At 37.5% G+C, this 127,799-nt stretch overlaps 2 protein-coding genes across 10 annotated transcripts; one reads left to right on the forward strand and one right to left on the reverse strand.

The window, feature by feature from the left end:
• Nucleotides 1–5,521: 5,521 nt before the first annotated feature.
• Nucleotides 5,522–32,137, reverse strand: MARCHF5 (membrane associated ring-CH-type finger 5). Its single transcript, XM_069019726.1, has 6 exons — nucleotides 32,055–32,137; nucleotides 16,931–17,133; nucleotides 12,885–13,015; nucleotides 9,510–9,693; nucleotides 8,917–9,083; nucleotides 5,522–7,749 (listed from the first exon to the last, which is right to left on the reverse strand). Exons 1-6 carry the CDS (start codon nucleotides 32,096–32,098, stop codon nucleotides 7,633–7,635), a joined length of 846 nt encoding a protein of 281 aa, XP_068875827.1. The 5' UTR covers nucleotides 32,099–32,137; the 3' UTR covers nucleotides 5,522–7,632.
• Nucleotides 32,138–32,510: 373 nt separating this feature from the next.
• On the forward strand, nucleotides 32,511–111,085 carry CPEB3 (cytoplasmic polyadenylation element binding protein 3). Of its 9 annotated transcripts, none has more exons than XM_069019718.1 (10): nucleotides 32,511–32,593; nucleotides 40,547–41,460; nucleotides 61,175–61,334; nucleotides 70,009–70,065; nucleotides 84,135–84,302; nucleotides 86,086–86,175; nucleotides 100,089–100,207; nucleotides 101,498–101,612; nucleotides 104,266–104,447; nucleotides 107,333–111,085. In XM_069019718.1, the coding sequence occupies exons 1-10, from the start codon at nucleotides 32,539–32,541 to the stop codon at nucleotides 107,558–107,560; spliced, it is 2,088 nt and encodes a 695-aa protein (XP_068875819.1). In that variant the 5' UTR covers nucleotides 32,511–32,538; the 3' UTR covers nucleotides 107,561–111,085. The 9 variants fall into 9 exon arrangements, with proteins under 9 accessions (XP_068875819.1, XP_068875825.1, XP_068875823.1 ...); XM_069019724.1 differs by having other exon boundaries at nucleotides 61,175–61,265; XM_069019722.1 differs by lacking the exon at nucleotides 32,511–32,593 and adding an exon at nucleotides 32,987–33,029.
• Nucleotides 111,086–127,799: the final 16,714 nt, after the last annotated feature.

Below are 127,799 nucleotides of genomic sequence, written 5' to 3' on the forward strand. Positions count from 1 at the left end.
TAATCTTGTTCTAGACATTAAGTGAAATCTGAATCTCTTTTTTCCAAGCAGTTGGTGCAGTTCCAGAATCCTGCCACAACACTCTCATTTCTATCTTTTGTTACTCTGCAGACTCTGAGGCCAAACCTGGCTTCTGTGAAGTTGTACTGTGTTCTGTCTGCATTTTGCTGTCAGAGCCTTACAATGCACCACTAGAGGATTTTTTGAAATATTGTACCTTCTGGGAAAAAAGAGGCCATGAAGCTTGTTCCACAGGTCAGATTACTCTTAGCCCCATCCTTATTTGAAGCAAGTAACAGCCAACTCAGCTGTTGGCATTTTGGCCATGCTGTTCCAGTACAGCCATGGCACCCTGTGCCCTTTATGCCTTTGACTCTTGGGCAGTCAGGCCACAGGACAGGAGCACTGCTGTGCACTGCAGGTGCTTCCTGGAGAGGCAACTGAGCCCAAAAGCTGGAGCAGCAGTGTCTCACCCAAAAGATTCCCAATAACATCCAGCAATCATGTGGAAACTAGCAATGGGCAAGGTGCAGTAGAATTTGAAGCATCAGGTGGCATATGCATCCATGGCTCATACAATCACAAAATTGCTCTGTGTGCATCTGCTTGTCCAGGAGACACCATCCCTGAGCTGAGTAACTGCACCTTAAACCAGGTGAAAGTTAATCTGCAACAACATCCAGTTGTGACAGATTTGTCAGAGGTCCTGGAGGAACCCCAGCCCTCCTCTGTGACTGACAGCTTATGTTGACAGGGGGTTGCTTTGTTTCTTTAGATGGAAAAGGGCATTTATAGGACTTCTGGGACTGAGAAACCAGATTATGCAGCTAAAAGTGGCCCTGCAGTCACTGCCTGTAGCACCTTGTTCACTTGAGTCACCCACAGGTTTTGTCTCAAGTGGTTCCTCACAAACTCCTGCTGTGCAGCAGTGCTGCTTCCTCCAGCCAGCAGGACCTGCACAGGGTGAAGGGAGCAGAGTCTCAAGGGCAGCATGGCCAGAGCACTTGGCTGCCACTTTGGGGTCTCACTTTTGGTTTGGCATCAGCATTGAACAAAAAGGCAGGGTTTGTGTGGGGGTGTGGGGGTGTGTGTGTGAGAGAGAGAGAGAGAGCATGAGTGTTGTGGCTTATCTAATACTGATTAAATGTTTATTTTTTTAATGCCAATAGATTTAAAAAGACAAAATTAACTATGTGCACTACTCAAGACAGCACCAAATTCACCTGTTAATAGTACTAGAATTTAATTTCATTGATCAGTCTGCCCATCCTTCTGCTTCCTTACCTACTAGACAGGGAATATTAAGTGTTGTTACTGTATTTTGATAGTAATACCATTCAATTCCTCCGTAAGTCAATTAGTAAAAAAAGATACTTGACTTTCAAAAAAGGATTGTTATAGAAAAAAATGTATTTTGAAGCCATCTAATTACATGTATAAAATACAATCATAAGAAAAGAATTTGCTTTTGGAATACAAGAAATGTTACCATGCAAAAGTACACTTCTGGAGTCTGCCTACCATGAGCCATATAATTGTGGTGTATATTTGATTTATCGTAGTTACATTTCAGTATATTTATTTGCTTTTTGACTGGAGCAGAACTGCCACATGCTGATCAGTTCAGCTTGCTTATGCCTTTTGTCTCTCTCCTGGGGTGTGCAATATGACAAGCCTTGTTCTTTTAAAAACAGAATAGCACCAAACCAAAAGTAAAAACCACCATCCAAGCTGTACATGATGGCTGATGTAGAAATACTCCTTTTCTCCTGGTCATGTTCATAGGTTTGACAATGTGTTTTAACCTTGGCTCAGTGGATGCCATTTGTAAGGTAAAAGGAAAGTATTACCTGGCTTCCCAGATGATGATTATGCAGCTGCCAAAGGGATGAATTCATATTAAGAACTACTTTTTAAAATGCTTTGTTAATTTGCTCCTGAAGAATATCCAGATGCAACTAATTACCCTATAATGAGGCTCCTAAAGCTGACAGTCTAACAGGCTTTTGAAGGTGTCCAGCTTATTATACAGAATGGGTACTACTTTTTTTAAGCTCTTCATATGTGGATGCCATAAATGGCATTCTCAATAATGAGACACTCTAAGGGAGGTTTATGGGAGTTAATTAATGGAGTAACAAGGAAGAATTAGGATAACCATGAAAGACGCCTTCTGCCTGTCAGCTGCAGGTTTGCAAATAGTTACTTAGGCAACATCCGAGTGCCAGATGCAATAAATAAGGACTTGGGCCATCAAATTGATATAAGTAGCCAGTAACATTAGTTAATAAATGCATCTCACAGTTTTGGGAGGCGTCAGCACTCATTCCCCTTTCTAAGAACATTCTGTAATTACATTGTCTGCAAGGCAGAGGTTGATCCCCATCTTGGTAATTGGTTGAAAAGACTGAGGCACAGAGAGCTCAGTGCTGCAAGCCACATGATGCTGCCCATTGCAGGGGATGTACACAAGAGTCATGCTTGGCCAAGAAATGCCCTGTGCTGCTCAGATTTTTTAAGAGACAAGATGATCTCCCTGACTTGTGGGGCAACTTCCACTGTCTGCTGCTGGAATAATCTCTAAAATGTCTCCACAGATGCTACTAGTAAAGCTGGTTTATGTTTTCTTGGTCTGAATCTGTAGATTAGGGCAAAATACTTCTGCAGGTTGTTAATAATTCTACTCTTAAGTGTTACATAAAGGGATTTCAAGACACAGTGTGTGTCATTTAGCTCAGCAAGAAGTGAAATGCTGGAGGAATGCTACAGACTATCTGGGATCACCTACTCTATCCCAAGAGCTTCTGGCTCAAGGCTCAGGAAATACACATAGGTTTTCTGTCATTTGGCATATACTACACAAATGGATGTAATGAGTCTTAGCACTTTTGAGCCCATTTAGAAAGGAAAATAGAAAATCTGTTAATAAAGGATCTAGAGCTGAAATAAAGGAATGGAAGCTTTTGAAATCACTTGTGATTTTACTCTTTAATTAGGCTGCATTTAATTCATCTTTGAAATGAGATGGGAAAAGAAGCCTAATTATGAGTAAGGGGCTATGTAACAAATCCACACCACAATTCTGTGTCTGCAGTAGGAGATGGGGCTTGGTAATGGGGGAAGGTCAGTTGTATTCCACAGTATGGAATTTATGCTAAGTGGAAAGCACTTTCTTTTTCACAGTACCTTGAAATTTAAAAACATCCTGGGGTGTTTTAACTGCTGTTAAAAGATGCCATTTGCTTTTTCAAAAGAAACCAACAAGAGAACACACAAAAAAATTTGTTTTGCATTTAAAAGGTACCAAAAAATTTTAAAACCTGAAATATTGGTTTAATGAAATTCAAGCTGAAATATTTTTATAGGTTAGCAACAATTTTCTATGCTCCTCTCAGCAATTCCAAAAGAATTGCTCTTGTCTTGGTTACAAGAAATCCCACTAGCCTTTCACAGCTTGGTGCGGAGGGAATTGGGTCCAAGTCTCAGATTCTGTATGTCAAAATGGCATTTTCTTCTATCTGATTTTATTCCTACATGCACCCACCCTACCTTAAATGCCTTTAATAATTTAACTTGTCTTCCATAGAGCTACTGCAATGTTTCTGATCCAGAAGCAGTTACTGTAATGTTTTCTAGACTTAACCAACATCTGCCTTGGATTAATAAAATAAAATACATAAAACCCCTGGACCTGAAGTGCAAATAAACTGGAGAAGCAGGACTTTCCTCCTGCACTGTGCTCTTGTTTGAAACAGAATAAAGCAACAGAAATGCAGCAAACTATGATTAGTAACAAACTCTGAATTATCCAAGGGAACAATCTAGGTTAACCTAGAACTATGCAAGAGAGGTAATGTGTTAGAGACTTTCTTCCACCAAATTAGTCAAACAGTTCAGAACCAGCCACTATTTTGCTGCAGAAAAAAGCCCAAAAATCATTCGTGCTTTTTCATCAAACTAAAAATGTTTTTAATTCTATTCTTATATATTCTATCTTCTGTGCATGAGAAGTATCTAGAAAATTCAGAAGGGGAGGCCCTGTCAGAGGTAGCTTCTTGTAATGATTCATGTCAGAGAAATGACAACTGCTGACAAAACAGTCCTTAGACATGCAGTAAATACTCAGAGCAGTGTGTTCCTTTATCAGCTCCCATGAGCTGCAGCCAAGTGTTACCGAGTTGTAGTAAGAGCAGAGAAGCAACTGAAAAACACTGAACACCCCAAACATCAAGCTGTGTATGCTCTACCACAGAGTGGTCTGAAGCCAGGAGTTGCACAATTTTATTTTTTATTTAAAAGCACAGTACTTCCTATGGAGGACCACTGCTTAGGCAATTGCTTTTCCATGGCTTAGTCATCCAGCATTACATGAGGTGCCTGCACGATATGTTTTGACAAGTGCTGCTGAGCTGTTTGGTTAAGGCAGTTTCAAGTCATGTCTCCTGTTTGCTTTTAGTGGTTCTGGAATGGAATTTTTCTACTGAACAACTTAGTATAGTACACCAGAAATAACTGCTTTATGCTCACAATATTCAGAGGAGCAAAAGCAATTAAATATCCCAGAGCATGTGAATAACTTAACTGGCAAGAATGAACAAAGTGGGCACAGGTCTTCAAACCTTCTGAAGGCATAGGGGCCATGGTCCAATGGACAGTTCATCCCTGTTTGCAGAGCACATTTTTCACTCACAGCAATACTTCTTCATGGACATGTCCTGGGAGTTGCCCTTTTGGACAGTGAGTTGTATCACTCAAGCTCTTGGGCAAGGCTTGAAATTAATTAACAAAGCCTGTCTGGACTTCTGTATCTTAGGAAAGCTTAGGAATGCTGGGCAAATTTTGGCACACATACTTCTTAGTTTTACAGGACAGAACCACACAAGCAAAAAAAAAAAGTGAAGTAGGGATCTGTCTAAGAGTTTAAGGCAGAAGAAAACAGAGAAGGGGAGAAGCATCTCCTGTGTATTTATATAATCAAGGTGCAGGTAATTTGTGCCTTTATGTTGATGTACTGAAGTCTAAAAGAAACCAAGTTACAGGTAAGTGTATACTGAGAAATGCTAGATAACATTTCATATTCCCTGTCCTGAAAGTAATGGGACAAAAATTGGCTATCAGTGAAAAATACAATTCCTTCAGCCAGTCTTATCTTTCTCAATGAAGAGGGATCAATGTATTGCCCAGATCAATGCTGCACATCAGCCAGCCTAAGGATATCTAGTCACTCCCAAGCCCAGTTCTGTGTTACTGGAAGTTGCCCATATTGCAACAATTCTTTTGCTTTAAATGTCTGAGAAACACATTCCCCTACATCCTTTATTGATCACTAGAAAGAAGGAAAAAAACTCTCAATGTCACCTGTAAGTCTTAAAGTAATTCTTTTTTCATCACAAAGATATTTCTTTGGTCTATCAACTTAAAATTAATTATATAAATCCTTAGGTATGCATTAAAACAAAACACAGTTTCCATTCAGAAGTTTTGCTACAGGCTTTTTGTTTAACTGACAAAACACACTAAGGAGTGTAAAAAATATTTATTCAACCTAATTCAACATAACTATAATTTTCAATACTTAAAAACAAGATTTACAGAGTAATGACCTTTAACCACTCATGTGAAATCATCTTACAGTCCATACAGTATTTTATAATTTTATTTTTACAATAGCTTTAACTTCCAGAGGAGACAATGAACTTTCCCATGAAGCAAGTTTCAAACCCACTAATTTGCATCATTAAATTCTCTCCATGAGACTTTAAAAAACAGTAGTAAATTGCTTGGAAATATATACAGTGAAGACCACTGAAAAGCTGTTTTCTTGAAACGAGGCATTCTGTAAGAAATACATATTATATTGTTTCAAGACTATCTTACAGAGTGTAGCAACTTTCAGAGGCTGCTACTCAGTTTAAGATGTATATAAAAGTGAGCCCACTAAGACAAATATAATCAGCAGACTTACAAGGTTATAGTAATTCTTCCATTACAGCAAGAGCCTCAAAAGTATTTGATATTGATTGACTGTATAATTCTTAACACCTGTATAGGTTTTTAATACTAACTGGCCTTTATATACACTTTTGTACAGTTTTAAAATATTACATCTTGGTAATTGAGATAAACACACTATAGAAAAGGTACCTTATTTTGAATTTCTCTTAACATACATTATTGCAGTCAAAGAGGAAGTCCTTTCTGTATTTACTTCATGTCTGGTGAAAAGAAATATTTACTTATGAATAATTCCACTAGAAGATTTTTTTAAGCCATTCTCCATGCATCTGACATCCTAATATGAACAAGGAAAAGAAAAAACTCAGAAAAAACAAAGAAATTGTTGTTAAGAAAGAACTTCAAATACGAAATCTAGATTAGGTCTGGTATGAATATGCAATGGCCATATTATGTTTGTCAGAATTTAACTTCACAAAACAATCAATTTCTGTTGAAATTAGGTTTATAAATACATCAAATAACGGAAGTGCTAACGTCTCCCTCAGCTGACTACTCTAGACATATTGGAACAGTAAAGCCTACTGTATAAATAAACTTAATTACACATTTAAGATTTATCCTTTAGTCCTTTACAAAATGGAGTCAAGTTACCTTAAGAGCACCTACCCTACTGGCAGGATGCTCAGCTCAGGTACCCAGAGTGTAGTGTCAGCCCCTTGCAGCCAGCCCTTCCACTAGGGCAGGAGAGCCTAGTCCTAGAGCTGAGTTACATGCTCAGATCTGGATGCTTAGGGGGATGCCCTGCTCTGTCAGTTCAAATGTAGCTTTAGTGTTCAATGCTGTTTTCTCACATTTTTTGTATGGGTATTTACACAATATAAAGGAATATGGAAACTTAACAAGTGCTCTAATACTTAACTACAGAATAAGCAACTGAAATTTGCTTCCCCCTTGTAATTATTTTACTGTGGAGGAAAAAAATGCTATCCAGCACCAGTTACAAACCAGTAAAGCCATGAGAAAATGACACTAGGCACTGCAGAAGATACAACAGGACACTGAAAATTACCAGTAATAAAACAGTCACCTGAAAGCCATGCTAATTTTAACACCTAATACTTAGGTGGTTAAAGCTGACATACAAGTCCTGTAGAGAGTGATCTATCTTCTGCTTTCTCTGTCATTTGGGTATTTCACACTCCCTGTTTGATACCAGCAAAACCCAAGGAAAATTACTTCTCCTTGGTAACGACTCACATTCTCTATCTAAACCAATCTCCCTGCATTGTGTGAAATGCTAAACTGAATGACAGTGTGGGTATGAAAACACCTATAGAAAAGGCATTTGGATATAGCCTACATTAACTACATTTAAAATGTTCTGTAGTTGATTCTCTTTTTTCCATTCAGTATATTGGCTCAAAGAAAATAATTCAAAAGCCTATTGCCCAACAGAAATACCCAAAAAATAATGAAAGCCAAATCACATTCTTAGGTTCAGTGGTTGCTGAAAGGATTTACCCTGCCACAAGACAGTGCTTTATTGTATTTAAAGAAAAAAAAAGAGAGGAGCAGCAACTTATCACAATTTTCCACTACTGTGCAATAACAATGGAACCAATACAACATGGAAACCTGTTAGGTGAGACTCTGTGACATCTGGAGGTTACAGCCTTACGCTCCTTCTTGCTCAGGATAATTTAAAATTTTGCGGTGAGCTTGGCGCAAATATTGCTGCTGCTTGAAGTAAACCTTAAAAGCTCCTTTTATAGCAACAAAAGCAATTCCACCCTGAAATAAAAAGATATTTTGAAAACCTGCACAGTTCAGTGTCATATCATTGCAAATGTTCTTAAAAATTTCCAGTCAAAGATTTTTTTTCTGAACATATGGTATTTTCTTCCAAAGATTAACTAATTAGTACAATTCCAAATGAGTATCTCAAAGTTTTCTGTCACAGTGCACCATTACAGAGGTTAATGTTACCTAAAGGGATTACATACTGAATCTATAAAAGCTTTTATTTCCTTGAAAGTCTCACCAATATCCTAAATATAAAAAAATCAAAATCTTATTTCAAGAACAAAGAAAATGCAGATATGTATCTGCTTTCCTCCCTTCTCTGAATATAAACTACACACGGCACAAGGAATAATACTGATAACCATTCTATAACTAGATGTGAAAAACCACACTTGCCAAAAGTGGAGTAAAATAAAAGCTATTTTTGTAAAACAAACTTTTTTCCCCTCTAGAAAGCTTTACAATATGTTTCTCTCAGGTCTTCAAAATGAGACACCAAGAAGCTTTTAGTCTGCATAAACATTTGCAATATCACTGTTCCATATAGAAGAGAGGGGTGTATAAACATGCAGAAATTGAAAACAGGGGCTGAAGTGACAGTCAGATGACCAGGGATACCGTATTATCAAACTCAGTGTGCTTCCCCTTGAAAGGCTGCAACCAGAGAGGTTATTCACAAAGGAAGAGATTGTCATTCCCCCTCCATTTGAATTCTATGGAGAGTTAATTTTCCTCTCCTTATTAAAATAAGAAACAAAGGGTTTCTCTCAAAATCAGTAAACAAAAGCTAATATGGAAAGGTTTATAATATAAACCCCAGTCTTCCCTTACAGAGATTGTTTTTAGAAGATGCTGGCTCCTCATCTTCATTGTCAGCCCTAATTACTGCTAAGGCCTGCCTACTACAGTAGGCTGATGCAAGTTTCAGCCTTGTCATGAACTGAGATTAATTTCAGTCATAAAGGCAGTCTTTCACACACACAATGTTTGTCCACTGCTAAGACAGACAACCTTAAAAAATCCCTTCCTTTAATCAAATGTCGCTCTTAATATTCTGGATCAATTTATGTTCCTTTTTCCTTTGCCTCGCTCCCTCACAACACTTCATATTCCTGTACTATTATAATTTATGAAACAAATAGTACTGAAACTTACCAAGATTGTCCTTTGTAGATTTGAGTTAACACTGCTGAACATAAGCTTGCCAACTATTGTGGCAATAGTAGGGAAAACTAGAGCTCCACACAGAATACGTGTGGCAGAGACGTGATCTGCCAAAGGGTTGGCCTCTGCTGGGATACGAGGAACAGGACATCCAATGCCTAAAGGGATAAGAATGGGGGAAGAAAAGGTTACATAGCCACTGCCTCAAAAAGAACACGAAGTACATTATTGCCCACTCCCCACTCCACTACAAATCTATAGCCCAACCACTTTTTGAGAACTATCCCTCAGTGAATATTCTGTTTCCATTAAGTGACTGCAGTAATTTCTACTTTCAAGTAAGACCCATGAATTTTAGTAGTTTGTTTTGTTACTAAAGCCTGAACTGAAACCATGTTCCTGCTAGTCCTGCCTCACCTTTCTCAGGACATACCATAGAAATACAATCTAAACAGAATGAACATGAAATAGAGGGATGGTGTTAATCACCTCTACTTAAAAATGGCAAAAACTTCTTGCCTATCCCCATCTCCTAGAGGCAGAAATTCAATCTTGGCATTTCCTTTTAAATTTAATCCCATTACCTGGAAATATGCTGTTCAAAATTTGTAGCTTATTAGAGTATTTGCGCCACAGTCTGAGCACATAGTCCTCCCAACGGATCATCTTGCCCAATATTAGCATGACTGGGATAGTGGGAAGGCCAATCAAAAGGAATAAAGGATCAGCTCTCTCCATCACATCAAGACCTTCTTTGTGACCCACAACCTGGAAAATATGCATATAGTTGACAAACATAACAAAGGCCACAACAATGTAATGATGTACAAATGAACAAAAATGTAACCTAAAAAGTTGAGCTTGTTTGAAGCTGCCCACACATTTAAAAGAAAAAAAGAATAGTGTTTTATTTAATTTACTGTTTTCTCTTTGCATCCTTGATTGCTTATGGAGCATAATGCAGGTGAGCTACCAGCCCTACTTTGCAAATCATTAATCTTGCAGAGAGCTGTAACACAACTCCCTACCATCTCAAGAGAAGTTTCATGTGTTTCTGTGTAAGTAAAAGCCTAAACATCTGAAACACTAATAATATGGCATGCTTTCCAAAATGCTTTTAAGAATTTACAGTTTTACAATGATTAATTCTACACTCAGAAATTGATCAGATACTACAGTTCAAAGGATAAATAGTAAGTAGGTAAGTAGTAGTAGATAGAACGTATCTACATAAGTAGATAGTAAGTATCTCAGGATGTTCTAATCAAAATTTCATGGGTTTTAGGAATACTGTATATAACAGAGATCACAGTATTTAACTGTTGTTTCTCTGGACAATGCAGGAAGATGTACATTATTTTCAACTGTAGTGGAAATAGCAGCATATCTTCACATGTACCTTATTTTCAAATGTGGTTAGTTCAAGGATTTTAAAGGATCATTATTATTGCTGTGTCTACACTTTCCTACTGGCATATAAAAAAATTAATCAGAATTTTCCATTTATAAAATGCACATATTAAAACTAACAGAACGGTGCCTTATGTCTTCTAAAAAGTACACTGTTTTAACTTTAAATAAATCTAATAGGACTGAGGATAAAAAAAGACATCAGAGTGGTAGATAGCCTCTAGAGCTGTCTCAATTTAAGCAGTATAAATGCTAACAAAGTCCTTGAACTGCTTCCAGGAAGAACAGGCTCTTTCATGACTTTTTCCCTAAGAATCTGGGAAGACTAAAAACACTAAAGTAATAATTACGTTTGTAAAGCACTGGATTTTCTCATGTGTTTTCATTGACTTCTCGTTTTCCCCATGAATGCAGTAACTTATCAAGTCTTCAATTGCACAAAAATTAGAATTAGGAGGTAAGAACATGAAACAATAACAAAATTTTAAAAAAGAAAACAACAAACCCAGTACTTCTGGAATAGGCAGGACACGGAGAAGAAGCTACGGTAATGTACCACAGTACCTTTAAACTGTACACTCTTGCCTTGCTTTGAAAACCATTCCATGTTATGCCTCTAGAACAGGAAGTTATGTTATATACCACAGCCTCTAAAAATAGGCATAAGCAATACTGTTGCTGCCAAAAGATTATTCCTGAAAAAACATTCAACATTTGTCTTCCAGCTTCTTCAGTATCTTTTACCCAAGCTGTGAAGTCTGACACTATCCTTTTTCTCCTTATAGTCATTGCCCGTCAAAAAAAAGCCTCAGTATCTTGTCTCTTTCTGCTTTAGATTACTGTATTTCTCTGCTTTTAGTAACCCCATCTGACTTGTTACAGACTTAGCTACCACAATGTCAATCCTGTACTTATTTTTCTGCACCTGAAGTTTAAAATAGCTTTAAAAATAGCTTTTGTGCTTCTCTCTGGCCCTTCAACTGAAGAAAAGGAGTCTGAAATGCATCAGGAGACAAGTTGCATTAAACCTAGCAATGCTGTGGTGGCAAAAGGGTGGAACAGCTTCCCTCCACTACCCGCTAAATCTCCTCCTTTATAAGCAAAAATAAATTACTGTCTTGCCCAGCATGCCATCCATACAATCAAAACATTAAATCATGAAAATAGCTAATTTTTCATACCTGGGATTTGACCAGCTGCCTAAACTAATGTTTAGACAGATCCTCATTTCAAAAGCAAAACAACTTCAGAAAGAAGCATTTATCTTTCCATTTGGCTATGGAGTTCTAGGCCAGCTAAAAAGATCACAGTTTCCTACAGAAAAGGGCTCAGTGTAGCAGTGAGCAAGGAGAAAAGGACTGGTGCACTTCCAAAATCTGGTTGTAGTATTATAGATGGTTGCAATGTTCCTGTTGGAGCCACAAGAACAAAATATCCAATGAGAAAATATTTAAGTGCACCACTCTGTAATACACAGACTCATCCACTGGAATGGAGGTGGTGTTGAAAGCCATTACACATCCCTTATGCAGCTACTTGACCCTTGGCCACACTGGTACAGGGAGACTGCAGGGCTCCATTTCTGCTTTCAGAACCAAAACAGCACACGATCTTGAGATCTTGAGGGCAGTACCACACAATGCAAGAACTAGTGCCAAATGACTTACATGGAGAAGGACCAGGTTGTATATTTAAAATCAGAACTGCGTAGAGGAGTATTTATTAACATACAGATTTGTTAATTCTATCTACAGCTGAATTAGCATCAGAAATACTTTTATGCTTTCAGGCAAAACACAGGTTATGGACTTGATGCAGAAACAACTAAAATGGTAATGAAGGTGCTTCTGATTGTACAATCTGAAAAATCTGGTCTTGTGGTTGAACTAGAATGGCCATGAAGTCTTTCCATAGTTAATAGTCTACCACCTGTCAACATTACTTTTCTATTTAAATAGCAAGTTCACAAGAACAGAAGCAGGAAAAGTATTTTTCCCCTTTCAACTAATCATACAGGCTGAAGTAATTAAAACACTATTAATTTGCAGTGTTTTGCATTTCTTGTTTAAGAATGAATTGCATCATTCAGAGCATGTATCTTCCTTTATACAATTAAAAAAAAAATATCATATTATCCAAAAAATAATCTACTGTGTTCCAATTTCAGCCCTTTGAACATTACTAGCAAAGTTTTTCTCCAGGTAAGAGAGAAGATTAAATCTCATGTCCTTTCTGAATAATTACTCATTATTGCTAGCTAGGTGGTACCTAGCTGGTACCTTTTCTATGAGAACAGTTTTGGGTTCACCAGTCTGCCATACAAAGGGCAGCCAGCGAGAGCAGTAGTGCATTTTGTTAGTTGCAGACTGAACCATGCCTGAACAGGCACACTTGCGTTTATAAACTATGACCAGTTAGAAGTGAAAAACCACCTTGAATTCACTTGTTAACTACACTGAAAGCAGCTAAGCATTTTTTAAGCCAAGGAAAGAGGAGTCTGAATTGACTTTTGCTTTCAAAGACAGCAAGAAGAGAGAATACGTGTGTACCTGCATGACCGTCACAGCTCCGTACGTAACGGCTGTCCAGTATATAGAGCCCACCATTATCCCAGCTGCAGCAAAGGGACATGCCTTTGAGATCAGGCGATCTGCAAGATCCAAAACGTAAACAACTGGACCTGTGATAAAGGAAAAGTAAGGTTTCAAGATAGATATATATAGATACAACATAAAAGCATACTGTAGAAAGGTCAGCATGACCAATAAGAAAGAACAAATGAGGCAAAATACAAGTCTGACATACCACACGTGCTGTTTAAGTGAGAATATATCATTAAAAAGCTATTAAGCTAAACTTCTTTCTACCTACCATTTCATTTACCACATAATCTTTCCAAGAGATTGATATACTGCTTTAAAGCACTAATTTACCCACCGATTAGCTTCCTTTGTGTTGAATAAGAATTGTTTTGTAGAAACCACTTCAGGCTTAGTGGCTTTTTTATTTGTTAGATATTTCAGTTTTCTAAAGGAAAAAATACCCATTTGTTGTAATGTACTTCATGTCCTTATCTTTGACAGCTTCACCTGAAAATTCTGTCACTAAACTATCCTGCTATGCAGTAAAAAGTAGCACAGTTAATACAAAAGATTCCTTCCACTGGAAGAGGCTGCATTCAGTATGTTTAGAGGATCACCTCTCAAAACACTGGAGGAAAAAATACTCCTATTCAGGTTATTCAGTGCCTTTGACAACAACACATGAATAGTTTCATTGTTCTGTCTATGCACAATGGCACTTTCCAGACCTACACAGGGCAAGACAATAAATACCCTGACTACCTTTGGTGAGGTAAACAAGGGCAATGCCTGCATCTCTTCTTTGAGGGATTGCAAGAGCACGAGTGAAACAAAAGCCAGAACACTGAAATGTATATATGGAACTGAAAAACATCATCACCATAATCCGCATTACTTTTGTATTTGTCAACAAATTCTACATACAGACTGTCCTCCCACAGCTCCTATGCATGAACAGCTCCTGTTAGCTCCCTCCTACTTTTTCCTACCAAAATCAGTGACAATTCTCAAAACCAGCCTACAGGCATTCCTCAAGTAACTAATTCTCCATGTCTATCAAAGTTTACCCACAGTGACAAAATTGTGACTCCTGTTTCATGACTTAGTTACTTCTTCTTTTTCTAGACAACAGCTCAATTGTGAATGATTTCAAAAACCCCAGTTCTACTCAGCTCAAGTCAGCCAGTGAAAAAAAGCAACAGGAACATCCAGTTCAACTCCTAACTGTGTGTTTGACTTTCCAGAACACACTTAAGAAGGCGCTGAGATGTCTATCAATATGCTGGAAGTAGCAACAAGGTCATAACAAGTACTAAATGCACAGTAGTTTACACATCTTGACTGTTTCCCAGAGTCACTGAAAAAATTGTTTGGTTGTACCATTTTGAAAACTTAGGCTTGAAGACAGGAGACACAAATGACACTGAAGGTTGCCTTGTAACATTACAAGTCCTAACAAATTGCACCTACTGATACTAATGATTAAGAGAAGCCTGGCTAAAGAATCGGGTGTAAAATCTTGAGACAATACTAGAAAAAAATTATTGAAACAATCTTTTAATTAGCCCTTAGGAAGGAAGTGAGAAAGGAGGACAAACCTGGTTTGTTTTTTAAGATGATATTGAGGAAGAAACAGGAAAAAAAATATCACTGATACCCAAATTAAATAAGGAAATATGAAACAAAAATATTTTTCATTTTGAAAAATATATCATGCTTTGAAGAGTTTTTCTCTGCCAAACTGTTTTCTGTTTATTAAACTGAAATAATTATCTAAGAGATACTTTGGTTACTTTCAAAGTAGTAATAATGTTTTTGTATTTAGTGAAAGTTCTCAGAAGAGCAGAAAACAGTTCACAGGAACATAATTACCACCAATCACCAAAACTGATAGGCACTATCAAATCTGAAATGGAATTATGATTTTGAGATCTATCATGAGAGGTTGTTTTTGAGCTAGTAAACACATAAAAAGACACCCACTGTTACTTATAAAGATATTCACTGATGTCTCCTCAAGTTGATATCACTTCTAAACTATAATTATAAATTAGAATTTGTGTTGGGGGTGTCCTTTCACAGAATTTTTAGAAAAAGGTTTCCAGCAGTACATTAGGGAAGTCTTAATGTAAATAAGCTTCTGTACTGTGATGCCTCAGGAAAGCTTTACTCGTTACTTCTTCCCTGCTCAAGTAATTCCCTGCTCAAGATTCTTGAAGGGTACAACTAGTACTGTCTTCAAAAGACACCTGCTGCAGAAGAAACAGGGCCACTAGCAAGGCCTCTTGGAAAATTCTTACTGTCCTAACTCTGCCTGGTGTGACCTTGATTGACTTGTAGTTGAACTGTGCTGTAACAGCTTTGGGTTACTAGACAGAGCTACAAAAGGGCAAGACTGTTTAAGGCACTTCAAGGTCATGATTGATGTTCCATGGACCCAGATTCATTTCCCTGCTCTACTACCGATGTCTTGTGTACTCTTACACAAGTCTGAATTTTTATGCCCTTATCTTTAAAAATGGAAAAAGATGGTATTGTGAGGGAAAATATATCAAAATACATGAAGGCAGTCTCACACATCTGCATGTAAGAGCTGAACAACCTCATGCAAAAATTTTAGGCCAGCTTCAGAATCCAGGACTGTTGGAATCTAAGCTTTCAAATACAGTATGCCACAAACTACAGGAACAAATTAAAATGCTTGCTATGTTAATGTATCCTGTTCAAATTATAGTTGCTTCCCCTTTTGCCCATTGTCAAAATAAAATGCAAATGCAGCTCACTTTACAATTTCATCAGTCAAGACACAAGGAAGAATTTTAAACAGTGTCAAGTTTTGTGGTGCATTCTAGGCCCAGACAGAAACCCAGCTTTCTTCCCAAAGCCAATGCTAAATGTTATCATTTGATGCCTTCTTTATGATGGAGATTTACCTTATTCAGCAAAGCCAAATTGTGGTTGTTATATGAATAACTTGCAGTAAGTTTCATACTGGTTTATGTCTTTTTTAATATCAACAATACAGTATTGTTGTGTATATTTTCTTTCCCATTACTCACTGTTCTATCATGGAAATAAATGTCACCACTCAAAATTCCCTTGATACCTTAATTTTGTAAGCCCTTAAACTAATAAGAAAGGGGTCCTGTCCCAAAGCACTGGCAGTAAATTATTTTCAGCTCTTTCATTACAGAAATTAGATACTTAAAAAATCTTCTTAAAAATCCTCTAAAAGCCTGCACTCACTTGCTACATCACTGTTTCTTTAAGAAGCAGTTTTACTTTTAAACAAAATTTACGTTTCCATGGCAACATTTCATTTTCTTGATTTGCTTAATATATCCCATAGAACACATGGGCAAATGAGGGCTGAAATAACAGCAAGCACTGCTAATTTAAATACATGCAACGTACTGTGCATTATCCTACTTGGATACTCAAGTAAGAAGTAAGAGTACTTGGCTAATCTGGGAGATCATGTCCAACTTTTTTTTTCACCTTGACAAACAGAGCAAGAGCAGGACCCAGCAATCATAAATATTCTGCCTCTTGATTACAGGGCAATATTGACTCAGAAACACCTCCTGACCAAAGTGAAAGTATGTTTTTCCAGTAATACCACATGCTGCTTAGGAAATTCTGCTCTGAATTTCCTCTGATAAGTGTCTCTGCAAGCTGAGTCAAAAAAAGGATGTGTTTATGTGCTGTGTGGCAATTGCTGAAAGAAGTCACCTTCTGCTCAACAAGAAAAATAATCCCATTAGCCAGGAAATAATTACAGGTCAATCACAAGATTTATCTATATACCTAAGTGGAATACATCCAAAAGTTTCAGAAGGTATTTAACTAAGCCACCAAATAGGATGCAAGCAGAATATAAAGTTATTTCTTTCTGTCTGGAAAAGATAACAGACAAGTTTTCAACAGAAATGGTGCTCCAAGTACAAGAAAGGAAAAAAACAAGAAAGCAAGAACAAATAAAGAAAGAACAATTTAAATGATCCATATCTTACCTAGCTTTGGAAATACTATTAAATATTCTGCATTGCACTGAGGACAAGCAACTCTAGCAGTACTGTTTCCTCTTTGCTTTTCATCCACCCAGCGCTGCAGACAAGTCTGATGCACCCATTTGGTAGAGCCCCTGCACCTGCAGGGTCTCACCCACTCTGCTGTCCGATCATCCTCATCGGTAGCAAAACAAACCCAGCAGCTTCTGTAATCACAGGAAGGAAAAAAAATATATATTTTCTGCTACTTTTACACGCTTAAAATAAACATTCACATGTGCAAGCATGCAGCTTTAGAAAATGTGCACCTAGAGGAGATGATGGTTGTTACTTCCTTCTTAATCACCAGAAGTTACGTATTTTGTACCACGGTTTTGCTATAAAATCAACATAATAAGCATAATTTTACAGATAGCTAAACAACTACTTTATACAGTCTGAATTATTAATTAAACTTTTAGATAATTTATGGTTAAAAAGCATTGAGACTGTAGTCCAACCTTTGAATAATACATATGAAAAATCCATATTTTTTTAATGTTTTATCATCTCCTTCTACAACAGACATTTTGGTAAGTTTTTTTTAATTTTAGAAATATAAGATCAATATTGTAGTCTGTTATTTGGGAAACTAAGTCCAATCCACTTAAATGATAAAACAACACAAATGATACAACATATCACAAAAAACTCTAAACAATTATATCAAATTCATTCCCTCTCTTTGAAAAGGTAAAGACTTTAGTTCAAACAAGTTGACTCTGTATAATAAAAATTAAGTTACAAAGTACTTCAAGAATACTATTGTACCAGTAGAGGAGGAAATTTCTGCCTTAGAGCATTATGTGGACTTGAAAATTCAAATATATTAATTCTGTAAGGAGAAAACACAATACTGACAGTCTATACAACCTGACCTGAAGTGAGCACAGAACCTAGGAACTCCCAGATATCTGGTCTGATGATTAGGCCAGACTTTTGGCCAACTTACAAGAAAAAGCAAAATATGGATCTGAACTAGGAAAATATCAGGTATGTTCAGCCAATAATTTTTACTGTGAAACAATTTGTTAATTCCCATACTGAAGATATGGAAGCTTACATAATAAAACAGAATTTATCAAAATAAGGATCTTACTATAAGTATTTATATAACGGTTTCATTTTTAAAAAATATTTTATGCAAGCCACTGCAATCATAATTAAACCCTTATAAAGGAGCACAGCAACAGCATCCCTATAATTTAACTACCAAGACACAATCTAATTAGACATTGTGACCTAACCGAAGTTTTGCATCACTATTTTGATGAAGAAGTTTTGTTCTCTTAACATCATTAAGACAAAACACTAAAAGGTTTCTTATATGTAACCAGTAACAGACAGTAATTGAGAGAAGAAGAAACTGAGAAATGCTCTGGCACTAGTAAACAAAACAACTTTATTATCTGAGAATCATGATTGCGGATTCTATGCCAGGATGTTACAGTGGTTCATCACTTTGTTTTTGTTTGTTTTTTCCTCTCACTTTGTTTTTGTTTGTTTTTAACTTCTCTTTGAGGAAAAAGAAGGGGGAATCTGCAATGGGAAACAATTTTGTCGGGCTCCAACTTCAAGAAATGAAAAATATTGTTGTCTAACAGCTTTGGTTTTAAGATCTCACTATCTTGGGTAGTATTTTATTTGTAAATTCCAAGTGTTTCTTTACAGAAGAATAGCCTTGTTTTTTTAATAGAAATAACTGTGCCTATAAAATGCTTGCAAGACATTCTTTAAAGCACTGAATCTTTTTAACATCTATAGTAGTAGAAGTATGTTGAAAAAGTTGCAAGTGTGTCAGAGCAGAAGGCAACCTGTAGCAATTTATTACTGGCATACTTGTAAAAGGGTAAATTTGAGATTCAGATTCCAGGGAAGACTGGAGAAATAGCAATTTAACAACACTGAACAATCCATAAAATGAACCTGTAATGTCCACATGTCCAGTTGTAAGTACAGAACACATTTTGGTAGGTACAGATGTAAATTTAAACTGTGATGGCCTAAAACTAGAGCTGCCTCAGTTAGCATTTGAGAAGACTTTTCAGTTGATGACTGACATCTGGAATCAGAACTGTTGTTTCTTCCATTCACCTTAATGGGAAGGTAAAATCAAAGTTTGACTTGGCTTCTTTCTGTCCTTCCCCACATTGGTTTGTATCAAAATTGTCATGATATTCACTCCTGCAACACCACCCTTCTTTTTGCCTTCATACTCCCAATGTGCACCTACTGCAGTCCCAAAGGAAAGGACACATTAACCTTCCTAAGCAGGAGGAGGAAAGACAGACAAGCCACAAGTCAGTAAGAATCTAGATGAAAATGATGAGACCACAATGAAGATTTGTAAGGATTACAAAGCATGGGTGACATTTTGGTTCATTGCACTCAATATCAAGGAGTTCTTACAGAATACAAGTTCTTGCACTGTTTATTGATTTTTATTTACATTAAGAATGCCCAAATTTACTTTAAGAACAAATAATACCATACAATAGTACTGATCATTGTTCCTCTTCAGCAGTTTTTGTCTGCATTACAGGTAAATATTCACTCATTCATTCCACATCCTATTTAACTCTACAACTGCTCTAAATTTGTAATTCAGATTTTTTTATATATATTAAAGGCTTCACAACAGAGCTAGTTAGGTCTGAGGATATCATGACAAAATGCAAGTGCAGAGTTTATTCAAATAATGACAGATTTAAGCATGAACATAGTCTTGCTACAGTGCAATTTTAACTAGTGAATTTGTCCATGACAATGGTTGTAGATTAAATTCTGTTCTCAAGTTCTCTGTCAAGGTTAGTAAAGTAAAAAAAAAAAAAAGCATCTTTTCTTTAATTGCTTCATCCAATTTCTTGCCAGCCAGTCATACCTGAAAACCTGAAAGACCTATGAAAGGAATAACAAAATCCTTTACAGACTTAAACCTTTAGCAAGTCATGAATAATGAACAGTAAATTCCCTCTATACTGTCATCAGCTTTATCTCTCTCCATTGACAGCAGCTGTAGCCGAAAGGACTAAATAAAACCATTTCAAAACAGGTATCTAGGCTCTTGCCAGATTTTCCATTTTCTTGTACTGAATAAAATATGACCTTGGTTCTTACCACTGAATCAGGTTGCTACTCAGATAACCTGAAATAGAAAGGGTTGAAAAGGTGGAACAAAGCATTGTTTCTGATAGAAACTCAAACCTTTTTCCTTGATGACTTTCTACATAGCCAAATCAATAACACTAATGTATTTTTCCACACTTCCTTGGCTCAAAAAAAAAAAAAAAATCAAAACAAAACATACAAAACCCCAGACCAATATCACTATTGCAGCTCTGAATATAAGGTTACAAATGCCTTTTATATTCAGCTCCCCAGCAGATGCAGGTTTCCAGTCTCAAAAATTGTATTCTGACTCTGAGAATAATGCGTTTTTTGCATGTGTTTTTTTCTCTAGCAAAGACAAACTCTTTTCAGGACACTGCTTGTGTTAAGAGCAAAGCAGATGGGGAAAAAGTTGTATTGAAGATTAGAGATCCTATACTCCAAATGTTACATGACTAATCTAAGAAACCAAGGCCTGCCTAAAACCAGGTTCCTCCAAACCACAAGTTTCTAACCGGTAAGGAGCCCTCTCTCTCTGGTACACAGTGGGAGCTACAGCTCCAACAAATCTGTAAGATCTCCAGTATCAGACATACCTGGACAGCTCTCCTTTTTATTAAGCTATACCCCTTCAAAAGGTTACTTTTTTCCAAAACCAGTCTTAGACAGGAGGGAAGACAGTACCTTATTCATGTTATTTAAATCAAATCTGACTCAATTTGTGAAAGCTGAATTCATAATGAAACAGCTTTGCTTTCAAGGAGGCATGACTGTGTAAAGCAATACAAAAAAGTAATTTAAAAGCAGTATGTTGATTATATATACACAACAGTAAAAGATCTGCAAAAATTTGTAAAGCTCCATAAGCCCAGCAGATATCCTTGTATCCACAACACTTAATGGAAGATGACCTGCTAGACTGGGACAGCACAGCTGTTTCATGCTCTGGTTTCAAATATTCAGTTCTGCAAGTAGGAATGGAAACATCTTGGAATTTTCCCATTTGTGTTCAGTGGCATACAAATATGAATGGCCAGCAAAACCAGAAAACTTCTCAGACAACAAAATTCTACTAGACTTTTAGACCTAACTCTTACCGTGGGAAATGCAAATTTGAACATGCATGACATGCTCTAGAATTATGAGCTAAAACCACATTTTTCCCTCTCATTACAGTTCTTTAGTAAAATAAGAAATTTTCTGCATTTCTCCCACATCATAAAGCACACCTATTTTCCTTAAAGTGGCAGGATATCTTGCTCTAAGAGTAAAGCATCCTTGTCCTGTTAAGCACCAAGTGTCTCAGCAGCTTATTGCAATTAAATTTCACATCCAAAAAGAAGAAAGTGAAAAGGTGAAACATAACTGATAGCAATGATAGCACAGAGAGCCACATCAGTGAGGCATGAAAACATACCTTGGAAGAAATGACTGAAAGCATTCCAATAACTAGCCATAAAAAGGCACTGTTCTAAAGGATGAGCCACAAGTCTGCTGTTTGGAAGAGGCAATTTTTCATGAGCTTCTATAACAACTTTTTATGTACAGTCTATGTCGACAGATAAAGTACCTTTGATGATGAATAGTGATAAGCTTTACACTAAACTTGCCAACTACACTCTAAGTGCTACACGATCATGTTTAAGTAGAAGACTAGGATGTCAGAAAAATGGAGTTACCTAGTAGCATTTGGCTGCTATAGAGCTGCCTGGAATTTTAGTAGGGGTACAACAAACTGTTCTCTCAAAAAGCAAGAGAAACACCATATTGCAAATGCTACCACTAAGCATTTCCTTTTCCTGAGAGTGAAGAACCAGCAGCAGTAAGATCTTGTGCTAGAGGACCACTGCCTGGTCACAAGAGAATGCAAGCCTAGCCTACAAACCCCTGATAAAGGCTATAAAGGGAGGAATATCGTTAACCCAAGAAATGTTAGCTTATGTCACACTTCACAGAGGAGATTAAGTGCCAGAAGAGATGAACTCACATGCAGGATTATAGATGGAACACCACTCTTTCCCCAGTATTTTCTTGGGCATCAAACACAATGGAAAATACTTTATCTTCAATCCAAGACCCACCTATCAAACTCAAAAAACCATTACACTATCCTAAGGGGAAAAACACACAAGGGAAATACACTGAGTGAAGAACAGAGATAGCAGTGCAAAAATAGCGGTCTTAGATGCTCCGTCGTGACTTCAGCGGATGCTTTTAAGGTAGCATGGCATAGCAGCCATATGCTAGCCTGTATCACTCAGCTAGAAAACAAGTTGTCACCTTGAAACAAAGTCTAAAATGCTCAAAGGCAGTCCTGAAAGTCAATTGACCTTATACACAATCTGCTCTGCCTAGTCATTCAGGATAGCATGTAATGCTGTGTAAAGGAGACATTGATAAGAATCTAGACATAACAGTAACTACACTTTACTACAAAAGCAGTGCATTCAATAGAAACAGCTTAAATAGAGAATATCAAGCTAATGTTGGTGTGAACATATGCTCACACAAGTGGTATCACATATAGGTTCTGACTTCCTCTAACCTCAGGATGACATTGTATAAACTAGATTTTAGAAAGCTTTTAATAAAAGCATATGGGTAACTAAAATCCAGTAAACAAAGACATTAGAACCCCATAGAATAATTAACTAGAAAGTACACCAGAAAGATCTACTGATTATTGAAAGTTGAATTCAAGCTTTATTATATTCTCAATTATAGCTGTATTTTACACTTGCATTCATTGCACTATGAAAAGGCAGAGATTCAAGTAAAGGACAGTTCACTGAATCCTGCTGGCTGCTTTCTAGCTTGTGGATAAAATTAAACCTTTGACTGCCAAGCATCACGTATTGTGCTTAAATTGGGCCTTAGGAGGTTTTTATGGTCTGTTTCTAGCCATCTTAGAATAAGGAATCCCTCCCCAGATCTACCTATCTTGTCAGGTTTTAGTCTCTAGTTTGCCAAATCTAGACTGTCAGAAAAAAAAATTAGCTTTCATTCTGGATAATTTAAACTTTTGAAACCAGTTATTCAGACACATTCCTTTTGCAAAGTCTTCAGAATTCAGTTATCTTAAAGGCTTTAGTATTACCATACTCTCACTTTTTCAAAAGGAAAAGCTGAGAAGTCACCAAAGCTCAGTGGCCTTGCTGTCAGCCTTTAAATATACAATTAATTTTTATGTTAGAAGCATTTGTTTTATTTCTCTTTATTTATTCTTAAGTGAGGGAGGGAGAACAGGGCCCTTCTAGAGATATGCAAAGAACAAATCAGGAAAAACTATTACTCATACAATAAGCACTTTATTACTAAACATTATATATTTTGCTAACTAAACTCTTACTATTGTGTATTAGCAGCTTGGCCTACAGCTAACAATTTAAGCTACTGAGTGCCTGCTGGGCGGGGTAATACTGATTCTCACCATCTTAGGAGGAAAATCAAAAGTGACTAAAACTAAGTGGCAACAGAAAAACCAACCAAACAAAACCTAAACGAAGAACCCCATACACATACACAAAAAAATAATTTACTTCCAAAACTGACACATGCTTTGAACAACATGATTTGAACAGAAAGCTGACACATAGTCAAGTACATACATACATACATAGCAAACAGTGAAGAATTCTAATAGCATTACGTTAATGCTTTAAAAATTTAATGGATTTTTTTATAATGCAGATAGCACATGATACTATATAGGGAAAACATTTTCTCATGCATTGTTTGACATCTGTCAATAATCGCAAACAGAGGAAGTAACAGAGATGTGAAGCAACTAGGAAATTGCATTTTAGAGGCTATTTAAAGTTACTTCCTTGAATGTGACTTTAAACATCTTAATTACTTATTAATTACCTCTAAGATGACCAGACTCCAAAGGAAGACAAAAATATGTAGTTTCTACTAACCAACATTAAACAATGCCATTTTGCACTGGGGGAAAGGGGGAGTTGCATAAGAGAAATACCAATACTGGTTTTTATGGTGCATGTACAGAGTAGATGACAGATGCTACAAATATCAGGAGCGACCTACATACAGAATAGACCAAGTCTGACCTGCCTAAAACTGTAACCAACTTGACATTAAGCTGTTGCTGTGATAAGCAAATGATAGAAATGCAAAGTTATTCAGTCTCTATCACGTGAGCTCAATCTCCTGCAGCCATTTTCCAGTGTCACATAGTAAATGCAGAAGTACAAATGAATCTTTAAGCACAGTAGCTTTAGTTACAAAAGTAAATACATTAGCATAGACATCTGTTAGAAACCAAACATGGCTCCTTGCTTTACATTCAATTTTTAGGGAAAGTATTTGTGAAATACAAGTTTGATTTTTTTATGTATTCCTAGAGAGTTTCATGGGTAAACTGACCATACAGGGTAAGCAATCTTCCTGTTGTGTTCTTCCAAAGAAAAGAGAAGAAAAAAAAATGGAAGGGTAGTCCTACGATTGCAAAAAGTGGAAGACTCCAAAGAAGGCAAATTGCTTTGAACTCAAGAGTTTATGACAGACACTGTTACTCAAGTTATTCTCAGTTTATAATTTCTATTTTTTATCAGATAATTTACAATATAACAGAAAAACCAAAAAGCTCTACTTAAGTCAGTCGTCTTATATAATCCTAATAATAAAAATTGGAACCATTTCTGACCTAAAAATTACCAAAAAACTTTAAACGCCAACAAGATAAATTCTTGGTATGTTAATACCTCAAGAACAACAAAAAACCACCTATCAAATGTGGCAGACATTGAAAATTTGGAAATGCCTTTACTCTGAATAAATGTGAACAAAATTGCAAGGTGTCTGATCATAACATTAAGTAACTCTCCTCGACAGGCTGTGGAACTGACTGCATGACTCACCAGCAGAACAGTCACACGCACCCTGCACATGGTCTTCTGTAATTATATCCCTCACAGAAAGCTAACTTATGTTGGCACATCTTAGTCCAATAAAAAATATACACTTCTAAACAAAAATATTCACATTCCAGGAGGAGGCACTTAGAATAAACAAATGAGAAGAGATCTGGAAGGTACATAATGACCACACTGCAGATTTAAAATAGAGGGATAGAGGGTCTTGTCTTTTTTCTAGAAAGATTGTGAAGAAATAATAAATCACATCAAAATGGCTTTAAAAAAGAAATACCACTGAATGCCAGTCCCTCTTGTCCATGACGACTCTATTATTTACCACCTTCCCACTGTGTTAGCAGTTTCTTTTAATTTGTACACATTGAAGAAAAGCTGCATGGCCATAGGGGGAAACAGGCAGAGATACATAAACTGAGAACACTAAATAGTCCATACTTCTCATCAGCAATCACCTGAAAACCTAGAAGCACTAATAACACTTATCCAAAATGTTTGCTTCTGTGAGTTGTTTCCAAACATAAGCACATACAAAAATTCCCTGGTTAGCCCTTAAATCAACAGGTTTTACTTGTTATAGGGGAAACTATTATATAGCAGGCCAGTTTAATTTTTATCTTAACTTAGAAACAAATGAACAGCTAGTCCCTGATTTAATACAACTTCAGTGCATTTTTTTTAAAGCAGCATTTGAAAGTGAACATTGTGATTGTAAATTTTCTTATCCTACAGTAGTGTTAGGCAGGACATGTCTAATCCTTCCCTCAGAATCAATGACACAAAAATCCTGAGCATAAGCACTTCCACTGAGTTTTAGAAATTTTTGACAAAAAGCACTCACATTAGCATTAACATGACAGGAGCAAAAATTCTTAAGAGAAAAAAAAGCAAGATCCCAGTCCCACTAGACAGGAAGTTATCTTAACTTTTAGGTACAAATTCAGAGCCACTGCTAAAAAAAGGCCAAGTGCAGATTTGCTAGAAGGTGTCAGTGGACTGTACCTCCCTATTGGCACCTCCAGCATAGTATGCTTAAGTTATGCAGTGCAAATGATACTGTGCTGTTTTCCCACGTAAACTGGGACTGCATCTAGACCTGGTATCACAAAATTACAGGTTGGAAGGGACCACAGGTGATCTTGTCAGACCTCCTGCCCAAGACAGAAGCAATACTGAATTCAGACCAAACAGCAGAGCTGGGTCCAGGAAAGCCCCATGGGCAGAGATCTGCATCTGCACTGGGCAACCTGTTCCCAAGCTCAACTGCATCATCCCCATCCTCACATGCTGAACACTCCTCTGTTCAAATTTACAGTTGATTCTCATCATCCTGCCAGGAATCTCCACTGTCAGTCTTCTAAACAGCCTCCTTTGTAGGTAGAAGGTTATCAGATCTCCCAAGCCATCCCTCCTTCAGGCAGGCTTAGTTCTTTCTAGCTTTTTCTAGTAAGTCACGTGCTCCAGCCCCTTGACCAAACTTATGCAATCTCAACAGTTTCATTTAGAAACATCAGCCAGAAGCAGTTTGCTTTAACCACTTCAGATTGAGTCCTCTTATTCTTTTGCACTGACAATGAATTCGCTACTTGTGGTAAACTACAAATGCCAGTAAAAGCATGAGCAAGTCATGAACTCTTTTGATAAAGGTAGATATTACATCCTATAAAAATCTAGTACTTGGTCCATTCTGCTGCTGAGATGGAAAGAAAAGGTGCATCAGAAAGCACTTATTTTCACACCAGGAATTTTCCAATCTCTGTGCAGTGCAGAAAGACCATAAGCAGGTTAAGATGTCAAAAGCACCAAATTAGCCTAAACCAGCTCTTACATTCATTACCACTTTAAGTATTACTTTAAAAAAGATGTTCTGAAATTGATACCTGAACCTTTTGATAGGTGTCTAAATTATTATACATATATTTATTCAACACATTTGCATTAATTGTCAGAAGTTCCAACTTCAGTGAGCACTTTAAGACACCATGGCAAAGGAAACCATTAGCGCAATAGGCACTATTACAGAGTCTGAACACTTTTATATGGAAGAGATCCATATAATAAACAGGGGTTTGTATAGCCTTTTCAGATATAGTGAATACAACATATGAAAATATTATTTGAATGCCTTCATAATACATGGGATACCATGAGATTTTGAGTACAAAAAATTTTAAGTTGTCTCTTAGGAGTTTCCCTACACTTAAATAGGAAGAATAATTACCTACTGTATGCAGGTAGAAGTTAATTGTAAAGCAGCAATTAAAACATGTACATTTGTTCCTAAGCATATCAAATCAGACATCAAAGATAGAACAATAATATACATAAGAAGACAGTCAAAAGGCTAAGATAGTTTATAAATAACATGCTGACACCTGTATATTTCACACGGGCAAAAGGCAGTGTACAGGTCTGCATTAAGTCTCCACTAATCATCTTTACTGATAAGACACAGGAAAAAGTCAATCCACATAGAACCTTCAACATAAAGTGAAGCAAAATAGTAAAGGATGTACCTGGCACGAAGCAGTAAGGAGAAAGCCAAGCTATTACAAAGTTATTATTGTTTCAAACTTTCTTTCTTGAAACCCACCCTCCAAGATAGGTGTGATTTTGCTTTTTCCATCCTGTATCAACATCAACTTCCAAATAGCTGGGGTAAAGACAGGGAAAAACAAACCCCTTGTTTCTGTTCTGGTAGATATTAACCCAGCATGGTCCATTCTTTACTCTTACACAGCCTTTCATTCTAAGCATGAATAACCTACTCTCAAGGAACAACAGAAAGCCAGGTACTTCTAGGTACTGAAAGATTTTGATCAGAAGTTAGGAAGACCTCTCTCAAAAGAGTTTAACGCTGTTGTGAAGAAAGAAAATAATTACTTCAGATAGGACAAGAGAGACATGCTTAATCAGTACAAGTAGAACAAATAGACTGAGTAACTGCAGAGATGGCATTCTGTGAAAAATAATACATAAATCCTTTATTGTGTTTTATGTTGCTTATTACTCTGCGTATCTTATCTGGTTGAACTCCACTCATACAAAGAGTTACTTGTGTGTCAACTTCTGTCAGTGAGAGAAATCAGAGCACAACATCCAGTACAAGTTTAAGACGTTCAGAATAAACATCTTCAATCAAGGACCACACTGCACTAATTACACTGTCTAGGTTGTAGCATTAGGGTCTTAATCCAAAACCATGTATTAGGTTACTAATAGTATCTACTTAGTTACTAAATAGTTACTAAAGTATCAACAGTTAATTGTGCAAATAAAACTAAATCAGTGCCTGCACTTTCAAAGAAGGAAGGAAAAGACTGATCTCAACACAAATACCACCACAAATGGTGACTGGAATGGAAAGAGAAACTGAAGATTATGTATAAAGCCATTGCATATTCTTTCATCTTGAAAAAAAAAAAAAAGAAAATTACAATGGAATCAGATGACAGTTCAAAAAACTGCAGTAGAAAACCCAACACTATTTTACAATTTTTGACCTACAATTGCTAGCATTTTTTCAATAAATCAATGATCTGGCAAAGAGAAAAATTAGTTGCAACAGTACTCCTCTCTTGATACCATAAGTAATTTCTTAAGCAAACTACAATTTATTGTTTAATTGCTTTTAAAGTCTACCTGCAATTTCAGCTCTCTTGTCTCCTTTCAACGGGGAATGGCAAGGGTAGAGGGTTAAAGTCACATCATGTTCCTCTAGTTTTTATCAAGGATATTGACTATAACTGAGCAACTACTATCCAGTCAGAAAATGAAGAATGCTAATTCAAAAATTAAACCATGCTAAAATTACCACTATGTTGATTCTTCAGCATGTACGTGCACAAGCCTTCAGCAGATTATCCATCAAATTTTGACTAACATCTTTGAAGACTGAAGTAACAGAAAGCAATGATGACCATGTTCTGACCAAGTGGCAAATATATGGAAAGAAGGGAACAGTTGTCTTTAACTTGGATAGTATATGAAATACCACAAATCGCTACCACAGGACGCGCTACAAAAAACAAACCCCAGCATTCTGAAGCCTTGATATAACCAATTGCAAGAGCAATCCACACGTAATTCAACTGAAGTAAAGAGAATAAAGCTTAAAAATATGAGTACATTTTAGCATTACAGCTCACACTAACAGCACATAAAAAACTCATTGCCACATAACTTCAAGTTTTAATGAAGATTACTATAATTCTGTAATTTATGCATTAAACTAACACGAACAAATGGATTAAAAATAATTAAATAATAAAATCTCACCATTTAGACAACTGACTAATCCCTGCCTTCAAGTGTACATATTAGTCCAGAAATACGGCTTTTTACCACAGATTGAAAAGATTTCTGCTTGCAGAAAAGGATAGTATTTTGAGACTTATTATCTGGAACTTTTATTTAAACATGAATGAGAAGAAAAAAATTACAAGGGGGATGGAAATTCCAATGTTAAGGCTAGAAAAGATCATGTCAGTCATATGGATTAGTCTCCTAAATGCTGCAGATGAGACAACTCCACAATGCAGTGTCACTTCATGGTCATGCTTCTTGTATTTATGCTATAGCCAATCCTTCAGGTAAGTATAAAATCCTTAGCTAGAAATTTTGAGTAACTAACTCTTTATATCTTAACAGCTATTTACCTTCTTTGTTATAAATCCATGTGTTGCTTCTAGACTGAAATTATGCAGTGAAAATAAAGGATGGAACAAAATTACATCAGAGAAAGATGAATCCTCAGCAACAATGTGGAGATGCTATCAAGTCAGTCCTTGCACTGGAGAAATCCAACTTGCTTTATGAAGGAAAAAAACGTAATCATACAGGTATAGAATCTAAAAGTCAAGAGAAGAATCCAACTATTCCCTCTTACAAATAGAGAGCTAAAGAATTTGCTCTGAGAGCTCTGACCCTTGTATACAAAGCAGTGCATGCATTCAGATTTACAGCAACACCTAATTGCTGATACAACAGCATGTCACCACTGTTGGTGGTCATCTAGGTACTGGAAACAGAAGAAAACCCTTCTTTTTCTGCTCCTTAACCATTACAATCCAAATGAAATTCATCCTCACTGGAAAGCTGTTTTCTGCATCCTTCACTAAAAGATCTGTATTTTATTTTAAAGTATGCACTTTGTGTTAAGCTATAATGTATTAGCAATTACTCCTAAGCTTTTACATATCTAATTTTTTTTCTCACTGAGGAAAACAAGTATCTGTCATGAGCAAAAAAGATAACAGGACAGAAGAAGTATTTCCATTCCTCAGAATCCCCACAGATAATTTAACCATGGGGTATGTCACTTAAGATGAAATACTGAAGGTTTATCTTGATCACCACTACAAACAATGTGACAACAGTTATGTACAACCTTCAGAAACATCAGATGAATAAAAATATGTTTATTCAAATGTAACCCTGCTCCATAAACCCAATATAAACCAGAAAGATTATTTACACCAACTGCATTTTGAGGTCTTGGTTAGTCCAAAATCCTTCTATTGATGTTGTGCTACACTCTGAATTAAACTAAAACCCCAAATACTTGGTTCCTTCTTACTACTACATTCACCACCTGTCAAACTCCTGTTTCTAAAGTTTCCTATACTGAGCCCAATGAATTCTTATATGGAAGCTACAGCCTCTCTTCATACCTCCTCTTATGCTACTTAGGTATTTCAAATTCTTTCCCTGTTGTCCTTGTTATTAAGGAAATCAGAGACACTTTCCAATTTTTTTAGATTTGAAGCTACTTCAAGTATACTAGAAAAAGTCTTTGAAAAGAGACAGAGACACAAATTATAATTTCACAAACTTGAAAGGATACAAGAATATTAAATGTATATCAAAACCCACATCTCTGTTACAGGCAACAACTGAAGAACAGTAGACTGTTGTGGCAACCAGGTAACTAATGTCCCTTTTTTTTTTTAATTAACTGTTTAATTTAACAGTTGGCCACAACAAAGATTATAAACGCCACCCTACAGCCATTTCCCAACAGGGTGAACTAGGACTTCAGAGTGTGACACAATAGCCATGGGCAGCAGGGCATCCACCCAGAGTCTTATGGGTCCCTAGAATTCCAAAACACAAAATACTATATATTACTAGATTACAAAATTCAGGATGAAGATGAAATTTTGTTGGTTTGGTTTTGGTTTTTTTTTAGTTTAAGAGGAGTTGATTCTGCAATACTCTTATAACCTAAACCATCCCTTCGTCATCTCCCACTTTTTGAGTTTTTCTAAAACACAAACTTTTTCTCCCCAAATCACTTTTATCTTCTTTCTGCATCAAACTGGAACTTCTTATCCTCACCTTCCAGGCTGCACAAGTTCTACCCCTGTCTCATATAGTTTGTATTTCCATCACCTGCCTGATGACAGGCTGTATTTCACTAAATACTCTTTCCTTAGAGGCAATGTGGTTTACTATTTGTAGGGACAGTCTGCAAGGGCTTCCTCGATGAGTCAAAATGACAGTTAAGGAATCTTAAGTGCTCAGTGGAACAGGGTGAAAGTGCTACACGTTTAAATAAAAGCATAAAGAGAAAACAAGTATAATAAACAGAATTTACAAGTTAATAATTATATAAGAGGAAAGATACTTAAGTCAAAATACTTCTAAGGTTGTAATTTTCAAGAACGCTCCAGAAAGCAATTCTAGGCTTTCTTCCGATCATAAAACCAGCAACAAAACACACAGGGCCGGCTAAGCTTAGGTCATCTTTTGGTGCCTCACTTTACGTGCACGTCAGTGCGTTCCATACCCAGAGGCTCTCCCAGACCCCGGGACAGGGCCAGGCTCCTACAGGCCCCCATCTGCCCCAGAGCCCGTGCCAGCTCAGGGACACACACACCTCCTGCTGCCCGAGGGCTCCGGGAGCGGTCCCTCCACACCCCTCAGCTGCCCACGGTACCTTGCGCTACTTTACGACAGCGCTCGCACAACTTCTCCCAGACCACCAGGGATTTTAGAAGGCAAAAAATGAAACCGGACTCGCGACACCGACCCCAAACCCGCCGCGGGAGGCTCACAGGCCCAGCCCGAACGTTCCCTCCCCGTACCTGTCCATGGTCTGCGGCAGTGCCAAGCCCGTCTGCTCGGCCATGGCCCCGGGCGGAGGAGCGGGCCCAGCCGAGGGCCCGGAGCCTGACAAAGGCGTCACGCGTGCGGCGGCGGAGAAAGGGGAGCGAACGGGAAGGCGGCAAATCCGCCCTATCGCGGGACGGCCGGGGCGGCCCCTCCTTCGGCAGGCGGGACGCGGCACAGGGCCGGTGGCCGGGGCAGGACGGAGCTCCCGGGCCGCCGCGGGGAAAGGCGGCGAGCGCTGAGCGCAGCCGCGCCGCCCGTCACCGCCGCCCGACCCCGCAGCGCGCCTGCGCCAAGGGCGGAGCGCGAGCCCGTGCCCGGAGCGCTGGGAGCGCCGGGAGCTGTAGTCCTGTCCTAGTCCCGCCGCGGTCCCACCGCAGTCCTGCCGCCGCTGGGAGCTGTAGTCCCGCCGCCGGCGCGGGTTTAAAGGTCCGGCGGGGCGCTCCCCCTGCCCTGCCCATGTCTCTCCTCGCCGCCGTCGCGCAGTCGCTGCCCGGCTCCGCGCGCGGGGCAGGTACGGGAGCGCGGCGGGGTGGCCGAGCGGGGTCTGCGGGGGGAAGGTCCGCGCCCGGCGCCCCTCCCCCCCTCCCCGCCGCCGGCCGGGACCCCTCACGGGTGGCGGGTGGAGGGAGGGAAGGAAGGAAAGAGGGAGGGAGAGAGAGAGAGAGAGGGAGAGAGAGGGAGCCTGGGCCGCCTGTTCTGCCTCCTCCCGCTCCCGCAGGGACCCCCTCGGGCAGGAGCATCCCCCATTCCCTGCCCTGCCGAACAGGTGCAGGCGGCCCCCGGCTCTGCTTGGCCGCCGGGCCCCAGGACCTGCCCCCAGGGCGGAGGGGACCCTGCCAGGTGCCAGCCCCGACCGGGCTGCCCAGAAGGGCCGTGGCTAGAACGGCGGAAGGGAAATTAATCCTTTTCAGTGGGGGTGTTGACAAGGACAAGCACTCGGCGCCCTTGTAAGTGGCACTTGGTGCTAGATGGAGGCCCGGTGACCGCTGGCTTCTGTGTGCAAGTGGGGTGAGGGATGGCACGGCCGGTGGTAATGGCAACACTCTCTTTTGGGTTTGTTGGTGTGCTTCCAAATGGGAAAAAGTCCTTCTAAGGTGCTTTTAAAGTTTGTTGTATGTTCAGAAGTCAACTTAGACCATCACAATGTGAAAAACTGGAAATTTAGACGCTGAAGAGCCTTAATAGAGCAAAGAGGTGGATAGCACCTGGAAAGAAGTTGCCTTTCCAGTTCTCTCCACCATGGGTGTCTGTCTCCCGCCCTCAGGTCATGCTCCCCCAGCAAAGGCAATAGCCTGTTTTTCGGAGCCAGTTGTGACACGACAGATTCTTGGAAAAATCAATTAGTAAAAATCAACGTCTAATTTCCCTTTTCAGGTTATATTTTTAAAGAATAGCTCTTGTAATAAGTTTTGCTATATGAAACTAGTCCCTCTACCTTGTGTAAATTACACTGCAGTTGCTGTTCAAGGTTGCAATTACAGGGCCAAGCCCAGGGTGCAACTGTGCAGCTGCATCAACCTACAGCTGTTCTTGGTTGAGATCAAGTATTTGTATGTATGTGATAATAGACATCAGGTGGAACAGGAAGGCAAGTTTAGGGAATATACTGGATTCTTTTACTGTGCTATCTTAGCTAGGGACTATACAGTCTGGTTTTGAGAGTCTTTGGGGAGAGAAAAGTGTCAAAATGTGTATAAAACACCTGGACTTGGACTTGTAAGCAGTATTATGTGCATAATAGTATGGGCATGTATAAAAGTTGGAAGGGTGTTGTTTATTTTCTAATTGCTACAAATATCATAAAGAGGAATGCTGAAGTATTTACAGAGATGCAAATGTTTCTTAGAGGAGGAATGTATAGAAACAGGTAGGAAGAAGGTATCGACATCGTGTCTCAGAAAACTTATTTTGTACTTATTCTTGGGACCATAAAATTCAGTGTTGCTACCACTGTTGAAGGTGTTGGTTGTACAGTAGCCTGAGTAAACCACATGGGCATGACCTCCTGGAAGAGATCCTAATACACAGTGTCCCAATTACAGCTGTCCATGGCATGTAAGAGCAGTATTAGATATCAAGGGTTTCTGGTTCCTATTTGTGGTCTGGACTAAGCTCATTGTCTATTGGCCAGAACATTGAGCAGCTAGGCTAGCCTAGCTTAGGTTTTTTATATTTATTCTCAAGTGTTACAAATAGAAATAGGGAAACTGGTTTTATTTCTAGGACTATGTGGTTTGTGCAATTTCTGTATTTTTGCTTTTGAGTTGAAAGGATATGCTAGTTGCCTGCCATTTATGATAAAGGTCATAGTGACTAATAATGGCTGTGAAGAATATTTACATGAAGAAAATATTCTAATTTTTTTCCAATCATGAAAAATAAAAATGTAACAGGATACATAAAAGCATAATTGAACAAGCTTTAGTGGTTTTAAACTAAGAGGGTAGATTTAGATTGAACGTAAGGAAGAAATCTTTTACTATGAGGGTGGTAAAGCACCCTGATGGTGGCATAGGTTGTCCAGAGAGAGGGTGGATTCCCATCCCTGGAAGCATTTAAGGTCAGGTTAAGCAACCTGATCTGGTTGAAGATGTCCCTACTCATTGCAGGGAGGTTGGACTAGAGGAGCTTTAAAGGTCCCTTACAACCCAAAGCATTATATAATGGCAGACCCCTTAACATCCCATGAATAGCTGAAAGATTCTGAAATGCAAAAACCCATTTGTAGAAACTACTGGACAGCTTGGGGTATACGTTCTTCATCTGCTCTTTCCAGAATCAAAGCGTGATCCTAAAATACATATATAACCAACTGCTTTTAAATTTGAAAAAACCACTTCCTTATTCCCAGACAGAGCAAGAGTTGTCATTCCATCCTTCTCTATTCTCCTTAACAAGACTGGATATGCAGCTGCTCTATTCAAATGCTTGTTTTATTCTCCCCTACAGTCTCTTCCTTCACTCTCCCTCATCCCCCTTTTCTCCTCATTTTCTTTCCACGTTTTGTTCTTTATGCTTCCTTCTTTGCATTGGCAATTTCCACTATAAATCTCAGATTGCCTCTTGCCTTTTTTTTCATTTTTAAACTACTGCTTTCTATGTCATCTTAATAGATCCTTAATAGATCCTTCTTTGTTTCTTCCTTCTGTTTCTCTGATGTTCACTGCACTCTGCCTCACTCTGTCATCCCTTACCTGCCCCTGGTAGTAAGTAGCTACATGTGAGCCGAGAGAGAACTCTCCTGGGAGCAGGCTCGGTTTGGCCAGTGCAAAGTGAGGGAAAGTGGCTGCTCTTCCTGGAGGTTTGCCAGAGCTCAGCTCCCGGACACTGACTGGAGGTAGCAGCCATTTTGAATTAAGTAAAACTGCACATTTGAAGGCAAGTACAGAACTTAATGAAAATCACCAAAAGCAATATAAGCTATTTCGGGCTTAAAATTGAGCCCTAAAATTGGCTATCAGATTTACTGTAAAATATCAACCTTTAAAATACTAAATGGTTTGATAAAAAATTTATACAGATTTAAGCTTAATAAAGAAGTTGACAAGCAATTACTGAAAGAATTACATGGAGGTAGATTAAATATACATATATGACTATTTCAGTGAGGCCTGAAAAAGAGGAAAAGAAGACAAATAATAAAGGAGCTGTGGAAATAATGAAGGAACTGTACCTTAATACAGTTCCTCTGACCTGACAGTATTAAAACTATTGAAATTATTCACTGTTTTCAACAAAGCTAACTAACCCAGTAATATAGGAGTACTCTATTTTGGCAAATCTAAATGCTAAGGGTTATGATAGTAATATGTAAAATTAAATTATAAAATCAGGCATTTTTCATCTACTTGGTTCCATTTTTTAAAAGATAAGTAGCCCTCAATTAGGCTAAAATGAAACTGATTAAGCTGAAAAGCATGTTTCTACAATAAAACTTGGGTTTTTTTCAGTAGCATAACACTTCATTTTAACCTTCAAGCTAGTTGGAATAGTCACTTTCTGTCAAAAAGACTAGTATGGTTTGTTAGTCATATGAGGCTTAAAGAGGCGTAAATTGCTTCATAATGAATTTCTTAAAATAAAAATACACTTAATAGAATGTTAATGGAATTAACTTGGCTTATTTGGGCCTTTCTTACATTTGTTTCTTTGGAACTGGCCCAGGTCAAGCAATTCATATATCAGATTGCATTAAGCTCGTGTGGTCTGATTCAGCTGTCGTTACTATCTTTTAATTTCCAGTTACGAGAAAGTTGGTTGCTAGAAACAAAAAATAATTGTTTTCTGCTAGTGGCTAGTTGATCAAAAACTGCCTTTACATCTTGATTTTCTTTGGTTCTGGAGTGCTTTTCCTTATCCTAATGATTGATCTACCAAGTGAAACTGTCCCCTGGGAAGAACTGACAGAAACAGTGTGGTCCCTTGCATGTGACTCCTCAAATAATCTGAAAAGCAATAACCCACAAGTAAATAGGGACATAAAGGAGGAGCATAGAATGCCTAGAGCCAGCCCTGTGATAGATGGGATGGTTCATAAAATTAAGTGTTTTCAATTGCTGTAAGAAAGCAGTTTGGCTGCTTTTAATGATTCAGAGTAGCACAAACAGGTTAGAGCAAGTGTTGAGAAACTCTTAATTACAGCGTTGATTTAGGGCAGGCAGACCATACAGTCCAACATAAACAGAGTGCAGAAAGCAGAGACGTAAGTGTTAGAACAACTCTCTTTCAGCTGCCCTAATTTATCTTTCTCAGCTTTAGTCATCTCTCTTTCGTGCACAAAGCTATGCATATTTCATCCTTGGAAAATCAGCCTGCACTTTTATAAAACACTGTTATTTTCACACTTCTGAGTTCAACTATGTATTTCCATATGAGCATTACTATTTGGTCTGAATAATTAGTATTATGAATTACCCAGAATAAATATGCAGAATAATTCATGGACTAGTGCAAAACAGAACACCAAGTGCCAGTGAATGAAATTCTGAAAACTTTACCTGACCTATATTAATGATCACAATATTAATATCTTATGAGAGGAACTTGTGTCAGGCTGTATATTGATGTGGAGGCTGGAGAGATGTAGATGGTGGGTAGTGAAAGGGAGGGAGGTGAAGTGTGACACCACGGTGTACAGAATAGATGTTAAATGGGATGTTAAATAGTAACATTCACACCTTTTTTTTCCTGATTTTTTTCTGAACAGCTTATTATTATTTTGGTAGAACTTTCAGTGTAGTAACAGCTTAGTAATGAAAAAGTTGTAATTTGAAAATTGGAAACTATTCAGATAGTACAACTTTTCACCTGTGTGCTGATTTTGATTTGTTTTTAAATTTTCATACTCGACCTATTTGTGTTTGAGTTTCAGAATATATTTAGAGATTATATTATGACACGTGATTAGTTAATATATTCTTCAGCTAAGCAGAGTGACACAATTTCCTTTGTATTAACTGTAAATTTTGTAGCTGGTATGAGCTTATAATTAATTTCTTATGCTAAGAGTTTGTAAGGGAAGTTTGGAAGTACTGTAACTATTTATTTGTCTAGCAGTTGTTCTGAATAGGTAGCTATTTGATCTGGGCTTCTAAATTAAACTGTTTGAAAGCTCGTATTTAGTTAGTCACTTTCAGCTCAGTCTGACAGATATTTTCTCAGAGCTGATGATTCAGATTGCAGCAGTTTTCTCTGGGAAGAGGGAGTGTGCACTTTTTTTTTCCCCTTTCGAGCTCTCCTCCTTTCAGAAAGCGGCAGTGAAATGCTATCTATAGGTAAGACTTCAAACCCCATGATTCCTTGGGAGAGCATGCGCTGAAAGCTTCCACTTGTCAAAGTGCTCTTGCCAGACTGGTCGACTATTTGTCATATACCAAACCTGAAAGAAGAAAATAAATATACTCTCCTTTTGTTGATCTTTAAATACAGAAAATCCAAAGGTAACTGTTCCTTGAACATTTCTGTGTTGGCTGCGTGGGTTTCTGCATGCAAATGGAGCTGGTATTGCTATGGGGTTATAGATTTCCTGTAGTGGATTGTAAATTGGTAAAAATACTTATACCAGCAAATAACCAAAGAGTACTGCATACTAGTCCAACATTAGACATTGGCTGGCCTGTCTTTCAAAGTCATTTATTAACCAGTATTTTTTCATTTGGACTGGCTTCATTCATTAAAGGAAGGTCTTGACCTTGACAGAAGGGTTGAGCTGTGCAGTGATTTTTGCCTTTAAGAAACAATATGGAAGGGAATGTGAATCACAGTCCTTAGGATAAAGTTCAAACCCAGCTAGCCTAAGTCAAGGTACATATTTGAAGCAACTGCTGTGCTAGCCACTATAGATAACCGGGTGACTAACTAATTTAAATATAACTTTATTGACGACAGAATTTTAACATTTCAGCTGCTATGTTTTTCTCTCTAAAAGTATTTTTATACTGATAGCTCAGAACCAGGGGAGAGGGATACACATGATCCTTTTCTCCCTCTGATGTGGAGTCATCAGTAGTTTTATGTAGCCTTAGGAGTAATAGCGATGCGGGTAGAAGTGAAGCTAATGGAAAGTTACACAGACAGAGCTTGGTATATTGTGGTTTACTGCAGTATTGCTTTCAAATGCCTTGCAAGGTTTTCTGTCCTCCCAGCAGCAGCAGCAGCGCTGCCTGGAACAGATGCAATGGTTTACCCCGTCCTTAGGAGCTTAATGTTGTCTCACAGCATGGTCTGCTCAGGAAGCCTTGCTGCTCGCTTTACATGTTGAACTGGAAAATAAGGGGGAGCATAAGCAGTAACTTACTTGACAGCAGAAACCTCTCCTGACATCCATTTTAACTAAAATGTATGTGCATGTCTCAGAAGATATTTAAAAGAACAAAAAATGTAAGATACACCTGGACCCTCTGATGTCAGAAAGGACAGTGTCGACAGTTTCACACTTTGCCACCTTTCCGAAACAGTTAATTGATTGGCTTTACATTGTTACATTACAAAAACAATCCTAAAAAAATGCAGTCTCAGGCATGTAAATGTCATATGATTAACTGAATAGAAACGCAGTTAGGTATTCAGTGATGGCCATCTTTGACATAGTTAATTAATATAAGTGATTTGGGGCTCATTTAAAATACTTTTGAGATTTAGAATGATCTCTTCAATTGACTAAAAGCCTGCAAAATGTGGAGGTTCCTGCTGTGATTTCATACAATTGCTGTTCATTGATGTCTGTATTGTATTACTACTACTGGGTCTCAAAATAATAATAAAATCATATGATCTGCCCTGTTTCATATGAAGCACCTTTTCTAGCAGATATAAGCCTCAACCATTCCACATACATTTCCTTTCTAAAGTTTAAACTTATGTATTGATTTAGCAAATAATTTGCATCACTCGTCTTTGTCTCGTGCATATAAAGATGTTTTTTAATATGCAGCATGTCTATATTGTAAGTATTTCGACTTCCCCTGGTTTTATATTTCATTTGAAAGCATCAGAAAGATCATAGTCTAGTAATACCTCCCCGGTCTGCTGATTTTGACCTTACGTTTTTCTAATGAACAAATTACCGATGATTTCATATGTATGTGTATAAATAGAGCGGGTATGTGTATAAATAGAGCGAGTAGATAGCTGTACCTTCAAGTAAAGGACTGCTTTGATGTAAAATAGCATTTTACGCGGAGAGATCGTAAGGTCACCGAAGGCAAATCTAACACCCATCGGTGGCTTTGTACACGAAGTGTCTCCGCCCCCCCGGCCCCCCTTGCCGGCTGTGCCATCGCCTCCGCTGCCCGGAGCCGGCGCGGGCTGGGCGCAGGGACGGGCAGGAAACGATTGTGCAGCGAGGAGCCGCTCCCGTATCAGTGCGAGCGTCCGTGTGCGCCTTCTCCCTGATAAACCTCAGTCGCTGGAAGCTTGCTTGTTAATTAAGGAAAATCGGTACCCGGCTCCTTTAAAGGTCCCCTAATAGAAAAGGGGGTGGAGAAGAGCGAAGACTGGTGTCTTTTTAACCTTGCTGAAGGACGCAGCAGTATTTATTGACGTATGCAAATAACCAGGGGGAGGAGGTGGAGGAGGAGGGTGCTTGGAAAAACAGGAACCAGAATCAGTTTCTCATTGCAGGGTGAGAGCTCTGAGTTCCGGTGTAAGAGAAAAGAGACGTGGCGAAATTGCTGTATATCTCTGCCCTATAAGCACATCTCTCATTTAGACTGAAGGGAAACAAGGCATCAAAAAGGGTGAAGCATCTTAAAAAATATTTTAAAGGCAATCTAGCACGATCAAAGGTTACATATTCCTGAATGGGGGAGGGGGAAGATTACGGCTTTGCCTTGCAATATGCTGTAGCATAGTACTAGCAATAGGACGAGATTTTTGGCTGGCAAGTGCTTAAAACAGACTGGTTTGTGGTATGAATGACAATGTTAATAATCTGTCTTTGTGGTTTTTTCCCCTACTGTTTCAGCTGCGCAAACCATGCAGGATGATTTACTGATGGACAAAAGCAAAGCCCAGCCCCAGCAGCAGCGGCAGCAGCAGCAGCAGCAAGATCCAAACTCAGCAGAAGCCCCCTCTACACCCATCTCGTCGGAGACACCCAAACCAGAAGACAACAGTTCAGTGACTAGTATCGGCACATCGGCTCCTTCCCAAAATAGCAAGGAGAAGATGCAGATGGAGTCTCCCATTTTGCCTGGCTTGAGCTTTCACCAGCCTCAACAAGAACCTGCAGCCGGCACCTCCTTGTCTCCCTCGTTTGGCAGCACCTGGTCTACAGGGACCACAAACACGGTGGATGATAGCTTTTTCCAAGGGATTACTCCAGTCAATGGGACAATGCTTTTCCAGAATTTTCCACACCATGTCAACCCTGTATTTGGTGGCACTTTCTCACCTCAGATTGGCCTAGCTCAGACTCAACACCACCAACATCAGCAGCAGCAGCAGCAAGCTCAGCAGCAGCAGCAGCAGCAGCGGAGGTCACCTGTAAGTCCTAATCAGGCACCTTTCGCCCAGAGAAATGCTGCTTACAGCCATCAACCCATCATGACCAGCAAACCGTCTTCCTCCTCTGCCTCCTCTTCTTCCTCCTCCAGCTGGAATAACCATCAAAACGCGGCTTGGAGTACACCTTCCAACCCTTGGGGTGGGCTGCAGGCTGGTAGGGACCCTCGAAGGGCAGTTGGAGTGGGGGTTGGCGTGGGAGTGGGAGTCGGCGTACCCTCCCCCCTCAACCCCATTTCACCCCTTAAAAAACCCTTCTCCAGCAATGTCATTGCCCCTCCGAAGTTCCCACGGGCTGCACCCTTAACCCCCAAATCCTGGATGGAAGACAACGCATTCAGGACGGACAATGGCAACAATCTGTTGCCTTTTCAGGTAAATGACTACATGCACCTCCTGCGTGGTGACAGCTATCACAAATTTGTATCTTTTGTAGGGCTGTGTTTCATGTTACTGTTCTGAGTGGCATCTCCATAATTCATATTTGCATCAAATAGTCACCTTATATGAAAACAAATGGGGTTGAACCTAGGGAGTGCCTACACAAAGATTTCCAATACTAGCTTAAGGTTTAAAATCCCATTTTTCTTGTAAGTTATTGTTAAGTGTGGCATATGGGGCTTTTTTGTTGTTGTTTTTTGCTCTTTTTTTAGCATCTGAAAGGTAGTAGCCTTCATGAAAAACAGGTTCGTCAGACTATGTTCCCTTGGTGCTGTGTTAGAATTTTTTTCGTATTCTCCCATATGTGAGAAAGCTGAGATGTTGAAATTGCTGGCTTCAGTTTTCTAACTGGGCTGTTAATTTTAACCAAAGGTGCTTCTTGACCAAAAAATTCAGTTAATTATTTTATCACCATTGCAATAACTAATTGTCCTCGTGCTGTGGTAGGATTTAACGGGGAGTCTGTTTGCATAAGGTAAGAAAAGCTGTGTACATCTAATATGTACACCCTGCTGTTATATTCACAGTGGACGTTTTGAATACATCTCGAAGCAGCGTGGGTGTGTATGGAAAGAGTGGCGTATCTGTCCTTTCCAGTAAGGAAATGCCTAATACAATTGACATGATTTAGAAATGGCAGGGAGGTATTGTATAAAATGAACCATTTTATGTTGTTCAGAATATTTGCAGAGAAAAGAGACAATAGGACACGACCTTCAGAGCCATATTGCAATGGAGTCTATTTACTAGCTACATAGCTCTGAAATATTTAAAGCTGCAGTGCCCTTCACTGTTTTTTTTTTTAAATCTATGACGACAAAGCAGATCAATTGCAGCTGAAACTGGGCCAAATGGAAGATTTGCAATTTTAATGCAGAATGAAACCTGTCATGGTGTGAAATCCATTTTAAGTTGAAAAAAAGCAGTGCTTGCACTTGCAGTTATATCTATACTAGGTGAAGTGAATCTTAGACTTTTTCTAGGTTAGCTGTTTTGGTGTCAGACAAGTCAAAATTTTCTCCTTTGAAATACAGTTAAATCATTCATATATGCTTGCTCTTTAGGTAGCTGTTTCCTCAAGGAAGTATGATCTCTCAAACATTTTTAACTTATCAGTTTGGTAAGAATAGCATTTAGATTGACAGTTTAAGAAACACAGTAAAAAAAAAATCAAACAAATGCACCCCCACCCCCATTATTTTAGGAGACTGTTGAAGTAAAATATATGCAGTTTCCAGTCCCATTCAAAGAGGACATCTTATAGTCAGCCCTGAAATTTCATTTTGCTGCTTCATTCTGTTTAAAGGGAGAGTTACAATTTTTTTATTGGTTGCCCTAAATGAAGGTGGAGTGGCTTCTGGTGAGCTGCTGGTTAATGTCTCTGAAGCACTGAAGGCTGGAGGAAGATTACACTTTAGACACAATATGCCTGCTGTAAATACTATGTTGCACAGAGCACAGCACCACAAAAGCTAATAGCTCCCAGTCATTTTTTAGGAGTGGGAAATGTGTTTCGATTTACAAGTATTCTTAATGGTCTACATGTAAGACATTACAAATTTTGGTATATTTGAATTAGTAGTGAAAACAACAGTAAATGGTCTTATTTCTGTGGTTTGGTTAGTGAGATACATCTTTAGTGAATACAGAACTTTATTATTGTGACTGTAAATTCTTACAAATTAAACTGGCACATATTTACTCATCACTAGGAAAAAAAGTAGCTAACTGCTCTTAAAGAAAAGTTCTTTTGATTTTGAAATTAATCTTTCAAAAAGCTAAAGTATTAGCCAATATGTGAATTTGGAAGCTTGTTTTCTTCTCTGCGAATTTAACCTGGTATCTTCACGTTCAACTGAAAGCAAATGCTTAGGCTGTTCTCAGCACCAGCTGGTATAGCAGTCTGATTTCAGAGACACAGAAAACTTTTTTTTTCTATTAGGCTCCTTTTTTTTTTTTTTTTTTTTTTTTTTTTGTACAAGCTGCTGAATTTTGCTTATTAAAAATTGTAATCTAGGTTAATGTTGATTGCTGCTATACTTAACAAAATGCCAAAGACATCTTGAAACCATACTATTGGTAGAAGGCAACTGTTTAGTTTCACTGATAAAAATGAAATTCAAATTAGTCTAAGAGTTTGATATTTGCTGCCAAGGTTCTGGTTGTCTTTTTTCTTTTTCCCCCCACCCCGAAATTGGGCAATATGTTAAGTTCTGCTTGTCAGCACTATCAAGTAGTTCTGGCAGGTTTATCCATGTGCATCTGCCACCCTCCATAACTGCATGGTTTTGAGCTACTTTAGAAATACCTTCCAGTAAACTTTCTAGCAACACACTTATGCATATTAGCAAGTTCTTCATGTTAACCAATTTTTTTATGTTAAGATTATGAGGCTTTCTAAGAAAAAAGAAAATTATTAACACGTTCACTGTTTGAAATAACATCAGGGAGAGCTATTTTTACAGGTCTTTGCAGTGATCACAAATTTTAATCAGAAAAGATCTATAACCAAGATCTGTATTCTGAGTTATAATATTTGAAGACAGGTGATACTCAGCTATTGATATATCTTGTTCTAGGAAAAAATGTTCAGCTTGAAAATGTTTCTCTTAAGAACATGGCTATAAAGCAATATGCTAGGTATTTTCATCCCTTAATTTGAGTAATACTTTAGTGCATCTTGTATGTCAAAACCAATTGGTGTCTGTCCCAAGAAACTGTGCTGCAGAACACATCAGAAGGTTTAAAATACCACTTGGTAGGAATTCTGCTGGTGTTTGCCTCGTGATTGGTGTTGAAAAGTGGCAAAAATGCTTTGAAGGAGACCACACTCATATACTTACTGGGGAAAATTGATTGCAATGTAAAAAAACCCATGGAGATACAAAGCTGATAGTTGAAAGGAAAAAGAGAAGTGATCAGTCTGGAATGGAATGGAATGTAGCAAGTAAGAGTTGAAGACACGATCATGGGAAAAGATGTTTAACTAGGCCAGATTGGAAATACAAAAAACATGGCCAGTTTGTTCTTCTGAATATTCTTTGGCTTCTGAGTGGTTCAGGTGGAGCGTCTCTGACTGTCATGTGGCAAGCAGTCGTGTTGTGCTAGTATGTTAGGTGATCCTCAGCTCTGGCATTTGAGGCTGACATGAACTGATTGTTCCTGGGACACTGTTCTCACGGCAGTGGCTCAGTTCTATTTTCCAGCAGAGTCGTGGGGCTTGTAGAGAGCTGTTGTCATCTCTTGCTTCTGAGCTGCTCCCACTATTCTCTTTCCCTTCACTCCTCTCAGGTAAATACTGTATTTCTTTTGGCTTTTGGCCATGTGAAGATAGTGGGACACAGCTTGTGGGTTAGGAGGATTGATCATGCCTGAAATAGACCCTTGGAGGCAAGGATAAGAAATTCTCTTTGCAGGGAAGATGGAGAAGGAATTAAATGTTTGCAGACCAGTATTCTAATTAAGTATGTCTACCTTGTGGATTTTTAATTATAGCAACACTGTAACAGTTTTCCAGAAACTGTGCTGAGTTTTGATGTTTTCCCAAGTAATGTTCTTTGGAAAGAAAAAATGCATTGCAGTTTGTGCTCTGAAGATTCTGGCATGCATCAAATCATTCTTGGCAGCTTTACTGATAAATATTTTTATAGCAGGAATAAATAAGGTGATGTTTATTGTGTATAAAGATAGTTTTAACGTGCTATCTTTTGCAGGGAGACTGAGAAAGAATTTTTTTGGGGGAAGTGTTTTGGTGTGGCCTTTTTTTCCTCATTGTTTTCAGTTGGAATTAGACTGGACCAGATAAAATTATAAGCTAAATATAAAAATTTTATAAAACTTCAATATTTCATACTTAAACAAAATGCCAATTCTAACATGCAGTGAGTTTGTGTTTAAATTTAAGTGTGAATATATGTATAAATACGGAGTTCAAGTATTGGAACACTCACTAGCGTAACAAAGTTTTGTATTTATGAGTAAAGGAGTTTTACTGGCTAATACACTCTGGTGACCAATTTTAAAAACTTTTTTTAAATCTAGAGGGATTTTTTTAAGTCAGAAATAGTTGCATGCAGTAAGTCTATTTAAAGATTAATTTTTAAAACACTGTATTTCTTTAGTATAAATCTGGCATTCTGGGCTCTAACTTCTTGTCAATTTAATAGGTAGCCCCACTTAGTAATGTTACTGTTACCTTAAAAACTATTTCTTAGCATGTAGTCCAATCTTAATTTTTCTTGTGTGCATGATGCACGTCCTGACAGCCTGCAACTTTGTGGACAGAAAAAAAAAAAAACGAAAGTACCTAGGTCTGCTTTTTTCCCCCCCTCCATCTTTCTTACATGCTTCTGTTGGTACTATTAACTAGCACTATTTGTAGCTGGATTCTGAATACTAAAATGTGGGAGCACATATTGTGGTATCTCAGTAGTCTTCCAGTGTAACAGGTACAAGTAACACATGATGTTCTAGTTTATTAGTTGTGAGGTATTTTACAATTTTTTGTTAGATTTTAAATTTGATTGAATTCTAAACGTCTGCATTTTCAAATTAACTAAAACATAGTAACAGTACAGGAAAAAAAGCACATGGCTGTTTCATATTCAAAGTATGATGATTGAACACTAATTGCTTATTGATTAGAGTTTTGATTTTAAGTAACCAATCATTGTTTAGCTGTCAGTTAGTGAAGGCAGAGCAAAGGTCTGAGTTCAGTAGGCAGCTGATACTCTGATCAACTCCGTACATAGACAGGACTTCCTTAAAAACATTAAAGGTATTAATATCAAACGATGAATCAATAATTCCATTTTAAAGATTCGATAAAGGACTTATCTGTCTTTGGGAGGAATGGTAGAAGGGAAGGTGAAGGGCATGGCAGTTCATTTTGCTATTTCCCTTCTAGGATCATCTCTCCTAGTTTTCATCATTTTGCCTAGGCTGCTTTTGTGAATGAATGTAAGAGGAAGAGAGACCTGGAAAAGCAGTGTTTTCAGGTTCCAGTGGTTTTCAAGGGGAAAAAAGAGAGTTTACTGAGTGAATGATGAATATTTCCAATTGTTAGCAGTCGGTAAAATAGCTCTCCTTTCATTATTAAGGTCACTCGTGAGTAATTCCTAGCAGACCTATACTAAGGGGAAGCTAAAATATAGCACTGTTTAGTTCAAAGTTTGAAAGGGATCTTAAACAGTACACACCTGAATTTTGCTTCTATTCTAGACTTTGCAGGTTTTAGTCTATTGTGCTATTTTATACATTCTGTACCTAAATTTAGGGTACCATTGCCATGTTTTGTTTCATTATTTTTTTAAATTTAGTTTTTCCGTGTTTCAGAAAAGCATTGCTTTTAAGCAATTGTTAGAATGCTGCACATACTGATACTAAGCAGTTGTCTCAGTAGTTAGAAGAAGGTAAATTTTTTGTATATAGAATTAGATCTTAATTTGTGTAATCTTTTTATTATTACATGTAAATTTTAGAATTTTAAAAATGCAGATTGTGAAAGATCACAGAAACTTTGCTTGTGTTTGTTCAGACTTGGTCAACATTTTCATTTTCATAAGTTTCAGTTATATGATGCTGTCTTTTCCTACAAGCTATGAGTAGCATTTGTAAATCACAATTCATTGATGCCTTCCTTTCCCTCCTTGTTGGGGACAAATGGCTCTGTCCCTTTACTGTATGTTTCTCAAGCTCATTCCAGAGGTAAAATCTTCAATTTTTCTAATATCTTATAGGAGAGAAGCACTGTGCCAATCAGGATAGATATTGATCTGCTTTGTCACAACAGTATTAGAAGGGGTGATGTGAACTCCATTCTACAGAGGTAAATTAGAGGCACAGAGTTTGGGAAATTAATTTTCTTCTCAATGCTATCTGAGAAAACTAAACATTTGTAGTTTTTTTCTGAAATACTTAGAAAACAGGTCTTTGAAAACAGAACATCCACTGCAGTCTCTTAAGTTTGCTGTTTGTGTGAATTAGGCATGAAAAAGTGAAGAAAACAAATTGTTTCCCGTGAAAACTTTTAGTTTGCGTTACATACCAATTACTCAGAATTAAGAAATTTTCATCAGGGAAGAGAAAAGAAGCAAAATATTTAATTTCTTTAATTGATACCCATTTTTTCTTCAACTGTGTATGTTGTTCTCTGTACATCTTCCAGATTCTGGAGAAGTCTTACTCCTGCTTTTCCTAATTCTTTTTTTTCTGGATAGCTTTGCAAAATTTGCAAGAATTTGCAGCAGATTTCTTTTAAATTCCTAAAGTCTAAATAAACTAGTTTAGCAAAACTACAGATTCTGATCCATGTTAGGGTGATAAACTTCACATGATTCATCACCCAAGTGAAGAGGCTTTTGATCAAGTCTACAGTTCTTTGTTCTTGGTTTAACAAAGTTAATGAAAGTTATGTGTACAGAGCACCAACTGTCAATGGGTTTCAGTGGACATGGCCCCTTTTCTTTGTTTTATCCACCCTTGAACTGTTCAACTGCTTTCAAACATCCCTTCTATTTCTTCCTGTTCCTGATTTTGGATTTTTTTTTTAATGAGGCTTTTCGTTTGAGTTGGCCTCCCCTATTCCACATTCTGTGTCAAAGGTTCAGGTTACAGAGGAAGGCCCAATAAATCCCTTTAGTCATAAGCTGAATCATGTTCACTTAGTCCTGTGCAAAATTAATAGCATGAGGGGTTTTAAATAGGTTGAAACAAATTCAGGGAGAATGGAATTTCCAGAAATACTGGCTAGAAGTTCCAAATTCTAGAAATTTAGACATTTTAACCAAGTGATAACTTAGTGTGAACATGCAGAACTGGTTTTCTTTCCCCATGCCCAAACCAAGCTTCCAGAATGTGTGACTTGGGGTGGATTTTCACACAAATTGACAAAAAACCACTTCTGATGAAAATGAGGAAAGCATTATGGCTTAATCATGGGCATTTTTAATATGGTTTTGTTTTATGTCATAATCATAAGTGGATGTTCTGGTGAAATTCATCTTTCCTACATAGAAGAATTATTGTGAAGGTGCTCATCTTAAAAAGATTCATCCCAAAAAGTTATTTTTGGCAACGCTGTAGTTAACTTAAAGCTGATCTTTTAATGAGAAATGTCAGACAACAAAGAAATTCACCCACCAAAGCTCTCTGGGTTTTATTCTCTGAGTGGTAAAGGCTCTTTTTTGCAGGTAAGACTCATTTCCTACAGAAAACCTTTGGAATTGTACCTTCTTACGGAAATTGCTGAAATAAAACAGAACATTTTGTTTTAAAACACTTGAATGGTTAAATATTGTTTTGGATTAAATGAAAATTCCTAATTCCTTGTCGAAAGTTGCTGCTTCGTTCTGCTGAAGTATCTTGCTTTGTGAAAGAGATGTATTAAAAGCATTAATGAATTAACATGGAAGTAGCTAGTGTTACACCCATTTACTATGTGACCTCTAAATTTGTAAAGGGTTACCAAATTACTAATGTATTAACTGATTGTTAGCATGTTAACAGATGGCTTATAACCAAATCTAATATGATCTATTGGTGCCCTTAGTAAGCATTAAGGTGTGTAATAACCAAGTGTGTAAAATGTTTATAGCACACTTTGTGGGTTTGAAATTTTTTTAAACTACTTATAAAGATACCTTTTAGTTTTAAATCATGATGCCCACAACAGTTTGACCTAATTATTTCACCTCACTAAATAATTATCTTGCTCATGTATTCTTTCCAGGATCATATTGTTTCTTCCTGTGACAATTGGGGAAAAAAAAAAAAAAGAGAACAGAGAGACCTCTCAGAGTAACTGAAAGGGTTTTTCTTAAAACTCACAAAGCCTGAAGTAGCAGCTGACTGTGCAGCAGGAAGACTAAGACAGAACAAGAGAGTAGAGGAAACAAAAATCAGGAACAAGAAAAAGTAGGACTTTTATAGTACAGAATGAAGGGGAAGCTGTGGCATTTTCAAATGTGGCAATACAACATGACAATATACTCATTCACTTTCCGTGGATGAGAATTTCTGCAAATAAAATCTTGCTGTTTGGACCAGATTCAACTTTTAGTGGAAAGGGTCCTCAGGTGGGTGGCTCCTGCTACTTTTGGCTGCTGCTAAGTGAAGCTATACCTGTGACTTCTGAGTAAGAAAATCAGCCATAATTGCCAGCAGATTTTACGAGTGATGTTTTGATGCAAGTTTCTGCAGACAGTCTTACCTCCTTTGTCTAAACAGGAACACCCTCTTCTGACATGGTTTTACAAAGTAGTAGATTACCTATATAAGAGTTTTTTCTTGCTAGGCAAGGGAGAAGTACCCGATGTTGTGTATGCCATTCAAAACGAATTGAAAATTGATTGTAGTAAATTTTAGAGGTTTTTTGAAAGGCTTCACTTTGTATAGAAACTGGAAAGTTTTTATGCTATTTCACTTGCACAGTAGCCTTGTTTGAATATAAACTTGAACTGGTGAATGTCTCAAAATATAGCTCAGTCCTTGACTCCACTAGACATGTAGCGCTAGGAGAATTAATTTAAAAGAACAAATACAGTGAAAATAGCTTTTTTTATGAATACAGGTGTGCAAAGATGCATGTGGCAACCATATGAGATGCATGGTTTTTCATACAACCTATAATTTTGTTACCTTTTCACACATAACATTTGTAATTGTCTAGAAATCGACTAAAAAAATCTTGTATTTCTCCTTTTTGTGTTACTCTTTCTGGTTGATGAGGTTCCAGTTTATATGGAAGATTGACTCCTTGAGGTCATGACCTTGTAGTTAGTGCTATTAAATATCAGTCTGCTGTGCTGCAGTTTTTCAGTTCTTTTTGTGTGATGAGCTTATCTCCTCTGGGTTGATGATATCTTTTAAGTATTATTATTTTTTTTACTTTAATAACCAACATTACTCATTTCAAGTATCTCAAGTGATCTCAACAAAACTGATCTCAAGATTTGCCTTTAAGAAACTGCATTATTCACTTTCCTTTAGCAGATTCTGTTGAGCATTAGCAGGTCTTTCCCATTTTACCATTTTCTTTCTTATCTCAATTGCACTGATTTGGTTTTTTTTCCCCATTTATGTGGTTACTTTGCCTGTAGCACCATGTGAAACGCTCTGTGGAAGTCCTCATTAGATCAGCATATCCTAGTCTTTCAAGACCCAGGAATCATCTTTTCCAGGGTATTTCATCAGTAAAGCATAATGCTACATTATTTCTGCACTGTATTTCAAAAGAGAAGAAATCCTTGAATTTCAGTCATAAAAACTAGAAACAGTGTTTGTCATCTATAGTTTCATATCCTGCTTCAGCTATTGCAGTTCTTTCATTTTTATTTTGCTGGTCAGATACATATAGTACTGACATTGTTAGCTGGACTAGCTTTAGTGGTTCCACTGACTGCCTTACTGACTCTGGCTCCTTTTGATTACATGTTGCCATGCACCTGGTCTGTTAGTGAGTTGGATAGATGATACTGCTTTCTCTTACTGTTTATCTGTCTTCTCTGTTTACCCTTGTTTACCTGATTTTTTCTGTGAATGGGAAGACCAGTTATGGAGGCTACATTATTTTCTTCTGACTTCTTTGGCTGTTTTATAACTTTTTTATCAGCCTTGCTAGAATTTTTTCTAGACATTTGTTGTCCAAGGTATTCATGCTGACCTTCTTACAGTTTCCCTGAATATACATAAGTGGCTGAACATCCTGGTTCTTTCCTTGTAGCAGCATTTTCTTAAGATGCCTGTCAGTTTTTATTACCTTGTGGGGAAAAAAAAAAAAAAGGAGAATTCTGCAAATCAGGTAGGCTTTTATCTCAAGACATTTTTCCTGTCTGGAGCAATCTTTACTAAATTTGCCACGTGCTAATCAGTTTAGCTCTTATGATGTAAAAGGAGAGTGCTTTTCTTGCTCCCATGAATATGGTTTTCAATTTCTGCATAAAGGTTTCCTTTTGGTTAATTGGCTGTTCACACTTGTACTTGTGTATCTTGTAAGTGATTTCTGAATTATTTTAATTAAATGCAAATGTGCAGCAGTAATTTGAATGCATAACACCTACCTGACAACACAACTGCTTATGGCCTCTTCTTATCTAAGGGGAAGAATTTTTTATTCTGGTTATTTTAAAGAATTTAACATAAGTATTCAGGCACTTTATACATATACAGTTAGTTATTCTTTTCCTCATATCCTGTATGCCTTTAAGCCCCTTATGTAATAAAAGATGGAAGTATGCCCAGTGTGATTCCGTTACTATTTTAATATATTATCACATGAAGCAATATATTTAATAAATTAATTCTGAATTTTTTATTAAATTGAGGTTTTTTTCATACATGGGATGATTCAGTATTTGCAACTGGAAAAATTCCTTTGTTTATAAAATTTAATCTGAAATGAAATTACTTGCATATAATTGATCTGAAGAGTTGCTTCTAATTTAAACATAATTTTGGACTAGGATTTTTTTTGCTCTGCTTCTGCCCTTCCTTCCTCTAAGTGGAACTTAATGTTACAAGTGGTCTTTGTCTTGCTACTGTCTGCTGTTTCCTGCCTGTTCAGTTGCATATATGCAGCCTTTGGTAATTTCGCAGATGATCAAATACTTAATAGCAAATATTTTTAAATTAGGGTTTCTAACATAATGACACTTTAGGAAAAGGTTTGCCTGATGTCTCACTGGCTGTACAAGAGTCTTCAACTCATGTTTAGAAGTAGGCACACAGCTTGAGAAAGCTGTAGTTCTATTTCCCTTACAAGAAGGTGCCTGAGACAGCTTGGAATTCTGTGATCGATTATGTCCTTGATAAAATCCCAGGATGGGCAACATTTGCTGCCTAACTATTCTCAATCCCGTTAGGAAGAAGGTGACAGAGTGGATTGTTGTGTGCCTCAATTTGTCATGCATATTAATCATGCTGTAATAGCACAAAGTTAGGACTTGGGTAGTTCACATGAGTAATTGGTAATTAATTAGTAATTAAAAGTATATTGCACCTAATAGGTTAAACCTTTTCTTTAAATCCTGCTTGCTGCAAAGTGACAGCACTCTGCAAAGGTCAACTCCTTGTTTTTCATTGCGAGTGTTTCTGGCCTGGTTCAGGCCTCTGAGTAAATACTGGTGAATGACCCCAGTTCCCCCCAGCCCTTAGGAACAACAATCCCCACTATACTATTTCATGTTCTGAAATGGAACATGACTGTCCTCTCTAAGGGTAGTTCTCCAAACCTGCAGGTAAGGATCTTGTCCTGTGTGGAGAGATGAAATGTGGTACTTCTCTTTTGTTGAAATAGCTGCTGGAGTTCTGACACCTACAAGATTTTTGTCAGGTGGCACTCTTTCCTGAGCACAAGAGAAATAGAACAGGAGCGTGACTTGAAATGTGCCAGTTAGATATTATTTTAGTCACATTTTTCTTAAAAGCACAATGAGTTGGGGTGAGAGACAATATTTTATTTGTCATCAGGCTTAAACATTTCAGTGACACTTTTTTTCCCCCTCTTACCAATATATTCCTTGTCACTGATGATCAGTAACTGTAGACAAAACCACTGTTTCAGAGAAATCCTTGAGTCTCCTTTGCTTGGTGGCCACAGTAAATGAAGCTACTGGGCAATGGTGCTCAGACATCTGTTTGACAGTGATTACTTGTGTTCTTTTCTATCTCCCATTTTGTCTCATTATGCTATCATACCATGAGACAGTCTGTAAATCTTTGAGGCAGTAGCTTCCTCACACAGTATGTCTCTACTGTCTTTTACATTCTGTGGTCCAGCCTGCGAAGTTTGATTATGCAGATCCTTTCACGTTGTAGCATCCCCAGTACTCCCTCCTCCCTTGCATCTCTGTAGTGCTTTCATTTTGTGATTTGAGGTTTGCACTTGTGCTGATTTGTCTGGCAAGGAGTTCTTAGGTCAATGTTAGTTTTTCCTTGCTATGGAACACAGACAATGTTCTACTGAACAGAGCAGTAGAAGCCCAAAGGTAGCTTATCAGTGCTGAACTCTTGCACAGCCAGCCAATGAACCAGTTAAATTATGTCATTTTAATAGCTCAAGGGTATAATGAATGGGCTTGTAAATTCTACTGCTGACATATTTTTTTTTCCACTTGCTTGTTTTTGTGAATTGATGGTCATCTTGGGTGTAACTACTTTAATCCTATATTTTACAAGTGTTAGAACCGTTTGTTACTGGAATCAGTAACTATAATAGAAAGTGGATACATCAGCTTTCTGAGATGCATTCAGCAGCAGGACTGATGAGCAGATTTTTATCTGAAGCATCACATTGAACAAAATATGACTAAACATAAATCCTGTCACTGAGTGCTCAGTCAGTTGTACTGTCTGCAGATCATTCCCTACAGTAGTGTATTGGCTGTAAAAATAATGGATGTTTTGTTGATCCTTCTGATTCTTTTTTTGGTGGGGTTTTTGTTTGGGTTTTTAAAATACATTGTTTAATTGTTTTCATGGCAAAAGATGATGTTTGAAATATTAATTGTATTATATTATCATATTTCTGTTTGCCAAGATGGTAGCAAGGCAAAAGATGGTGTTCCCCATTGGAACATTTGACTCTTCGTGCTTTACTGTCCTTGAATGGAGAAATAACACTAGTGATCATGAAAATAGTATGCTTGGCATATTATAAAAATCTGTATTGGAAGAATAACTTAATCAGTTATCACCTCTATTTAGGAAAATGCATCAGTTAATAAGTTATCACCTCTATTTAGGAAAATGCAGGGCAAATTCAATTACTTTCTTCCCCCCACTTTGCAAATACTGAATATTCTGGAACTTGACAGGATACTTTGTTTAGTCAGAATGATGCCAAGTTGTATAGCAATAAAGACTGAACTTTCTTATATATATTTTGAACATGTATTAAGGGTGTACAAAAAGGGAATCTCAACTGCAAAGTAAAGGGACATTAGACCCAAATAACATAATTTTTATTAGTTTTTGTAATTCTGTATAGTGCTGCTTGTATCTCTTCCTATTTCTTTGCTTTTTAGTTAATCTGAAAATAAAAATTACAAACATTTCACTAAAAATTTTTAGAAGTCAGAATTTGTAAGGGGTTAAAGTTTGAACACAACTTTACCTTTCTTTGTGGAAAAATTGCTTGAGTAGGTCAAGTTTTCAAAGCTTTTGGATTCAGTCCGAGTTCTTGCATGTTAACTATAAAAGTTTATGTAACACAGACAAGGTGGCTAAATATTAACTAGAGTTTTGAAATGTTATTTTTCAAATGACATGGAAATGTTTCCATAATCTATATACAGTTAGATATTGTTTTATATTTGTATTAAACCTCCTTATTTTTCTTAGAAGCCTTCTAAATAAGCTTAAAAAAATTCACCTTTTGCCCAGTGAACTTCCTAACACCTATGAAAATAAAATGTGCTACAGTTGGTAATGTTGAGAAAAGACAAACATATGAGAAGTTGATGTGTTCTCTGCACATTCCAAAAGCAACAGTAACATAAGAAAACATTCCCCAATTTGTTCCAGTAAAGGGACACAATAAATCCAGCTTAGTTTACTACTACCCAAAATTAACTGGAAAGATAAGAAAGTGGAATTCAAATAAAATTCCATTAAGACTTGATGTTAGTAGCTATGTTTCATTATGGGCATAGATGAATTTACCCTATTGTTCCATCCTACCTACATTTTATGTCTTCTTATTTGTTTTGGTTTATTCCATATTTTTATTAAATCCAGTATAAGGAAGAATTACTAACATTTCTGGTTGTTCCAGTTCTGTGTGCGTCTGGGTTGTCAGTCATGTTGTTGTTGGCAGCATTCCAGCACCAATCTGCAAAGGAAGTAACACTTGCTATTTACAAGTTTTTTTCTTTTGTACAGTGATAATTTTACTTTACCATGTGACCATATTCCTCAGATTTCCTATATTTTGAAAGACTTTTGAAAGTGGGATTGCATCCCAGCTGAAGCTGCGAGAAGTGAAGGACTGCCCAGCGAGCATTTAGAGCATGCTGTATGTGATTATTCATGTGCACCATCATGGTATGTTGGGCATGTCCCAAGCTAAACTTCAGAATACTTTTTTTTTTTTTTGCAGTTGTTGGTTTTGCTGTTTTGAATTGAGATACTGAAACAAGACAAACTTGTTTTCCTCGTGTTCTTAGTAATAACCTGTGCTGCAAGTGCTAGAACAGAGTGAGCGAGCCCTCTTTGAAACAGTGCTGGCATTTTACCCTGTGTTTATTCAAAGCTGTGCTTCCATTGACTTCAGCTTTAGTTGGCAATGCTTAGCAATCCTGTCCAGCCAAATCCAGGTTTATGTTGGGCACAGAACAAAACACAGCAGTGACCCCTGTGAAGAAGTTTGCATTGATAGGAAAGTTGTTTAAGCCGTAAGAGTTGTAGCTGTTCCCTAGATCTCATTCTTCTGATCAAAACACTGCGTGTAATGTCGTAGGCTCTGATGGCTCCTGTGACACTCACTGGAGGTGTGGTATTCTGGAAACAGTTAATATTTCAGTGAATCGAAGCCATCCTGTTGCTCAGCAGAGTTGGGTTGCGTTGTGCCACATACTGGTGCAGAAAGCTGGAAAATCTAGGGCAGCATGAAAATGTAGAACACTGAAATAAATTACGGAAACTGAGACAGTGTTAAGAATATAGGAAGCTTGGAAGCTTAGTAGAAAGTCAGTGAACTGAAATCTGTAGACCCAGGGAAATGTATCTTTGGAAGGGTCTAGATACTTGGGGATTTGTTGCTTGCACAGTAGAAAAAATGCAGATGAGAGGGATCTCTCAACTCCATGTGTATTTTATGCTATAGATGTAGATGACCATGCCAAACAGAATTTAACACATGCAGCTGTGTGTTCCATGGTTAAGGATTCTGAGTATGGATGATAGCTAGGCCTGGGCAACATGTGTTAGATTGCTGACATGCGTTCTCAGGGTGAAACCTGCCACTTTTTAACTGTACTTTAATAATTAATGGTCAAGTGTATTTTCTGCCATTATCCTCTTCAGAGACAAAAGAAAATTATACATCTTCAGGTTTTGGAGCAAGATGCATGTTCTCCATGTCTCTGCCATGGGATAGGTCAGTAATTTCCTTTTTTAGTTCATTAGTTCCAATTACTTTGGGCTACCTTTTCAAGCTGAGAGAGTTAGTGAGGAAATCAGGCTGTATTAAGATCCACTTCTCACCTGTTATGATCCTAGCTATAGATTTGGTCTTGACATTGTCATCCATGATGTAGTCATGTATTTTTTTCTCATTCTTTATCTTTCACTCTCAGCAGTAAAGACATGGTTTGTGTGTCTAGTGGGAGGGAACTGAAGTAGTGCTTGTTATGCCTTGCCCTTACACGCCCATGCTGTGAGTCTGAAGGGGGCAGAACAAAGGCTACCACATTACAGGGTACAAAAAATGGGAAAAAGTTCTTTTTATTTCAAATGTTACAAATGTGTCAGTACTTCAGGTACTGCTCAGTAATATTTGTTTCATAATTAAGATAACTTTCAAAGTTACATCCCCCTCCTGGAATTTGCTGATGCACTTATTACAACTCAGCCATGTCCTGGAATAAGTGACACAGGCATCTGTCCTAGAGATAAACACACCTCTTGAAAGCACTGTTTTGATTCATTCCTAGAGCTTGTTCATTATGTGTGTTGGATGGAGACTGGAGACCTCTGAATAGTTATCCTGGTTGTGTAATTAAAGACTAGCATAATACATATGCACAAAAGTGTAAGATTCAGATAAAATGCACATTGTTGTATTTTCTCATTTTATTTTAGTGTATTGAGTCTGCAGTTATTTTTGGCAGTTACTCATTTGTTTTGACTTTTTAAAAATTAAAATACTATAGACACTGTATTATGTGACATTTTTAATCAGCCTTGCAAGTAAGATATTTAGAGGCAGAAAGTTGAGACCCAACTCCAACTAAAGGTCCATTTCACTTTGTGATCCTTCAAAAATCTGATCCTGATGTGCATTTGTAATTTTTCACTATGCTTAACAAGTCCACTTTGAGGAAGTCTATGGCATGGATGAATGAATAGATAATAGCCATGAAGGGCTGGGATTTAAAGTTTTGGGATGCATCTCTTCTCTAAGAGCTCTTATTACTAAACTGTTTTTCTTTCTTTCAAGACTAGAGAATTCTAAGAACTGAAATATGCTGCCATATACACCGGTAGCTAACAAGGAAGGAGCTGCTGTCTGAACACAGCAGAAGTACAATCCAACATGGGCATGCTGGACTTAATCTTTTGCTGACTTAATGATTTTTCTGTAGCTAAAGGCAGTGCCTGGTAGCTGGAGATTTCTCTTTTATCCATAATGCAGTTTACCTAAGTAGGTCTTAGGAGCTTTGTCTTCTTTAGGAAGATATCCTTGTGAATTTTCCAGACTTGCTGGATTTTCAGATTTCTTTTCCAAGTTATTTATTATGCTTTTTCACTCTGTATTTTGTATATATTTTGTTTTTAGTTCACGGTCCTAGTCCCAGAACTTTCTTGTAAAGTTCTTGTGCACTGCTAAGGACCTTTATGAATTGTTTATGTTGTTGGGACTGTTTGGCAATAGATTGGTGGCCTGTGGAAACAATGCAAAAGGCAAATCCAGGAGATGGAACAGTATCAGCTCACAAAACCAGGAGAACCTGTTCATGCTGAGAAATAAGGAAACATAAATGTGTGTGTGCACAGAAGCACCAGTCATCTTGGAAAAAATTGCTGAATTTAGAAAACAGTTTTCAAATCTGCTGAGTACAAATGAATTACTACTGAATTGAAAGCTACTGAGAAAAATGGTAATAGCCCTTTTATTTAGGAGCTAGAATGTTAGCCCTTACTTGTGTTTTATCACCCACACTGCAGAGTCTGTAGTCAGCATGCGTTATACTTATGCACTGCCACAACATACTCGTAAAATCTGTTGCATCTAAAATTTCCTTTACTAGATTTATCTTGTGCTAGTACTATAATGGGAAGTGTTATAATTGCCTGGTAAAGGGTTTTGATTAAATTGATTTTCCTGTGTCTAATGTAGGTCTGTGTTAATCTTGAAAAGATATTGCAGGTTTGTATGCCCCTTAAAAGGTTATGAAGATGCAGCATTCTAACAAGCCTGCCCTGCATAACCTTGCCGCGACGCTACAATTTCTTTCTCCCTTTTTCCGCTTGTGTCCATGTGCACAGCTTCTTGGCAGGTTACAGAACAAAGTAGGACCTCCCAGGGATTTGCTGCTATAGTAGCATAGTTAAAATGTAACATACATATGTTAATAAAGGACAGTTAAATTCAATTTGTAGGCTGTGTCCTCTTCTGAACTCACGCCTTCCGACCTCTAAGACTGTAATCTCAGGAATGTTTAAAGTTAGAATAAATTATCATTGTGGCAAAAGCAACAGTCCTGCCCTTTTGCTCTCCTGCCACTGTTGGTTTTGCCAGCTCAGCTCTGCTATGGCTGTATAGTAAACCCAATCAGGGCACACATCTGACTGAAAAATACTTCCTTACCCCTATTCAGGATATAAGCTGTATCTTTGCATTCATGTTTTCTCTTCAAAAAGATGTTATAATTGGGTATTGAGGCATCTGACCTCTTTACTTACATGCAGTACATGTATCTAAAAGAGGCAAATAGAGAAAGACAACAAAAATTCTTGCTTTGAAGGAATGATACAGATTCTATTGAATCAATTTACTAATATATCACTAGAAAGGATTTTTTTCACATCAAAGTTAATGCTTTTTCTTTTCAATTTAGACTTGCATTTTTTTTTTTAAGGAAGTGAATATGAAATAAAACAAACTCTTCTCTCTGACCACATATTACTAAGAAGTGGGTTGTTTTAACCAAAATAAAGTTTTCTTTTTGAAAAAAAAAAAAACAAAACACCTCAGTGAACCTCAGTGTTTTGGATGTTTTTGTTTGGTTTGAGGTTATTTTTCCCCCTAGGATCTATTTTAGATTTCCTGGACATACATTTTATTTTATATTCCAATGTATTGATCCAGTTGGATAGGTGAACAAGTCCTCTTTTAAATACAGTATACAAATGTTGGCATTCTAAGCAGCTGTAGAAGACATAAAAATCATCAACAATGAGAATTGAAAATCAGTGAGCTCACTTGAACTTCAGTACTTAGTATAGCTTCTAACAGAAATCATGTATTATTCTTTGAACATCGTGCTTGACTGCCAAAAAATGCTCAATAGATGAAATAAAGGTGTATAGAAAATAATGGTAGTCCATTTATAAAAAATACAGTATTAGCACAGTATTAGAAATTGGGTCTTCAGTTTATAGAGTAGGCACTGTGGGAATATGAAATTTTTGACAGTAAGATTATCTGTATTTCAGAGTTTTCTGTAACAGCAAGCTTTTAATGATGTGTATTTATTTTAATTCCAGAACAGGAATATTAAAAGAAAGCTTAATTTATACCAGTGAACTCAGTTCTCTCCTTTACTTTTATTTAAAGACAACCTAAGAACAAGAGGGTTCAAGAGAGATAATATTTATTAAGACAAAACCTTTATTACCTTTTCTATGGATACTTCTGCTTTTTCTCTGAGGATTTTAAATTTTAGTTTTTCGGTCAATAATATCTTCTAGTAACTAGCATGTGAAAAACATTGTTCCAGGAATTGTGGGAGCATATTACAAGGAAGGTTTCAGTTTGCAGAGTAGACTGTTACACCACTCTTCATCAACTGTAGCATAATATAGTATACAACCTCCCCCCATTCTTTTTGTAATGATAGTGATGAGAATAGGAAAACAAATGTTTTTTTAGTGACAGGATGACTGCAAGGGGCCATTCTGTTATGTTGTCTTATGGTGTACAGTTCTCCAGATACATTGGTAGATTGTCCCCTCCATGTGATCGTTCCTGAGCTTTGAAACTGGTTGTTCTAGTAGGCCTTCTAAAGAGTGATTCTGGTTTTTGTTTTTCTTTTCTTTTTCCCCTTTACTTACCAAAAGCAGAAGCAGAACTACAGTGAATTAAAAATGAGAGATTCAAACAATACAAACCAAGCCTTGCTCGGGTTTTTGAGTGCCCTACAGTGGAAGTGTTATCCTAGCTTCCTTTATTTTTTCTTGCACCTAGTGTACGTTCCTTAAACCTGTCAGATTAATGTTAGACATTTGAAGAATTAATTGGTACTTTCTGGAGCAAAGGTGCCTGCTGGTGTCTTGAGCATTGCTTGTTTCTGCTCTGATATTAAGATAGCGCAGTGACAGAAGGCAGATGTTGAAGCTGTAAACCAAAAATCTCCGAAACAATTTCACTTCTCCAGTGTAAGCATTAATATTGCTTTATTTCTAAGTTGTTATTTAAGTGATAATGTTTAGAATTAGCTATTGCTTGTATGTATATTTTTAGAAGTATTTAAAAGCCTCTTTGCATAGCTGTACTGGTGAAAACAGCAGTTGCAAAATGAAGGGTATAATTTTAAACAACTGTAGACATATTTATAAATTTTAATTTTTTTCTTATAAAACGTTCTTGCGAGAAGAAATGTAGAATTGGATGCTGGAATTCATATAACAAGAAATGAGCCTATGTTAGAAAATTAAGTTTTTCAATAACTCTTGTTTTTTCTTCTTCCTTTTTTTTTTTTTCTTCTAGGACCGGAATAGGCCCTATGACACTTTTAACTTGCACTCTTTGGAAAATTCCTTAATGGATATGATAAGGACTGATCATGAGCCTCTGAAAGGTAAACACTACCCTCCCAGTGGCCCACCAATGAGTTTCGCTGATATAATGTGGAGGAATCATTTTACAGGTTAGGAATATTCATATGTCCATGCTTGCTTGGTGTTTAAACAAAAAATCAGCTTTTCAGTATTTCTATAAACTTTTTGTTAATGAATGAGTTTCCAGTTATGTGAAATTTCTGTTCTCCCATTTTAAGATCAACTTCTCTACTAGGAAGATAAGGTGAAATGTGTATACATTTATTGTAAGTGTACAATCAAAGTATTATCTAACTGGCATATCTGAAACATGGGATTTTGTATCAGCAAATTGTAGAATGAGATCTCTTGCTGCAGTCACTTCAAAAAATGTTTCATGCAACTGGAGTCCAATTGTTGTGTTCAACATCTTTTTCAAAGGTTATACTTCACTTACATGTGGATTATCAGCTACGATACTGTGGTCCCAAACCAACCACTGTATCAAGGTTACTCTCTTTATTTATTTCAGGTTTCTTTTAAACAAATTTATCTTAATTTGGATTTCAAACTGTTAGGAGGAGCCAAAAGATGTTAGATGTTGTTAAGTGCTGGGAAAGTGTTGATTAACAGTTGCTGTTAAACTGTGTTTGTTCTACCAGGTGTTGCATTAGACATGAAACCATTTCTAATACTTTGCTGGTAGTGTATAATGAAAGGTGTGGCAGCATTTCATTGAATTCCTGATCAACCTGCACCCTCCTTTGTCTTAAGTTTGAAACTTTGCTTGGAACATCACCCTTCTTGGCATATGTGCCCCCTCGTATCCCAGTAGATACTTGGAACAAAAAATAATTCTCTTAGGATGGAACAAGATTAGAATGTGGTTAGGAGGATTAACCGTACAAGATTCTGATGGGAAGACCAAATTGAAATGCTTCTGGGATATTTTCTTCTTGTTTTGGGGTCTGAGTTTCTCGTGCTCTGTTTGGTTCAGAGGAGGTAGTGGAGGCGCTCTAGGTGAGAAAGGGAGAGTCTATCCTCTTGTTTGTAGCAGCTGAAGCTCCAAACCCTTCTCTCAATCTGAGGTATGGTCAGACTTTGTCCTGTAGGCCATGGAAATTGAATTTATTTCAAGGTCACCAAAGCACTTCTTTTAAAGCATGATCCACTTGGCCTTGAGAGGGCATGTGATTAAGTGACTTTTTTGGGGAGGGATTTTTTTTTTGCTTTCAAGCATGGAACAGAGCAAGTCTGACAGATTGTTAGTGCAGCAGAAACTACCTGATCCTCACTCCTGAAATATTGAGTTACTTATATTGAGTGAGTGCTGACCTAGTCTGATTGGCAGGCTGGCTTGGTGCTCTCTAGCAAGGAGAGCCAGGGTCAGTCAGTCACTCAGTTCTTTTTACTCAGTGTATTTCTTGCTGTGAAAGAGATTTGAAATCTAGCTCTGATGCTTCTGGACTTAAATTACCGGCATATCCATCTAATTTGCATTTTATCATAAGCGCAGTCTTGGGAGGAGGTGCTCAGTAGCAGCTCTTGTTTTGTTTCTAAAACCAATTTCTTTTTCTCAGCCTTTCCTGCCAGATAGGGGAAACCTTCTGTATGTTCCTGTCTTTCTGTCCTCATCGTCTGAGAACTGTGTAGCTTTACAAATCATTTGCCATTTTTGTGCTTTGAGATTTAAGGAATGTAAATTAATTGAAAAGGAATTCTCATTTTCATTTGTCCTAAGACACTTCGACAGACTTCCCTACCTGCTTTCTTTGCCATCATGACCAGCTTCAACATTTTTCTTTTCTTTCAGTCAATACTCATAAATACTTATCTTCTTTCAAAAGGAGAGAAAAAAAGAGGAAAAAATTCAGTTAAGGAACTGTTAAGCTTTGCCTGGTTAATGACAAATTCCAGTGTATGGCCCAGGGTATCTGGCTGCTCCCTGTGTCAGTCATAACAAGGCCTCTGTAACAGAAGTGTGCAGTATCTCCCAAGATGTTTTCCTGGACGGTCTTATTTAGTTTCTGAGTTGCCAGTAAAATATATTATACACTACAAAAATATGAGGGATAGTTTTGCTTTAATAAGGAAAGGTTATATTTGCAGTATTTCATAAGCTTTTTAATTTACATTCTGCTTTGACCTAAAGCTGTAGGGCAAAAGTGAATTATCAGAATAGCTATGGGTAGATGCCGCTTATCACTGACCAGAATATTTCTTTCCTACATAAAAGTGTCTCCTGTCTGTGGTGTAATATGTCACTGTTGCAATATGTTTATCCATGTCAAACTATTGCATTACAACACAAACAGATGCATTCTGATCTATAAAAAATATTTCGATCGGTAGTAACTAGCAGCTGCCTTTGTTCTATTTTTAAATAATTAAATAAAATATTTCAGCTGTGTTAGATCATATGCTGTGCACATGTGCTACTGACAGGTCATGAAACTAAGTATGAAATTGAGGAGAGAAATCATGTCCTTCAAAGTATTTCTTTTAAATTTACTGTTACACTAGATAACAGTAATATTTGGGTTTTATTCTAAATCAGAACAGAAACAAACTTTGTGATTTACAAATCCCCACCTAACAAAAATTCTGATTTTTTTTCAGAGTATTAGTGTGACACAACTTCAAATATAAGTAATTGGAGACAACACAAGTACAAGGAGATTTCAAGAGTTGGCTCTATTGTACCTACTTTTAACAGAGATCATATTGTAGAAAGATACATAAAGCATGTGTTGATTATGTCATAATATTTCAGTAGAGATCAAGATGTTGAATATATATGTACAACATTCAGAGGCAGAAACAGCATCTGTGAGGAAACTTTTTGTCTTGGTTTTCAGTACTTACTTGTGTAATACAAAACTGAAGTTGCTGGGTTACTTCATAACTATTGTAAAGACTATCAGGTCATATGAAAACTAAGCAAAATTTAAGATTTCTTGTTTGCATTTAAATTAACTACATTTTGACAGCCAGTTGTTTGAAGATTACATGCAACTTAGTGTTGTAGTAAATATAGAATGGACCTTTACATTTCCACTTGGATTTGGATTAATTTCAATACATTCCACCTGATTTTGTTCAGCTGTAAGTGTTCCTAAGCTTTTTGTAAGCAAAGCACTAAGTTTGCCACATGACCTAAGAAAAGTGAAGGTGAATGGATCGTTTTTGTAATTGCAGTCAGCAACTGAACACAAAGGTCATGCAAATAGAACAAATGTTGTCATCTCAGTCCTAGAAATGGTGCTACCCTGTTAGAGCTTTTTGCAACACTTTCATTAGAAAAAAGTGCAGTGTACCAGCATTTCCCAAAATCTCGATGCTCATCAGACCCCTTTCTGTAAATGCTCATGAAAAACAGTGTGCACACAGATGTGTTTGCATGTGTATTTGTGTTTAAAATTAGGCCCCTCCTGCTAATCCTTTTAAAGGACAGTATGTTGCCTTTCCATTTAAAACTCTTCTTATTTAAGAAGATCCTCTTTAGTATTTTTTTTTCAGAACAGAATATGGTGATTAAATGGTTCATATTTCTTAAATAAGTGCCTTTTCCAATGATCCTGTAGTATGATCATACTTCCTAATTTGCTGCTGGCAACCACTATGTCCTTGTCTTTGACCTGCTGAATCTGTTTGGTCAGGAATGGTGGGGATTTTTTGTTTGCTTTGTTTAGTTTAAGAAGTGGTTATAGAGATAGCAAATTTTCCTTCTCTTTATTTCCATTTTTTCATTGACCTCACAAAGAGCTAAAGCTGTTTTGCTTTTTTTCTTTCTTGCTTTGCTACTGTTTTGAGGGGTTTGAATATTTTAGTATAGATTGCTAATGGAAAAGTCTGCTTTGATATTGTTTTATTTTAGTCCCTCCCCCCCCATGCACCAGTGAAAAATACCAATATTACTCTTTTGAATACAGTTCTAGAACTTCATGTAGAATGATCATATGTGTAAAAATACTTGTCTACCACTTACAAGTAATGCCAAATTTAACTTTATGTTCAAGTCTTGCTTTCAAAGTACTATTATTTTGAAAATATAGCTGTTTTCAAGCTAAAAATGTTTGCCCTACTTTAATATATGCAAGACTGTTGTGTATTGGAGCAATGTAATTTACTTATAAAGTCTGGATTTCATTGTAATATATATGCTGTTTTATTTATAGGTTGCTTTCCCTACTGATAGGCTATATATGCTTACTCAGTGATGGGAAGAAGTTTTATTACTGATATTCATAGCTGATAATTATACACTTTTCTTCACATTGCCACAATATGTTTTTGTGCAGTTAAAGTATATATGTGTGAACACAGTAATAGTTCTTCATATTTCCCTTCTGGAAAACAATAGTACTTTTGTTCTGCTCAGTATTTTAGTTTTTTTAAAGATCTGTAAGTGTAGGTGTTTAAATTATGGGTGTGAGCAAATGGCAGATATACATTAAAAACAGGGGAGAGAATAAAGTCAATAAACTTCTTCAGAGAGTTACCTTTTATTTTATAATTTTTTTATGCAGACCCTTGCTTACAACATTCTTGGTGTTGAAATTGTCTTGGGCCTATATGTTGAGTTAGTGTAGCATAGTTTCAGATGTCTGTAATTTTGGGGGGAAAGGAGAGAGAATGGTCTAAGGTCTACTCAGGTATGAATTACTAAAATTCTTTTATATGCACACGTGCTTCATGCTTTGTGGCCATTTGTGAATCCTGGAGCACACACTCATGGCTGAGCTGGGGGGATGGGAGGGGTGTGTGTGGAGTTGTAGCTTGTGCTGTAAACCAGGCTTCGAATACATGCGAGTCAGATGAATAATCTTGTTTCACATGTTTGGGGTAATGTTCAGGTCTTGTTTTGATTTTTGCACTCTCCTGTGTTTAAACTTTATCCTACCCCACTTGCTAGCTATCCATCCAAATAAGTATTGCTGGTTTTTAGTGCCTTTTGTTGGCACGATCTTGGAAATCATAGAAAAGATAAGATTGATAAAGGAGGTATTATTACTAAAGAAACAGAGCAGACATAGTCCCGTTGCCCATTTCATTTGACCTTGCCACAGGATTATGTAGACAAAAATTGTAATTGACATCAACAGAGATCTTAAGAATTGAGAGAAAGTTCTCATTTCCAGTAAGTTCTCATTTCCAGTAAGTTCAGGACAGGTCAAAAGCAGGCCAGCTATTTTCCACCAAATCTTATGCCAAATACTAATTGCTGAATTGGTATAAGGGGTCAATCTTGGTGCAAATCATGAAATATAATAGTGCAAAAATTTTTATTCAATACACAAGCAATGAACATTGTTTCTTGGAATGTTGACTGTAACATGAAAATGATGAGAATAGGTAACTGTAATCTTAAAAGTCCTTTACTATGTGAGTGTTCATATCCGGGGGCTGATTAGGGCTACACAAGTTCAAAAAACCATAAAGCACTTAGGAAGAGAAAATTAATAGAAGAAGAAATGCAATAGTGGTAAAACTGTCTCTGATACTCATGTTTGCTATTTCCAGAACAATATTATTTCTCAAAACCGATCATGTAACTCAAAATTATCTACACAATTAAAAAAAAAAATTATTTGCAAAAGAATCAATAAAGATTCATATGTGGGAAGGGTATGCTTCCTTAAGTTGTTAGAAAGATTTCAGAATTCATTCAAGATCATTACTCTCTTTTACAAATACCAAGGTAAAGCTAAATTCTATTTAACATCTCATTTCCAGTATAATACAGAAGAGAAGATGCACAGCCTTGATGTGCTCTAAAAAGGAATTGGGCTCTCTGCCATGGCAAGTATGATATTGCACATGCAGCAGAGCACTCAGGCAGTCCAGCCAGAAAAGTCTCTCCAAATGTTGTTAGGAGAGAGAATGTAAGAAATTTAATGTCATGAGATAAGCAACAGTGCAGCCTGGGCTGTACAAGAGTCATTAAGCCTTCATTTATGCTCTGAAGTGTTCGAAGAGCAAGAAGTATACAACTAGATTTTTTTCTTTCTAAACTAGGAATTGAAAAGACATAAAAGAGTGATAATTGTTGCAGCCTAACTGCAGTACTCTTGAGTGTATGTTATAAAAGCATATAATTGAAAATATACTCACTAAATAGTTATGAAACCAAGACAGGCAAACTGAAAATGGCAGATGTACACTGAATACAAGTACTGGGGATGATGTTACTGGAAGGGTTGCTATTTATGATTTCAGTGAACTGCTGGAATCCATAACTTCTGTGCTCTTAAGTTCTCTATGTTTCTGTTTAATGTGCTTAATATTCTTGAAAAGTAATACTTTTATCTAGAGGTTTTGTTTTAAAACTGTAATTAGAATATGTGCTTATATAGATTTCATAAAGGTTCAGGTAACATACATATGTTTTTCATAAAATTGATTGTTTTCCAGTAGTCATTTATGTGTTTCACCTAAATAGGTCTTTGAAAGTACATATTCTTAATTATACTTCACAGTTCTGCATTGCACCTTTAAATTAAAAAATTATAATTTCCTTTCTGTGCTCTCTTGTTGTTCCTTAGATAATTATGCAGTTTTGTAATCTGCAGATGGCCTCTTTTTTCTATTGAATAATTTGCTTCAAGCAACAAAATATTAAAACACTATAGCCAATATGAAAGGCTGTATAATTATTCATAATTAATTAATTGTCTTGTGATTGGTGTATTGCCAGTCTCTTTTGAATGTTTTTAATAGAGGTGTGTTTTGAAAGGATTCCATTAATGTGTTTCTATAGAGTTGCACGAGGAACCTCTGAAGATGTACAGAATTATCCTGCACGCTGGCTTAGCTCAGTGTGAGAACATGTCCTTCTGCTTGTGCTGCTCTGTATTTTCTGCTCCTCTTAAAAGATAGCTGACAAGAACAGTTTAAAAATAGCAGGCCAAGGGCAGGTGACAAAATGTCACACAAGCAGCACCTGGTCCAGTGACAGCCTGGAGGGAGGAAAAAACTAAACCCAGATGTCACAGATAGGATTCTATTTCTGAAGCTGGTCAAACAGCAGAATTTCTGGTTCAGCAAAGGAAAAGAGAAGGGCCCATCCAAGCATTATGCATTCAAATTTTACTCTATTTTTTTCATAGCAGATTCTTTTTTTCTTTTTTCCTATTCCAAGTAATAATTTTAAAGTACAAATTAGTACAGACACCTTTTCTCTTTACAAGTAATACCTGTAACCTCACACTCATTAGTACACTGTTAAAGAAAAGGGAATTAATGTCCATCTGGAGAGATGTCTGAAATATTTTAGCAAAGGTTATACTAACTGAAATAATAGCAGCTTTAATGTTTCTGCAGTGCCAGATTAATGTGAAAATATGTATAGGAGAATTATGTCTGTAATTAGGAAATGTGAAGTGGTTAATGAAGATCAGCTCTTTAAGAAGCTTTACTCAAGGAGTTGGAAAGTAAAAATGGAGATTCTATTTACCTTCTCTCCCCACTTCTTTCTGGAGGTGCTCTTTGCTTCATAGCCTTATTGTGGTGGCATTTTGTTCTAAAAGGAGAAAACTTCAATGTGAAGAAAAGATTTATTTACTGTTCTTAACCTGCTTATGACTTAGCTTCAGAAGTATATTGAAACTTCATGCTGCATCTGTTCAGAAAGAATATTCATTACAGCACAGCAGTTTCAGTGACTGGAAATAGAAGGCTTTGACTATCAATAGGAACTAAAAATGTTGGAGAGGATTGGCTTTAGTTCTGCTTTGCCAGAGTTTGTTTGTTAAAACTTGGGTTTGCAGAAGTACAGGAACATCACAATTTTATTGGTATTTCAGTGCAGTGAGTGGGTCCTGAGCGCCCATATTTGAGTGTCCATGTAGTGAAGAAATGGAAAGTGACCTCTTCCTTACTTCCCAAACTTAACCACAGACCTAGAGACAGGAAAAGCCTATGAAATGGAATTACATTATATACATAAAGTTACTTAGGTTACTTAGTTGAAATAAATTTTTGCGTGGCTGTAATTATTCTTTTGTATCTTTTTCCAGGAAAGGACTAATACAAATTAAAGCTTGCAGATTGTCTTGGGTAGTTTAATTTAAAAATTCCTATGACAAGGTTTCTTCAGGATAACATTTAATACTTCATCTCAGTTAAATAGTATCCAGTACTAATCTGAACACTTGTTGGCTCATTTCTTGCTTTAACAGTAAAAGTAGGTTTCTGTGGACTAAGTCTCCTTTGGGTCAAGAATATTTAATTTTCAAAGTACATATGAATGTACTGCTTGAGAGCAATATTCCTTTCAACCCAGTGTCTTATCTCAAATGGTAGATGATGGAAGATTCTTAGGGAAGAATGCAAAACCAGGGTAAGAACTCTCTCTCCAACTATCTGTTAACTTGAGAGCTTCTGGTGCTTCATGTAGTATGAAAAATAGTGATTTATTTTTACCAATTAAATTGAGTTTTGCAATGCTGTACTTGTTACTGAAAGCCAACTATAAATGGCATAATTGCAGCAAGGTTGAACTCGAGGCCTTGTTTTGAAAGGGTAAGCATAATGCTTTCTTAGTGAAAAGTAAAGGAAATGTATTAAAAATAATGTTTATTTTGTGATTTTCAGTGTTTTAAGTACATAATATTGAAGGTACTGTGGTGTTAAATATTTTAAATGTGTATTCTTGGGAAGTTGTCTTCAACAGGTGGAAGATTCAGCTACCCTGACTGTTCATCCCCTTTAGAAATTTCATATTAATGAATTTAATTCAGTTTGAAATAAACCCATTGAAAATAACTTTTGCTTACATTGCAGGGCGTATGGGAATAAACTTCCATCATCCAGGAACAGACAATATTATGGCTCTTAATAGTAAGTAGTTAATGTCTAGTGATTTATATTGCCATGTTGAATATTATTTCTTATATCTATTGTGTGTGTAGCTGCACAGTCAGACATAAATATGTGTAATGTTTGCACAGAAATTCATGTTCACTCTCTGAAAATGTTTTCCATAAATCAATCACCTCTGATTCTTTATATTAGCTTTGTAATGGCTTTATGTGTTTCACTGGAAGCTTCACAATGCCTGCTATAGATAGTATTACAGAACAGTCTCTCTCGTTCCCTCTTTTGTGGGTGTGTATGTGTGTTAAAGCTGTGACTTTAATTTCTGATATCTCTCCAGACATATTTCTTCCTGTTGGGATGAGCTGTTACAAGTTTTGCATACAATTACATGGACTGATGGTGTTTGCTTTGTTGGTTTCTATCATGTAGACAGGAATGGAGAGAATGTTTAGACATCTAAATAATGAGGGAAAACTCCACTGAGAGATTATTGCATTTTTTGTCAGGAAATAAAAGTAAAATTAAAAGTCCAGTCATGAACATATGGATTCAAAAAAACTTGGCAGAATGGACCTGGAAGACAGTTCCTATGTGGGGAGGGTGGGGGACAGGGTGTCAGGCATAATGCTGAACTGAATTGTGCAAAGCAGAGTATTTGTCTGTCTAATCCTGAGAAATGCTGACTATTTTGAAATGTCCATTTTTGTTTACAATGTTGTATTAGACATGCTAGGGTTATTTACAAACTTCTCTAAAATTTTTTGCCTTTCAAAAAACCCACTTCAACCCACTACACGCTATGTAAGTTAGACTGAGTATAGCTGAAAACTACAGGCTTTTTTTGTGTAGTACCAAGCAAAGAATAATTTATAGATGTGAAGAACCGAAAATTTGTCCTAGACAAAATGCAAGGTGTTTAACACTTGGCTTTAAAGGCCAGCTTTTGGAACCTTTATGACTTAGCCTGTGCTCTTCTTAGTTTTATACTGTTAATGGTGAGGTGATACTTTGGGGAGATTTTGTTGTTGCAGTTAGCATATAAGCCCCATTTTCTTATGGTACATGAAATTTTGGGAAATCAAGTTATTAACTAGGAGATATGTTTTGTTTTATTAAAAGAGGAAGCTGTTCATGCCTCTGTGTGTGTGTAAATAAGTTCTACACAGTGCAGTTGTCAGGTGTTTGACATGAGTTCTGGTCTCAGAATGTATTTGTTGTTCTAAAGTGGGCATTTCAACAAGCTAACTGCAACAGAAATACATTTGTGAAGATGGGATATTATGATTGAATTTTGAGTTACCTTTAAAAATTGACAGTTATGATGAAATACATAGTAGTATTTCTTCCAAAGTCTAATAGTGATTTTTGAAAGATGGGGATGAAAAACTGAAACAAAAAGTTACACTATTTTGGGACAACTTGCTTTTATCTTAAATTAATGATGTGCTTTATTCTGGTTTCTTTCTAACGAAAATAATGAAAAAAACTTTTTCCTGCCTAATTTCTTTGAAATTTTTACAGCAGCCAGATACTCTAATAGTTTATAAAACCAATGATCTTTTGAAACTATAGTCCTGGTACATGGTTAAAATATCAACATAGCTAACTGAGGGACTGAAATGAAATATATTTAGGCATTTGCACTACTTAAAATATTATGGGTTTATTGAAGTATTGACTGTTTAAAGACTTAAATAAGCCTGGAATCATAAACATGCAATTTATGAAAAATGAAATTAATCACAAATCAAAAGTCTGAATAAGTTCCCATATATTTTTCCTCTTCTGCAACTCTTCTCCCTTTATTTCTTTACTAGGCAAGGCCACACTATTTCTGGCCATCAATAAGAGCCCTAAGCTAGAATTATTGAAACCTGTTGGGTTTTGCTTTTAGATCTTTCAAGAGCTAAGAATAAAAGCAAATATTCAAATACAAAAGCTTAAAAATTACTTTCTGTGATTGAAATTCTTTTTTGTATGCAGCTCAACTTGAAAAATTTAGAACTAGGTAATTCCATATCATCCATTACCTTTGTTGTGGGGAAATATAGCAAAGAAAATTAGTTCAAGAAGAAGTATTCTTTTCTTTGCTGGAATGGCTATGATTTCGGTTAAAAAATATAAAATAAGTAAAATAAAAATTCCCAAAAGATACTTCATCACAGTATTTTTTTAATAATTTTGAGAACTTATGTAATGTCTTTAAATCATAATACTTGCCATATCTGTGTTCAATTTCTGTGAAACTAAACACAGTCTGCTGAGTCTGCAAATCCAACCTTCACATTCTATTTATAATCATTGCTTCATAAGCATTTTTCTCTTTTCCTGTGAAGACATAGTAATAATCTTTAAGATTTATTACTCAAAGCTCAATTTCACACTGAGAATGTAGGCAATCTTTTGAAGTTGGAAGGCAACATATGCTCATGCCAACAGCAATGCAAAACTTCACATGTTGTAGGGAGAGGGGAAGTTTTCTGGGGGATGTTTATCTCTATCTCCTTCTTGTCCTCTGTGGCAGCACTTTCAACTGTACTTCAGCTGTTATTGCTGCTTACTCATTACAGCCTTTTGAAACTGGGGATTTTCCTGCCTGCCTGTCTTGAGCTGCTGTCTCTTAATGTTGGAGGGCATTGTTTGGTTTGAGGGAAGGTGTTGCTTTGCTGGCAGCATGGGGGGAGCATGCTGTCACCATTTTGTTCATCATTGTGCAAGGCTAAATCATCACCATCTTAAAACACTGATTTCTGAAATAATTAAATTCATGGGATAAAAGAGATTACTTTTAAGTGCATAATTATTGTGAATCTCTTTGTGTCATTAGTGGCATTATGCTTGTGTTCACACAGTTTGCACATGTGTGTAAACATGTTTGTATAATAAGTGCTCTTGAAATTCAGAATTAGGCTTCTGTTGAGGAATGCAGTGCTCAAATATTCAGAGAGATCTGAGCATAATCCTAAAGAACATCTAAACAAAAGGAAGATGCAAATATTAGATTGGAAGCATTTTTAAAGGGGAGATGGTATAGCTTTTGTCTGTGCTAGATCTAAATGAAATTTCTCTAATTGAAATAGTGTTTTAATCAATTAGTGATATTAAGTATTTTTTTAGTAGTATCATTCATACTGAGCTAAACAGAAGAATTTTTATAAACTTCCATCTACAGCACCTTATTAAAATAATTGATACTGTAATCTGTAGGGGAAATGTGGCATAAATTTAACTCGGAGGTGTCCTCCATCCCTTCTCTTGCTGATATTCAATACCATTTGTAGCCATACATTTCTGCAGGCATTGCTTCTTCTGAATATGTGCTCCTTTCTAATTAGCTGAGTAACTAGGAGTGAATGATCAGCATGAATACAGAGTCACCTACGTGGTAGGTGGTGAGCTGTCTTTAATGCTTCTTGGGAACTCCAGAGAGCCACAATAACTTCAGTGGGAGAGAAGTGTGGCAGCTGAAAAAGGAAGATGGGAAAAAATGAGGGTGTGTGATCTCTATAAGGAAGTACTGAAGTGTTGTGCCAGAATCCCAAACAATCTTCGGTAAAATAAATGTAGTCTAAAGGTGGTTAAATGAAAAAATGAGAAAAACCCCTTTGTGAAATGCTGGAATTTTGTTTTTCCTAAAGCTCCTCTGTACAGTGACTTTGCAGTCTTGTTGGGCTTCAAATGTTCCATCTGCTTCCACTGTTCATTCTTGTCTCATACAAAAATGCGTCATCTGTAAGGTCTGGTACTATTTGCTCTCCATGTGACTTTTTTTCTTTTCATTAGTGTAATTTAGTTCTATTTATTCAGATTAAAATAATTTGAAAAATACATTAAGGAAAGGATTTGGGGCACCTTTTTAAATGTCTGTGTTGAGATTTTGTTTTTGTTCTATTAATCCCATTTATGTGGGGAAGTTGTCATGCCATGACAGGAACTGTAATGACAACAAAACTATCTCATTTTTTATTTTCATTTTTCTGTTGTTTCTAAAATTGCTTTGACTTCTTAAGAGCTATTGTACTTGGTGCTCCCTGTATTCTGATGTGTTGTTTCCAAACACATATAGTGTTTAGATATAAAAAAAGTTGCTGAAGTAGCATTTTAGATTTAAAACTTTTGCCAATGCTACTGTTATACCTTGAAATAAACTGCTCCAAATAGAAAGCTTATTGAATTAATTTTGTCTTGCAAGATCTTGGGCTGGCAGTTTAATAGCTAATAAAAGCTTTTTTTTTTTTTGTAGTGATAATATTCTGGGCAAATGTGTGACTAAATTCCAAGAGACATCAATCTCTTCTAATAGATTAGTTCTTGCCTATAGGAATTTGCTGAACACTTCAGCCCAGTTGCCAGGTTGGGTTACTAATGTGTCACCAGCTTAAGAGCATATACAGAATAACAGAAAGGAATAAAAAACACTGAGAGAAATTACAAGGTTTGCAAAACCAGACCTGATTTAGTTGTAAAGAGATCTGAGTTAATATAACTGGAGGGGAAAAAAATGATTGATGTGAAGTGTGGCACAGCAAAGGCAGTGGGGTTCGGAGGAGTGCCAGCGTGTGGGAACCGTGGCTTTGCGCATCACCTTGTTACGGTTTCAGAACCAGCTGTACGAGCAGTTGGTATTGATGCCTTGGAGGCTGTGAGGTGGGTTTGCTGATACCTTAAAGTCCCTTCTGTACCTATTTAAATTTTAAAAAAGGGTGAAGGGGGAAGCAGGGGAGCAATAGTAAGTACGTGCCTTTTCTTCTTTTTTCCTTTCAGTTTTTTATATTGGCATCTGCACTTCCGGAGATCTGATTTGGCTGTTACTGAAGGCAGTATCTGTAATCAGTGGCTGCTAAAGGCTTTTTCTAGCAGAGGGAGATTTCCTAAATTGTCTTCCTCTTAATCCAACTTGGTAGCTCTTTAATAACTTCTTGTTTGTTTGTTTGTTTTCCCCACCATTTTTCCTGCCTCACAAGCTCACCAATGTGCTTTCCTTTCATCTTCGTGAACCTCTCTATTGTGGGTTAGTGCCATCTGTTTCCTCTGAATTTTAAGATTTGCCAGGCTACTCCATGAGCATTATATATGATGCTAGAAGAGATGAAGCATCCTGGCTGTTAAAAATGTGAGTTTTATTGTTAACAGATTTTTTTTTTAACTAAAACAAAGAGATGAAAATACATAAACCTTCTCCCCTGTTGCACAGTTGCTTGGCTGCTCGTATGCCTCAGGAAGGGACACCTAAGCTGATTTGGGGTATTGAATGCAGTTCATGTGTTTGATCAAGTGTTTGAGGCTTATGTGTGGGACTTAACTGCATACAGCTTTCATGTAGATTGTGTTTTTCTGATGATGGGATTCAGTTTTATACGTATGTGAGCTATGTTAGCAGGGAGATTGCTGTAACACTTGCATTGTTAGTATTGGAGAAGAATCAACAAAAAGGGACTGCTGAGGTTCATGTAACCAAATTATTGTACTGCCCATCTGCACATCCAGCTCATCTATCTGCAGAAATTGAGAACCACTTTCTGAACCACTTGTAGATGAGTGTCCATCATCTTTGCAATTCTTTTATATGATCCCTCTGTTGTGGAAAAACACATTGCATAATTATACTCAATTCTACCACCTTCCCTCAGTTCATGAATGCATTTTCACTGGTATTTTAATTCACTTGTAAACTTCCAGATCCCTAAGAACTTCAGAGACCCTCTGTTCAAAAGCAAAAGCTTGACATATTTTCCTTTCTGATCTCAGAAAATCATTGCATAACTCATAATGTCCTAAAGCAAGTATTGTTCTGAACTGCTGACTGCTTCAAGAATACAAATGAGTGTTCCAAGCTAGAACTAAGATTCTGGTACCCTGTAAATCAAGGAGGTTCCCAGTCTTGTCAAATAAACTTTCCTTTAGCCAGTATAGATCCAAAATTTCTAGTCTGGGAACGTTGATTTCTTTTTTTCATTGAGGTAATGCTATTTTAAGTCAATTTAAGATGTGTCTTTAAGATTTCCTTGAAGTGTGCATCTTTGATATTGTGGACACATAATTGCATGAACAAAATAAATACCAGAAGCGAAGAAAGAATGTTCTAAAAATCTCAAAATACTTTCAATAAAGTCTTCCAGAAAATGCGATAATACAAATAAATGTTGGCACCTATTTCTAAATTTGAAATTACCTTATCAGATTCATTTTTAGTTATGATATGGAAAGCGTGTAGATCTAGTCCTTTTGAGTTAATGTTCTATGGATTCACAAATTTGTTTTTTCCTAGGACTGCTTATTTTTGATACAAATACAAGGTGCAGTTTCAATCCCATATTATAATAAAATAATGAAATAACCCCAGAAAAGTTCTTTCATCAGTTTTGTGTAGCCTTGAGATGCAGTTAAAATCTGAGCAGTTCATTTGAGTGAGTTTTGATTTATTGCAACAATGGGTAATCTTAGCTGCAGGCTTTGGGGAATTCCAAAGCATTAACACTAAGTTTACTTGATTGCACTGCAAGTTTTGAGGTTTGGGGAGTTTGTTCTGCTTGTTTGTTAAAAGAGTAAAGTTCTGTCCTTCATTATACAGTTTCATGTTCATAAAAATACACTCAGCTTCTGGGGTGAGGTGAGTTAATAGTTTCAGGAGAGTTATCAGTGGACGAAAAAGAATCTGTTGTTCCTTTGCATTTGAGGACAGGCAATTTGGGACACAGCAGTTATGTAACTTTGTACCTGACAGTTACAGAACGTTGCTAAGGATGGACAAACACCAATGCAGGGATGATCCAGCTGTGAGCTGCACAATCCATCAGTGCACATTTTACATGGGAAAATGTGCTCATCCCTTCTTAAAGCACCTGTGTTTTCCTTAATACTGTAATGATCTAAGAGGTACCTAGGAAAGAATCAGTTGTGTTGAATTCAGAAACATTTCAGGAGATGGTTTCTGTGCAAAAGGACATTTATATGTGGCACCAAAACCAGTACATGGGGAGCAGATGCATTGGTGTGGGTACAATTTTAAGAGCTCCCAGTCTCTTTTTGTCTTCTGTTGGAATTGCCCAAGAGAGAAAGTAACTTCAGATACGTAGCTCTGGTAATTTCATTGTTTGTAATAGTGCAGTAATCTTCTTATTTGCTCCCAAATATCTTCATTCAAGAATAATTTCTAAATTGTTTACTTTCTAAAATATTTACTCAAACTGGAGGCATTATGAAATTTACCTGATGAACCATTCCTGCTATTTAATCTGTTGTGCTCTGAATTTTGACTTGTGAACAAGATGGGTATTTTTTAATTAACTTGTTTCAAATGACACATTCAAATTTCACATTTGCATTCTGTGTAAGCAACATAATGAAGTGTGCATTGGCGTTCTGAAGTTGTCATGCTGAATAACTCTCAGCCTGTTGGGAAAAAAGTAACATTTTAATATAAATACCAGTTGAAACTGAGATAATTTTATATATATAAAAATATACATATTTTTATATATATATATGTATAGTATACAAAATATAAATAACAATGGTGAAACTTCACTTTGAGTATTTAAATGTAATGCAGTGTTTTTAAATCAGCAAAAACTGACTTGCCTGTCTTCCTGTTTAAGTGAATTGCCCCTGGAATTTACAAGGCAAATATACCTTCAGTGACTTTCAGTAACTTTTATAGACATAAAGATTGTGTGTGGATGCAAATATAGGATAAAAGTATTATTCTGCAGTGAAGTATTGCATTTAAGTGTTATTATACATGAATAGCAATAGGGTATTCTAAAATTTACAGAAGTCTGTGGTAGATTTCTGCCCTCATGTACTAATCTTGATCAGAGCCTGAAAGTTTACATTAAGCACATAAAGCTTTGTTTTCTTCAGAAGAAACACGAGTCTCTTCCGTCTCATACTGCAATAATTCTTCTTAATTTAATTTTTAGATTGGTAACATTCTGAAAAACCTCTTTCAGATAAATTGCTTTCAGAACGTGTGCATAACTATACCTTGATACATGCTTTTTTTGGGAATGTGGGCATTCATCAAGACAAGGACTTGCTACAAGAGATCTGACAATGATTCTTTGCCATCATAATAACTAATAAAATATGGCAGTAACTAGAAAGAAGGAGGACTAATCTTATTCTTGCTGCAAAGCCAACTCTAGTGTTAATTCTCACCACTGCCTGCTATGCAAGAAGCAGAGTCTCTCTCAGGGCTTACCAAACACCTCACTGTGACTGAGTACCTGTTCACACAAACAGCTCCTGCTGTCCTCATGCTAAACATAAATTGCAGAGCGGTTCATCATAGCCCTTGAAATTTTTTAATCCCCCTATGGACATACTCATGTAGGTGCCTTTTTGTGACCTCATGGATAGTGGAAGAAAAAAGATGTAGGTGTATGGTGTTTCTTCAGGGCTTAAGGAAGAAGCTGCTTGGGTAGAAGCCTGTGCTGAAGGAGGGTGAGCATTGCACTGGGTAGCCCTGGGGCCCCTCAGTCAAAAGAAAAGTAGACAGGGAATACTGAGGGGTCTGGTGGCACACCTGGGTGTGTAGGACAGGACTGGAAGGCACTGTGTTAGTTTGGGAGATAAGAGATGGGGTTGGGAAGGAGTAGGAACACTGAGAGCGTTACAATGAAGAGAGAAAGAAACAAAACAAAGCTCTGCTACCCCTTAGGTGAGCTCACTTCTGTTGAAAAACCCTGCTTGATCCCTAGCCTTCCACATTTGATTACCTTGGAAGGACAGATGTCTTTTGTGATAGATTAGAGATCCTGTGTAGAAGACGTGTTTCCCAGACTATTTTCCATCTTTCTAAAATTTCAGCTCAAAAATGCTGGTTTTTGCATTTCCCATTACATCATGAAATACGGTTCTGAAGTTGTCCAACACTGTGGATTTGCCATTGATGCGTGTCTCACTGAAATGCTGTGTTAATTCTGGTAGTTAGGAAGGCATTTTGTCAATCTAGTTTTATGTATCTAAACATATTGGCTATTGAGTTCATATTGTTTTAGTAGGATTTTAATACTTACATATGGTTAATTAGTTAAATTGAAACATAATTGGAAGACATGTTCTCCACAACTATTTAGTAAAATGCAAAATGAGTTCTTTTAATTAGGATTACTGTTGGTGATGTTTATTACCTCTTAAAACCATAATCCTAAATTATTATTTTATAATACTGTCTGATATGCCTGATTTTTTTAATACCTTTTCTATATAAAAACTTGCACAGCAGGTATGTTGGGTTTTGTTTTGTTTTGGTTTTTTTTCCCTGGCTGTATCATCTTCAACTTTTTTTTCTCGTCTTGGGTTGTTTGAATTTCATCTTGCATTTTTAAATGTCTTTTCCTTCTTTATGGTGGGGGGGGAAAAGAGAAGAGGTAGAAGCTACATTTTCATTGCTTTTGGAGCTAAATCTAATGACAGCTGTACCGACAATTTTCTTCTGTGTTTACATGCAGCCAGGAGCTATGGGCGGAGAAGAGGTAAAAGTATTTACTAAATGTTTTGTTTGCTGAATAGTGGGAGAAATAAATCTAGTTTTCTTGTGATGATGTTACCAATTTTTACATTATTTAGTTGGTCAATTGCTTCATATAAATCAATCTCATATTCTTCCCTTGCAAAACAGCTCCCTTTTAACAGCATCTTAAAGCAAAGATGATCCTGAGCTGATAACTTCAAGTGTGTTGCTATTACCAGAGACCTGGAGGATGACTGAATGTAAAGATTCTCGTGACACGTATTTGTGACTTGATGTGTGTAGAGTTCCAAAAAAAGATTGGTTTTGGGTTTATGTTTGGTGTTTGTTTGTTTTGTAGAAGTGCAATGTTTAACTGTTGCATTGAACATTTGAAAATTACTTTTTTTCTTACCCGTAACAGCTTTCCCTGAATATTACACTTTATTACATTGAATTGCCTCAGGTAGGACATGTGTGAATACCAATACTAGTAACTGTCCTCAACAGTGAATATTGATAATAATTTTGAAAATATACATTATTTGAGCACATTTTAACTGTATTTCATCATAGACAACCCTTAAAACATAAAAGCAAACTGAAAATATTTTTTAAATGTACAGTGCTGCATATCAGTTTATTCTGAGAGATGAATGAACAAGGACAATAGCGAGTCCAATAGCTGACTACTGAGCAAGTCACTAATGCAGCTTATATTTATGTACTGTGCTGTAGCTTACACTGACTGGTTGTTATTGAGAAAATAACAGTGAAAATAGCAGCTTTAAACAATTATTTAGGCAGTGTTACCTGCGTGGGGTACTTTAGCATTAAACTTATCTTCCTTTCCATGAAGTTCTCTGGCAACTCTGCAGGTGACATTGCTTCCTTTTCCAAATGTAGAATTTGCACCATGTTTGTGAAGAACTTTGGAGACAGATGTATCCATCACACAGGCCAATAGTGTCTTAAGGGCTTGTAATTTGCATATGTGTATGTATTGGGGGTAGGCTGTACAGGCTGTATTAACACAGTCTGTAATAAAGAATTTGAGCCTCGTTTTAGTGTTTCTTTGATAACTAAAGGTGAAACAAAAGATTCACGTTTTTTTCACAAACTGATCTTCCCATTTTTCACCACCTGCAGAGCTCAGGCTACTGTTAACAGATGTTGAAAGCATCCTAATACTTACACTTTTTCAGTGCTTTCATGGTACTGAAACAAGTTAGGAAGTATGTGGAGTATACAGGAAGGTATACTCTCTGTGCATGTAAACACTGATTAATTTTATTTTAAGATTGTGGCACGTGTGTCCAGATTGATCAAATGGTACCAAAGTAGGAAAGGAGGTAGGAATCAGTAGGACACTATCAACTATTTGCAACTCATGTTTACTTGTAGAAGCAAAATACAATAATGTGGAAGTAATTGTGATGAATATAGTTTAGGCTGTTTTATACAAATTTTAGTGAAGGCAAAACAGGGCAAACAAGTTCTGAATATGCTGGCTTTTCAGACTTTTTTTCTCACTACCAAAAAGCATGCTTCACTACACAAGACTCATTTCCTGTATGAAATTCAGGCTTTTCCATACTAACAAGTAGATTTGTGTGTGTCTTATAATTTATGTTAGGGATTTTGACTTGCCTCATTCATATTAAAGTCTGCGATGTTCATGCTTTATGATTACCTTGACTTTTATAATGTTAGTTTTGAGCTTTCTTAACCTTAAGAAGCATGAGCCTCTATAACAGTATGTTAAAAAAATGTGTTGGTTATCTAATATTCTCATATATCCCTCTCTATTATTGTTTTTACCATTTGCATCGGGATAATATGCAGAGTAACCAGAGGCCAGTCTGTGCAAGGACTCACTTCATGTTTGTTACAGTTGGATATTTTAATTAGTGTTTGATTCTGTTACTGTGACTAAACATCTTCAGTGAGAAGAGGTTTTCTCAGACATTTCTTGAGGCTTGCCATGAACTCTCAGTTCTCTACTTGATTCTCTGTTTCCTTTGAGAAAAGAGATGAGCATTTCTTTGTAGGTATCATGTTTAGAGCTGTTGAGTCATGTTCTTGGTACCTTGTTTTTTAACTTTTACAACCAGTTTTTCAGGTACAGATGTAAGCACTGCTGTGGGAAATCAGCCCAAACTATTTTGCTACACTGACAACTCACAGATGCCCAGGGAGGGGTACAGGAGTATGTTACAAAGAAAGTGCATTAAGTGATGCCTTTCCATAATGTTCTCCCAGAAATTTGCCCCTGGGATTTTTTTGAGGTGATGTTTCAATATTTATTGCTTTAGATTGCATTTTTTTCTTGTTTCTACTCATTCCCTTTTCTAAGCCTACATAAATTTTTCAACATCCCAAAAAGTCTTGTAGCAAGGGTTTCCAGAGTTTGCCTTGCTTTTTTCAGCCTTGGCATGTACTGATTATGTTCAATGCAGTTTATTTTTCCCTTAGTGGAGAAGACCGTGAACAGTCATTGCCTATTCCCTTGTCTGTATGCTTTCCATTATTTTAAATGGATACTTTATACATTTAGATCTATACTTAACTATAAAATTATAGAACATTGTTTGCATTTAAGGTGAGTGCAGTGTCTGTAGACCGCCAAGCATCTGGCATGGTGCTTAGAGGTGACACCTTGCTTTCTAAGCTGCTCTGAATTTTTATTATTTCCTTCAGACCTCAGTCTCTTCTGCAGATCTGTATTTTCATTGGACACCTTGTTATTGATTTGATATGTCATCTTCCACTAATGGCTCATGTTTGTTGTTTGTTTACTTTTTTACAAGAAAGTAGGCTGATGGGCAGGAATTGGAAGATGATTTAGCTCTTCAGTAATGTCAATCTCTTACAGATATTTTCAGATTTCCTGCTTTTCAATGAGTGTTCTGATTTGGTATTTTTACACAGTTGTACTATTCTTAATTATTTTTTCTCTCATGCAAATGTTCTCTATTATGTTGAAATGCATATGTTTATACATATTTGTCCATTAATGGAATATTCATCAAAAGTTTTATGCTCTAAACCCACCATTTCTGACAAGCCTTTGAAAGGCAGCATCTCTACATCCTTCTCTGATTGTGGTATTTACCCTGTTTTTTATGTTGATGTGTAAAAGCACAGAAGGATTTTTGCTTCAGTGGATTTTTGTGTCTGTGATCTCTGTCGGTGTTTAACATGCAATATATTCTTTTTAATCAACACTTTTCTAGTACCTGATGTTCGTAAAAAAAATCAGGCTGTTGGTGTGTGTCAGTGAGAGCATCTTTCCTGATTTTGTTAACTTGTTTTCCATATACAGGATTACTGCTTCTTTTTGTCATCTGTCCTTTGCTACTGGAGACAATTACTGATATTTTCAGTGTATATGTTTTTCTGACTGCTGTCCCTCTGTCTTGATTTTTCTCCTCGCTTCTGGTTTTTTTTCCTTCACTTCCCTGTTCTGTTAATGCCAGTATGGTATTAATCCTTAGGTCTTGCTAAGTCAGTTTCACGTGATCTATTACCTTTGAATTTAATTCTGTGCACTTACAAAAGTATAAATACATTTATATATGTAATCAACCCCCATATAAACTGTTTGTATCAATTAATTAATTTCCATCCCTGGGAGCAATCCTCCTTGATATGAGTGGACAAGTAGCCTTTTCAGAGTTGAGGTGTGGTTCCCATTTATACATCTCTTTATATTGCAGGACTTATTTTTCAGCTCAGGTATAGGGAAGTGTTAAACTCTAAAGTTGGCATGTTCTACAGTGTTGCTTATTTGCAGTCTTTGAATATTTTTATCTTCTTTGTTAATAAATCTGTTCTTAAGATAATGTGTGTATACTTTGGTAGTAGTAGCAACAAGTTAATTGTATCAGATGGTTACAAATAAATTCTTTACTTTTCATTAGAAAACTGAGTAGTAGCCATTTATGTTGATTTTGCTCGTTCATTAGAGAGGATGTTTTAACTCTGAGGAACAAACAGTCTGACAGGCTGTTCTAGCTAACAATGTTTTCCTTCAAGTGCAAGTTCTTTTATTTAACAAGATTTTTTTTCTTGTTTGTTAAGTTTCTTCACTACCTGTTTAATATCCACAAGCCAACGCTTTTTCATGTTTATTTTGCTGCTTGCCCCGCTGCTCAGTGTGGGCCTGTGTTCTGTGGAGGTGGAAGTGCTGCAGCCCTTGTTGTCAGGATCCTGTAGAGCACTCAAAGGACTGTCCTGCTCTGCAGTGCAGTGGCTTGAGGGATCTTAAAATCATTCCTTCAAGATCTGTTATGGAAGGTTTAAATCTCTACTAATTGGTTTGAAATGTAAATCTTGAAAAGGTTCTTTCTATAGCTATGACACGTAATTTCATCAGATAACTTGTTTTTCATCGTTATCCATTTGCAAGGGTTTGTTTTAAAGCTAAATTAGTTTTATTGTCCTGTAAGGGTAACACACTCTTGGAAAAATAGAAACGATACTAATGAACATGAATTGGACAACTAGACCACCTAGCTAGGTCCTTTAATGCAAATTCTGTTGAAGTAAAACAGTAAAAGGAAAAGTTTTTTACTGAAATATTTAATTCTCCAGGAAATAACATTAACTCTAGATCCTACAAAATCTGTTCCAGGTCGGTCTTCACTCTTTCCTTTTGAAGATGGCTTCCTAGATGACAGCCATGGTGATCAGTCACTATCCTCGGGTCTCAGCTCTCCAACACGCTGTCAGAATGGGGAAAGAGTGGAACGTTATTCTAGAAAGGTGTTTGTTGGAGGCCTTCCTCCTGACATTGATGAAGGTACTGTGAATCACTTGTATTCCTGAGATGTGGGAATTGGCTTTCATATAATTATAAAAAAGGTCAGTTTCATAGAAGCAAATGTATTTTCCCAGATGTGTCTCTTGTAGTGCTCGTGGCACTATTTGGAACAAACACACATTACCACCCCCCTGCAACACCTGAGAATTTACTCGATGTTCTTTTGTACTGTAGATCAGAAGAGATGGAGACAGAAGTGGCTGCATAGCAGGTCTTCTGATCTGCATGTCTTCCCACGACTGTAAAGTGGGAAAGCTGAAAAAGGGAACTTAGTGGGTACTGTCCCTCCTCCATAGTCTTTTCCTATTCTTGGATGTGGTTGACTTTAAAGACTTTCTTAATGCAGTCGTTACCAAAATACGGTGGGCTTGAATAATCAGCTCTTTTATCCAGTACATATGCAGGGTTCAGATGATAAATACAGGGTAATAATATGGTTACAAAATAATAACCAGCTTAGTAGGGATGGTCAGGGTTTTTCCTCAGTCATTAATCTGCTCTACTTGTGTGTGCCCCCACAAACCCTTACTCCCAAACTAAAATCATGACAGTTTTTGATGTATATTTCGTATTATAGCTGGAATCCACCACTATCTAGCTTTAATGGGCATACACAGAGAATCTGAGGACGCCTTATATTGAAAAGAGAGGGATCTCTAATCTACTGATCTGAAGCCTAAACCATGTAGAATTTTAATGAAGAAAGAGTATGAGTTGCCAGTCTTATGTTTGCAAACAGCTCAAATACAGTTCCCATATCATACCAAGAGCTGCAGGACTGTTGTACAGGTCTGGTGGATAATCTGGATTTGCAGCTGTAAGAAGCAGCAGCCCAACAGGTACAACTGATGTGAACATTGCTGGGCCACTCAGAATCAAAGTACATGCCCAGTCTGTCCTGTGAGGAAGTAATACAGCGACCTGGGAGCTGTCACCCTTTTTCCTGAGAGGTCTCCTTCAGTGACCCTTTCTCCTTCAGCTCCTCAGGTACACAACATGTGTGCTGTGTCTCCAGGTGCTTGAAAAATCTGGCGTGCAATTCATGGGGTCAGAGAAACTGGAGACATCTCAAACAGCAGTCCAGAAATTGAAAAACCCCACTGCCTTTTCTCCTGATGGCTTGTTGCTCTGATCTATCTAACATCACATTAGATACAATTTTAAACTAATTCTTTATTTAAAATACATTTTAAAATGTATTGAGAAAAAAAGATTTTTTTAAAAAAACAATTTAAAATACTTTTTCTGAAGCATTTACATGTAAAACAAAATTGTCCTGTAGGATAGCTCATGATGTGTGTTACATCGTGGTTCCAAATTGATGCTTAAAGAGTGAAGAAAAAACTTGGTAATTCAAGGCAGATTTCCTGAGGGGCCTGAGGTAGGTGCAATGCCCACAGTAGCATGACCTGCTGCAGCCTCTTTCTAGGGCAGGCTGCAAGGAGCAGCCGTGCTGACATGGGGCTCCTCCGTCAGTCCCATGTGGCTGCATCTGACCCTGCTTTGTGGCTATAATTAGAAATAGACCACAGCTGAAGCATATTCACTTCTGATAGATCATGTTTGCATTTAATCCTGCTGCAGACTTCCACTAGTGGAATGTAAAATTACCTTTTTAAGCAGCCATGTACAGCATAAGAGATGAAAGAATATTTAGGCATCTTCTATGGACATTATTTTTTTTTTTTTTAAGTAAGACCTTTTTACCTTGCCACTGTCAGTTTTTGCATTCTCTCTAAGGTGCCTCATTTGTTTTTTGTAGATGAGATCACTGCCAGCTTTCGTAGGTTTGGACCTCTTGTGGTGGACTGGCCTCACAAAGCTGAAAGCAAGTCATATTTTCCACCTAAAGGTAATTAGTTTAAAATACATTTAAGAAGGCTGGTCTGGTAAAAGAAAATTACATCCCCAGTGTGGAAATCCATTACAAAGCAAAGTTTATATTCTTTATGGTGAATTTTCTATCTTTCGTCAAGCATATTTTCAGCCATTGTCATGATGGGAAAGAAATGCACCATCTGGTTACTGAAAGGTGCTCCTCTTGTGTGTTCTTCTTCAGCACACCTTGAACCCTTGAATTATGCTTTAATTTGTACCAGGAGTAGGTAGAATTCAAGTTGCTGAAATTTCCTAGTTGATTCTGTTGCACTTTGGACATTGCAAAACCCATGGGAATAAGAGCTGGAAGTCACTTGGGTTGGGCCATTGGATTGGGTCCCCAGTGTTTTGCAGGGAAGCACCTCCAGTGTGTGCTGGGACCTGAGGGGCCGTGATCCTGCTCGGAAGCACGAACTCTGTGTCAGGGCTCCCTGGGCAAGCTCTGCTCAGAGGGCACCACAGACGGCCCAGGGGTGGGCTGGAGTGTGTGCAGGTGGGGCAACCTCATATCTGTCAGCATAACATTATGCAGACCTGTTCTGGTTGAGAAAGAACCGTTTATGGGAAACCTGTTTGGGAGCATTACTTGGCTAAATCAAACTGCTCTTACTGTACCCTGGTCTCTGTGCTTTTGTACAATACATTCTACTCTCTTTCACATGTGCCTCTTGCATGTAGCTCCTGAGTTCACTCATGATCTGAAACAGTAGCAGGAAGTTGTACACAAAGTTTCTGGTCTATATGTAAAGATTTTCAGTTCTCATTGACCCTAGGAGGTCTTAATTGCTCATTAAGGCCACTGATTATTTTTGCAGAACGATGGGCTGTTCAGTCAATGAAACAGCTAATCCTACAATATTTTGATAGATGTATTTTGACTGCAAAACCACACAAATAAAAGGCAACTTAATTTATTTGGAAGCTTAGTTGCTGGAGGCGAGGTAACACCGTGACAAATACTTGCCCTGTGGACAGTATTTGGGACACTTAAAATCAGAAGAGAAACCCATACATGCTTCCTCTTTCCTGTTCTGTTCTCACCACTTAGCCTTGCTGTCAGCAGTTATGCAACATCTGTTCTTGAATTTAAAAACAAATCAAACAGCCCCAAAACCAGCAACAAAATACCCCAAACCTGAACCCCCCTGCAATATTCCTAAGGACAGTTGGTAAAATATATGTGTTTCCCTTTTTATGTTATTTTTAAAGCTTTTAAGGGTCTTTCTGGCTAGTGAATTCTATTTGTTCCTTCACTCAAAAGTTTGGTTGTTTTTTTAAAAAGTAGAAAAGCCAGCTTCTCCTTGTCCTTATTATCTCTTAGTACTCTCTATTTGTTTTTCCCCTGTCATAGGTTTTTTATTTTTTTGCTCTTATTAATTCAATAAGTAATTATTTGTAGTAGATCAACATGGGACTTCCAATTTTGATTTTGTTCTGTATCTGACTGTGGACTAGTTATGCCTGGACAAACTTGTAAAATGTTTTTGAGTAAGATCTATTTTAGCAGAAGACAAGGGAATGCTGCCTCACTTCTATTTTTGTCATGATTCTAATATAGGAAACAGCTTTCAAAGCCCCTGCCAGTTGCCCTCAACGTCTGTCTGAAAGTGCTAAACAACAGTCAATCCCAACTGTTCCAGATTTATTTATATCTGACTTCTTAGTTATCAGTCAGGGCTGCAGCATCAGACATCCTGCATGCCTGGCTCTGAGATTCACTTACAGTCATGGTAAGCTCCGTAGGTCAAATGTACTTGATTCACTATGGTACCATATAGGCAGCACCTACACAGAAGACAGAATATTATTTCCAGGAGTCACAGGGTAAAGACTGAATGTCTGTTATAATTTTCTCACAGCTTTTTTGTCTTCTTTTGTTTGTTTGTTTTTAAATAAAGAGTACTTTTTCAAAGTTATTATGGAATCATTTTCAGGAGTACCACAATAAAACTTCTCCAGTGCTGGTTTTAATCAGAAGTTCCTTTAGACCTAAAACTTGAGTTGGTGGGCTTTGGTTTTGGTTTTGTTTGTTTTACTTTTTTATTTTAAGCTGTTTTGGTGCATTATTGGACATTTCCTTAAAACAGTGAAACAAAGAGAGATATTTGAAATTATGTTTGGTGCAGAATTCAGTGAGACTTACTCAGCTGTTGAGTACTCATGAATTCAAATGTTTTCTCCCTTCATTTTTCTAGATGTCTTGTTTTCCATGTTGCATTGCTAGTCTGTAAATTCTCTGACATTTTGAATATGAGTCTTTCAAATTGAAAACATGCCCAAAAAACCACAAAGGACAAATTAAATTATAGAGGAGAGAATGAGCTGGGTTTTGTATGCTAGCAATCTTGAAAGAAATCAAGAAAAATGAATTGTTGGAATGAAGTGGGGATGATGCAGAGGCTAATCTTTATTCACACATTGATAAAGCCTGACCTTCAAGGCTTCTCCCACCTACTTGAATGTGCCCCACAGGCAGTAAAATTGAGCCTTGCTCTTTCTGAACATATGTCATCACCTCCAGATGGATTTCAGTGTCCTTTTGATGGAAAGCCTTTTCCATTACTGGAGGGTCAGACCATTGGGCAGTGTCTGGTCTTTCAGCAAGGTTCAGGATTTTTTGTCTGTCTGTTTTGGTACGTGTTCACTTAGAGGTTTGGGGCAGACAACATCAGTAGGTGATGCTATGGGTCAGCACAGTCAGTGAAGTTTTATGCTGGAGCTGCTCCACATCGTGATTTTCTGTCTTCAGTTACATCCAGGTGATGCAACATCCCCTGCAGTCCTGAGTAAATCAATACAGATTTCCAGTATCTACTTGTTGGTATAATTTATTGCATTTTGGAATGTTTGCTGTGTTGGTGCAGTACATGAATTCCCTGTAGCCACCCTGTATTAGAAGCACTCTGTTGATATTCTTAGGGCTAGGAAGAGAAGGCTGCAGAAACCATTAGCCATGGCTAATCTGATCAAGCATGAAATCTGAAAGATTAAAATGTTGCTTACAGTCTAGTGACCTCCACCACCACCCACCAACCCCCCAAGGGCTTTATCTGGTTCGTTTAGTGAGCAAGTCAGGCCATAGATGCGTAGTCAGTTCCAGCAAGCCTTATTAGCTAATTTATTCATTGGTGTGGTTGATTAGCTTAGCTGTAGTGGCATGTAAGCTATCATTGGGACTAGTTGGAGTCCAGAAATATTCCTGCAGCACTGAGCTTGAACAAAGAAGGTTCTCCTGGATTTGGCATCCTGAGCAGGATGGTGTCACCACAGGTCTGCTTAGGCACATTACCTCAGATTTAGTGCTGGGCCTGACGGACATAAATGTTTGTGTGTGAAATAATGCTGAGCTGGGATCTCCAGCATGGTGAGTTACACCAGGCTTAGCTTAGTGTGGTGTCAACAGTGCCATTTTGGACCTTGGGGGGATGGCACAGCAACACAGACATATCTGCAGCACATTCCTCAGGCACATCATTGCTATCTGTATTATCCAGCTTTTCCAGTTTTCCCAGATATTCTAGGGGTTTGTTACTCTTACTGAATCTTGCCTGACATCACAGAATACACTGATCATGTGTTTGTGAAAGCAGTCTGGCTTTGTCAGTGTTTGAGTTTTGAGCATTGTAAGATCAAAACCAAAATCATTCTGTAGATCAAGCACACCTTACCTTACCTTGGTTGCCAGTGAGTTCAATATTTAGGTTGCTGAGAGAAGAGGGACACTCGTCACTGAAAGTGAATATGGTGCACTCGGGTAGCAGAAACTGCCAACAGCTGACAATGTGTGTAAGAGCTCCTATTTCTAGTTCTGAGCATCTGTATTGTTGTCTTAACATTTCTTTTTACCCCTCCTATGCATTGTAAAGCTTAGCACCATGTTTTTATGTTTGTGTCATGCATGAGGGGATTTTTAATGCTTTGCCTCTGAATAAGGCTAATTCATTCCCATTGCCTGAGAAGTCTTTGGATTACTTCCTTTGGCATCTGTTTGGAAATGTTACTAATGGAACTGGCAAAATTATAAATGCCATGTGTTGGTCTTGGGTAAGCAGATGCCCAGTTCATAATGTGTTTACTTGGCTTTCACCCCAGAGTTTGGGAATTAAATGTGGTTTGTGGTTAAGTATTTTTTGAGTACCTATAAGACATTGAGAAATAAAGAAATATGTATTAAAGGATGCTATCTAAAGTAGTTGCACATTACCATGTCACAGTCTATTTATCTCTGGCAAAATCCAGATAATTCATGTTTTATTTAAATAGAAATTGATGGGGTTTTCACTTATTTGCTGGTGTGCTGAGTTAAGCAATGCTTATGCTAACTACAGTAAATTTTTTTCTTTCCTTTTTTTTTATTAAACAGATGGTGCCAACTGTTTCAAAAACATTTTTTTCAGTTTGTTTTTTTTAACAGATTGCTATCTTTAAAACAACTTTTAAAAAACTCTTTACTGCTTTTTCCTTGTGATAACTATGATTTTTCTAGTAATCACTAAAAATTGCATAAGGTGTTTTAAAATGCCAAAAATTATGCAAAAGTTTTCCTCTCTGGTTTTTTTTTTTTTTTCCATTTAGAAAGATTGATGTTTGGATAGAGATGAGAATTAGAGTTTGAAAATGAAGCATGGCAGAGCTTGGAGATAGGATGGGTTTGGAATGGGAGGAATGCTTTGGCTTTACAGTTGATTTAAATGTGTGATGCAGCAGTCTGATCCTTTTGTGTTTTCCCTGTTCTTCAGTTCGTTATCCTGTTATCTGATGAAATTAAGCACATTTGTCCCTACTGCTCCATATGGGACACTAGGGGTGAGGGAGATCTCATGAAAAACAAAACAGTGTAAGCAAAGTTGCACAAAGTAACATGAAATGATTCTCATGCTCTAATTTAAAACAACTGGTGGGACAGACAGTGTGAGCCTTTCTGATTCTCTCTAAAGTACTGTTTAGATGGAAGCACTGTTGTTGTAGTCTTTTGACTGATCTTGATTTCATGGATGAAGACCATTTCCATGGTTAATTCCATTGCCACTGCAGTGGCAGTTGTAGTTTCTGCCAGAGGAACGAGCATGAACAGTTGCAAGGAGAAAGTATGGAGTCATAATTCCAATTTCATTAGTTATATTCACAAGAAGGTATCTGGTTTGTCCAAATACAGCAGTCTGTTCTAGGAAACTGCCTGCTTTGGCTTAGCTGATCAAATATAGTACCACCACAATCCAGTGTGAAATGCTGAGCCAATTTTTGTCTTTTAAAAACTGAAGTCAGAGATCGTAATATGTTAGAATGGAAACTGACATTCCCTATCCAGAATTACATTGTGTGGCAAATAGTGATTCTGGGAGGGTTTTTAGGTGTTGTTTATGTATGTTCCAACACACGTGTGCAGTGTCAGTCATTTACCCACTGACATCTGAGGCCATGTCTGTAATTTGTAGTCCCTGTGTCTTCCCACAGCAGGGCAGCATAATCCCAAATCAATGCAATTCACAAAATGTGTGGTGGCAAAATGTAGTACACGCAAATGTGCTCTTCTGTAGCTGTGTGACTTTAGGTTGATTTTGCAGAGAATTTTCTTTGAGGTTTTTGATGACTTTTGTTTGAGCCTCTCTTTTTAAACCTCTTAACACTGTTTCCTGTCTTGTCCTAAACATTTGAGGATTCTTGGTGGTGTACTGATAATGATGATTTTTAAATGTCTATCTTAGATACCTGGCAGAGCACTCTCAAAGAGCATTCAAGGAGATTGCTTCATATAAGAGAATTTCTGTCTCTATGTTATTTGCAACTTCTTATTCTAGGGGAAAACAAGAATCTGGTGAGGTAAAACACAAAAGTATTTTTGAGCCATCCAAGCCTAGGCAGAACAAATCTGATTCTGAAGTAGCATTGCAGGATTACTCTCCAGGTTTCATGTTGCTTTCAACAGATCCTACTTATTTTCAGAATTGCTAGGTTGCTATAGAAGAAACCACAATTTTTAGGAAGCATTTGACCCTTTTTCAATAATTTGAACATACCTAAGTACCTAAAATCTTTCCATGTTTATCTGTAGAGGTAGCCAGACCACTTCTGTCAAATGGAAGGAGTTAAATATTTGCCTTATTCTCATTAACCTCTTATAAAGCCCAAGTAGATTTTACTATGGGTTGTACACCCCACCCCTCCCCAATACTATTTTTGTTAAATGTCACCTTTTCTTTTGTTTTGTAAATGGAAATACATTAATTGATCTGTAAGTATTATGGGCTTCAGGATAAAAGCTGTCCTTTGAACTGGCAATGTGAGTATTTCAGGTGCTGGATATGCTGTGGGTACCTCTGCCCAAGGCAGCACATCCATACATTTAGGCCTCTCTCTGATTTCAAAAGCTTGGAGCAGCTCAGAACTGGTGTCTCCCTCAGCTGTCTCAGTGCTGTGCTTGGCAGATTTTGTCTACTCAATACCATGTAAATTCTACCTGGTTTTGGGACCTCCAATGTATCTGACTACTGATTATGCCAAGAGAGTGTAACCAGTAGTCAGCTGTATGCCAGTGGAGGCTGGGCAGTTATATTAACAAAGTGAAACACTTAATTTTTTAGAGGACTTGGTAAGTCCAGTATTTTTATTTTTTTTAGCACACTATTCTGATCTCCCAGGGAAATGCATACTCATGCTCACTAAAAGCAGTTTTGGGTTTTGAGAGGAATTTGTTGTTTGACATAATCCAATTTTGGAAGAAAACCCTTGTATTATTAAGGAGGGTTTTTCAAGCTTTCCTTATAGTCAACAAACACAAGAAACTTGAACAAACCAGAACCTGAAAACAATCCACATGTGAGTGAACATTCAAACCAGTTATTAGCAGCACCACAGCAGCAAATGACAAATTGATTACTTGATTAAAATAAGGGAAGTCAAAGCTTAGTGCTGAAGCTCTGCATTCTGCCTTTAGAAATGTCTTACAGCTCACAGGAGAGTTAGCATCATACAAAAATCAGAAAAAATGTTACTAGCTTGGTCTGTGCAAATGACATGGGGTGTCTTTTCTTTTTGATTGAAGTATTTTACTTTGAAGCTCTTTACAACAGTCCCAAAAATTTTGTGTATCACAACATTTAGTAAGTGCTGCTTGCTTTCTTCTTTAAGAATAAATTTTTAGAAAAACATATAATTTAAAGTGAAAACTATTTTTATTGTAAAACCCAATATCAAATTTAATTTAAAATAACTGACTTCAGCTAAAAGGTAGCCTGGATTTTTGGACCAGTGCTTTCTTCCTCTGAAAATTTATTTTACCTCATGCTGATAACTGTGCTTGAAATAGAAGCTGAAATCAAGCAGAGCATTTATATTTCTGCAGAATTTTTCCATGTTAATGTTGGTTGGAGTAGGACTGGAAAATAGTTTTTTTGCAAAGAAGAGTAACAGGTTTTGTTCAAACTTGAGAACTGATCTCTCTTGAGCCATCTGTTCAGAGTAAAAGCAGCAGCAGCAGACCTGCCCCCCTCCAGATGATGACCATGACCTGCTCTGCCCAGAGCAGTCACCATTGCATATTGCCCTTGAAAATAAAAATTTTAAAAATTCAATTCTGAATTTAGTTGTGTTTTTGTATTTAGGAATGTGAATGCTTGTTTTTTTTCATGATGCTGACTCAGTAAACTTCACAAAGATAACTTCCATCTCATCAAATATTTAGTCTTTGTCATATGAAATTCATGTGACTCCTCTTATAACTACAGTAACCAAATTGTATGTTAGAGCCTTTCTTTTGTGTTTTTATACCCTTTAATTCTGATTTATAGCTGCTATAGATCACACTGCAGTCTGAAGTCTGATGTTGAAAATGGCTGTGACCTTTGAAAGAGAAGACAACCCTATAAATTTGCTGTTGCAATGTTTTATACTAGTTTAAAGTAAATGCCAGATAAAGAGAGGCTTTAGTATGCCTGTAGAATATTCTTTTGCTTAAAAAACCACAAAAACCCACAAGTAATTTATTTCAGGCTTTTCTTTTTTAATACAGGTGGGTGGGAGTATTTTTACTACAGGACAAACTGAGATGGCATATGCATACTGTTCTTTTGGGGCTTTTTTACCCATAACTGGTGAAAGTAAACTAATGATGGCTAGAAAATCGTTTTTGCTTCTTGACATGTTTTGGAACTGAAAAGGCTTTATAAATCTTTGTATGTATTTCCTACAGCACTATAGAAATGTTGTCCTTTCTATTGAGGAAACACTGGGGCACCTCTCCAATGTCCTACAAATAATGCATGTTCAGAAAGCAGAGGTTCTGTGGGTACGCTGCGTTTCTTCTTCCACTTAAATTGAAGATGTGGAGAAAAATGCTCCCTAATGTTTATGCCAAAATAGAAGGTTTCTATTTTCCCTGTTATTTGTAATATGGTAAGATCATTATTGGTAAGGGCTAAGTGTTAACTGTCAATTCTTTTGGTGATCTCATAATGTGGGCTATTTACTGGTACGACTGGGATTATGAAGACATGCAATTTATTTTATAGAAGCTACTGATACAGAACCTCAGCTTTCATTCAGCTCTTCTCTATGATTCACTCCATTGCTGACTTTTCTTGGTCTGTCTCCTGTCTTCCATTTGACACGTATGCTTCATTTTGTTGCTATTAAGATTCAGGATCCAATTATTTTTCAATGTAATGGAGGACATGGGCACAATCCTTTAATTAAAATCAAACAAACCCTTCCCAGTACCTGTCTGTAATGTGGCATATGAGGAATTTCTCATATATCACACCAGCCAGGCTTAGTCTGGTATTCATGAAAAACATGTAAAAATGTAAATGTGTATAAATAGGAGAGTCACTGTTAGATGTTAGACTGTTCCTATTTCTTATACACCTTTGTTTTTTGGAGAAAAGAATCAGCTGACAGGGTCAAACACTGTCATATAAAATTAGACCGTCTAAAAGAAATTAATCTTTGCAGCCCTGACTAATACATAATTTTACTCTTCTGCAGTAGCTGAGATTACAGCCTTTTCTATTTTGAGGTTTCTTAAGTATTTAAAGCCTTTGAAGTTTTTTGAAAATGCAGTCATGTCACTGCAATGTTTAAAGGAAAAGTCTGCAGTTTTTTTAACACCTCAGATTTTTATTTTTCAAAAATGAGTTTAATTTTTAATAGTCGTTTCATCTTTGGATTTAGAAATGTGTTTTATTCATGTTCAAAGCATCTTCTAATAAGATTACTAAGGTGACTTTGAGCAATGACCCTTGTCATCACATTAACTGATTCAGAAATTTGGTTCACACTGTTTCTAAATGTTCCTTTCCTGTGGGCTTTTAAAACAACTTTATTTTAAAAGTTCTAGTAAATACAACCATAATTCCATTCAAAACTATTTTTTAAAATCTAGGAAAAAGAAAAAAAAGAAAGTGAAATACATATTTCATGAAAAAGTTAAGTCTGTTTAAATCTACTTCTTTGAGACAGCCATCTCAACCATCTAAAAATAACCCTAAAGAAATGAGACTAGAACATTAATTTTCTTTGCCATTTTAACTCCATCTTATTTTTTACATAATAATATGAGGTAGATTTATATATTGAAATACTTTTATAAGAAATCTGAGGTTTTAGATTTTATTGTAATCCTGAAGCTTATAAAAACATCAGAAAAGACACTGTCTAAATGAATGAAAGATGTGCTTCGAAGGTAAACTTTTTTCAAGCATAAGTCCTTCCCTTCCACAGATTAAATCAATGCATGTGACTACCCAAAGGCTCTTCTGACTTGCTGTGCAGAATGTAAAGAGGAAATTCTTAATTCTCTTAATTCTGCCAGCCAACGTCAACATTATAAAGCTGAAAACACATAACCCTTAGATTATGATTCCTGTATCTGATTTTGCAAGTGGGCTGAATTTTGGGAATGATGGATTTCAGATTGATGATATATGAAATGAATAGATGACATGCAGACTCCCGTCATGGAGGTTCAAATACTCTCTGACCTTCTATATAATTCTTCATTACAGTGTTTCACTTTGTTTGAAAAGAGCCCAGATTCTACGAACTAGAAATAGGTTAATCCTTCCCTGTTGGCTATATAGCATTTGCATGCCAAAATGCTGGCTTTGTACCAGAAGATTCAGCTCATGGTTGATGTATTTGAACAACAAATTATGTATTGTTGTTCTCAAATGCAAGAACTTAAATTATTAATTACATTGAGTATTCACAAGTTGAGCACATAATGGTACCCTTCTGTTATTATAATAAAATTGAACTAATTCACAATTAATTGAAATTTCTAAGAAAAACACTTGATTAAATCCAGTCCACTCTGGACTTCATTAACTGAGAGATCGATCTGTGCTGTTACTCCATTAGTTCCTTTCTGAAATATTCCTGTATCACTAAATAACTAGAGACTGTCCAGACAACCTTTAGTCTCATAATGTTAGTAATTAATCACTTAAACTGAAACAGAGTATAAAACTTCTAATATAACAAACTTGGTTCCTACCTTCTCCTATGAGTTAGAAATAACACAGTCAGTGATTCCCTTTTATTCCACCAAACGATGGAGCTGTAAAAGAAAGGTGTTACCAGATTTAGAAGAATAAAAGAGAGCCTTTTCTATTTAAAACATGCTTTTTTTCACAAATGCTGTGAAATGCAGTCAGTCTTTTCCTGGTGAGTCATGACAGGCATGAAGCTGGATAATCTTTAACTCTTGAGAAATATTTTACTTTAGACAAGATAATACTCTTTTCTGATAAACTCTCCCAGCTGTGGCTTGCTAAATTGAATGGTGTCCACAGGGCCTATAAGGTTATTTTCTCTCACATGCCTAATACATATAATGCACATTCTGCCCTAATAAAGGTATGTGAATAGTTCTTTTCAATTAATTACATTGAGGAAGGATGGGCAGAATACATGCATAATGCACTACTAGCTAAAACTCCAATATGATTGCCTGTAATTTGTACCAACATGCCAGTTTTTAACATAAAACTATGAATATCAAGATACTAGAAAGGCAGATTAGGCACCTTTCCATCTAGCTTTCCATCTAGCATGTTGTTCTGAAGAGGTCACTGAAGCCTTATTACAAAATGTGCATTCAGTAATTCAGAAAGGTTCCCATCATTAGGGAAGATATGCCAACGTTGGTATTAATTGAAGTAGAGTTTTTGGGGTTTTTTTTCCAGGCTGTTTAGGCTGGCAAAAATGCTTTTGCCAGACTGTAACTACTTTTTTTAGTTCCAAGTGCATCTTGCATTTCAAGTGGCAACCTTGTTTCAAGCTTGTGGGACACAGTGTATATGCCAGATTTTCCAGTTTATTCTCAGCAAGGTTAACTGAAATTAGACCAACTGGACTAAATTATCCTTTCATATGGAAATTGTGTCACTGTTTAGATGTCAGAATAGGACATGTACAAAGGAGCTTAGTTCTTATACTGCTTTTCATAAAATAATGAATCTTGGAGCTCAGGGTTGAGGATCTCCTAGGTTGGCTTCAGAAACTAGGGAAATTAATTTTCTCCTCATCCTCCCTCAGCTGTACCCTTTGAAAAGTTGTAGTGACTTCTCTCACCCCAAAATATGTTGTTGCCTTCTCCTGGAGAATTGTTAATTGTCAGCACTGCAGTGATATGTTGCACCAACAGCAGAGGAGGAGCTGGATTGCTTCTGCTCAGCCAAGAATCCAAATATCTGTGGATAGAGAATATTCAGCTGTAGTCAGGTTGCTGTTTTTTGAAGCCTCAAATATCTCGCCTGTTTTACTTTGTGGAATTTGAGTCAAGGGCAGTCCCTTGAGCCCTCAAACCTTTAGAGTGTCTGGTCAGGTAAGAAAGGAGCACTGCCGAAGTTTGACTGCAACCTACTACTACAGTGTGCTACCAAAATTCTGCCACAGAGCATTAAAATTTCAAGGTCTATCAAATCTTTTACTTCTTGGGAAAAAATGGATGATTTTTTAAGTGATACAATATTAATGAAGCACAGATAGGAGAATGTGCTGAAGCACATGATGCTGGGGAGTTTGAAGCAAGTTTCAGCATCTGCTAAATTGCACTTAGAGTGAGATAATTCTTTATGCAATGCTAATTTTGGCACAGGTATTTTCCAGTTTAATTTTTTTATACTGGAATCTGAGTTCAAAGTGCATCTTCTGCTATAGAGTTCCAATCAAATGAAGTGCATCCATGGAAGCACATGTTTTCCTGAATGAACAAGTAGATGCAACTCTAAACTGTGGCATTGTGATGAAGAGGGTAAGTCTTCAGTAGCGGCAGTGCCTAGAATTGCGCATGGGAAAAAGCTGCACCTTTCTGAATTTAAGGTTTTTGCATCTCTATGTGCTTCTAGAAAATAGGTAAAAATACCATTAACTTCAGCAGGTGTCTTTCTTGACCATATCAGCTTCTATGATCCTAATATTATCTGAAGTTCTGTTCTTTATTTATTTTTCATGTAACCTTTCTTAATCTTCAGTACCAGAAGTCCTTGAATGACTGGAATAGATGTGCAGTCACCAGGTTTTGAAGTAGTGCCGGACATTGTGTCATGCTAGTGCAGCCTCCTCCTTTTCTGGATTAGCACAAGGCTGCTCTGTGAACAGCCTCCGTGTCTTCAGCGGATCCTTGTGGATCCCGCAGCAGGAGCATGGTTAATTCACAGAGGTCTAGAGAAGTGAGGAGCTTGTACCTCTCTGAACTTCATGGCAGGCACTAGCTCCAGGTCAGAAAACTGAAACCTCACCAACTTGGACTAATAGTGTAATCTAGCAACCAGAGAAAAATAACAAGTATCTTTTTGGTTCATTTTAACTGTTTGGGGAAATTATGATCATACCATTTACTGTACCCCCATAGGGTGGTCAACTCCCAACTACCACAGATGTAACCTCCCACTATGGCCTAGAAACCCCCCCAAAAAAGACATACAAGTGGCAAATTACGAAGGTCACACCCAACATGTTGACTTGGAGTGAGAAAACTCTGCTGTAGTGATTGTGGAGCAGGGGAGCAGTGCCTGCTCCGTGGGAGTCCTCTCAACCAGGCAGCTCCAGTGATCCAGCAGCCTGTTGTTGTTACCTGGCTTTGCTGAGTGCAGAGGGTGCTGTATTAGTTTCATTTCTGAGGTAGCAAAAGCATGGGCTGCTTGGGTCAAATCTTCATGCAGATTTAACAACATTAAATAAAACTCAAGAAAGTTTTCTTGGCATCTGCATTCAGCAGAACACTGAGTGCTACACACTTAGTTTTACTGGCTAATTTAAAGTCCTAAAATTCTGAATTACATGAAACAATTTTAGTAGACTTTCTTCTTTCTTTTGAACTGCTTTATTTAAATGTAAGTAACAACAGCAGGTCTTTTATTCACAATAAAATACAAAGCATGTTGTTCTTTTTCACTGGGCTTACTGTTTTATTGAACATATTTTCATTTTTGTGTGTACGCATAGAAGTCTGTTTTTCTGTTTACCTGTCCACTTTCTTATCCCTCTCTTCTAGAATTTATTAATTGAATATAGTAAGTAAATATTTTGTGCCTCCATTGTAAGATGTTAATCACTGATACCAGCAGATGCCACTGATAAATAGCTCCAATACAGTTGTTGGATAATAGAAACCCTTATTCACCAGCCTATATTCTCACTGCTCAGAATCATTAATTAATCAAATAGACATCCTCAGATGCAGCAAATACTCTTGTCTCAATTCTGAAATCCATACGGTATGAGGGTATGATCTGTTCAGTGAATTTAATTTATGAAAACAAACTACCAACCTTAACAGTTATTTGTAATTTGTATATCTTGCCTACTTCTTGGGCTTGTTTGTTTAAAAAATGCTCTCTAAATTAATCTGTTACTTTTCTTTCTTGTGTCCTTACCCTTTCCAAGGTTACGCCTTTCTGCTGTTCCAGGAAGAAAGCTCTGTACAAGCTCTGATAGATGCCTGTCTGGAAGAAGATGGAAAACTTTACCTATGTGTGTCAAGTCCCACAATCAAGGATAAACCAGTAAGTAGCTTATGCCATGACACTTATGCTGGTTGCTAACCCATTTGCTGTTACTCTTTCAGTTAATAAATAAATAAAAAATACTTAAAATTAATTACTTGTCATTTCCTGTTTCTGTCCTTCCTGTTACTTTGAATTGACTTTCTGTATCAGCGTAACATGGCTTTAACATTTGCTTTTTTCTGATAAATGCCATGTTCAATTAACTTTTATATTTGCTACTCCTGGTATGCATCAGGAGTGTGCATCCTTTTACAGTATTAACTGTAACACTAATGGAGTGGTAACTTTTCATCTGTATGATTTGAGAGAAAAGAAAGCCTTATGCGGTGAAATGAAGAAACTTGCCCAGGCAAATTAAGATCCAGATAGCATCAAATATCCCCTGTATTTCATTAGGTTTTTTTAAATATTATTTTTTATGCATTCAATAGCTAATCCATTTATCGTTTAGGCCTCACCTTATAGAAACTATAGGGTAAAATCAACTACTGCAGACAGCTATAGCAGAATAAAAGACATACAGTAACCAGTTTTTATTGTTCACATCTCTAACATTGTTTGTGCCTATGAAGATATACAGATAAGGTGAAAACTACGGACAAATAAGATAAGATAAAAAATGTGCTGCCTTTTGAAAGTACTATTAAAAATCTTGCACAGATGAATGAACAACCCAGGACTGCAGCACAGTGAGCGGGCTTGTGTGAGTCCTAGGATCAAAAAAATGGATTGATGAACAGCTTTATCTAAATAATTTGAGCAGTTTTTTCTGTGTAATCTAAAGACTTCTTATCAGCTGTGTTGCTTGCTGCTCAGTAGAAATAGGCATTCACATATTATACAAATTCCTTTTGTATCCAAGCACAGAAATTAATTTTATCAGCTCATATCAGTGCTTTTAAATTTGTGGATCACTGTATGTGATTTCAAGAAATCCAGAAGCCCAAACTGCAAGTGTAATTGCACATATATGGTAAAATGTTCTGAAAGTCCTTTCACAGCTTTCTCCCTGTGATGGCGATTAGGGGCAGGGAATTAATGAGCGTAGGAGTTTGTGATGAGGAGATTTAACTCAAGCCTGGCCTCTAGAGGTGATAAATGAGTTGTCCCCCTTCTTTTGGACACTTAGACAAGCTATGTTCTCAGATTGTCTTGGTGCTTATACCACCAATTTACTGCTTTTGAAAAATTAAAATTTTGTTTTTAATTATAGAAAGATTTGGCCTTTTTTTTCTTAATTTTAATTAAGTGGCCAAGTTCCTCTACTAAAAATGATCCTTAATACAGGTGCAAATTCGACCTTGGAACCTAAGTGACAGTGACTTTGTGATGGATGGGTCTCAGCCTTTGGATCCAAGAAAAACAATCTTTGTTGGAGGAGTTCCACGGCCTCTCCGAGCTGGTGAGTAGAAGGAAAATGTAGGACATGTAGCAGATTAAGTAGAAAAGATGAGGAAAGATATCTAGTATCTGTAAAAGAACAGAAAATGGACCCTGTGTTTTCCAACGATCACATCTTGCTTTCTAAACAAGGAGTATCTTCCTCTTTACAAAATACAGTGAACACTTTTTTAGCTTTTAAATAGGTTACTTATTAGGATTGCCAATAGAAACAGTTTTCCTCAACATTGCAAAACATCCTAGAACTTGGCTGATTTTTTGTAATGTAGACCATCTTAATCCTAACCCTGATTTGTTTGCTGAGGTGCAGACAAGTTTCTCTTTCCTTTGACTAGAAGACCAGACCCTTTCCAAACCAATTCCAACCTCAGCTCTATGATTTATGTTTCCCTTTTATTGAACCCTTACCTTAATTTTTCCATGGAGCTATGGACATGGCCTCTCAGCTATTGTCCAGAAGTAAAATTGCTCCCAGGCCAGGTCTCTTGGTGGCCTAACATGGAAGACCATTTTCCAGACTCGCTCCTAATGTAGCTTCTTTCCCTCAATTTTTTTTCTTCACCCTTAGCTCTTTCTCTTCACTTTTATTTGCAGAGCCATAGATAAGAGTCCTTTGCTTTTGTCCAGAGGGAAGATTTATCCCAGCCCAGGACTCCTGGCCATCCCCATTTTGTTTTGAAGGTCCCATTTGAGCACTGCTCCCAATTGTAGCTCATTTCTTTCTTCTAATCCTGACAATTTTGGTGAGCCAGTGACAAAGTGCTGAAGCAAGTTAAAACATTTCTCCTGGCCAGATCTTTCAGCAACCCTCACTTCTGTTTATACTCCCATATTCCCTTTTCATCTTCACTCTGAGGCAGCTGCATGGTTTGTCTTTCTCATCCTCTCAACCCTAATCCTAATCCTGGGAAACTGTAGTAGCCAAGGCCTCTCAGGCACCGTCTGGAAGACTTTCTTTGTAGCCTGCCTGCAGTTTCCTTCAGCAGCCGCTTTCCAGCCACTTTCCACAGGAACTTCAGCTCTTCACTTTATCTTTTGCCTAATCCTAAATCTTTTGGGAAGCTGTACCAATGTCTCCCAGCCATTGCTGACAGTAAGATTTCTCTTATACCACATTTCTTGGCAGATTTCACTTTCCTCACCATCTTAAAATAAGGCCCAATTGTAAGGTGGTAATTATGTAAATAGTAACAATTAAACATTAGCTCATTTCTAATGATGCCTTTATAAAACTGTATGTCATTTTGCCTGTCATAGATCACTTATGAAAACTGATGCCTTTAAATAGGTAACTTCTCCAAAGCAGACAGTTGCCATTTTTTCTTTTTGTAGCTTTAAAGATCTGATACAGAAGTTCTTCCTAAGATATCTGAACACTGCATGGATTCCTTGCCCTGGAATCCTGGATATTCTTTCTCTATTGGCAAGAGTAACTTAGCGGAACTACTACTGTAAACGTGTTCCTGATGTTTATTCTGAACTGTCACCTTTTGAGATCACCACCCAAATGATGATTCCAAATCATTAGAAAGCAGAAGAATCTATTAATCTGTTAATCACATTATGCTGGTAGTTTTTCCTTACTTTTTGGAGCAAAAGTATTATCTGGTTTGGTAGAATGAGTCAGACATTTGTTTGCTTGTTGCAAACGGACAAATTAGCATATAGTCTTCCCTGCACACAAATTTATACAAACACATATACCTATTCAGTTTACTAATGCGAATTTTGTGAGAACTATGAGAATTTAAATATTTAGTATTTGGGGGGGTTTAATTTTATTTTGGGTACTTAAATTGTAACTTGCTACAGAACGTGTTTTCACACATTAGCACTAGAAAATGGCTGACTTGGCAGGGCCTGTACAGTTCTTGCATTGTCCATCTGACAAATGTGTTGCCTATGAGTTTTTACAGAGAGCTTGGCTCAGTGGCCATACAGCCTTGCACAGTTTACATAGCTCTTCCCTGCTTTCTTCAGCCTCTTTACTACTTCATTCTGTTCTTTCCCTTAACTTGTCTTCTTTATGTGTCCTCAGCCATGCATTCAACCTGTCTTATTTTATGTATGATATTTATAACTTCTTTAGAGTTATTCTTAATATCATAAAAAGCAACAAAGCATTTTAAAAGATCCCCAACCAAGAAAATACCAAAGTATTAATTTAAGTTGCACCTAAAATGTAGGCTTGCCTTAGCTGCAGGAACTTCAGATATTTCACAGGTTTTTGTTTCAAATGTGAAACACATCTTTGATATTCTTTGAACCTTAGTACTTAGGGCAAAATATTAGATTCTAAACCAGGAGTATCGCTAAGTGATCTTACAGGTAAACTAGCCTTAAAAGGCCTCCCAAGTGCCAGTGTTTTAATATGCAATATTGTAAATTTTTGTTTATCTGATACCTACTTTAACAGTGTAATGCTGCATTTTTTTCCCACTTCAGTCACACCAACTTTTTACAGATTCTGGTTTTTGCCTTTATATTTTACTATAATTCATGTAAGGTTGATTCACTCTGTGTTTCAGTTTGCAATTTCAGACTTTGGAAGACAAGTCTGATAAGGCAAATAGTGCTTTTTTAAATACAACAATCCAAGTGCAACACTATTATTTGTGTTAAATCTATTATATTTAACAATTGACTTCTTGCAGTTGAATTGGCAATGATTATGGACCGTTTATATGGAGGTGTCTGCTATGCTGGCATTGATACAGACCCAGAGCTGAAGTACCCAAAAGGTGCTGGCAGAGTGGCTTTCTCCAATCAGCAGAGCTATATTGCTGCTATCAGTGCTCGCTTTGTCCAGCTCCAACACAATGACATTGATAAACGGGTAAGTAAAATAGCATGGAGCAGAATGGTTGTTACCAAACTGTACAGGTATTTAAAAAATCGTTATTAGCATTGTGTCGGAGAACACTATAAGTTCTGTTATTCAGAAGATATTTGTCAATTTTTTTAAAGCTTATTTAAGCATCTAAAGCAGAGTGAGAAAATACTTTAAATATCTTAAATAATGGTTCAGCGCTAAACCCAGAAAATAATTGATTGTGAGATCATTTTTCCTTGGTTCTCTTTTGAATTCCATAGCATTTCCCAGCTTCTTTCTCCTTCTTTAGATGTTTGCTCATTGCGCATCAATGGCTTTTAGTTTAGTGACTACTTGTGCAGCTTCTGACAGTTTTGCTATTATTAGGCACCATTTTCTGTCAGTAGTGTAGGTCTAGACTTGAAGTCCCTAAAGCACAGGTTTATTTTAAGTAAAATAGGTGATGCTCACCTCAAAAGTCCTGAGAATTATTTAACTAAAACCAAATGCCAAGAGATGCTTGATAGGCAGAAGGGGGGAAATGAGATGGTTTTGTTCAGTCCATATGAAATCCCTAAAGGGCTTTTCAAATATTGAGTGAAGTTACAGTATTCACTGAAATTTGACTTGAACGCATTTAAAGAAAATATTACTTACTTTCCAAATTTTTTTTTTCTTTAGACCTTCTGCCTTCACCTCTTGATTACACATACAAACAACACCCATGGCTCTGCATTTAGAATGATTCAAAAGAACATCCACTGCTGCTATGTATTTTTCTGATAGGGATGGTTTGTTTTTTCCTTAATCTGGCATAAATTGTTTCTCCAGAAGTCAGTTTAACAGGTGTTGGTTGTGTCTATTATGTGCTGTATGCATATAAATCCACACAGCTGCAAAGTTCAAACTATTTTGACTTTGTCTTTAGAAATCTGAATTGTACTTTTTCTCAGATTCGAGGAGGTCATGGAGTTATAAGTCCTCAAACAAGTTTTGTATGGTGCTTTACTCCACATTACATTAACTAAGACAAGGCTATCCCTAAACATTTCTTGTCCATTGGATTCTGAAAAATCTTACAGACAAATTGAGGATTACTTTTGGAGTCTTAATGACACGTTGAACCCTTTGAGATTTATATAGCAACCATGCTTGCTAGGGGTTTCTTTTTAAGCTTTAAAGCCACAAAAGGTGACTAGCTAGTAATTTTTTTCATTAATCTGTTCTTTCTTCACTTGGTAGACTGATAATTTAAGCTTATTTAATTATCTTATATCTGTTTTAAAAATAGATTTATGTGTGAGTTTGAAGAAGTATGAAATCTCTTAATGAGTCCTTAAATCTTAGTTTTTAAATCTAATAGATTGAAATCCCTGAACCATACAGCAAACATTCTTAAAATCATTTCAGTAGTAACCAGTGCAATAAAAGATGAGGGAGAGAGAGAGAAAGAGACTCTATTTGACACCTTCACAATTCATGCTTGGGAAATTTGAGTAGGTGGGGATCTAGAGCTGTGCTGGACATTGGACCTGCTTTCTTCCAATTTTATTTGAGACAGCGCTGTTTTATTTTACATGATGCTGCTAATTTTAGTGATATGGCATCTGATATGCAAAATGGCAGTTACTCAGACTTGTTCCATGCAATACTAGTAGCAGGGTGTAATTAAAAAATAGATTGGCAGCCCTAGCTGTTCCTTAGGCAAGAAATACAACTCACTTTATAAGCTTTACTTCAAAGGAGTAACATTTGTTGACGTGTGATCAGGATAAGCTGAAGTAAATTCAGCATAAAGCTTTTTTGTAGAATGTTTCTTGTCTTTCAGCTTAATATCTCATTCTATGTTTCTTTAAATATCTATGTACTTCAGTGTTGTTACTAGAGTAAGGTTTTCCTTGCAATATACACATTGTGCCAGACTGGCACTTGTCCAGTTACAGCAACATTATTTATAATAAATGAATACTTCGATTTTTTTCTATGTTTTCTAGTGCAGTTGACTGTACTTGAGCCACTTTATAAATAGCATCAGAGAGCCATAAGAATTAGACATGCATGAACTCATGATTTCCCTGGAATGAATGAACACTCAATTTAAATGTGTAGGCACAATTCATAGGAACAGACTCAACTTCTGTAATAGCATTATTGCAAGTGCCTAGTCATGCATCAGTCCTGCTGTGTTTGGCACAAATGCTTTAAAAACAAAAAGCATTCCAGCCCCAAGTTGTTTACAACTGAGTGTAGGACAAAAGTCAGCAGCTCTCCAGCCTATTTGTAATTGATGGCAAGGCCCCAGTTGGAACTACAATGAAACTTTATTGCACCTCAAGACTTAAACATCTTTAGATAGTGATTTTTGCCAACAAAATGGGGAGTACTTAATGCAAGTACATTTAATTTTATTTAATTTGAATCTCTTATTAGTCTGGTCCTACATTTTGCAAATCACAAAAATATCAAAGAGAAAAAAAATTTTCTGTGGGGAAAAAACCTCTGAAACTCATCAGACCTCCGAAGTTTCAAAATACAATTTTGTTCTTTATAATTTTTTCTTCCTAAATGCTGCTCTCATGGCCTGCCCCTGTAACTATTCACATTCCTGGAGTTCTCTTAGTGGAAAAATCCTCGGAGATGCTGTTTTTACTGTACTTCCATCTTAGTGCTTTCCCACACCTAACTTTTCCAAGGAATGTTGAATAGTTACGAAAGCACGACCTTCTTTCTTGAGATTTTTCTGACAGATAAAGTGCTTCATATGAAAATTTAACTACCAACCTTGGGTTAATCCTGCATCAGTTGAAAACCTTCAGTAGAGCAAGAAAGAATTAAAATATTGGGGTTTGCGTTCATGCTTAGCAAAACTATGAAATGTTCTTACAGTTGTTTTCTTGTCCCTGGTGCAGGTGGAAGTGAAGCCATATGTGCTGGATGATCAGATGTGTGATGAATGCCAGGGCACTCGCTGTGGTGGAAAATTTGCTCCATTCTTTTGTGCCAATGTTACCTGTTTGCAGTATTACTGTGAATACTGCTGGGCCAGCATACACTCTCGTGCTGGGCGGGAGTTCCACAAACCACTGGTAAAGGAGGGAGGTGACCGGCCCCGCCACGTCCCGTTCCGCTGGAGCTGAACCCCGGCCGCACCCAGCAACAAGTACTGGAGTAAATAAAATTGAGTGAAAAGAGAGCGCTGCCTCAGGGCTTAGTGTTCTGGAAATCTGTGCATTCGTCCTCGACTTTAATGAAGATATGGGTCTTTTTATTACTATTATTATTATTTACAGTCACATTACTGAACTCAGTGTCCAGTATAATACAAACCGGCAGAGTGTAACTGTACTGATTTTGCACTTTGATTCACACAAACATCTGCTTGGTACCTTAATTTCCTACACAAGACTTGTCACTAGTGACATTATGTAGACTGCCATTCTCATCAGTCTTCACTGGGCTGATGTGTATGTGATGAAGATTTTTTTATTGTAATTATAATTATTTTTATTTTTAAACTGGAGCATGCACTTATTTTCAGAAATTTAGACTTGCCCCTAGCAGATGACTTACCAAAGGTAATATTCACAAGTAGGTGGCAGATGTAGCAAAAACTTAAACAGATATTCAGCAATCATTAGTTTGGGTCATTTAGAATAGTAATAACCCTTAAAGAAAATAAGCCTTTAGTTGCTCTCCATTTTGACTTGTAAGGATGATACCTCATAAGCTGGATCAGACTTTTTTCTTTTGTTTTGCTGAGGGTTTTTGTTTGTTTGTTTGTTTGTTTTGTTTTGTTGGGTTTGTTTTGTTTTGTTTTGTTAGGTCTTCTAGTGTTATGTAAATGTATGCTGCAATAGCTTTTGCTGCTATTAAAATGGTATTACTAATACCATAATACTCTATTCAGGCTAGGGTATCAATTAAAAATGAGTATGTGATTAAAATAGTGATGGCTGCTGAAAGGAGATCAGTATAGCATACAGAAAAGCTTCCAAGGAAGGTCAATATTTTTTGACTGCATGTTTACTTAATCAGGTTGCTGCATGCAATAAATTTTATATATGTCTAATATAAAACCTGCCCACAATGCACAAATTATGATCTACGTAGGCTACAAAATGCTCAGTAACAAAAAAAAGTTGATTACTGACTGGAGGAAGGCATGCCTCAGTAAATGTAATGCTTCTGAAATTAGGATCAGCCCATTACAGAATGACCTATATTACAACAAATATAAAAACTAGCTGTAGGATATTCTTAAAAAAAAATTTGTGGATGGTAGATGAAGTACTTTGCGGTGCTCTGTTATATATCGTGCAATTTATTTTATATAGTAAAGTGATTATGTCTAGTACTGTGATCAAACTTAACTGTTAAAGCCTCTGTATCTGACATTAACACATTTTTGACAGTTCATAACAGGTACATAAACAGAAATGAGCTCTTAGTTACAATCTCTCTCCTAATGCTTGCGTCATTTACGTAGCTGCAGACCTTGTCCAGAAAACCAAAGAGCTCATGCTGGCGTACATACACTACCGATTAGATAGTCTGTCAAACTAATAACCTAGGCACATTTAAGAAAGTTAGGAAACAAAGTGGTGCTAAAGAAATGTCTGCATATAAAAGTAACATGAGATGTCTGCTCTGTGGATGTGGCGTTATCTCTCTAATCCCTGGATGTATCCTGTGAAGCTTGAATACAATTAAGACCTGCTAACACAGTGGACATTTTTTTAGCATGAACTATGGGGCTGCAGATAGCATATAAATATAAACACACTTGGTATACTAATGATTGTGAGAATGTGTACACTATTTTTTTTTTCTTTTTCCTCCTTTGTTTTTGCAGTTCTGGGGACAATCTGACTGGATATGACACCGCATAGTAGATTTAAATGTTCTGGGTTTTGTTTGTTGTGATGTCCTTCTTTGTGTCTAATTTAGTAAGTTGGTTTTCCCAATGTTTAGTTGCAAGTATTGGCTTTGAAAGGATTTTTTCTGTTTTTGGAGAAAAAAAAAAAGAAAAAATAGTTTTTTACTGGTTTAAAATGCTTATTATAATTATCCCTTTTGAAGTTACTTCTGGGCGGTTTTGTGATATTGCTTTTCCCAGCCCAGGTGTCTTTTCTGTTTTTTTTCATCTGTACAAGACATTTTGTTATGCACTACTTTTTGTATCTAGACAGTTTTCAACAGTCGGCTGATGATTTTTTTTAAAGAAAAAGGCATGCTTTCTGACTGACATGATCTTTTGCAATACCTCAATTTTGAAATATAGGAAAGAAAATGATATTTTCTAAGTAAGTTTATTCAGAAAAATATATATTAATTTAATTCTGCAAGAAAAATGATTTAACAGATGGGTAACTTTATTTTTTTCATGCTTATTTGAGTTTTTTTGAAAATGAAGAAGTTAGAGCTTTATAACTGTAATATTAAAGATCATAGCTAACCTACAGAAGTCTACCTAATTATGTGAAAGAAGTAAACCTTTTTGAAGAAATACCCCTCTTTCATGTAGAAAAATACCCCCAGAGAGAAAGAGAGCGAGAGAGAGAGAAGCTGGAAAATGTACAATATAGCATAATGTTGGATTAAATCTGAAACAAAATCATCATAAAGAACAGGTGTAAACACAAACTCCATTTGGTGCTGAAAGTTGTGAATAGAAGGTGAAAAAATATTTTCCCTTAATTTGTATATTTATAATCAAGTGTGATTATGCACGACTGACCAGAATTGTGAGAGTTCTTCTGTTTGTATTTTTTTAAAGAGAACTTTTTTTAGTTTATTAAATTATGACATGCTCCCTTTTGTTTTGTAAATGAATGTGCCCCTGAGTTGTTAATATGTTATATTAAAAGAGGGTCCTTCAAAAAAAGTTATTTTTTAAAATATGGAGTTCTGAACTGCAACTTGACTAAGAAGCCCCTGGGTACAACAGGTCCTATTGTGGCCTTTTCTGATGTGAGACTTGAACTAGTCGATTTTTTTGAAGGCTAACCTAACCTCGACTATTTGTTGTTATGTGCAATACTGTTTGTACTGTTTGTATAAAAAAAAAGAAAAATGAAAAGAAAAAAGGCATAAATCTTTATTGCAGATTTATTTTCATTGCAGACTTTAGACATTGTGATTCACTAAAATCATTTTTCTACTGTCAAATATGTACCTTTTCTTCATGCTGGTATTTTTTCAATAGTAATGTAGCCTTTGTACTGAGACAAATTTTCATTGTTATTTTTAGAAAGATTTTTTGCTAAGAAAAAAATTAAACATATTTACATATTTTTCATTTTTATTTCGTATTTTCTTTAAGGAGTGCTTTCTCAACCATTAATATAGTTGTTTCTGGGAGAGACTTTCATATCTGGTCAATGTCATTAATATTATTTTGTATTTTTACTTGGAATAAATTAATTTTATGATGCTGATTCTTTAAAAGTTTATTTTTTTCATTTTCAGTTATTTTTGAAGCTAAAATCTTTGTAATATTGTTACTAAAGTGTCTAGTTTTTTGAAATGCAAAGCTTTATGTATTAACTTGCTGATGTGGTTTACAATAGTGTGGCAATGATGAAAATGGTTGGTTATGTAAAGTGATTGGAAAATTGTAACAAAGAATTGGGCAATAAAATGACAGAATGAAGCAGAAAAAACGTGATATTTTGAAAAGCCTTTTCCTTTATCAAAATGATTTAGGGAGATAATAGGGATGTCACAGTACCAGTTCGCTGTCTAGATTTATACACCACCAGTGTTGATGAAATACTATTGCCGTTATAAGGAACTAAATCTATTGAACAATGGGTTTTTGACCCTGCCCATTCAGCATAATTCTTCATTACTTTTCTTGTCATGAACTCAATAACCTCTCTTTTCAATAGCCTTAGATTGAACCTCCTAAAATATATATTCTTCATTGTATTTTGCCACTGTGTTATTTATTTAATGAAATTGCCCCTTTCCTGCACAAGTCCCTCTCTGCATGCGTTTCTCAGTGGCAGCGTGGCGCAGACTGTTGGTGCCCACACCATTTTCTAGCCCAGCCACCCCACGTGGGTGGGAGCTGCCAAGTTAATGCAAATACTCTCTGTCCATCCCCTGGTAGCAATGCAGTAACTCATATTGCCACCACGTCTGAACATCCGTTCAGCTTCTTTGTCTTTCTCCGTTCTTCTCGGCCTCTCTTGTGTCTTTGTCCTTTTTTTCTTTTGTATTGGCAATACCAAGGGCCAGTATCAAAACACCTTTCACCTCCATTTACATCACCTTTGTTTCCCTATGCAGCCAGAAGAAACCCCTTCCTGAAGCCAGTGACTGTTCTGGCACCTGAAACAATCCAGACTAAAACTGGTGTTGCGTAAACAGGGCATACAATGACTTTCTCTAGACAAAACTCTCGCTTCCACAAGTTGCTGATGACCTTTTAGACTTAACTTCTGCTCGAGTGTTAGAGTGACTCGTCCGTGACTTGTGGGAAGAAATGTGCCCAGAGTTGGTCTATTGTGTATCCTCTGTGTGTTCAGTTCTGTAAGTAATGTATAGACTAGATCAAATAGTGAAGTAAAATTTAGACTCAAATTAGGTACTACTGGTTGGAATGTACACAAATTGCAAACAAAGGAGATTAAGGAATGAAGAGGGAATAAAAAATTCCTGCTAAGTGGTACAAAGTTTATGCTTATATTTCTGCCGACATGCTTGTATTTTATAGCCTGCTAGCAAGGCATGGGCTAAAACAAATTGTATTGCAAATATGCAGTTAGCAAATAACTTTGCTGATTTCACTATCTGTTAGAGTAGTAAAAAAAAAAAAAAAAAAAAGAAAAAAGAAAAAAAAAGGCGCTTAACTGGGAGAAGCTCCCATGTTAATATTTCAGTATTGTGACATCTCTACTTGCAAGGTATGAGTGAAAGATTAGTCACAGATTTGTAGAAATGTCTCTTTTGTTTAATCTGGCTTGTATGTAGTTGCTTTTATGCTAGTTTGTATGATGTCAGCTAAACCCTTTTTCTTTTCCTTCCTTTCTTTCTTTTTTTTTAAACAGACAAACTTCTTAATCTCTGCTGCTATAGTGTTCTATCATACCACAGAGTATTTTATATTCATGTTAGTGACTACTCTATACCCCAAATGGGTAGCTGGTCAGAAATCACATTGGTCACGTACTTCTGACACACTCAAATTTACATGACAAAAAGTTCATCAGTAAGTAGAAAACCAGGGTGCTAACAAGAGAGAACTTTTGCTCTTTTTTCTTTCCTGGATGTAGTTCTGTTGGGGTATAAAGTATTAGATATTTGTAATTTTACTGTCAAACTAATGGACATAACTTTTAGAGCATTCACAGCTAAGATCTCTGTACTTGTTTTTCAACTAATTTTAAATGTACTGTATCTTTTATTACATGTTCTCTTAGATTGTTTTTGCTAGTAATTCTAACAAGGCTTCTTCCTTTTTGGCTTGGACTAATGCTTGTATGGAACTGCAGTACTGTGACTAAACATGGAGCTCAATGCTGCTATTGCTTACAACTGCTTAAACTTTGTAGTTTGGACTTTATTTTTTTCTGTAATAACTTATTAAATATAGTTGTATGAAGTACTGATATTTGTCATCCTTTGCAAATGCTAAGGAAATCTTGGGATATGCATTATGGGAAAGTAAACTAGATACAAACCCCCCAAATCTTGTACTGGGAAACTCTTTACACTAGATAGTTAAGCAAAGACACACCTTACATGCACACAAACTGTCTTTTCTAGTTATTTTATAATGCAAGTATATGATCCACTTATGTATTCTCTCTAAAATGGAAAAGCCACCTTAAAGAGGTATTTATTATGCTAAACTGAAGGTAAATACAAAAATATATATGATAGAAATATTTCTGGGAATGTAGAATCAAGTGCCTTGAGGAAAGGAACTGTTCAATTATTTTCTCTGAGCTAAAGAAAAGTTGCTGGCTAACATACTGCACACTTTTATTAGCAGTTTAGCAATGGTTGCAGGCAGAGATTAGACTGATCAGTTAAAAAAATAAAAAAGCTCTGCAATAGAAGTTTGTAAAGGCTTATTTTTTAAGAATAGGAGACAATTAAAGCTCAGCAGTACAGCTGTTTGGAATGCCATAGAACACTTCCTTGAAAAAAATGTGAATTCTTCTATATCAGGGCAAGTGAAGACCTCAAGAACAGTGTGTAGTCTGTGTCACTGCTTTCTTTCAATGTCTACATAAACGCAGCTCAAGAACCCTGCTGGAGCCATCAGCACTAGAAATTATAGGCTGACTTGTTTTCAAACTGATAGTGAATAACCTAACTTTCAGGAGAATGGTCTGCTGACTGCTCTGCCAGGAGAAGTGCTTTTACAAGGCAGCGATCTGTAGTATTCATTCTAGGAGTGAATGAATGTATGAGAAGCTGTAGGCTTCTCCTTACTTCAGACCTAAATTTGGGGAGGGAGTTCTTAAAAACACCTTCCAATTAATTGCTCAGTGTAGCTTCTCACTGTACAATGTTCCGAGTCCATCTGGACAAAAGTCAGTGTGAGTTTATCCCCTCCTCAGTTAAAGAGAACAGTTGTGGGAAGAAGTGCAGCCCCTCTGGACCTTCTAATCCCCAATTCTTCCCTTCCTGATAAAGTCAGCCATGCTGCTGGCAAGGTACGCTGATACTGGCAACTCCCTTCTCCTGCTGATAACAGCATTTACCTCAGCCTTTGCCTGCAGTAAAAAAAGGTTGCAGTAACTTAATTTAAACCAGTGCACTTAAGTACAAAAGCCTGCATGTCCTCCTTTGCTTCTGGTTGGTATATTTTATTTTGGCAAACTTAACTAAAATAGTCACCTGTGACTATTGAAGTATATTAAGCCTATTTAGACACGCTCCCAAACTAAACATTTTTGCACTCAAGCAACGTGTCCCCCCTCACACAGACCTGCAGAAAAGCCAAAGCTTAGCTCTTAAAAGCCATAATCTGCTTTCCTCTGTTTAGCAAAAGATAAACAGCAAGAGCACAGGAGGAGAATTGCTGCATTCTCTCCCAGGGATGAATCAGGAAATGGGTTTTAAAACAAGAAACCTATGTAACCTGTTTTCATAAAAATGTTACAAGCTACTTGCAAAACCCTTATAGCACACAATTCCATTATGAATGCAGGGCAAAGTTGCATGTACCAGCTACACACCAGACAATGCCTGTTCAAATGAATCTTCTCTCTCCCCTCGGGCAAACAAGTTTTTGCAGTTTATTTTGGGGTGACAAACGGCACATACAGCAATTAGAGAAGGAAACATGATAAAGGTCCAGAAATCTCCCCCTTTTTCCTGTTTTTGAAGGAGAATTAAACTATCAGCAAATATAAAGTCATATGGCAGGCCCTTGGCAACAGCTGGGACAGAATTTGTGCTGTTCCATTCAGAGCACAGCAGCTTCCCATAGTACATTACTTGAGTACCATGGGAGGCACCTGGGGCTAAATCAGTAAAACCAGGCATCCATTTAGGAGCTTAAGTGATGTTTATTTTCTACCAACTTCTTAAAATTCCCTTTGAGCTGCTGCCCTAGCATTGCTTGGGCCTATGTTTTTGTGAACAGGAATATAAAAACTGCTTGTGTCGTAATACTTCTCAATTGTTCAATAACCCAAGATCTACTTAGATTCTCAGGGTATTCCCCTGTATTTTTTTCCATCTGCAGGCCTAAATACAGAAAGCACTTGCAAACTTATTTATCAGCCCATGTTTCACATACTGGACAACAAAGGTGTATTCCTCCTTCTCTATCCAATAGCCTGAGTGGTCAAAACACTTGGGGATATCTATATTTTTTACTATCATCTTTTTCAAAATTTCCTGCACTATGGAGCAAGAACTAAACCTATTTACTCATGGTTGTGGCAGCTACTCTTAACTATTTTGTGATATGTGTTTTGGTCTTTACCAAGTGAAGAAGAATGGTCTCTGGAAGAGCATAACCATCACCATTAAGGTAAATAATCAAAATGGTTGTTCATAAAATTATATGTAACATGATTGTTCCCTCTGATACATCTTCTTGACTTCCTTGCCAGCTTCAACATGCACCCATTGAAATGAAAGGCTGAAAGAGAGATAGAGCTGGTACTATTCATATGCAAAATAATTCTCCAAAATAACTGCCAAAAGTCATGCAAAAATACATGATCTGAACTCATCTGTCCTCCAAAATCTTTGCCTTTCAGAGTTACATAAAAAGCCTCTAATCTCATTGTCAGACTACAGAACATGGTCAGAGTCAAATAACAAACATGAAATTCTAGGAGATGGGCAAAATCTTGTTCACAATGTGCCTAATTCCTCCAACTGCCTTGTGCATATTGTACTCAGGGCCCACAGAATCACAGCATAGACACATGTGCCAGAAATGTCCTGCTGGGCAATCTAACTGTATCTTTCTTACTTCTGACTGGACCTGCATGCTATCATTTGTAAATGGGCAAATTTCGGTCACTGGCAGAAATAAGCAAGAGTATTTGATTATTACATTGAACTCAGAAACAGGCCAAAACCCAAAACCACCATCTCCTCCTTCCCAAGTGGGTGTCCAAGCCTTTCAGTTAATAAGTCATTCCTATGCTCCACCCTCTCAGTCCAGAGAATCTTGATTTGTTTTACACAGAAGTGGAACAACAGAAAGCAAAAGCCTTAGTCCAGTCACAGGCAGCATAATGCAAGTAAACACTACAGTTTAGAGTGTGTGACACTCTGTGTGATAAAACACCCTGAAAAGCAACTAAATTAGCCCATGCTAAAGCACCTTAAGTATCTCTGCATCACATTTACTTACAGATGCCTAACTCAAGGACTGGGATTATGCTGTGGCCACCACAGGCTAAACAATTAGACATGGTAATGCTCAAATTCAACATCACCAGCATAACGTTGTAGGTTCAGCTTTGAGACCTTGACTTGTTTTTCCTTTTCTCAGTTCAGATTTTTTTTAAAATACATACATTAGGTGCTTATGTTGTTCTGTTCAAAGATGCTAAATATCAGTGCCAGACAACAGCAGAAAATATATACTCCTATAAGCACTGAAAATAAATTACCTGCCATACAGAGGAAAATGACTCTCAAGTCTTGAAGAGCTGAAGAACCTGCACCCTATGAGGCAAAGCATAATGCAATCACACCCCCTCGCACCCCTCCATGCCCCTCATCCCAATCCTACAAAGGACAAAAAAAGCAAATCCAGAAATAGAATGTTTTAGCACTTTTCTGTGAAGAGAGTTTAGAGGCAGAGAAATACCATTACTTTATGGCCATGTAACAAAAGCACTACCCTCAGAGCAGGATAGGATATAAACGTGACAAACTGTAACGGTCTCTTGCTAACGTTTTCTTCTGGAAAAATCCATCAGATACCAGGAAACTTCAGTGCTAAAATTCCTTCAGTAAAACTACTTCAATCACTGCCCTGAAAAAAGTTTAGTATAGACTGTACGGCCAGAAGGCCAGAAAAAAACCTGGTCGTGAGGAGATATAACTTACTGAGTCTGGAAATCTTTACACCATTATATAATCCAGTATCTTCTGTAATTAACTCCCTGCTGTGTAATGGCTGCTGACATCTAATCCTCAGTGAAACTGGGGGTTGTATGAGAAGAAGGAAAACAAATGCTAAGATACATTATATCCTCTGCATTTGTCAGACTATTCTTACACAACATATTTAAAAAAACCCCTTAAATCTTAAATTTACCTCCATCTTGTGAGTCTTAGCTCCATTGAACAGAGCCTATAGAGTGTAGAGTACATGTATAAAGTAAAAGGAAAAGCAGCAAAGTGTGGGGGAGGATGAACCTCTTCTGCAGCTTAGACTTTTATTCACACGGTATCTGTGACACACAAAAGGACTCCTCACACACACATAGCTCAGTCTGCCTTTGACAGAGCAATTGCAGCCCTGAGCTGAACATGCCTGCCACTGCCCTAAAGTAGGACAACCACTTTTGTTTGGAAAAGGATCGTAAGGACCATCATTTCTGTCTTGTGTTTGATTTCTTGTTTCTGAATGACATATGAGGGCAGATAGGTGACAATGGCTTTTCCACTAAGGAGTGATGCCAGAAATAGGACAACACTACATGGCATTCTCCTTTTACTCTTTTAAATACTACCCAAGATCATGCTCTCCTAACCTAGTTTGAGTAGAATTTAGAACTATATTTATAGCAGTTTTCCACTCTGGAAACTGCGTGCACTTGCAGAAAGGATGTTCTCTAGTAATTAAGTTGTGTATTATAAGCTGCAATATTGCCCCTGAGAAAAACAGTTTGGGCTAAGCCTGCCTGCTTTTGATCCCAATTTCCTAATTATTATGGATCACCCTCTTCACTTGTGTTTCTGTCAAGTGTGAAGAGTTCACGGGGATTGGTTGTATTGGTTCTTTTCACAGGGGAATTATGCTGCATTCAAAATGCTGCAGGAGGTAACACAGAGTCAGCAAGTGCCCTTCTCTCAGACAGCCCTCTTAAATCATGCTCTGAAGGAGGGATGTAACAGAAATAGCATTAGCCAGAAGCAAACACTTCATATCAAATACTCAAGCTGAATCTTTGCCCAATTTCCAAACCAATTCCAAATGCACTATCAGATTAGAAATTCTGGGAGTTTTGTCATTCATTTTGTGGTTCTTGCAGAAACAGGACTTTGAGAACAACTCATTGGCCCCAGGAAATGGAGTCAGTGGAGTCACTCAGCTGCAGTATGCAAATTCTGAAAACTTGGTTCTCTCAGCTTCCTAAAGCTCAGGCTGTACAGCTGAGCCAGAGCCATGTGACTGTGAGTCTGCCCAGCTCTTGCTAAAATGGGTTCTCCCTGGCTATCTCCAGCACACATACTGTTCCCACAGGCTGTGCCTGTCATCACCAGCTGTACCACCTGCTTGGGCTCCTGAGGCCCTTCTGCAGCTCCTCCTATTACTGAGCCATTTACTCATAATAGCCTCACCCTGGCAGTGGGACAAGGCAATCAGGGAAGATGCTGGTTCTCTCTGGATCTGAAGAACATGATATCCCTTCTGAGGCTTTAGAAGGTGCTGATATCACCCTTCTGTCAGTTCCACATCTCCCCACAAGCACAGTCCCAGACATGCTCTAGACCCTTACACATACCTCAGATCATCCTTGCTCTGAACAGAAGCCTCAAGTGCACAGCTGAGGAAGAGACAGAGCAATACCTCACTGGGCTATCTGATGCAACCCACTGAGCTACATGCTCCTATTAATTCTACAGAAGCCAGGAAAATGTGTCATAAACTGAACCTCACTTCTTGCTGCTTTGCTTTGAGATATTTGGGGTGCACCTGGGAACAGCTGTGGATTTGCTGACAAAGACAGTAGTTCTGTCAGTACAGCTGACAGAAGTCCCCAGGTACTTGTGGCTTTTCCAGCTGCAGGAAGAGCTGAAGATGAGGAAGTCATCTAGGATGCAGGTGGGAGAGAGGTATCCAAGGTGCTCATTTAGCCAGACCAGCTCTGATGTGAAGTTACACACTTAGCTGTGAATGGAAAAAAACAGCTTCCCAGGAAAATCTACTTTTGCCATTCTCCCATTTTGACCTGAGCCAGGCTGGACAGTCTCTGCTCTTCAATGGAAAGATGTGGTTAAAAAGGAAGAGAAAGGACTACACTGTAGGGCAGTACTCTCTTCCTATTACAGGCTCATTCTTCCACAGCCGAGGTGGAAATGGCTGATGGCCTGCAGACATTTCCTAGTACAAGTGAATAAAAAAAAAAAAGATAAAACTAATCACTGCCTAGAGAAAAGAAGAAACTCCTTGACTTGTACAGGTTATGGTACAATACAGTGAAGGATCTCTTTAAAAAAAAAAAAATCAGGACAAGGAATAGCACCTTATATTTAAATATATTTCCCTTACTTACAAATGTCCCAAACAGTCCCTCCTCTCCCTCAAGATTTAAGCTGCTCTATCTTCTCCACACTGCCCTGAACAATATTTATCTCATGGAGCTGATGTAGTTTCATGTTCTAGTTCAAAGGAGCTTACGCATTTCTCTCCCAATACTGGTGAAAAAGCAGTTCCATTTCCAATACCTCTCCTGGCTCTTACTCTGTATTGCCCTACTTAGGCTCTGAAAAACTTCCAAACTTAGTGGAACAAGCACCCTACTTTGTGAAAGTGTGTGTAAGATTTTTGCCAATTGTCTGGGCTGCATTTCCATGCAACCTAAATAACGAGTCTCAGCTTTAGCAGCCCACATTGCATGGCCTCTCAAGTAAACCATCCCATGTTTATTCCCATCAAGGTATCTGTCCAATGCATAAATAACAGATCCTCACAGGATGGAAGCTAAAGCAGATTTGCTCTCTGTGCTGACAGAGCAAAGCAGGCTACCAGTTTTCTACCACAAGAGAGTAAAGCAGAATTGTTGTTAAATTTGGAGGAAGATTCCTGGGAGCCAAGATTTGAACAGCTATAGAAGCCAGAAATTCCCCAGTCAGCAACACACTTTTAAACACAAGCCTGACTGACTGGAATTACTTATGTGCTTAAAATTACATGGATACTGAAGTAATTGCCAAATTGGGGCCAACAGCTATATCTGGCATGGTGAGCCAAAACATTCCCTACCCCAGTATGTACCAATATTCCTGCTCTTGAACCTACACAAAGATCTGTGCCATTAATATGTAACTGAAGCCCTTGACTGAAAGGCTATGAAGGACCTATTGCTAAACATTAAACTAGACATTTTGTCCACCTGGACAAAGATCATCTGCATGCATGTGCAGCTCATCAAAGCCAGATGTAACCTGTAAAGACAAATGAGCTGGCCAGCAATCCTCTCAGATTTTCTGGACAGTTGTGTGCGTGCTTTCAAAACATACTCTGATGACACCCAGGACAAGCAGATTCCAAATCCAACTTCTGAATGAGGACACGAACCTCAGGCTGAAGGAAATTCCTCTGGTTTGTTATCTGTTGAGCCTTTCATCTGCATTTGCTCCAATCAAAATGGTTTCTAAGAACATCAAATGCAGCACTCAGAGCGCCTGCCACATAATTCAGAGCTGAGCGCCACAGCACAGGGAATTAGCCCTTCATTTCCATTTGTGGCCCTTAGATGAGAGAGTTGCTAATTCAGCAGTTCATTTCACAGAAAAATCTAATATCTGCCCCTTTTCAAATCAGGTGGGGAGGTGAAAATTCAGGGTTGGCAGATCAAGCAGACAGACTGCAGGCAGAGAGATTGCACATAGAGTCAGGATGTTCTCTGCCATGATCCTATTTATGAACAGTGAACATGAATTCCTCCTTCTGTCAGTAGAGGAGAAATACATGAAACAGTGACAATATCTGAGGTCACAGCTGCAAATGCCTTTGAAGGTGAAATTGTTGGTGTGGAAAAACCTTTAGTACTGTCTTAATCAAATTTCACTGTAGGGCCAAACTGAAAAAATAAAAAAGGATGTAATTAAAAATTGAAGTCCAAAACTGTTCCTGAAAACTCCTACTCACCTTCTGCATAACCTTGAGGCTGTCTGAACTCTCTGGCTGACTAAGTTGCCTAAAGGTGCCTCTGCACAGACCCACAACTACCTTCCCTGGCAAAGCAGAGTAGGTCACTATATAGTAGCTGCCTGAAGAGTACCAAAATCTAAAGAGCAAGTGCTTTTGCATTGCACACTTTTGTTTCCCACCAGCAAGCCACCACCTTTACTCACAGTTCATAAGAAGAGCTTCAGTTACAATGACATATTAAAGAAAAAAAGAAAAAAAAAATTAGATGACTGCAAGGACACACAGGTATGAATTCCACGTGACATTCCCACATGCTAAAGAAGGGCAAGATCTCAGGTGTGCTGCTGTCCACACCACTTCCTCCTAGATAGTCCTGGTGAAGTTGCATTGCCAAATATGAAAGCATTAACTGCCCTCGACACTGGGCAGGTTCAGAATTCCCCAACCACCCAACAGGTATCCAACAGCCTATAAAGATGCACCTGACCTACCGGGTTTAAGAGATATTATTAGCTGCCCCCATGTGTACTATAGGTAAGTGAATGATGAGCCTGCCTTGAGGATCAGGAGGTCTAGTGACCTGCTGTTATTTCTCAAAAACTTGCAGTTACTAGGAATGCTTGGTAGTGAACTAGAAGGCAAATTAGAATAGTCCACCATGATGATACCAACAGAGTATCTAAACCTGCACCCCTCCCATGACAGAAATATTTTCCCTGATTACAGAGGACATTCTTGCAGTCCCAAATATTCTGAGGGAAAACACACAGACCACAATTTTTGTGTTGCACCTGTGGAATAATTAGTGACACTTCCCATGTTTAAAGCACCTTGTACAGGAGAAGTGGGGTGAAACAAATTGTACATACTCTACCCATACTTAAATGTGCCCTCCTGTGATTACATCAGGTCACTCTGTTTATTAAAATATTTGGGGGGGCGACTTCCTTTAGCTTTTAAACCAAAGAAATTAAAGGCCAGTGTAATTGCAACAGTGACTGTCTTTGCAGGTGCTCCTCATCACAGCCTGGCACCAATCAGTGAGAAGAAATTTCTGACTGCACTTATTTCCCACACCTGTGCCACCAGGGCTGACTTAATCTAATCAGTGCATGTTCAGTGGCTTTGTCTTCTGCTGCTGATCATGGTTAAGAAGTTTCCACTCCATAGATACTTAATCCTATGTCTCTGCCAGAGTTCCACCTATCTCAGCTCTTATCTGTCTAATTACTACAGAATGCAATCTGACTCTACAAAAAACTCAAGTTGGAAAAAAAAAATTAATAAAGTAGATTAGCTGGCAGAACTGACATGACAAGAACTTCTGGAGAAATAAAGGTCATTAAATGCAGTTACTCTGCATTATAAGTTCTCTCAAGCAACTTAATTTGCCCCTCTCACTGTGCCCTAAGACCAACAGTGCTTCAGAGGAAGAGTAGAATTTTATGGCAGGGTTTGTATGTTGCCCTGCTCTTTATGCTGACTGGACTCTCAGGTGCTGCTGTGATAAAAATAATAGAAAACAAAATTTAAAAAAGGAATGGAAAATTTATATAATTCTTCAAAGGAAAGCCTATTTTGATCTGTTTGTTTTACAGCCTAAATATTACCACACTGTCAAGCTTGTCTCCCTCAAGGCACTTGATGGTTACGTTTTGTAAGTAATCACAAGTATTTGCTTAGAGCAGAGAGTTCTTTAATTTTTACTAAACCTCTTCTAGGCTTTAGGTGCTAGTGAGACATGCAGGTATCAAGCTAATTTGATTTCCAGCCAAACAATTTGACCGCTCACACTGCAGCTCCTTCAGACTCAGCCACAATTCTGAAATCATCTTGAACATTTAGAATGTTTGCAAAAATTTCCAATCTCCTCCCTTCCAAGAGAATACTCATCAGCAGATAGGGAAGAGCAGTAAAGATTCCTCTTTCTCAGGCCAGACTATAACTTCCCATTCAAAGTCCATGCTGCTAATTGTCTTTGAAAGTATTTATGTTTCATCAGTGTCTAAAGGCCCCAAAGCAAAGCAGAGCTTTGTTAGGCCTGGCATTATATAAGGCAGAGAGCATGAGATTCTGTCCTGACGTGCTTTCAGTCTAAGTACAAAAAGCAAAATGAGCACATAAAAATAACAGAAGGACTGAAAATAAATTACTTGTCTGAGATCTTACAGCCAGTCAGGAATGCACTGGTCTTACTTGTAATTCTCAATAAAGTCAGTCTTTTTTTCAAAAGAAAAAACTAATTAATGTGATGATCTCTTTCTGCCTCCATCTCCATTGTAGAAAACACATATTGGTATCATGTAATTTCTATACTTGACAACTACAAGCATATAAGGAGCTTTAATTCCTGGTTCGTTCTCACTGTGTAAAGAACTGAGGTTGAAAGTCTGACCCCTGCTTGAAAGGATTGTGTTGGGTAGAGAGGTTATGAAGATTGCACATTTAACTGGCTCTCTATCCCCAGGACTGGATTTTATTAGGTCAGTGTTTCAAAGACATGTTTGTGATGTCCAATAAGGACTATGGCAGCATTCAAACAAAACTTGTAGTCAGAAGAGCATAATACAAGAGGCTTCTTCTCAGAAATATCCCATTACATACACACTCGTTTCCAACTGAGACTGAATTAGTCAAACCCCATTCAATGCCCTTAGGTTAACTCTAAAAACGCCTTTGGATTGCAAATCAGCTTCCAGAAGCTGGAAGAAAAGGTTTGCTCAGATATAAGAACAACTCAGGCATCCAAGTTCACAACAGTTATGACTCAGTCTAGCTCAGTTTCTGTTAGGCAGGTTAAAATGCATTGTTTGTACCAAATAAAGCATAAATAACAGCACTGTCTCTTGCACCTCACTGCTGCTGGAGCTGTAGGACACAATGACCCCACCCCTGACACTCACACAAACTTCACCTTCAGCTTCCTGCTCGTAGATTTTTTCATGGGACAAGGCTGGGCTCACCCTCAGTGATGCAGGGGACTCTTCAGGCAGCTCTGAGTCTCTTTATCTTGCCAAGTCCTAGAGTCAATATGGTGAGATTGTTTCTACTCTTCAGGTTGGTCTGATCCAACCACTCATTTTCAGAAATGATAACAAAGTGGTGCTCTCATTAACACATTTGATTAATTACTTTAAAGGATTCAACCCCGACCCTTGCATTAACCTTTTTGCTCAGCTTTATTCTTGGAAGAAGAGCTAACAAGGCTGAATTCTTCATGTTCTAAGAGTGCAGTATCATTCCTTTGGCCCACTGGGCAGGATGCTGTCATCCTTTTGAAACAACAGGGATATTCTTGATTTACACTGAAAAGAAGATTAATAGAAAATTGTGTGATGTGATGTAATTTGGGGGAAACAAAATCCCTTCTCTTTGTTTTTTTTCTGTATCCCCTAGAGAATCAAGAGAATGTTTTTCAAGTAGCTGTAGGTAAGTAGCAATTACATTACCAGGACGTTTTTTGCACTTTAGCCAAAGGTAGTTTTGCTTTAACGTGCATAAAATGAACAGTCTGTGATGCAGAGACACAACTATAGTCTCTCTTCCACAGGGAAGCACATAAAATCCAGACTACAGTGAGCAGCCTGATATCCTTACACACTCACATTCTTTACTCTCTATGATACTTCAGATTGCGCTGCATCGTGGAACAGTTTCAGGGTGAAAGGAATTCCACACAAATCCACTGATATCCTAGTAGGCTGCAGGCTTTTACACTAACATCACTGAACAATCACTCTAGTCCATAAAAATGGAAATAGGACTGGCACTGCCATTTCCCCCTGGTGTTCCAGCTGTGCTCTAAAAGAAAAGGACAGCAGCTGGTATTTGTGCTCTGTTATGCAACTAGGATGAGGAACACTTATTTTGGAATCCAGCTTTTGTTTAGGCATGACAAAAATACCAAACTGCTCAGAAGTTGCAGGCATATGAGAAAGCTGAAATTAAATGCATAGAAACACCAAACTTGTCATAGTGAGGAACCTCTGCTGGCCCTTCCTAAGGTGAGGTCACAGGTTTGGACCTTTGGCCTCATTTCTAGCCAAAGGGCAAGACGCAGACCTGGGAGTCTTGAACATCATTGCTCCTGAGCATGTGTTCTCACTACCACAGTTAAATGAGAAGTATCTTGAATTAGAACTGAGTAACTCGGTTACCCACTTTAACTCCCAATGAACTCAAGTTTCTTTACTGTGGTTCCTTTCAGTTCAAGAAGCTGTGGACTTCAGGTACCACGGTGCTCCTGCCCTGTGGGGTGTGTCCCACTGCCTCTGTGACTGTTCCTGGCGCTAGAGTAGGTAACTGGACTGTTGCTGCAGCGCCGCAGAGACCTGCCCTCCACTCCCCAGCCATACAGCAAGATGGCTGTTGTACCATCTAACACTGCAAAAAACTGCTTCAACTGCACCTCACCACACCTCCTCCCAGGACGTAAAGCCTCAGACTTCCTAGCTTCCAAAGTTTTGCTTTAACAGTGTCCACCTACTTCATCTTTTTTTCCTCTACTTACGTTTCAGAAACTCAGGAGGCAAGAACACACCGCTTACCATTACAGGATGTCTCCAGCAGTAACAAATGGACTACTTGGAAAACATAATTGCTAGGTTGGGGTTTTCAATACATCTCTGAAAACATAATCTCTTATAATTCGAGTCCTGACTATGCTACCACCTACTAACACACAGAAAGACTCACCAAAGTGGAACAGCTCTTTAGTCTCACCATGATTAACACCTGCCACAGGAGATGTAAATTCCCTAGCAGCTGTGAGCTAGAATTAGAACAAGGTTGAGGTTTTTGTGTTTAGGTTGTTTTTTCTTCAAATGATGAGGAAAACTAAAGAGCTTTAAGAGACATGGAAGGCAACATTTTTTTTCCACCTTTCTCTTTTCCCATTTCTCAAACACAAGAGATTTGTTTTCCCCTTTCAGAATTTGCTTTGGAAACTTTAAATGCTGATGGAGAAACTTGTTGCAAAAATTTTTAGAGCAATCTCCCTTCCTGTACTTCAAGTGCCCTACCAAATTTATTCTACCTTAGCTACCTGCATCACTAGGTACTTCCTAAAATACAATTTACAGTTCATTAAACATTTTCTGCACATCTGCAGAGAACTGGCTGATTACATGGTCCCAATGCCTTTTTGCAACTCAGCAACTAACCCAGATGAAATACCTTCTCTCTTGACATCATGTTTCTGAGCAGCCAATGGTAATTCCACAAGAATTATCAGTCCTCCAAGGGAAGCGAAGAGATAGGACTCGGCATTGCCAACTCCCAAATATTTAAGAGGAATGTTTCTTGCTCCTCTCACCCCCCTGTAAAGTAGAATCAACATGTTTACACAAGAGCATTGAATTTCCAGATAGAACTCTAGTCCTCATAAGGCCAGATAAAAGTTTGAAATGGTGATGCCTAACATTTTTGTTATTTTGTGAACTGCTTTACTTCAAAAGTAATGTCTGAATCTGGTGGAGGTATGGGTTGGGACATGTGGAAATAGCAAAATTTTATGTCTATGATGTAAAGAAACTTGTATCCAGATTACAAACCACTATTCTAGTGGAAATCTTAGGGTATTGAGTTGTTGTAGACAGACAGATCTGAATGCTTTTTGGTTACTTTGAATTCCTGTGAGTGCTGATACACAAAAGTTAATGATATACAAAGCAAATATGCATATGAAGTCTCTCAGTATGCAAGAGATCTACTTCTGCCATTGTGTCCTCAGCTTCAAAATATCCTAATTAGCAACCGGTCCAATCTTTTAATGAGTCTGTTACATCATTGAACTCTGCAGCCACATGCTGTTCAGATTGCCTTTCCTATTTTAATGTGAGTTAAATTGGGGTTTAACTTTTACTCATCTCCTAACTTTCTCATCTGTGAATAATCCTCACAGCTCAGTGATTTGGCTGGTATTTGTTACCTGGGACATGCTGCTAAATTGCTACTACCTGTCCTAACAAGCCCTCTGACTGAGACAGCTGACAAACCTCTAAAAACAAAATGAAAGGGGAAAACAGCAACAAATTCTCCTCAACTTAATTGGGGGGTGTGAAAAAGGGGTTACCTCATCAGCCTTTGTAATTTTCAGGGATTAATTAAAGGATAATGTTTGCTGCAGAGGAGTTTATGAGGCAATAAATAGCTTTTGCGGCTGATTAAGTGCCAAAGCAAAGCTGATAAAGGCATCTAATAATTGCAAAAGCCATTTAGTGCCTTGAATACATATGTGCCACGGATGTAAGTCTTACTCTGTGACAGATCAGCAGCAGACTAACGAAACGGAGAGGAGCCCTCCTCGCCTTTAAAGACCTTGGGTGGGTAACTAGAAAAATCCGCAAGGTGTGCAACTCGGCCCCAAATCCGGGCTGATCCTTACCTGGAAGGAATCCAAAAAGCCGCAGCTGAAGCCGTCGGTTTTGCTGCTCTGCAAACGCTCCAACAGCGCAGAGCCACCTCCCCGGGCCCCACCTTGCCGAGGGCTACACAAACCCCCAGCCGTGCTCGCCTTGCTCGCCTTGCCCCGGGGTCTGAGGCGAAGGTTGGTTTTTGGGCACACAAGGGCAGACCCGGGAGGGGGATGCGATGGGAAGAGGGGGATGAAATGCAAAGAGGGGGCATTTGAAGGCGGCTTGCACTGGGCAGCGACGATCAGTGGGACCGCTGAGGGCAGCGGGCGCTAGGGGCAGCCCGCGCTGTGCCCAGCCCCGGCAGCACCGCGGCCTCACAGGCGCTGAGGGCCGTCCCTGCATCCCCTTCCCCCGTGAGTGCGGTGGCAGGAGCCCGAGGAGCAGGGAGGGACTCGTGTTTCTGAGGCCCTTTCTTCTGTCATC

This window comes from Aphelocoma coerulescens, chromosome 6, assembly GCF_041296385.1.
Source record: "Aphelocoma coerulescens isolate FSJ_1873_10779 chromosome 6, UR_Acoe_1.0, whole genome shotgun sequence".
NCBI lineage: Eukaryota > Metazoa > Chordata > Aves > Passeriformes > Corvidae > Aphelocoma > Aphelocoma coerulescens.

Bases quoted from the DNA above. Each gene is read 5' to 3' on its own strand.
- MARCHF5 (XM_069019726.1), bottom strand. From the start codon at position 32,098: ATGGCCGAGCAGACGGGCTTGGCACTGCCGCAGACCATGGACAG. The intron at 9,694-12,884 runs GTACACACGTAT...CATATTTTCCAG, and splicing joins GAGCTGTGACGGTCATGCAG to GTTGTGGGTCACAAAGAAGG. The intron at 7,750-8,916 runs GTAAGTTTCAGT...TTTTTATTTCAG, and splicing joins ATCTACAAAGGACAATCTTG to GGTGGAATTGCTTTTGTTGC.
- CPEB3 (XM_069019718.1), top strand. From the start codon at position 32,539: ATGTCTCTCCTCGCCGCCGTCGCGCAGTCGCTGCCCGGCTCCGCGCGC. The intron at 41,461-61,174 runs GTAAATGACTAC...TTTTTCTTCTAG, and splicing joins ACAATCTGTTGCCTTTTCAG to GACCGGAATAGGCCCTATGA. The intron at 101,613-104,265 runs GTGAGTAGAAGG...GACTTCTTGCAG, and splicing joins TCCACGGCCTCTCCGAGCTG to TTGAATTGGCAATGATTATG.